Here is a 128,249-nt window from a genome sequence, read left to right on the forward strand (position 1 = left end):
GCATGCAACAGCAAGTCCCAACGCCAGTCTACGCTGTGATCAAAATTCAATATCTAACTCTATAATGTAAAAGCCTGAGGGACGACAGATATCACAGACGTCAGACAGACGTCAGAGGGACGACACAGGGACGTCCCTCCGTGTGCCCAGACCCATGCTTTTACGTTATGGAGTTCGTCCACCACGTAGCCTGCATCTACGCCATTTTGACAGTTCAATATCTAACGAAGTTATACCACCACCTCCACATTCTTTTTCAACCAAACCAAACTAATTTCATCTGGATGTTACTCAGCCCTCGCCTATGTCGTGCAGCGAAGTCTTGTTCTAACACTCCTCGTATATTTTCACAGGGTAACGACACGAAGTATAGAATGATCTCGTGTGAAGCTGAAGCGTTCAGCTCGGGTTAATCGCAACATCAAGATGATGTTGGTATCTTTTACCGAAAGGCATAAAGATTGGGACGCCCGTCTTATGGAGCTTGGCTTTGCCACTCGTACCACGGAAAATAGGTCCACAGGATTTACCACGGTTTCTGGTGATTTTTTTGCACTGAAAAAAAAAATGTGTTCGGGAAATTTCACAGTCCCTTTAACGGTCCCCTTCACAGGTCCACCGACGCTTATGACTTAAACTTTTCCTGAAAAATTAGCAAACGATATGAGCCCGATCCATCTGTAGAGCGCTTGTTCAGTGTTGGAGCTAATCTGTTGAAAAAAAATGAAAAACAAAAATGGGCAGGCTATCGAATAGTAATTTTGAAAGGTAGTTGGTCCTGCGAGCTAATGAAACTTTTTGATAATTCCATTTTAAACTTCACGCTCTTCGTATTTCTTCGATAGAGAATTCCATCTGTGACGTCAAAGCATATTGAAAGTAACGAGTTACTTTTAAGAGTATTTAATACTTTTTCTTAAATAATTTTCAAGATTAGGTATTTAGTACTCTACTCAGTTACTTTTTTTGCCCGGTACTATGTAACTTAACACGAGGAATTGCAGACTACTCTTTCCATTAACACTGTACTTTCCATTCACTCTCTGGAATTATTCCTGTCACATCTAGATGTCCATAAGATACCAGGACAAAAGCCCTCTGCTCTTCTTCGCATTCACAAGGTTTTCAACAAACGGTGGTTGCTCCTGAGCTCCATGAATTGCCGCAATTTGAGCGCAGTTCCAGTGATAATGTATACCTGATCCATTCAAATACACGGCCAAGACAAGTCAGTGAGTTACGTGTCCTACTCCCCTTTCCTAGTTCTACTGAACTCCGACAGACGGCCCAGTAAGAACCAACGAGATGCGGAACCAGCCAAAGGCGTAACTAACTGAGGGCTTTTGGTCTCCCTCAGTACATTTTGTGTTTTTGGTGAAAAGTACCCTCGAAATGGATACTGGGCGAACGGATCGAACAGAGCCGTGTGAATCCAGCTTTTATGGTGCATGTCCGGATCTTGATGGACACGGCGGGATTTCCTTGGTCCGTGTTCTAGTTGGGGTTGAAGAACTTCCGCTACGGCGTTCTGCGTAACCGTAGGCAACGTCCGAAGGCTTGAGCTGGTGTCGCGCAAATTCTCATAGAACCGCATCTTCTCCCTCTGAAACCTCGGACATCTCGTGGACGGCTGAACACGATGTGGGAGCCACTGGTTGGTAGACGCTGCCACCGGAAGTGCAGTCGGTTGACACCGACGGAACGTCGGTACCGGTCAAGCTCTGAGTAGCGACGGATGAACGTGGCGTACGGGAAGCTGAAAAGAAAGGAAATGAGGGGCTGAGTTCCAAAATGAGTCATTTTTGGCCAAAATTGAGATCGGTGGCTAAAAGGCTGGAGAGGCTCTGCTTGCGGTTCAGTACAGCGCCGCAGCATCCCAAAATGCTCTATGCACGATCGAATTTACGGCACAAAAAACACAAGATATATGGAAAGATGTGTTAATGAAGACTAAGGTCACCCAAATTTTTTTTTAGTTTTTCGGTGTACAGTGTTCTCCAACGAATAAAACGAGTTCCTGTGAAAGAACGACGACCGTAGATGACGTGCAGAGCGAGCGCGAGGGCTCTGTTCCGCACACCCTTTGAAGAAATCATTTTCCTCGCGAAAAGAGTGCATCGCAGAACGATATTACGTTGTGACGTATGCTACTCCCCTCACGTGACGAGTGACGTACAGCGGCACAGCTCAAGCGTATATAAGCAGCGCGTGAACTGCGAAGAAAAAACAAAGAAACAATGCACTGCGCCTTCACTACGTCACGAGCGCATCGTGTCTGCTGTCCGCGACTGCTTTCTCAAAGTGTTTATTTTTTTCTCTTTTTATTCTGATGACATATGATGATGACATTATGACGTATGACATTATGATGACGAGGTAGGATTTTGAGCCATGTTAAATGTCACCTCATTGCTGCTTTAAGTCATGCGTGTGCAATCGTCTTTCTTGTCCATTATCTGAAATATGACAGAGGTCGTTTTGAAAATTGTTGAAAATGAACTCTTCAAATGGGAAGTGTGGTTAAATGTAAGTTGTTGCTGTGGTAACGAACGCTCTACACTTTCAAAGGTAGTCGCCGATGTCAATGAAGCAGTTAGACGAATGCAACAGTGAAGGCTCACAACACCGAGTTCTAGACTTCAATTAAAGAATGGCACTTGAGTAAAACACACCGGCAGTGGGATTCGAAACCACGCACACAGGTTTCTGACCAGAGCGGGTCAGTTGCATCTCTTCGTCAACACACTGTGCAACGCAGAGAAAAACAGCCAGTCACCCTCAACACATCCTCTCCCACGTTCTCGCCAGCAAGTTTAGGAGCTAAGTTGCCCCATTTTGGGCACTGCCCGTTCAGATTATGTTCTAAGCTCACTATATGGTTTCTTTGAATGGTGTTCTTTCGATTGGAGCCGCCAACCAGTAAGCCGGCTTTACGTCTCGTCTTCAAGCATTCGTACTAGCGCGATAACACATTATAAAACTGAACAGCAAAAACACTACATTTTTTTACCTATGGCTTGCAAGTTCGAGCTGAAGCAAACTTGCTGTTTCTATAACAGTCTTGTTGCGCGTGCTTCACCTAACGCTCGTGTGTGTGGCGTGAAGCAGACCTGCTGTTGGAATGACAATCTTCTTGAAGCGGACTTCGCCTAAATCTTGAATGTTTCATGTGAAGTCAACTTGCCGTTTTGTGACACTCATGTAAAGCGTGCTTCCCCCAACGCTTGTAAGCGTGAGGTGAAGCCAACTTGTTGAGGGTTTGGCAATCCTGCGTTGTATGCTTCGCCTTACGCGTCTAAGTGTGAGGCTAAGCCGGCTTGTTATTGCATGACAATACTGCAAAGGCAGGTTTCCCCTAGCGCTTGCAAGTGTGAAGTGAAGCCAACTTACCGCTTCTGTAACAAACCTGTAGAATTGCTCCAACTAACACGTTTATGCTTGAGGTGAAGCAGATTTGCAGTTGGCACGTCGGTCTTGTAAAGGTCTTGCAAACTTGTGTTAAACAAAATACAGAAACAACTTGTGTTACATTAATATGACGCTTGAGAAGGATGTCGCCTGCCGCGAGTATGTCCGTGTGGGTCCATCTGTGTGAACGTTAGCGTGAGAAGCAACAATGTGGGAGACAATGTATGAATGGGTGAGTACATGTCCCTCTGTTTCCGAGTGTGGCTTGGTACATTAATGAGAGCTGCATGGTGCAAAGCGTTTCATCTCTGACCGGAAATCGGAGACTGTGGGTTCGAATCCCACTTCCAACGCCTTTTCATCAACTGCTACAACTGAAGCATGTAACGTGACGTTGTGAGACATTAAGTCTGGTGTTCCTAGTTGCGTACTGTAATGTTGTAGGCGTATAGCTTTTCTTATAATCCAGTGGTTCTCAGCCTATGTTATTCGAGGGAACTCGTGCTCGTGCCAGGACGACCTCAAGGAACCTTCTACACTGGTGTCGAAGTGGGGTGAGGCGAACCGGATATGTCGTACAGAATGCAAATGTTTGTTCTGTATAGTAAACGCCGTCGTTATGCGCTACGGTACATGTGACGCTCGTCGGCGTAAGGAACCTGTCGCGCTGCAACACAACCAGGAAGGCCACAATGAAATGTTCATCACTTACTGGTCAGCAGGCATTCCAGGCGCTTGTGGCACTTCAGCAATCTCTGGGCAAGTTTTTCGATTCTACGCCTGAGCTCGGTTGGCGCGGCGAGAGTGTAGATGACTGGATTGAGTGCACTGTTGATTGGCAGGATGAAGACGACCACCCAGGCGTAAATGTTTTCTGAAACGGTGGAAGAAGATGGCGTGATTTACTCGCCAAAATGTTGACGCTTTACCGCGCTGGTTTCGACTTCGGCTTTCGAACACAATACACGTCACTAGGTAAACTCAGCTACAACAGTACCTACCGAAAGTGTTGGAAGATAACAGTTGGCCTCGTGCTCGCGTGATGTTCATTTACTTCGCAACCGCCAAACTTTGCATAAAGACTCGTTTTCTTGTTAAGCACGCGCAATAGGTCACGGGAGCAGTTACCTTACAAGGTGGCACGTCAACTTTGTGAGCTGTAACCGTCTCTGTGAGCCAAACCACTCAGAAACCGCCATACGCGGCCAGCGACCTGGCGGGCTTCATGAATTTCGAGCAAAGGACAGAATTGCTTTGTTTTGTCGTTATCATCCAGAGAAAAGAGTCGGGAAACGCGCGAGCGACTGCGAAGCATAGTCATATAGCACATTCCTTCACCCATACTTTTCAAGGTGCAACTCACGTAAGAATTAACCGCACCGCGCGAACAAGTGAACCACGAGGATTCCAGCGCTGCGGAACGTTACGCGCTGGGTTTGAGACTAGGTTCCAGCATGCATGCAGCATCGTCGCTGGCAACCGTGAGAGCGCAGCCTAAGCATGTGGAAGCAACCGTAAGCGCCAAGTGAGGTGACCAATGCTCCGCATCGCTGACGTCGGCGTAAGCCATGCGGTCTCGCGGACCGGTTATGTTCGACAGCGGCTTTACGTCCCCAGGCTGCACTTCGATAAAAGGCTGACATGGACCTCTGAAGAAAAGTTAACAAAGCAACAGCGCGAACAAGTGACTCAGTGACACAGACAAACAGTGAATCGGATTTCAACTGGTTACTGGAAAGAGCATAAAAGAAGAAGAAAAAACATTGCATGGCAATAAAATCTTTCAGTGTTTCTGTTTGGTTCTTCTTCTGTGTCTTTTTGAGCTGTAAGCTCACAAAAAAGTTGTTGTTGTCATTGATTCATCATCATCATTCATCACATCATTCATTCATTCACCATCTCACAATAAAGTTGTTGATATTGTTCTTCCGTGTCTCGTTCGCGTTGTCTCTGTGATGATTTTATCCCACCAACTAGCCCAGCTTGCCGCATTTGCGAACAGGTGAGGAACTGTCACCGTCCTCATCATTGGCATGAAGAAGGCAGTGCACAGAAGAGCAGTCTCTGCTTGAAATATCGTCTGCTCTCGTCCCGAGTCTCTTCCGTTAACACAATATCTGCAGTTTGTCATGGAGCATGCGACAGCAGCAATGGTCTGCACCTGAACACTGGGGTGCACAGCAGGGTGCGCTGCAACTGTGTATTGACATCAGTGTGGATTCGCACCACGATGTATGTGTGTACGTGCAATAGTAGTAGAATTCTCAATGCGCTCCACTAATGACGAAATCTCGCCGTCCCACTGTTCTAGTGTGCACTTATGAAGTTTCTCTTGCCCTCATGTATCTACATGTGACCATGATTTTATGTAGTTGCTATTGAAGGAGATGTAGATGTGCAACCGAAGTACGTGTTTCATACGCACCAGAGATGGGTATTTCGGCGAGCGCCAAAATCTTGATTATGACGATGGGTATCCAGCACATGCAGTCGGTGAGAACGATGAAGAAAAATCGGAGAGCAAGCACAGCGTCTTCCTGCTTTTTCATCGTGACCGGACGGGCTCTTTGGCGGTCTTCCTTGATCACCGTGAACATTGACAGGTAAAGGCTCATGATCAGCACCATCTGAGGAATGCCAACGATGGAGAAAATTAAAACAACGATGGGGAAAATTCAAGGAACATTCATATAAGGAACGTATATAACAAGGAACATGCTATACCTTTGGAGCGTTGTTATCTGGTATGTAAGAGAGAGTTTGTGTAAAAGGGACTACCTCCGTAGGTAGTTCTCTTGCTTGATGACAATACACACATTCAATCCTATCGCGTAATATGGACAGCTCGTGCTGTTCCACCATGCTTGTTAGCCACCAGGCGCGTTAGATGTGACGTGCCAGTTACGTTCCGTGCCTCACGAGGAGGAGAGAAAGGGGAAAGCTTAAATCGAGCTTTCTTTCAAGCTTTAGTTACGAAAGGAGCGACGGATCAATGAAGTTTTTTTGCATTTCCTGTCAGGGTTTCGGCATCTTTCGTCTCTTTGAGAAATTTTCCATTTTTGTGTCTTTAAAGGGACGGTCGCGTCCGTTCTGGTCGATTTGGAAACTATTGTGTGATTTTATTCCTTCACGACCACTGACCACGGTATCGAAAATCCCATGCGAGTGAGTGGTGTAGATTGACTGCTATTCGATGGAATACATAACACGAGCAGACGCCGGATATTGAGGATATACCGGAATTCCATCTCTGCGAAAACGGGAAACCGTCACTCCCTAAGAACCAATAAGGGCGCGACCTTGCGGGGGAAAAGGGAATGCCGCGGCCGTGCCGGCGCCTCATTGAGTTAGGGGGCGTCTCGATTGCGACTTTCCTTCTCTGGAGCGCCGCGCGCTCCTCCCCTCCGCTTAGGGATGACGTAACGCCACCGGAGCTTCTGCGGCCGCGGAAGCAGCGCCGGTATATAAAATTCGTTTATTTAATGAACATCTAAGCGCTTTTCGGACGCAAAAATCGGTCTGGTAGATTGTCGGCCGATGTTGAACACATTGGTGTCGGCTCCATAGATGGGTTTCCGAATGCGACCGTTCCTTTCTAAGAATGCACAACATGCAGGGAATATAATTTAAAGACGCCTCTTTGTGCAACGTCGTCGTTGCGCCTCAACACGAGAGCTCGCTAGATGGTGCCCATAACAAGTATTTTCTAGTATTATCCAAGATTTTTATCAAACTCTCAAATTAACACACACTGACTTACTGAACCGACCTACAGCGTCATATTACAGACGTCACACCGATACGTGGCTGCTTTTCGAGTCCCAAAACGTCCACCCCCGAATTGGGGAATGAGATAGACGCGCATGCGCAAAGCAGTCGAACTTCGGCGGACTTTTTCGAATTTCCCGAAGGTAAGTTCGAATTTTGTAGCCTTCTGCGAAACGAAACCTCGACAGGTTCGTGACGTCACTAGTAAAGAGGAACGTATTCACAACAACAGCTCCGAAATCGACGAGCCAATCAAGTTATTCCTGACCGGCATCACATATCTGACTTCTCACTTCTGACATCACTTCTGACATACTAACACTCACAGAACTCACTAATAACAGGTTTCATTACGATTGCCTTACTTGACTTAACTATCTCACCTACCACGTCATGCCTTCATATCGTTTTAAGCAATATGCAGAAAATCATACAGATAATGCGGTAATTTATTTGGTTTGATCACGAAATAGTAGTACCCTGCAGGAAGCGAAAGAGTACAAAAACACGCGGCAAAAATGATGGTTGAAGAAATGCAAATAAAAGTGCCATACAATGTCATATACATTATAAAGTGAGTTTCATCCGTTCCTCTCTCTCTCTCTCTTGTAACTCAACTGCAGTAACACCCATCAAAAACAGTTCGTTAAATTCACACGTTACTAAAAATAGTAACATGATGTCGTGTCGGTAACTAAGGTACTGTACAGAGCTCCTTAGTGTGCTTTACATCGCTTTGCGGGGATGTCGCACAGGAGCTGCTCTCGACACCCAGAGATTAACCAGCTAATCTGACATCATTCCCATGACGGGCGCCGAATCTCCGCTAATCTGCGCTAGCGTCCGCGTACAGGATGCGGGCTTGGATATGATGTTTCTAGCTGTGTGCGGTATCAAGTAGTCGCGCATTCCACTTGCAGTTACTTTTGTTTGTTTGTTTTTGTTGTTTGCAAAGCGATTTTTTCGCCACCCTGCTTCAAGAAGTGCGATAATTACGTCGCAGACTACGTCGATTCTTGCATGTTGCGAACTGAGAAACATGCTATACCTAAAACATCCAAGGCTTGTACTGCCGCTCAGACTGTATCATTTTAATTTCCTTTGTATTGTACCGACCCATTTATCATCGTGTCGTCTCGATCACCCTGCGGCTAAAACATTCACAAGGAGGCTCGCAAATACTCTACTCTGCAGTTTGGTACGATGGAATGCAATTGTCTTCCTGTTGTAGTTGTTACGTTAACAAACCTGAAAATTTTTCAACGTACGTGCGAATAAATGTTTTCTCGACACTTTCTGTCCTTATGTAATACCCTTATGGAGCCCTCAAGGTAACATAATTAAAATGGAATACAATGACATGAAATGAAATGAAATAGAGACCCCGTCAAAAATAAATACAGTTAACAAAAGACAAGAAGCGATAGAGAAATGGGGGCTCTGAACTGATGCAAAATGATAAATAGTCTTCCGCTATGTAATCACACTTTACGGTTGTAAAAACGCTCTTCTACACATATCACTCATGCCATCGCCATTTCAAGTTTCCAGACACAAATTGCGCTATGGAACCCAAGTTCTCCGGTCAAGGGAGCCGCACTTGAATCTCGCAAAACCCCCGATTGAGGTCACTCTTCCGTCGAAATTAGCTTCTAAAATGCATTCATCTTTCCGGGTCATCGCTACGACGACCACGCACAGCCCACGCAGTCGAAGGGGAGGGGGGGGGGAGGCAATCGAGAGTTTCCCGACTAAATTGCCTCATATATTATTTGCGTTAGCCCAGCGCCGAAAGCTATGGGATGTCTTGCATGGTTGCCCCAAAACCTCGGCGTGTCAAGAACTATCATCGCTTATTCGTCGATGTCACGTGCCTCTCGTGCCATCCCGTTGTTTCGCGGTAGCTTGCGTGAAGCCGCCATAGGTCAACGTAATGACGGTCTAGTGCACGGCTAATTTAACAGCTCCCGTCTCGGGCCGGGTCAAAGTACGTTTTCCGCCTCGACTGTCCGAAAGAGCAGAGCAATACGTCTCCTCACGTTAAGCTAAACCAACGACCCAGGAATTCCTGTGGGTTAGAAAGCAGGTTCCTGCACGCCGGTAACGACTGCCGGTGGGGTTAGAAGAGGAAATTGGGTGTGAACGGTATTCGGATGTGTGTGTGAGAGAAAGAGCGAGTTTGTAATTAGGGTAAGGGTAAGTAAGGATAGTTAGAGACGGTCAGAGAGGTTCAGTAACCTGCATTTAGTTGCGACTGGAAGTTTCATTCCTTTTTCCAGTTTGCCCTTTGTAGAAAATTGCACGGCTTCATATTGGAGTGATGAATGAATGGCGGAGCGCAGAGAACAAGAATGCGCTAATGCACTGCACTAGGTATGCATCACAAAGAGCTACCCTGAAAGCTACACTGATCCGACCAGACAGCAGGGTCTTCGATATAGTGAAGGTGTTGGGACTTTGGACACCGAACACGAGGGATGCTGCTTTGGCGGCACTTCTGAAATTTGTTTAGAGCTGTGGGATGGATACAACCTTCTAGGATTCTCTGTGCATGATCTTGGGATAATTGTGATTATTGTAGACTTCTATTCAACGTGTGAATAGTGGACTTCTGAATAGCGTACATGTGAATAGTGGATAGTGGATAGCGAACTTGCGAGTAGAGCACCTGAGAAGCATTTTTGGGGGTGGAGTGGGGTGAGAATTAATGTTAGGAGTAACAGAACAACGTCGGGAGACGAGTTCAATTTCTCCTCTTGTTTTTCTGCAAACGAACAGACAATAAAACAAACAATAAAACGAAGAAGAACAAGACTAACAAGTTGAAGAACAAGAACAAGAAGGAGAGTGTTAAAGGGGGCATCAAACTGCAAAAAAATGTTCGGCACAGAATGAAAGACACAGGTACCTCGACATCAACACAAAACGAATGGGACTTCTGTCAGTTGCATCGACATCACTCATGCTTCTGATTGGTTCGTCAAACCATCTCCAACCATGATTGGACAAATCGTTTGAAGAGACCAATGAGAGCTGCTCAATATGTATGTAGGGATACTTGGTGCGCATTAGATACTGGCAGTCGTTAATGGGATTCGCAAGCACAGTAGACGTTCGTAAAGTACATAAAATAAATTCCGATCAGAATCGAATTAATAAACACGACCCACACACGGTTCGTTTCTATACACGACATCACGTACTACTAAACATGGGCTGTTCTCTATAGACGAGATGCAGGTGTCACGCCACGACGCCCCCTTTTTACGTCATCTCTTCATCACAGACACACAAGATTACGTTTCGCAGCATGAAGAAGCTTAGTAAAGAAATATTGCAGCAAAATACAAGCACCGGTCTATCGAAGACCAGAAACAAAAAAGAGGTCGACGTCTGATTATGGCACCGCCACAACTCACGAGGTTTAGATTACAAGACACTACAGAGAGCAAAATATTATATAGATATTCTATATTACGGAGTGTATGCAGGTCTTACGGCAAAAAAGTTGATCCCGAGGAAGACAAAAGCGGAGTACTCCCATCCCAGCATAAAAGGGTCATCGATGTGAAGCGGGAAGCAGAGCCCGTTGCTGGAATAGAATGCCCTCTCGTGCGGCCACTGTAGCACCGGAAACAATGCCAGGAGAAGACCTGCCAGCCACACCACTGCCAGACAATACCGAGCAGCTGTCACCGTCACCACGCGCACGTTCGTCTGAAAAGGAAACCAATCTAATAAAGCTATGAAGTGCTTGAGACCATGTATACAACGCATGCATGCATGCAACAAATTTGTATTTGAAAGAAACGAAGATCCTCAATGGCCTAGTTTCGTGAAACATGACAGCAGTGTGATTTCTTACACAAATATTTGTTCCCAAACAACATGCACTATTGCTGGCAGTTTGCAAAATTAGTAAAACGATCATGTTGCGTCAAAACAGAGAAACATAAAATTTTACGCAACGTTTCCGCTACAACATTTCCGTGCGCTAGTGACGCGGAAGAGTGACGTAATCTTGATTCAACCGCTGTGGTGCTACAATCTAAAAAACAAAAAAATGACGAAATTGGGGTGTAAATCATTCGCCATTTTTTTTCCACTGACCCCGAAATTTACTCCCCTAGTCACCGCAAACAACTTCGCATACATTTACTACGGAAAAAGACTAAATGTTGTGACAATACGTCTATTCCCTAAAATGACTGAAATGATTCCTTTCTTCCCTAGAGTTTAACAACGTATCGACCGTTGCAAAGAAGAAGAAAACAACATTACACACATTTGCGCGCGTTATACTTCACACTGTTCCATACTTCATACTTCCACCGTTATAATTCCCAGCTGTATACTACACAGACGTCGAGACTAATATGCAAAGCGTGACAAGTTTTTTTTTTTTTTTTAATTCACTCCGATAGATTCATAAGTTTATGTTCAAAAGAAATTATCGAGTTTCTCGTACTAATTTTGCGTCGGTTTGGGTTACATACCTCACGTATGAACCCTCATTTTATGCCCCCAGTTAAATGGTAGTAAATGTTACGGGTGCAAAGCTCCTTCTGATGCTCTCCGTCAAGCAGAATAATAATGATGATGACTCGAAGCTGAAACGTCATTTCCCGCAAAGTTTCCTACATGTCCGGCCGCGCGCTGTCTCGGACACTTCTCGCATTTGCACTGAACACTATTTAGGTATTATAAGCATTATTTTGCCATAAATGAAAGAAGCAGGAGGAAAGTCACGACGTACCTTGATACACCTGTACCTCTCTATTGTGATTAGCGAAAGGATGAGTACGGAGACTTCGCAGGAAACCATGGCCACGAGGCCGCACACAGTGCAGTGCCACGAAGACATCCATTGGTGGGCGTGCTTGTTGTACTCATCTCGAAAGGCCACGTCCAGCGAACCCACAGTCAAAAGGTACACGCCCATTAGGAAATCAGCCACTGGAATGCACACAGATTTCCGTGTTTGATCGCGCGCTTTCACCGGACGCCCCTTACACACATAGCGCCTACACGGTACTAAATTTAACACCTGAAATTTAAAAGGAACTAAATTTTCTTCGCGAAGAAAGCCCTGATAATAAAGACTCTTCTGAGAGGGTGAAAAGAAGACGAGGTTTACGCAACCCGTTTTTTCCGTGACATGATGAACTTGTCAACACGCTTGTAAATGCTACAACACGCATATACTTCTCCCGCATTAGGAGTTTCTGACTACAAAGTTCCTCAAAAAATCGTGAATGTCACGTGTCTGAAGCTGAAAATGGCCTCGTGGATGTCTACACTCTGCAGAGGCGGTCCTTGCACATTCTTACACTATCATGCATGTTTTCAGGGAGGGTATTTCACTCTTCTACATCAGAACAATTCTTTGAACAGGAATTTGGCAATGTCTTCGAAAGAACGGTAGGGTAAAGATTCTCGAACGACCGGTTACAGGACTAACCACCGTTTGGGCCCAACCGTGGAGGGGGATATCGTTACTCAAAAAAGGGAGGCAAGGTTAGTGAGACGTAGTTCGTCCGTGGCTTTATAAGGTCACCTGTGACCAAGTGACGTGGTCACGTACCACATAAAGTTACGTGACCCTGACCACAATACCCAAAAATGTTTTTTTTTTTTTTTTTAAGTTACGTCTTCGCTTTGTTTGGGTTTTCTACACCTACAGCGAGGTTCGGATGAATTCGGTTATCAATACTTACGGGGCGTTACGGGGGGTGAACATTGATATACAGTTATGCATAAGATGAGTCAGCATACATGCTATCGTTAAACTATTTTGACCGCCTATATCGTAGTGCTTGTGATAGAAGCGCTCTCGTTGATGAACAAGAAATTTGTGGAATAGACCACTACCCGGGAAACATCATCATGACGTTGGTAGACAGACTGAAACCGAAACAATTCGGAAGGGGAGGGCTGGGTTCCACGAATGGACACTCGTTCGCTGCCTCCTATTGAAAGAAAAGTAGAACCGATGGTCACGTCCCTTTCAGGGACCATCGTAATCCCCTCAAGACCGTGGCTTTCGAGCGCGACCTTGTTCGCCCCTAGCTTCGAGAGTACTTCAACTCTGCCAAATTGGTGGCGCTGTCGAACACTATGACGTCATTTGTTTACAAACAGGGAGATGACTATTGTTTCTTACTGGAGAGATTCTTGATGAACAGTGAGAGAACGCGATCTTCCTTCTTGGAAAGCACCCTCCAGGTGAGAACCACGCTGTTTCCAGCACAGGTGGTCAGGGCGACGATCCACACAGAGAGCCTCAGCACGGGCCACACCAGCAGGTGTTCCGTCGACGACAAGCCGTCCGTCTTTGGCATGCAGATTCTCACGTATGGAGCGTAACTGCAGTAGTGGAACTTCTTGAAATAGCTGCGTGTGGGAACAAAAGGGATACTTCTTCACTGACACGTGTAACTTGCGTCAACCGCCCACATTAGAAGGCAAGAGTATGCGGTAGTCTGTGTAAAAAATGAAGGGATGCGGCGAAGATGACATAAAGTGCTACTGTAACGGCGTATAGCAAGTAGAACAGAACTTAGCCTGAATGTGGAAAAAAATTATTTAGTATATCAATTTCGGCACAGAACATTTCGTCCTTCCACAAATTTTCAAAGCAACCCGCAAAACTTCTTAGTTTCGGATTCTTCAAGAGAAGCTGTCGTCATCGGAAACCCTGCTGTCTGTCTCCTAGCAACAGAGTGCGTCTCCCCCCACGTTGGAAGAGTGCTAGCAGCTGTGTTGAGGAGGCGGAAATCGACTTCTGTGGGAGCAACGTTGCCAGACGCATGGGTAGATTGGACACTCTGTGACGTCGTACTTCTTAAAGCTAGAAGTTAATTTTGTGGCGGCATTTTCGTGTCACACAGAGGAACAATATTAAGAGAGAGTACAGTATGAGACACGTAGATTGGAACGACATAATTGGCACAGGCTCAAGGTCAAATGTTGGCATATGCTGTCGCAAAGCTCAGAAACGCCGGAGGCTGATTCGTTCGCTTATAGTCTCGTTGTCCACGCGATATTTCACAGGTGATCAGCTCCATGATTGCAATGTCTGTTCTCAGAACTGCATTGCTTCGATGCTTTCAGCGAGAAATGCCCGGGAACACAGTACAGTACAGGGAAGTAGTTGTTGAGTACAGGGAACTGACCGTGATAGACAAATGAACCAGCAATGACGAACCAGCAAAGGACCATTTTCGCGTTTGCCTTGTCACTATGAAATTCCAGAATAGTGTTAACAAGCCTAAGATACCCGGATACCTCGATAGGACACATCGGATACATTATTTAATACTCGTACATTATTTACAATCGTTACTCCAGAATAATACGCGGATGGAATGTAAAGCTGCACAGAACTGATTAAGTCCCCAATATCGGAATGATGACTCAAAACTATTCGCCTGTTATAAAGTTGTCGAACACGGCCGGTAACGTCCATTGCAGTAAATGTTATACGACTTTTAGTGAAGTGCTGCGTGAGAAATACGTACATGAACTCCAGCTTGGGGAGATGCCTGAAATGACGGATGTCGATGTTTGAGATCTCCACTCCTGTCAGGTTCCTGAAATTCAAATGCATGGTGAACCAAAATATCACGATACTAAGAACGAAATCTCCCCTCAACTGCAACGCGGTACAATCGCATAACGTTTCCACGTAGCACGCGGCGCCTTCTTGCTTATCTGGTCAGCACCGGACGACATTGGCGCTTAGGATTTGGAGCAATAATGTTATTATGCGCGCCAATGTCATTCCGTTCACCGTTGTGTACAGCGCCCGTCACATTTACCCGTAACGCACGAGTGCATGACGCCAGCGTCGCGAAGCGTTGGTCGCAGTTTGATACACGGTCGCAGCGCGCATTTCGCACACATCGTGGTGAGCGTTAGGCGCGAAACAGAGACTGGCTGTATAGGTTTGATAACCGCAACAAGAGCCCAAGCATGCAGAGACAGTGTCTTGAGGCGGTGTATGCCTCAGCCCATCCCGGACGTATGTTTCTGTCTCAAACCCAAACCCTGACACTCTGCGCCGATGGCGTCAGCGTTAAGGGTTACGGCGTCTGTACAATAACTTTGCTGTAAAGCTCCCCGTATTCTTAGGTGTAAATAAAGTCTTTTTAACGCAATTCAACACAAAGTTGCCTGTCAGACAACAGGAAGCAGTCCTGTCTGTCCCTTCCGGACCCACACACCATTTTCTTTCCCGATTTGTTGCAACGAATGCTGCAGGTCATGCGACTGGTTTCTCCATGATGCTGACGCGGCAAAGAAGCGTTCCAAAGCGCGCTGCATCGGCACTGCCACGCTTGGCCGTACATTACTGTTCAACACTTATTGAAAGGCGCGTTAAGTTCAGCACCACCTGTTGATGGTAACTATACAGGCGGTGCAGCGTGAGATTTAGGTACAAAACGATACAAAAAGAAATCTGCTGGAGCTCATACCGTTCCAGTAATCATACAATGTGCTGAGGACTGCGATTACTATAATAATGGTACTGATACAGATCAAGTAGATGAAAATACTCACAATGAATACAGGTTTGGCAGATTGTGGAACAAAATCACAGGAAGTGCTTTGATGGGGTTTGAGGATATATCGCTGAAAGAACAATATCAGTGTCAATAACTAACTCCAAATGAATAAAGACACTACCAGACGTTTAAACATGTTGAAAGTGTGACAGTTTTTCGGTACCGTTATGACCACATTGAAACGCGTCCATACTCCAGAGCTCTTGGTCTATCTGACATTCTTTACCCACAATTGCTTGAAATTATGCGTACAAAATTTAATTTATCTGATTGTTTGAGTAATCATGACCGAGCGGTGTGCCTGCCAGTATGGCAGCATGTTGCTCTGGGAAAGGCGTATATACTGTCAGTCTGGGGGCGGATTTCAGATGGAAATATCCTAATATAAGCATGCACAAAATTGCTTGGGTTCTTACATCTTTTTCAAGTGTCGCAGCCCTCTGAACAGGCGAGCTCGTAGAAATGCCAAGGAATTGAAGGCTAAATTTCTGCAAAGGATAGGAAAACAGTGTTCATATGAATGTGAAAGAGTCTTAAGTTTCTCAGCCGAGGAAGAATACGGTGGAAGTAGAGAGTCCGATGCGTACCAGATCACAAACAGACAATGGCAATGCGACGCCCAAGTGCATTGTCATCATATCAGATAACTGAATACCCTGGTAGGCCACAAGGTGGTGCATTATGTTGGGAATTAATCTGGGGCCTACCAGCGTATTTAATTATTCAAAAAGTAATGTCATTAACTAGAGAGTAAGTAAGTAGAGCAAATTAAGTAAAGTAAAGCAGAGTAAGTAGAGTAAGTAAAGCAAAGCAAAGTAAAGTAAAGTAAACATTCAGACTTATTGTTCTATTTACTGAAGGCCTATTACTCAATGTCCGCATATAGCATAGTTCATATTTCTAAAACATAACAATGAAATATCGAGGAGTCAGCCAATGAAATCAACCGAAGTTTTAGAGTTTCAGCAAAAAAGGGGGGAGGGAATAGGGCCTCCCAACGCCGATGCAACGACAAAAAAATGGGGCTCCGCAAGAACGCAATGGCGCACAACTATCTAATGGTCTCTCACATTTTAATTATGCTAGAAAGAATAAGGTTTCAGATTTTGCTTCAAAGATATTCAAGGACAGATTATCTCTTACGTGTGCTCCCTTCCAAAATATATATATCTTCCGTGAAATATTTTATGACGTACAGAACACCACGTATGCAACGGGCGTGTTAAGTATCTCTCCACTGTCCCGTTAAGTGTTTTTCCACAGTCCACGGCGATGGGGACTGACCTTGAGCAACTTGTGCCCTGCTTGTCATGGTGATACATAGCCAAAAGACGCTCGTTAAGGGCGTTCCGAGAAACAGAGACGGAACCCCGATTTTAGGGACTTCAACGGACGTACCGCGGCCTGGAAAGGGGAACGCGGGCAGATGCTCTCTGGACGCCACTGATGTAGGGCTGCTCCGGGGCTTTTGGAAATAAATGTGACTGGTTGCTAGTCGTACTCTATTGTAATGCGTCGATAGTATCTACATCGGAATGGGCAACACTCACCGCCCCCGAACAAACTTAACTGGGCGACTCGAAATGTATGCAATATTGTTGCAAGCAAACAAGTATGTAGAAAGCAAACTCACATTTCTAACAGATTAGAGTTGTTCCGGAAGGCTTGTTCAGGTATATCGAACAACCTATTGTGACTTAACACCCTGTAACGGAAGATGTAAGAGTTAAAAATTCCGCTCTTCCCTTCATTACTCGATTAACTGGGCACCTGAAGAAATGTGGACTGACACATCAATGTGCAGAATAAACTTAGAAAAATTTGTTGTTTTACATTCGTTGTGCAACATTCAGTACGTGACTTCGTTTGCGACATCACTCGACTAACTGAACCGAGACTGTTCTTGCAAGTTATGTCAGATCAATTTATTTTATACTCAAGGTGTCGGAAATCAGGGGAAAAAAAAACGGCATGGCTTGAAGTGGCTCGTGTAGTGACATTTCTGACATGCTTTACCGGGGGGGGGGGGGGGGGGGAATATGTTTAATGCAAACTACGAAAAAAGGAAAGGGAAAGGTTAGCCACCGGATAAATGAGGGTTACGTCGTATTTTGTGTCGCACTGTATCGTCGACTCTGCATTCCCATTGTGCAATCAAGCTTGTGAGATCGCCCAGCTGTACTGTAAAAAACTGGCTAATTTTTGTCACTTGAAGACGAACAATGTTAAACGCTAATAGAGCGAAATACCGCGACTTCCACCCCTGCGTTATAGAGAAAAAAATTCGAATAGGTCTTTCGGCCATCTGGATCAAATCTACGTATCAAATGCATTTTCCAGTACAGTAAGAAGAAATTCCGTTGACAACCTTATTGTGAAGGGGCTCATTCTCTCATTCCCCGCATCACCTCCAGCAATGGAGTAGAAATCGCCCCCGGCGATGAAACTCCCCACCCATCACCCCGAAATAAAGTTGTTGTTGTTTCCGTTGACAAAGACGTGCCATAAATTAAATTTGTTTGTCATTTGCTGCACTTGTGGTAACCTTCATTGCGCGGTTGTGATGGCGAAGTACTTCAGCGCTGGGTAGGAGTTACCAATAACGGGTACATCTCAGCACTCGTTTAGTGCTGTGTGGCATGTACTTCAGCAGTGTTTCGACTGGCAATGCAGAGAATGGGCGGTGATGGATAAAGTAAGTGATGTCAGGAGCTACATTCCTCTTCGTCTAGCTGCTATCGTGTTTTTGAATTCGAAAACATCCCTGTCTTTCCGAAGTGTGTACCTAACCAAACCCTAAGGGTGCGCTTCATACGCGTCAAATTCCATTACAACAGCACAGCAACGTGACGTTTGGTCGGTAAGTGAGCACGGAGAGATATATTGTCTGATTGTTTCTCCTGCGTACACTGCGTCGCTGCAGGAAAAGCACGCTTCACAGGACGCTAGTTTAGTCCCACTTCACTCGTGATAAAATCACAAACAAAAGGAAAAACACTGGAGTTAGTTCTTTTTTCTTTTTGTCTGTGAATTTTCCCCCTTGTAGACCGACACCTTTGTTGTTTACTTCTTCACTCGTGATCAAGAGATGAAAACATTGAAACTACCGTGTTTATGATCGCACAAGCTCTCATGAACGGGACTGCGTTTTATCAAGTACCACATGCTTCACTCCATATCTGTAGAATGCGCAACCTACAAAGTATGGACGAAATTAAGAACGCAACGATATGCACCAGAGCAGTCGAGACAGGAACTTGCTTTCACACGCAAGCAATGTTTCCGGATTTCATCTTTCAAAGTTCTCCAAAGAGCAAAAACTAGGTGAATAATCAGTTGTCTATATTCTATTCTAATCTAATAATGTGATGCAATAATAAGCGTCACAGCAGCTCTCTGAATTTTCTTGCACGGTCCCTGATCTTAACCAAATCGGAATTTTTTTCTGCAAGACTGGACACGAGATCTCAAAGCAGAAAGCTACAACGAAAAGAAAGCTAACTAAGACGTTATCTCCGCACAAGAACGACACTTTAATTGCAGTTAATCACTAAAGTACCTTCACACTGAGCGAAATATCAACCTGTTAATCACATCAGCTAATCTGTTATATTCATCTCGTTAATAGAACGGATCAACAGTGTTCGCGATTGCAACACACTGTCCCTCGTGCATTCGGAAAAGACGTCTGTAACGCTACAAACAGAAACACTACAAGACTCAGCGCCGAATGAGAGCACTGCCCTTACAAACAATCACGGCACCGTTTTGCTCCCCGCTAAAGCTAAAGAGAGCTGGGTTAAGCAACCCCATACATAATGCACTGCGTAACCCCCGTTGACCATCACATAAATAACTTTCTCGGCACGCCTTTACTTATGAGCACACAGATTCCCTACGAAGACAATAAAGTGAAGAGCGAAAAGGCATCGAGATATGAAAAAATGCGCAGCTCTGCCCTCGCGATAACAGCGCATGTGAGGCAATGGTCGCCGAACCGTGCTTGACTGACATAGATGAATGGAAGTTCGCGAAGTGTCAACCGTATCCCGGGGCCGTAAGAGCCCGGTGCCAAATTGGCCGCCTGTCCCGGGCCTGTTGTTACACGCTTTATTGATTGTTCGTGGACGGCGTTACTGTTCATCTGGATGGCTGCCTCGAGAAGATTAGGGTGGGGGAACATTGCTGCGCGATTATTTATTGGCCTTGAGTATATGGGCTGTAATATAGGTGCTTGAGTGTTCAATTTTGGCTTTCTGTGTGAGCGCGGAAGGGGCGAAGGAACGGCGTTTCGAGGTGATGAGGCGATAAATCGCGGCTGTGCCGTGGGAGCGGGAACCAGGTGGACGTTTGTTGAACGAACATTGAGGAAAAATGAATTTTGGTAGTCGTGTTGCGTGTCAGCGCCTTATTCTTTGGATTATTTCCGGAGTTATTTATGTGGGAATGTAGAAAGATTTGAAGGCGTTCAAGTGATTCGCTCCGACGACCCTTTCTTTCGAATGGGTTCCCCGAAGCATTTCGGTGGACCCACCAGCAAGGGCATCTAGAAGAAGACGAAGGGGTAGAACCAGCCACGATTGCGCTGCGCTGCGCTAAGTCAGTGTCAGATTGTCTGCACCGATCTAACACAAGCGACGAGGGACTTGCTGAGCGACCACGCGAAGCTGAGGGTAATGCTTCATGGCGGGACGGCCTCAAATTTCTTTTGGAAGCGAAGTATGCAGACTCTGCTACATATCCGATAGGGTTCATTGAGAGTGACAAACAACAAATAATGGACCATGACTGAAGAACGATGGACGATGACTGACCGCGGTTCTCGCTCTGCCCTTATAGGGACCATCGCATCCGGAAACATGTGTATGAGACAGATACGGTAATGTTCGTCACCGCTTCTCAGTCAACTTGGCCAAGTTTCTCTTCCGAAACCAGCTTACATATTAAATAAACGAGTTTTAAAGATTCACACTCCCTCTTCAGCTAACACCATGATGACGTAAGCCAGGCACACGAACGGACTGAAACTGAAAAGACATAGGTAAATACGCCGACTTTCGCTTACCAGTGTGAGTTCTGACGTGACCATATTGCGTGGAACATGGTGTTACGCTCCTGGCTCTACGAACACGTCCGACGCTAACCAGAAACAACATTCCGCAAGCCGATCACTGAGCAGACGACGTCCCCTAGTATTCCGGCTCGCCCGTCTGCAGGTCGGTCGGCCGGTCGGTCAAGGCTACCAAGCTCCCTCCAGCTGCTCCCTGATTGGTGCTGTCCGCGCCAAAGGGCGCTCACTGATTGGCCTTGTTCGGGTGACGTTTCCAGAGTGGGAATCCCGCAATACTCTAAATATGCGTCGTCTGCTCTTTCCATGCGTTTATGTATTACATCAAACTGCACAGGAACAGGACCAACAATTCGCGTCCGATTATCGGCGTTATTATCAGTGATGAACGCGGAGTACAACGGCACTATAGTTTCGGAATCGACCGGGACGGATGCGATAGTCCCTGTAAGTCTCTAGAGTAGCTTCAAGGATCCCCCTCCTATTGCTTCAGTCACACAACTGTGTCCGTTGTACAATCTCACGGTCTAACGATGTATCGCACGAGCTCAACAACAATGTCGCCACGGCTGTCCGCTTCGTTTGAAGTTCACCCGACACACTCGGTGACTCCTTGTAGATGGTCCAGCGCACTCTTGAGTGGTGGGAACGGCATGGGGCGCTGCAGTAGCGTGTTCTTCGAGAATCAAAGAGAGGGCCACTCGAAGGCGCACTAGGCTCTAAGGATCCCCGAGGGCGGAGCAAGAATACGCGAAATGTGAGGACTCTTTAAGGCCCCTTGAAAGCACATAGGCTCTAGGGATCCCCGAGGGCGGAACAAGAAAGAATACGCACAAAGAGAGGACAATCTGAGGGCCATTTGTAGGTGCACTAGGCTCTAGGGATCCCCGAGGGCGGAACAAGAATACGCGCAAGGGAAGGACGATTTGAGGGCCCCTTGAAGACGCACTAAGCTCTAGGGATATCTGATGGCGGAGCGAGGATACGCGAAATGGGAGGACACTTTCAGGACCCCTTGGAGGCAAACTAGGCTCTAGGGATCCCCGCGGGCGGAACCAGCCTACGCGCAAAGAAAGGACAGTCTGAGTGTCCCTTGTAGGCGTACTAAGCTCTAGGGACCCCCGAAGGCGGAGCAAGAATACGCGAAAAGTGAGGACTCTTTAAGGCCCCTTGAAAGCACATAGGCTCTAGGGATCCCCGAGGGCGGAACAAGAAAGAATACGCACAAAGAGAGGACAATCTGAGGGCCATTTGTAGGTGCACTAGGCTCTAGGGATCCCCGAGGGCGGAACAAGATTACGCGCAAGGGAAGGACGATTTGAGGGCCCCTTGAAGACGCACTAAGCTCTAGGGATACCTGATGGCGGAGCGAGGATACCCGAAATGGGAGGACACTTTCAGGACCCCTTGGAGGCAAACTAGGCTCTAGGGATCCCCGCGGGCGGAACCAGCCTACGCGCAAAGAAAGGACAATCTGGGTGTCCCTTGTAGGCGTACTAAGCTCTAGGGACCCCCGAGGGCGCAGCGAAAATATACGAAAAGAAAGGACGATTTGAGGGTCCCTTGAAGGCGCACCAGGCCCTAGCAATCCCCGAGGGTGCAGCGAAAATACGTGAAAACAGAGGGCCACTTGAAGCGTGCTAGGCTCTAGGGAACCCTGATGGCCGCGCGAGAACTCAAATTCATGAAAATACACCCCCCCTTCGCCACCTCAATTTGTGTACACGGTGACGAATGTGGGAATCTTCAGCCTTCGTGCCTCTCTTCTGTTAAGAGCCAATGTTCGGAGCAATGACTGACTTTTGTTACAGCAACAGCTGTTAGTGCCTCCTTTGCCGAGATCTGGTGGCGGCCGCAGAAGGAAAAGAGAGCACAGTATTAGTGACGACGACGAGCAGGAGGACAATGTTAGCATGGCGCTTGTATTCATACTTGTATGGCGGGCTAGAAGGTTACTACTAATAATAATATTTGGGGGTTTACGTCGCGAGACAACTGAGATCTAGAAGGTTACCATAGAAGGTTACCATAGAAGGTTCTAGATTCTAAAAGGTTCTAGGCTAGAAGGTTCTAGAAGGCGCTAGAAGGCTAGAAGGTTCTAGGTTACCATAATACTTGTTTTATGTGCGCTTGTATTAGTGACGATGACAAGAAGGAGGACAATGTTAGCATGGCGCTTGAGTAAAGTAACTCCCTTTAGTGATTCTGTTTCAGGCGCCAGGGAGATCTCGGGTCCTGCTGACGCACAAGCTTTGTGGCGGGCACAAGAACGCCAACGGAAGCGCAGAGCTCGCGAAGATCCAGCTCGTCGTGCTGAGCCGAGGCCGCAAACAAGAGAGCGCGACGTCAGGATCCCAACGTGCGTTCCGCCGAAGCAGAGGCAAAACTGAATCACAGTCAAGCCAAAACCGAAGCAGCCACAAGGGCTTAACTATAGACAATACAGTGAGAACCCATTTGGGTACAACTGCTCGGTATGCGATCGCTTGTGGTTCAAGATTGACCTCAATGCGCTTGATATGCACTGCTTCGACTACAATTGAACGGCTATAATGACGGCCATATGCCGTAGGCGCTGCCACTGAAATTTGCGTTACACAACCGTAACCGTCAAGTGATTCTTTTTATAATCTTTATTCAGTGGTAATTCACGTCCTAGACCAAGTGTGCGTGTACTAACATTTAGTGACCTAGGTGCATAACACCATACCAATGTGCTCATTTTCCTTCATTTTATGGCGTCTCACATCGGTGTGTCGAGCAGTTGGTATCCCTATCCATACAACTCTCGAAAGCTAAATTGTAGGCTGGCGTAACTTTTTGCCATCAGGCAAACTGCGCAATCATCTTCCCCTGACATTCACGAACGTGTAATTTCCCGAGCAAGCCAAAAACCCTAACCGAGTGAAAACATGTTCGCTCATTACGAAGATGCCGTGCGTTTAGCACCACCTCGGCGAGGCGCACCGGGGACACATTATCGTCCCCAAGTCGGGAGCAGCTACGGAAACGACTTGGCTCAATGCATACAACTCCAGTACGGTGCAGTGTACAGCTGTTTGCTCAGTTCGCAAACAGGACAGACGAGGCAATATTGCCCAGTCGTATATTGAATGCGCTTACGGCGACTTGTATGATGTTGCATCACGGGTCGCAAGTTGTCGTCTGTGATGTCAGATCCCCATTTCTCGAAGGTGCTGTTGCTATAGGTAGCATCGCAAACACGCGTAGCTTCACAAGGGGGTAATACTTCGTGGAGTTTCAAGAAAGCACGGTCTGGGTGACTTTCACTTTCTGCCCTGTATGTCCAAACCCTAGAAAAACTTAACGTCTACCTACCAACTACTCGCTTGTATGTCGCTGGCATATTTATATTATACCTCGCGACAGTGTTGCATTGCCACTTCTAAATACCGAAATTAAGACTCCGTCAGTATTAAGAATAACGCTCAATGTTCCCAGAATGTAGCATATGGTGTGTAGGCATCCAACAGGTAATTATCTGTGAAAATGACACGGTACTGCACTAGAGCTGCACACCGTTACAAAATTGTGTGGAACGTTGCACACTCCCGCTTTACTATGGTTTATATACAGTCAGTGAGTACGCGTGGCAATCCTCTGCCGCCCAGTATGCGGACATCATCATGGGCCGCCTATCGGTTGAGGGCGATTAGCGGTACATTTATATTGGGTAGCCTCCGCATTCCCATATGGGATGAACATACAATATGGAACGGACAAGCCGAGGAGGAGGAGGGAGGAGGAGTGTCGTTGGGAGGAACCCGAGAGGTCTGCCTGCCTGATTAGGTGGCATGTTTCTCGGGAAGGGAAAGGTGGTGGAGAGGAGGAGAGGAAAGGGTGAAGTGGAAGACCGAGCGGAATCCGCTCGTGGGGAGGATAGCTGCGTCCATGGGCCGACTTCAGGGGAACTGTGCCGGCATACGCCTATTACACATCTGAGGGAAACCCAGGAAAAACCCTAGACGGCACAGCCGGCCCGCGGATTCGAACCGCGGACCTCCCAGTCTCCAAGCGCACGCGTTACCGCTGCGCCACCGGATCTGGTCGCGGACAAGCCGCGCTTCCACCAGCTCCGCATACAACCACACAAAGCTTGCATAATGCCTCCTCTCACTCCTTCACGACGCGACAAATAAAGTCGCGATGTCGTCTGCTCCTACTACTGTCGCCTCCTCGCGAGCTGCGCGTGGGCGTAAAGATGGCGGAAATTCGTAGCAGACGACACGGTTGCTCCTACTAATTGCCGAAGACGATTCCAAGCATAGGATTTCTGTGACCGTTCATGCAGCTGATCACGGCTTGTCTCCGTCTCTGCGGCTTGGACTCCATACGGTCGCCTATAGCCTGTCGCTATTGGCGGATTCTTAATGACTACGTCAGGTCGTTTACATGACCTTCCGTGCTTCCGTCCCATCAGTACCGGTCATCCTTCTTCTACATCACTTTGAAGTCCTCAACTCCCCTTTCTCCCACCTTCTTTTCCTTTTTTTTTTTTTTTTTTTTGGCTATAGTCGTGACGATGCCCACTTGAGTGCGGCCAACAACGGCAAGCTACCTCGACACCCCCCCCCCCCCCCCCCGTTTACATGACCAGCCTTTGTTTACTCCAGGTGGCGTTGCTGCCATCCGATGTGGACGATACGAGGATAGGGTGCCTGAATACTAGCTCCCTCTGGGTATAGGGTGGAGTCACCCTCTGTAGAAGCGAATGCCGCAAGGTCGCCAGGTTTACGCCCACGATTACCATGCATGAATGCTGTGTACCAATTTCACCCAATTTTTCAAATCTCCTCTGCTATGTATTTACTCAACTCCAAAATGTAGTGTGTAGCTAGGCGTATATAGCTACGCTTTTGTGAGCGCATCGCGAGCTGCGTGTGGCCGTAAAGATGGCGAAAATTCGTAGCAGACGACGCGGTTGTCCTTCTTCTTCTTCATCTAACTGGATAGGGTCTGGAGCTATGTGGTCCCCCTGGTGTATGGCGGGCGCCATACCTGGTGGGCACCTGCAGCTCCATTTCCTTTTAGCTTCAGCGTAGTGTGAAGACGTGTCTTGAACATGCGACGCTCACTCTTCACAGAGGGAGCTAGTATTCAGACACCCTATATGAGGACGATTGCAACTTGGCAGGCACATCCGTCTGGACAAGTCGCTCTGCACTTCTGCGCCAAATATTAGTTCAATTATTGGCAGCTTCCTAACAACTATCTAGATCGATTACTTCACCCAAATAAAATTTCAGTTACGAGGTGCGAGTGTTGTTCTTACACTGAAGGGTGTCGAGGCATGAAACTTTCGCGAAAGAGATTAAGGTTCGCTTCAAATTCGCTTCAAGTTTTCAAAAAAGAAAAAGAACCGTGCCGCTACGGAATGATAGGGCTTCTGCACCAGAAATTATAACACCTTCGAGAACAACTATGCATTCAAATTCCCGCAAGCAATGTATTTCTGTTTAAATCTCGCGTAATTGCATCTAAATCCCTCCAAGGGATTACCCCTAGAGCAATACCCGTGCTTTCTTCTGTTTGAATCTCGTGAACTATCGCATTTAAATCCCCCCAACGGTTGATCCAACCATTGAGATAATCGTTTTCTTCTTTTTCGCGTACATATTCAGAGGATGTCAAACGTACTCACAACACCTCGAGCTTGGGCAGGCCTTGAAACGTTTTCTCTACGATCACCTCCAGGCGGTTGTGCGTCAAGCTCCTGTAATAAAATTCGAATGTTTTAGAATTGTCTCAGTTGTTGACTCGGGAATAGAAATAGGCAAGATACGGTTAACAAGCGCTCTAGATGGCTGGGGAAAGTTGAGGAAGATGAGTACACAACCTCCTGTGTCTCACCTCAAAGAGTCAACAATACAAAGCGGTACTTTCTTAAAACGAGTAAAGAGTTTGCACACGTATAGCATTGGCTTACAGATACGTGAGAAGCTTCAGATCTGGAAACCCTCCCAAGGTACCTCGGAAGCCGTTGCTTTGAAGATTTCTGAAATGTATTTCGGTTTTCTTGTTTAATAAGACTACATAAGGGCATTATTTGGACACTATATTTTTACACCTTACAGCATATAAAAGGGGAGGTTTGTTAAATAAACAACTTATTTATTTCTCCTCTTTTTTTCTTTTTTATAATCAATCCATTAACTTTTTCTATACCGGAGGCTCAAGGAAAGGTGTAATAACAGTGTTTTAGATGCAGTACACCCTCCTGAAATTGTGTTTTTTATTGAATGTGCCCTTTTAAATTGTGTGTGTTTTTCATTATTTTTTGCAGAGTATACCATTTAGTAATATATTGTGCAACCTGCATCACAAAGGTAGTACAAGACATTTACACCAGAAAAGTGTTTTAAAATTCGTGTGCGCGGGGAAACGACATTAATTCGACGCGGAACAATAAAAATGGAGGAGGACGGGGATAAAGACTTACAGGACACGTAGATTTGGGATGTCTCGCGTGACCTCCACATCGAATTCTTCAAATCGATTATGCCTGAGGCTCCTGCAATTGAAATCTCATTATAAACTACCGGTGCCAGTACGTGTGGTACTGGACGGAGAAGGACCTGTGCAACTCTTGGACTTTTAACCGTTCATGTCTAACGAGCAGCTTTCGTTTAAAACCGCAATTGGACTCATAAGCGCGGACAACATTATTCTTAACTGTTGCTCATTATCGAAGCTTCACAAGCCATACTTACAGCCAAGTTAAGTTCGATAGTCCCAGAAAAGCCTTCGGTGGTAACTCCGTCAACATACTGTTATGTTCAATTGTCCTGTTCAGAATGATAACCTTGACATAAGGCACTGCGCGGGGCAACAGAAACGCGATTGACACCCATTGACAACTTACAACAACTCTACATTGTGTAGCCCGCGAAAAGCACCAGGCGATATTCCGGAGAGGGACCTCGTAAAATATCTGTAAAAGTGGTGAGAGTTAATAACGATAACTGAAGTGCCTCGGTAATGAAGAATGGGTGTGAGAAAATGCACTTGCAGATTTCGAAGTTTCTTGTAACCCAGAAATGCATTTTCTGGCAAAACTCCCAGCCTCGCATCCTCGAACAACCTGTGAACGGGAAGATCAATCTTGTTTCAGAAACGTACTCCTGAATGAGGAACAACATGCGACGTGTTTGAGAAAAGTGTTACATCCCAAGTTATCCCAGATAAATGTAAAAGATGGTGCTTTGCATCGATGTGAACCTCAATTGAAAGTTTCACAGCGAAGCGGGTAATAGAGGCTGAGAAAATGGGCACAGCGAATACGGAAACACATGTGGCTCTGACGTCACAAACCTCACGCCGCCAGTGGGGCAGCGCACGAGCAGTCGCGGGGAAAGTCAGGGGAAGTCAAGGAAGACCTCAGACAGCACAGCCTTTGCGCGGCTTCGACGAAACTTAGACGAAATTCGTTATCTCCAGGATATCCCAACATCCAGACTCAGACGTACATCGGATATCCAGACAGCCTTGTGTTGTTGGGTTATAGGTAAGTTAATGTGCACAAAATTCCAACAGATATGTAGACGATAAAGTAAGTCCTGGTTCATGGCTGGCAAGCACACGGACAAAGTCGGTCGTATATGTCCTATATGTCCCTGTCCCGGTCACATATGTCCCTGAGCTTGGGGGAAGGACAAAACACAAAAACGTGCTGTTCGTTTTTGTGTTTTGTCTTTTGCCCTTCCCCCAAGCTCAGTGACATGTTGCCAACGTCAGGGACAAACAGGTATCTTGTGCGTAAGACATCGTATATTGTATTGTACTATACCTACAAGCGCGTGCACGACGTTTCACCCAACATGGGATTGCATTCTATCAAACACGCCGTACGATAAAAAACACACTAATTCGCATACATTAAGGAATGTATTTTGCACATTCCCATAAAACCTTAGACTTGAGCCGAAGGCAGAATAACCTTACTCGACCTTCCGCGTTGACAATCTTATTATTTGTGTCAGGTGCAAGAAAGTACATCGATGTCGTCTTACAGGCGCGAAGCATCAGGTATGGGCGGTGGTACACTCGTCGTTTTCGCACTTTGGCAGAATACCCTCAGCCTGAAGTAAAGATCACAGTAACAGCCCTCTGGGACGTCCGTACGATCTGCAAATGGTATTGTAATAAACATATTGCTTTCAAGTAGAGAAAACACGGCATGAATTCTGCAAGCAATAATACGGTGAACAACGACGACAAGAACATATTATAGAAGTGTAACGAGCAATGTATACCCAGTCAACAGTTCCCAAAATGAGCACATGAGCACTTTTTTTTCTGTTTCTTTATCTTTCTTTTTTTACAACGTGTCTTGAAGAGACATCTTATGAATATTCGCAAGGAAGTACAAATGTTCCATTCTGCATCCGCACACACACATTCGCTGTGCATGTAAAAATGCAGTGGGCGCTTAAAGAAAATGGGCTATGTGCTTTTACGAAAACAAGACGCCACGCCTCAAAAGAAGATATGAAAATCTAATGCGCATATCGAGGAGTCCGGGCAAACAAGCAATTAACTGAAATCGATTACCACACCATCATTAGTTTATGCCACTTCCTTTTGAATTTCTCGTGGCAAGATGATTCACGCAATAAGGAATCGTGGAGGGAAGGTCCAACACACACAACCCCTTTTGTCACACTCACACGGTGTATGGGTGATAAATACGTTCCGCACGAAACCATCATTATTCATTCTTCCCGAACCATCGGGCAAATTAGAGAAAAATGAGAAAACAACACGCACTGACGGAACCACATGTGCAGAATTAGTAGCTCCGACGCCTTTCAGAGATTCGGAAAATTAATTCACTGCGCGAGCCGGTCCCTTTTAGAAAATTGCCTGGTTATTTGACGACGTTGGAGTGTCGTGGGACGTTTCTATTTCACGTGGAAGATTACTTTGTAAGCCCTCTCTCTTTCACATCACATGTTTTTCTTCTTTGGTTCTGAAGAGCCCAAATGCATAATGACAAAGAATGTCTGTGAGAACGTCGCATTCTCGCGTGCATACTCTGTCATTATGCATGATGCATCTCCAACAAAGCCCGTAAGGAAGACACGAGAGCTCCAGTTTGCACTGGCTAACAAATATAAACGTTTAAGTAATAAACAGTTGTAATGGGCCTTTTCTTTCGGGACGAAACGACCGATTCTACCGACTTGAAACTGTGAGAGCTGCGAACTGAAGTGGCTTTCAGTAATGTATTCTGCCCCGCTTTGTATATATTCGCGTTAAAGGTAACAGCCGATAGGGTCTATGTAGATACTAATGACCGCCCACGCAACCAATCCCGGTTCGTCTGTGTAGCTACGGCAGTCGAAAGCACGGTAGCGATTGCGTCGTTTAAACGATCAGGCTTTCTTTATACAGGGTGTCCCACCGAAAAAGGGCCGGGGGCTAAAGGCAAAACGGATTACTCTACACCAATGGAACCAACTGTACGTGTTTGGCAGTTGTGTGGTCTATTCAAAAATAGTTTTTTCATCGCCCCTTGTCTATTATTAACTGTAATTAATTTTCTAACTTTTTAATTATCGGTTTTAGCTGTCAGATGTCAATTAGGAAGTTGTAGTGCATTTCGAAAAAGACATAACTGCAGTGCTTCGAGGTCGCTATGGCGTGTGGTTTCGTTTTTTTCCCGGGTTTAAATGTTGGTTTAAGATGCCGGGCGGGCCGCAGGTCCCTGTCCAGAATCTGGCACCCGCGCGCGACGATTCCAGCGGCCTCCGACGTACATTGAGCTTGAGATAAGTGCTTGGAGACCATCCTTGGGCCACGTAAAACAAGAGGAAGATATTTCACCTGTTTCACGGCACACCTATCAGAGTGCACTGCAATCGCCGCGCGGTGGCGCCGAATTATGCGGAGCGCGCGACTTCTGAAACCAATTTCTAAACCCGGGAAAAAAAGGAAACCACAAGCATAGCAACCTCGAACCACTTCAGTTGCGTCTTTTTCGACATGTACTACAACTTCCTCATCTGAGAGCTAAAACCGATAATTAAAAAGTTAGAAAATTAATTACAGTTAATAATAGACAAGGGGCGACGAAAAAACTATTTTTGGATAGACCACACAACTGCCAAGCACGTACAGTTGGTCCCATTTGTGTAGAGCACTCCGTTTTTTCTTTACCCCCTGGCCCTTTTTCGGTCGCATTCGGTCGGTCATGTCACTGTCGGTCACATTCATGAAGGTATTATGCGATGGGACGAGCAAAAGAACGTGTACCAGCAAAGTGAGTAAATGGATTTTAAAAGCAAGGATATCTGAATTTGACCCACTTACTGCAGCCTCGTCGATAATACACCTCGGATTTGCTGTCGTTATGGTACACCATGCGCTCTCTCAGGGAGTCCCTGAGCACCGGAATGCCTCCGTGAGTATCCTCTGCAAAGAAAAATTGGGTTATAAAGATATGGTATTTAGATAGCAGACTTTTACAAACTATTACAGACGTGAAGATGAACTGACTTAACCAAACCTCGTCGACGCCATGTTTTTGCTACTTGCTTCTCCAAACAACAACAACAACAACAATAAATGAAGGAGAAGTGATGATGACATGGGACTTTTCCCCGTGGTAGCCACAGGACCCTACCGCACTTCACAGCGGTTAATATGAGAGGATGAATTATGATGAACGCGAAGCGACGACAGGTCGGAGTTCAGTTTAGAGCACTTCGAGGAGTCCACTGGCTTTGCATGAAAGCAAAACAGGAGCGAAGAGTCCGGCACTGATGCGCAGGAGAGCTGCATGGGCCAAGTACAACAAATACACTGATGATGATTAATGGGGAAATTCGCCACCTGAGTTGTGGCCCACTACCCCGATGCCGACGGGACTGCATGAGGTGTACGCGTAAAATGACAATGAGGTGACGATGTGGGAGAGATAGTAGTAAGGCTGCACATCTCGCAGAAAATCCAGGGAAATCTGCAGGGCGCGACGGTGCTGCAGGATATCGGTCTAGGAAAGAAAAAGAAAACGCGAGCCAACAGGTCGACGAATTTAAGTTCTCGACAAGCGTAACATATTTCATGCAGCAATGTTTATGTACTGCAATGCGTTAAACTTTGCATATCCCTAGTACAGAACGCATACACACCGAGCTCCAAGGCCTCACCAGGCACGAGCTCCGCATTTCAAAAGCAAGCTGACCAAGAAAGTGAGTTCCTCGTTGACTTTTAATGCGGTTTATGCTCTGAGAGGTTTAGCTCAGGGAGGTTTATGCGTCGAACTTTGCACATTATCACACAAGCAGTGCCTTCTCCGCGCCTTATTTGTCTCCACGTCAACAGAAAAAGGCGGAACACGAACAAAAGGAAAACGAAGCACCCCTCATGAAAGCGCTTGTATGGAGAACCCAATTGTTCTTGGCGTCTCAGATCGCTCATATATCAGGTTTCTTCCTACCGGGGTCATCCAAAAATAGCAACGCAGGATATTTCTATTTACCCGAATCTATTTACCCAGCTTTCATAAATGGAAGGTTCCAGTACCGTGTCACGATAGGGGTCACGATTCTGATAGGAGCTCCTGTAGGCATGGTTGAGGAAAAGGGAAATGGTCGCTGGACGACGCAAGAGTTCAAGTGGAAGGAAAGCTGGAAGAAAGCAGTAGAGAGGACCCCTGTAAAGCGTGCTTCACGGTACGCCTAGTTGCACTAAGTAGAAGCCATCTTTACGTACGTGTTCTATTTCTGCAATGATTTTTCTTGCAAACGATCGCACACTCGCTCACAACTTGAACAACCAGCGTTATTAACAATATTCTGCAGTATTAACAATATTCCGCACAAGTTGAAAAACCAGCGTTAACAATATTTTGTACAATTTGCAATAATCAGCATTAACGATATTCTGTACAACTTTGTATCAGTCCTACGTCGTTCATGAACGTTATCGGAACATCTTGTGTAGTGTACGGTATTCTAGTACGGTTAAAATGTGGCTGCACGTCGGGTAGTGTTTTAGTTGACAAGTTATTGCCTTAAATTTTTTAATAACTTCAACACTACCATGTACATACATTACTGGGAGCGGGAATGCAAAATTTCCCAACAGTTCTTCACATTCTTGAAGCATGCCGGAAGTTGTGCAGCAAGGAACAGGGTACCGCGTTCCGGTGGTTGCCGCGTTCCGGTGGCATTCCTCTCAATGAGGATCCAGACCGGGCAGGTTGAAACTCATGACATTTCGCTACCTCCCCCCCCCCCCATTCTCCAATGGGTACTATAGGTCCACAAAGAATATGAGAGCTCCATGACGCTCACACCTCTTGTGGCATGCTGTGGACCTGACGCTCTTATTGACTCTTGACTGCTGTTTCGTTCACTTGCTGCCGTGTTTCTGTGCTGTGCAGCGACTGTGCTGTCTGGGGGTTTTCCTGGGTTTTCCTCAGACTCTGTCAGACATATGTCGGCACAGTCCTCTTAGGAGTCGGCCCAGAACGCACATTTCACCCACAGCGTTAGTCGTGACGTTGCCCACGTCTGCGAGGTCGACAACGGGGAGCTCTTTGCCACCACTACCACTACCACCGCAGCCGCGTTTCATTGTACGCGGCAAAACTTCATCCTGTGCGTTCATTACCAGCAGGAGCACGAGACCCCGAAGAGCAACAAGCGGGAAATCGAATACCGACCATTCGCCGTATGCAAACTACTGGGGACATGGTCCACCACCAGGCTACAGCGTCTCCGCTTCTTCTGGAACTTTTCGACGACATCATCCTCTAGATCGAGCTGACTAATGTAATGTGACGATAATAATCAACTCATCGCTCCTTCGGACGGCAATGAAACCTTGAGCCCAATGGATCAAGCTAATATAAATGATACTGCTTTCGAAAAAAAAAAAGTACTTATAGCACAAGCATACTGTTGTTTTCTCGCACACATTTAATTTTCATAAACGTCGAAAGGCTATACACCTACGTATTAGGAACCAACATTTACATCTGCTCGTAATGGAATTTTACAACCGCGTCATATGAATGTGCGGAGCTGCACTGAGAGCGGAACAAGCACATACGTATATTCTTTTCTCTTGTTAGAAGAACGGCTGTCGGACGAAGAGCCTTTTTTATTACAAATTATCTAAGCAGATTTGTCCACCTCATAAAGGGTCGTTTTATTAAATTACGTTGAATGAAATCGACGGGATACTTCGCCTGTGAACAATGTACCATAAAGAAAGGAAGGTCATTACAAAAGATCGAGAAAATGCAAACGTATTTCCTCCTTCTTTCTGACACTCAAACTAACGTGTGCATAAGTTGACTTATGTATCACAACTTTGTCAGTGCATTTGCTTTCTAACTTTTTAAACAAGTTTGTTTTAGAACTTGTTTGTAACGCACGGAATCAAACTTGTGACGTGTTCCACCCTTAAAGCATACGGTGGTGGTGGTACATCACCGTACTAGTCAACCATCATCCCGAATGACATTGTTCTCCCCTGTAATTTGTGGGAAAACGGGAGACGAACGCCTTTTGGTGATACATACGCAGTTATTTTAAGTGTCACAAAAAGCCGTTCGACCAGCTCCCGCGGCAAAGTGGTTAAGATGATCGCATTCCACGCCCAGACTGGGAGGTGACATGGGTTCGAATCCTGTCACCGGCTGTGCTGCCTAAGGTTTTCCCTGGGTTTTCCGAAGACTTTCCAGACGAATGTCCGCACAGTTCCTCCTGAAGTCGACCCAGGACGCACACTACCCCCCCCCTGTCTCCCACTCCTTCCTGCTGTTCTCTCTCCATCTGTCCACGTCTCTACGCCGCTCATAGCCGCAGTTGCTTCGCGGCGCTAACCCGGAAATAAGAGGGAAAAAAAAGGCCGTACGCTTCGCGCTTTCCACAAATCAGCGATTCATGTGGTGAAGTTCTGCTTTAAGAGTGTCGGATAAATGGTACGAGAACAAAACTAACAGAGTCATGGAGATAAGACGCTGTGCGCGAAGAAATTGTGGCCTTCAGACACTACAGTGCGAAGGCGAGCAGCTCATCCTTGCCGTCGGTCACGTACAGCACCCGCAGCCGTAGGAATGTCGCCGACACAAGACAGCACAGTTCGAGATCACGCTGCGTACTGACAAAGCAAACATGTACTTAAAGCACGCCGGATCCAATGGGAACAACCCCGTATATCTCTTGCATCTTCTGTGAACCCGGTGCTAATTAACCAGTAACGACCTCGACACCAGGCTTAATAAGAAACTTTCAGAGCGCCATTGTTTCCGCAACGAACGCAATTTCGCAAACTGCGACGGCGTATAATTTACGCGGACTTTTCATCCATCTCTTCTAAACTGACGTCAAGGGTGATTACAAAAGCGCAGTTAGAGACTTTTAAGGCCTTTAACCTCCTCCCTTAGTTTAATCCTCCGCGCGGATATCGAACGACGAACTTAATCTAATTCTGTTTTTGATCGTCGATATGTGCTTGAGTAAGGATTCTTGCGGTGATCTGTCTCGTTCTTTGTTCAGCTGCCTGAATATGAAAATGGGCTGCAAAAAAAAAAATAATAATAATAAACGTCATGATGTATCGCCGAAGGCATCAAGCGTTTAGGCGTCATCTATCTCTTATTACTTTCTTCTTTTTTGGCCCGGGCTTTTCCTTCTTTTTTGTGCTTTTCTGTGCCAGTCATAGTTTTATGGTTAGGTCGGCTCGCATCATAAGCGGTAGTTTGTCATGTATGATGGCACATCGAACACGAGAAGAATGGCGTGTTAAGCCACGTAGGCGAGGTAATACGCGAGGTGAATAAGGGATTTATTCGGATTATAGTGCGTTGCGAAAGATAGAAGATTGGAGTGAAGGTTTTTTTGACATTTTCCACCATGATAAGCCTCGACAAGGTATCATTTGGGCGTTTGAGGTGGCGTGCTGTCAGTCGATTTGACAGCAGTACGGATCATCATCACACTTGCCAGTTGGAGTTGTCTATCTTGTAGTGTCCTGTTTAGAAGGAAATGCCCCCGTGTAGATCTCTCTTAAATATTCCCCTGACACCATGCCACCTTGTAGCAAAGCAAAACAAACTTGGAAAGGAAATCTGGCAAAGTGTGCCTGTGTAACCTTGAGGGTAAAATAAATAAATACGGGAATGGTCTGATTTTTTTCCTCCTTGCTTCTCCCTCTCACAATTTATGTCCCGTTTTCATGCACTCAGAACCATACTGCGAAAACTAAACTCAGTTATCATCGTCCGTTTAAAGAATATTCCACGTTTTACGTCTTATAGCGTTTCGCTGCTGTTCATCTGGACTCGTTATATTTCGTGCAAGCTTTTATGTTGCATGATAAATATTATTCGTAATTACTAAGGTCTCCATAATGCTGTTGACTGATGTTCTGATGTGTGTCGCATATAGTATACATTACTATGGTGGCGGAGAAGTGGTCGTTATTGCTGAAGTATTTGACCGTGCGTCTTGGGCTGACTACGCGGGTAACTGTGCCGACATTTCTGTTTCAGTGTATGCCGAAGTGTTTGCCGGGATTTGGCACAGATACACCCATTGGACTCAAATCGTTCGCTCATTTGCAGATACAAATGCATGCACGAATAGTGGGCTTTTGAACTCTAGATTGAAGGTAACTCCGACAAAACGGAGTAGATTGAGATCAGATGGCTTTGTTTCTTAATATTCGCGAGAGCTAGTGCAAGGAGGATAAAAATTGTGCAAGTGCATTGAGTAGATGTATCTAGAGATGCAAAGGCGCAGAGGGCAGCCACACTTGCCTGTACTGCTGCAGTGATACACCAGGAAGAGGAAGGAGAGAGTTCGCGCCGTAGCCCACTGCACAGTACGTACCGCAGGCAAACCTCTACATGCAACACGAAGCTTCCACAACGTAAACACAGGCACATCTCCTGAATCTGCATATTATCAGAGCGCAGCGTTCTGTGATAGCGCATGATTCCCAGCACTGCCACGGAAGCAGCCACGCGTCACAGCTCCCTGTGTACGTTTCGATACATTAAACAGAGCCGTGCAAAGCTTTATACCGTGAGGAACACTTCGAGAGATGCAAACTCGGGACAGTTCGCGGTTTTTTTTTCTTTTTTCTTTTTTTCATAAGCAGTTTGCGCTTTGTGCTTTGCCCCCATCTCATCATCATTTATTTATGTCTGTGTGTGTGCGCACGCTAAGAAATGCAGTCACTTTATAAAAAAATCTTCCTTCAGTTGGCGAATAAGAAATATATGTTCTCTTTACGTTGTTTCCCCGAGCCTTAGAGGTCGTGCATTCGTAAAGAAAGTTTCCGTCCTCCGAGCGTCACAGGTCGTTTGTGTTTTGACAGACAATTGTCGTGTCTGTACCGTCGTCACTTAAAATTAGGGATATCATGAAGAGAGAAGCTTGAAATAAATTCACCTGAGTGACATCTTCACTTCTCTTATCCATACAGGACGTCTTTGTTTTATCATGTACTGGATTTTTTTTATTTCAAAAAAGCCGCGATAGATGTGATGATGCGATAAAAGCATAGATGTCATTTTTGCAGCTGATAATAGTACTAATAGTAAATATAATAACTAATACTAATAACTAATAGTAAATATCTTATTAATGACCTCGAGGCAATATACAGAACTGTGCAACCCGTTTCATCGCATCCAACTACTCTCCTCATTCCAGTATTTGAGCCATTAAAAGAGCCCTGGATCTGCCTCCACTTTGTGATCGTAAAAAAGTTGCTCGTCTAGCATCTTTTGATAAAATTTAACACACAACGATCATCTTATATCCCCAGGCCAATCGCATACATATCTGCAAGACGCGATCACCCTTTAAAGGTAACACGAATTGCTGCTAAAACGGTGTCCTTCTCGAAATATTTCTTTGTACAAATTACAATCGATTGGATTTCCTTGCCTCCGTCCGTTGCAACAATAATTAACCATGAGCCATCATCACTTTTGATCAGCCGTTACACATCACTTCGCGTAGTCCCAGTACTTACTTTCGTGTCCAATTTCCCTTACACTATAGTGTGTTCACTTATCAATTTTTGGAATGTATGTACCTTCATCGTACCACTAATTATTTTAAGACTTCTGTGTCGCAATTACTTGTTTGTCTTGTTATGTATAAATTAAACATGTAATGTAATGAAATTATCTACCTCATATGTACCGCCATGTCCCTCTCCCAAACCCCCGTGTAATGCCCTTCCCCAAGGGCCCCTTGGGGTGTACTTGAAATAAATAAATAAATGCTGAAAGATGGAAGTCACTGAAAAGGCTAGCCAGCTGTAGGACTATAGCGTAGTCGTACTATATTGGCACACAATAATTAGCACCATTTACGCATGCGATGGTAATAGATGGAAATATTTCGTCGATTTCACAAATATCCGCGGCTCGCGATCTGGGATTTTTCCGTGCAAATACAGAAGGGGCAATTCGGTATCTGCAACACGCGAAACCTATAACATTATTTACTCCCTATCGTGTCACAATATGATTTAGACCGCATCTGTGTGACGCTATGTTTTTCAATATCCACCTCCATATCGCGGTCATTTGAAGGCACAACACCCCCACGCGTTAAACGGAGAATAAAGGGAAAAGATTATAATACGTAAATTTAATTTAACGACCGAAATATCTAGCATTTAACAAAAACGTTCAAACGAAAACCTTTTTCCACTTCTCCTTTTTCATTACGCGCGCGTTTTCTCATTGGAGGGGTTTCACTGCACATACTGTAAGCACATTCTCGGCACTATGCAAGTAGCGTTACTTCGTCCTCAAAAAGCCTCGTATTTTCCGCTCTTTCGAGTTTTCTGAAACGTGCACGCAATATTCCACGCGACGGTAGGGACTTCAAAATGATGCGCAACAACTGAGAGTTAATAAGAGTACAGCATACAATAAACGAGTAAACAGATTTTGTCAGTCGTCTCATCTCTTCCCCAGGATTTGAAGTACGGAAGTTCGTCACCACCAGCTCGCTCGATTCGTTTTCGTTTATGTTTGTATGTCTTTCATCTCGTGTTCCCTTTCTTTGCTTCGAAATACCAACGACGATACAATTTTCGTACATTGGACTTTGAAGGCAAGGTTGCCTCCGCAAACATAACAAGATAGCCCGTCACATCCCAACGCATGACAACAACGTTCATTTTTACTGTTGTATTCCCCCTGTGTTGACTTCGTTATCCTAAGGAATGTTCTTTGTCCCTTTACAACAAACATAGAATCTCCTCCCTCCCAAGGAATCATCCACACGGACGTGACATTTTTTGCTTGTGTCACGGACACAAAAAACGGTCACGTTCGTACGAATGAGTGTCCTTGTACACTCCGTTTCCAGTTGTATGATAGTTTCATCGAGTGTTTCTGTGTAACGAGTGCCTCCGCGTAACCGACACCACATAGACGAGAAACACATTCCTGCGAAACCGCCCTAATCATGTGTCAATCATTTCACACTGGTTACAGATCCGTTACAAATTGATAAAAGAGTATCGCTGTCGTCGTCTTGTGAGAGGCGCCGTCGGAAGGTGCGTGCAGTAAGACGGTGCACTTACGTGTAGTCTTCTCAAATGACAGAATAAACCATGCAGTTTTGTTTTATTCCGTGTTAGCGCCGCGAAGCAACTGTGGCTATGTGCGCCGTACAGATGTGGACAGATGGAGAGAGTACAGCAGGAAGGAGTGGGGGACAGGGGGGTTAGTATGCGTCCTGTGCTGGCTTCAGGGGGAACTGTGCCGACATTCGTCTTGAAAGTCTTCGGAAAACCCAGGGAAAACCTCAGACAGCACAGCCTGTTGTAGGGTTCGAAATCATCACCTCCCAGTCTTCAGTACGGCCTTGGGTACCACCAACGGGCGGGACGCCTTAACTCGCTCGGCCATGCCGCTGGTGAATAAACCAGGCGTGAAATAAACCATGCACACGTTTCTATGTGTGGTTTGACCCTGCATTTTGCCGCCCCTGCGTCATTATTCCTGACAACATATCGAATAAAAGATTCGAAGACAGTGTCACGTTTTGCCATTACGCTGCTCGGAACAGGGCAGCTCTAATTTTGCGGCTCTCCTTTGGTCCCGTCTTGCGTCCTGCATATGCTCACCTATCTTTCTCGTGGTAGCCGGGTTTCTGCTTTTCTCGGCAGTCAAAAGACTCCCTGATGCGCGCCCGTTGCCTCGCCATGCCCCTCAACTTACCTTCACCGAGCCGGCCGCTCTTCATCCCCAGCGGGCCCCACTCTGGCCAGGACGAGACAATCGAATGCTTCCTACTGCACTGCAGCCTTTACGATCGTCTTCGCCAAGCCTACATCAGTCTCTATGGGAGTCTGCTGGGAGTCCCCGTGTCCCCGTCAGCCCTCCTTTCGTCTGGAGCCTCTCATAATGCCAGTTGGAGTAATTCTGTGGCAGCGGGTCTTTCGTCTTTCCTCTCCCACTCGCGCCGCTTCTAGCTCACCCTCATCGTCATCCCCCCCCCCCTGGACCATCGTCCCTTGAGTATTATCGCGCCTACACTTAAGTAGTTCACCTTCACCATCTCATTCACCTCCACCGTCACCTTCCCAATCTATAGATTGTCCTGATCATGTCATAGTCATTGTCTAGGTTGTCAATTCTATACCACTGGTCAATCTCCCTTGTGGCTAATGGCCATTCTACATGGGCTAGAAGATGAAGCAGAAGAACAGAGCAATGGTGCAAAGCGAAAACGGTATATACTCACGGTTTTGTTCTCACTTTTTGCTCTCGTAATGCAGTGTTTCCTAAACTGTGTGTGGGGACCCCCAAGGGGGGTCGTAATAGATTCAGCGGAGAGTTCGCGAAATGAGTCGGGAACTTGAAAAACATAGGACTGCAAATGATGATCTTAGGCCATGCTCTGCACACTATTCTCCGTCACAAGAAAGCACGGGTAGCGGACCCCGAGGTCGAACAAACAACAACAACAGCAAGCACACTTTAGTGAATAGGAACAGCCATTCCTGCTTGCATGCGTCTTTTTTTCTTTTTCCTGCGCCGTTTCCTGCGCAGTTTCCGCTAGTAGTTGTCGGCCTCACAGAAGTGGGCAACGTCACGACTGACGCCCTGGGGAATGTGTGTCCTGGGCTGACTTCTAGGGGAACTGTGCCGACATATGCCTGAAAGTCGTCTGAGGAAAACCCAGGAAAAACCCCAGACGTGCTGTCTGGGGTAGCGAGCACCGGCATTCAAACTCGGGCACCACTGAGCCACGCAGCCCTCTGGCACAGCTGATGCACTGTGACTATATTAACTGACAAATTAAATTTCTGCGTGAATTTTGTGTATTACTGTTCATGTACTGAAATCGAAAATCTAAGGGGGGGTCGCGATATCTCATATTTTTTTTATCTGTGGCAGGGTAACAGAGATTGGGAAGGTGTGTCTTAATGTAAGGTGGGAAGCAAATAATCATCTAGTTGAACCGCAACGCAAGGCATTTTGAAACTAATAATGCGGACGTCATCGCAGACTCCGGCAGCTGTAGCACGTGCTGCGCGCGAGCCGTACTCTTATCCGTATCTAAGCAGTACTCGCGATCTTTTCACACCGACACCAGAAACACTCATAGCCAAGACAGCATTGCGAATCTTGTTCTCATACCACAATTCCAGCATAGACTTCCAATACATAATTTTTATGCGTTAACAATTCTAACGTAATGAGAAAGGGTGTTCAACTGAACGCATGCAAAATACATCTTGTGTAGATTGTGTGATGTGGCCTTTACAGCTCAGTGGCGTTACCGCTTGAGACAAATTGATTCTCCCACCTGCTGCCACTGTGGTGCTCTTGAGGATCTGGAGCACATTCTTCTTCATTGCCCTCACTACGAACCTTCCCGAACCACACTCTCCGAGTCTCTTCGTCAGCTGGACTCTCGCCCTCTCTCCCTACCGAAATTGCTTGGTCCCTGGCCCAATCCAGCCCAGCAACGCCCAGCGCTCAAAGCTCTTCTGACATTTCTGGACACCATCGGACTTCGATCGTTATTGTAAAGGGGCTCGTTATTTTATTCCCCCCATTCCACCAAGCACTGGGGTAGAGTATCGCCTGTTGCGATGAAACTCCCCACTCTCCAAGACCGAAAATAAAGTTGTTGTTGTTGTTGTGTAGATGAGGACTTACCGCACTTGAGCTCGTCCTCTCCACCGTCGCAGTGGATGATCCCGTCGCAGTGAAGCTCCCTGGGAAGGCAGTGACTGCTGTTCGTTCCACACGGCCAGTGCTCTGGAGGACACAAGTTGTCGGGATCCATCACAACCTCACGCGTGTCTACGACTGGAAAGAATAGAGAAAAGCAGTTAAGCATTAAGGTGGACTAGCGGGTGACGGTTCACGTTGAACAATGTAAGGTATCAGCAGGGACATCACCGTGGTTATCTTTGTCTCCGTTCTCGGTGGCTGTGCAAAAATGCACTCTGTTGCTAGTAAGCGCCTGTTCCGTGACGCGTCCTGTGTAGTGTTGCGCTTGTTCGCCAAGGAGAGCGCATATGAATGAATGAGGAACAATAGAGCACATCGGTGTCTTGAAGGGACATAAGCCTTTCGTAGCGATCGTGAGTATACTGTATACAATCTGGAGAGATAACCTCCCCGCACAACACGGTCCAACCTAACCATCATTCTCAACGATTCTGTTTATTCGATACCCTCCGCACATTGTTGACGATGACGATTTCTCTTTAAGTTATTTGTCACAGAAAGGCGTTGCTCTCCCCTCATATCAGGAGAGACAACAGTATCATTATGTGCAGTGGTTGGGCTCGAACGTGTGATGTGGTGAAGCTGTGTTTTCAGACTGTAATGCGCTAGCTTGCAACCAGAAGACACAACAACAACGAATAAGTGATAATGATGTAGTGGGACGTTAAGGCACGACACTCCTTTCACCGGCTTCATTAGAATCCTTCAACGACGTGTGATGGAGCCATTTTCTATTCAATGCGATCTCGCATACCAGATACCTTGTGCTGTATACCACAAAACATGCATTGAAGCAATCGAACAATCCCAATAAACTGGAAAGTAAGGTAAATATAATCAAATAAGTCGGCGAGGCTCAAGAGCTGCAAAAAGTGCCGAAATTCAATACCTGTCATGTCACTGAATTAGTTCCCCGGTTCAATGTAGCACTGTCAATTCATTGTTCATTGTCACTCTCATTTAGTACCCCTGCACTACACGAAGCTCGTTGTCTTTTGATAAGTACAACACTTATACGGGGCGTTTTTTTTAACATCATTTACAGGTTCTTATATACAAAAAAAAAACTATGAGAGCAGCATAGATGTAGTTTTTATAGTTGAGTTATACGGCCAGGCAGACATTTTCTCGAAGAGAGTATGTATCTACAAGATGCCTAATTACCTAAAATTAATTAACTCCGTAATTAGGGAATGTCGTGCAAAAGCAAAACAGCTGGATGGAAAATAGTCCTCATTTAAAAAACCATCGAACGCGCACGTTCGTTGAAATATCTAGCGCCGAATTCGGATATGCAAATGAGCCGAAACCGAAAACGCACCGATCGGGAGCGCAAGGAGGAGAGCGCTCAATCACGTCATAGGGCCACGTGCCTTGGAGCGATGAAGATGATTGGAGTAGGTGCTGGTCTGCTGGCCAGATGAACCGCTTTGCGAATGAGATAGGCCTCCACCGGCGAAGGTGAAAGCGCTCCGGAGACGCGCTGTTTTGGTTTCGGCTCATTTGCATATGGAAATTCTGCGATGGATTTTTCGCAGCACGCGCTCGTATCAGAATTTTTAAAAGATAGAATGGCTTTCAACGACGATTGTCTCCCACTCTGCTACCTCCCTTTGGCCCGAAATTTCCTAATCAAGGAGCTAGTTAATGAATTTTAAGTAATTAGTCATCCTGGGGTTACGTACTCACTTCCAGAGGATGCCCGCCTGGCCGTATAACTCAACTGCAAAAACGGCATATCTGCTGCGCTCGTAGCTTTTTATAGAAATTCTAGAAAGGATAAAGAAACACCCTTCATGTTAAAAAGAAAACAAACAAGAGGCAGCGACCGGCGCTGCAAAAAGAAAATCTCAAAACCACAATCATACAAATTTTGCGTCATCCCACTAATCTGTTCGTGCCAAAAAATGAAAATAAACCGACATCACGCGAGGCACCGTTGCGCGAACGAGAACAGGTTTTCCTCTTCCAAAATCCTGACGCGCATAAAGCGCACAGTGCAAACTGCGGAACAGCAAAGTTACATTATCCGGTCCACCTGTGCATATCCAGCCATAACGAGTGTGTCAACAAGTTTCCGCGACGACAGCAGGAGTACCTTTCGCGTGACACGCGACTTCCACTAGTGTTGGAATGAGTCCAATGCTCTTCTTTCGAGCAATGGCGTGCCTCTGTCTGCCGACGGAGACAACGCCCCCACCCTCCAACCTTTCAAACGAGAGCGTTCACCGTCGGCAAGAGAAAACGCACGTGCTCAAAGCGCGTTACGTCGAATGTAAGGAACGGGAGAGACGTTTCTTCCAAGACAGCTTCTTCAGCGTTGCCTTTTTGTTTTCCTCCACCATCAACACGTAGTGATTTTTGTTAATTGAAAATTCGTTGTTGCTAGGCGAGGAAAGTCCGCACCCGTCATCCTGAAATGAAGTTGTTGTTGTTTTTAGAACGTGCCCCATCTTTGGGCATTTTGCCAAACACAAAATGCGGCATCTTTATAGGGCCGTCTTCCGATCCAGTTCGGACCCTGGTACTGGTTTCAGTGCCATTGTAACTTCTTTTCTTCTTCGTCTTTCTCCAAGACTGTTACGGACGGACCTACACGGCTATCGACGTTGGAGGGGCCCATAAAGCTAACCCTTTAAAGTCTCACCGAGACACAAGTAGATGTAGAATGGTGGTAGGACTATTCTGCTCCCCTGCCTTACTGCTGACAAATACTTATTAGCAATCAGGAATATACTTATTCTACATTTTTTTACAAATATCAAGTGAATCATATCATCAATAAATCAGTACGAAATAATCCGCTAGTCTTCATCACTAAAAAGAAATAAACACAACGCGAACAATAGACATCGTCGGACAGGACCTTTTTCTTTGTTTTCGGTACGCCTTCTGCAATAACGACGAATGCGCATACCTTCGTACCTGAGCCAGGTTACGCAAATAAATGAACCGATGATGTGTGTCGAAAGGTGAGGTCGTAGCGGACAACAACAAAAAGTATTCGCGTATCGCTTCGCAGAACGGCCACCGTGCGCAGAGCAACCGGAAATAAGATCCCATCATATTTCGAATAAGGTCCTCCTTAACCCCACAGCGCCAATCGTCCTGAAGAGAGCCAGGCACGCCGAGCTGTCAGTTCCCAGTCAAATTTCTAAATATATATACGCCACCCTCACATACTGCAAGTACTGCTATGACATGAGCTGCCAGAACGCATCTCGTCGGCTGGCACTTCCAGGAAATGCGCTCCGCAGACCGCACTCTTCTGCAATGATGTCGTCTGCTGACTTAATCGGGAACTGAATCGCTACCGCCCAGCTTTGTATACTGACTCATGCGCTCTAACCACGGGCAAACCGAGTAATATGTATCATTCAGATTAGTGAATAGTAAATAGACGCGTACTGTTGTACTGATCAGTTAGGGATTATTCGCGACTGTACATCTCTGCCATTTGCATGCCAGGCGCGTTGCGTTAGGTTAGGATACGTTAGAGGAGAAGCCTACTCCCACAGGTTTGAACAAAAAGGAGTCGCTACGATAGAGCTCGCACTTTACCAATTGTGTGGATCATGTTACTCTTATGTGTCAGGTTTTTGTGAGACAGGATAGCATAAACGACTTCTGTCAAATCTTGCCTCTAAAACATTTCAAATGTCATAGGTTAATTATGAGCGACCCGTTACGTTATCAATCCCATTCGCCCTATGACTAAGGAAATACGCACTATGGAAATACTCCGGTGCCGTGTACCGCAAACATTTGTCCCAAGCTGTACGCTGCTTCGGCATTGCTGCATTGTCCGAAACGGCATGAATATGAGCCTTCCTTGATGCCGTATTGCCGTACTGCTGGAAAGCGGCACAAAAACGCAGTCGTCTTTTCTTTGCACTTATTAATTGCGACCTATTTTGGCCGTTGTAGCTTTTGAAATAAAACGAATCGCGACAGAACGGCAGCATATAGCCGGAAGCATAAGGCAAGTGTTTATTCCGTGAGGGCAACTTCAAGAATATCTGAAGAAGCCACAACACTGAAACAACGCATGCGTGAAAGTGGAACATCGCTTTCCTTCAAGATGTGCAAAGAGCCTCATTCAATTAAGTGCTGCGCGCGGTATTTCGTGCTTCTTTCCGCAAACTGCGTTTTAAAGTTCGTCTTACGAAAATTCGTTCATACGAATAGCAAATCAGAGTGAATGAATAGGAAGTTTTAGAATAGAATAAGGGACCCAAACGAAAGCGCTATAATGCATGCTGCGACCTCTTCCCGCGTACAGCTTAGGGAATAGGGTTTCATAAGGCGGAGCGGGGCGTTTGAATCTCGTTGCGGCTAACACCTGAGACCTACAAAAGGAAAATAAATTAAGAAATAAAATAAAAAATACTCGTCTTTTGTGAGCGCATGGTGTACTCTGCATGGAGTTTCTGCAGGAAACCGTTCTCATGATCCCTCACTAACGTACACACATCGACTTTTAACCGAATTCAGTACAACGGGGGCGCACTTATCAGACAAAAATAGCAGGGCGTGACCGCTGGATCTATGCCTTCGAAGTGGGCTTACGTCATCGCCATCCAATCCTCTCTGCCAACTGTGAACGACGAGGAGGACACACCCCGCCGGACCACGTGGGTGCATGGTTTCGGTTTGGACAACAACGACGTCGTATATCTGCAGTCGAAATCGCTTGAAATATGGCGAAATGCAAATTTCAGCAATGGAGGAAGAGATTATGCGACACACACAGCGTCTATGGATCGTTCAGTACGCAGCAGCTCGTAAGATGTCACCGACGAAGGTATGGTTTGACGAAGATGATGTTCAAAGAGGAAAACGTGCATAACCGGTAACTATGGTACGGTAACCATGCTGACAGTCAATTAACGGCTATATTACATTTCTCGTAGAATTCTGTGTCAACGGTTAGTTACAATCTTGTCTGCAAGTCAAATTAAAACATATTTCATGACGAAGTATGCAAACTTGTTTGAAAATTTTGCAGTTTCTTCGCAAAAGCCCGTCCGCGAATCGCCAACATGTTCTGTGCATGATGTCACGGCCAGTTCGCCTCGGAGGCGGGCCGTAGCAGCTGCCGTTCACGCCCGTGGTTAATATAGAATATCTTCGCTATTTGAACGATTTTCAACTTCATATTTCACACAGTGAATGCTTTAGTACGGGTGAACAAATTAATGATGATCGTGGGCTTGTCAGATATCCTTTCATGGTCCCTTACCTAAACCTTACTTCACTTTACGTAAACAAAAAGTCCATTCAGAGACGACACGATAACGCGGATGCGACGCAAGCCGGTTTTAGGGGCCCCTCGCTATTTTTGTGAAATAGTGCGCGCACCCAAAACTCAAAGCGCGGTTTGCGTTCCGAGCATGCACGGTGGCCGACGACGATTTCTCTTTTCCTTCTTTCTTTCTTTTCTTTTTCTCTTCGTTTTTTGAGCGAGAAGTTGACGAATGATCGAGGGTGACATTGCCCAGCAATCATAATGTTAAAAAATAAAATAATAAAGCTAAGTAGAAGCCTCACATACTTCCCTGAAGCTCTTGTAACTTCCTAAGTGCCACTGTCGTCTCTATTGAGTTCAGTATATCGCCCTTTGTCATGAAATCGTGAAATAACCGAAGAAGTAAAGAAAAACAAAAGTGCACAAGTACAGCAGCTACCGGTTCTTAAATCCGAGATTTACACTGTGAATAGCTCTTAATCGTCTGAACTCGTTCAAAACCATCGAAAAAAAAAAGAAAAAAAGAGAAGAAGAACGATTCTCATAAAGCTAACGAGGTTTACCTTCACGTGGCACTGACGAAATAAATATTCTTTGCTCGTCAGTTCCCTTTGGCTATATCTGTGAAAGAAACACTATTTCCTCTGACAGTACGCACTACGGCAAACACACACATACAAATGCGGGTATCAAACTCAAATAGAGGGTCTGGGATTGTAACTTCTGACAGGAGCGATAAACATACTCCAGATTTATGCGTCTTTATCTTCTCTTCGTTGGTCTGTACTTTTGCTAATTCTGGTTTCCGCAGAGGGAAGCCCAACTGTAGCCTTCTTTCTTTCCTTTTTTTATGTGCACAAGTACTGTTCTCACGTTGTCTCTCTCTCTCTCTCTCTCTCTTTTCTGTCAGTAACGGGTTAACGTCCATGAAGTTTCCTTCCCACTACACAGACGCATATATTTTTACTCCGACAGTCGTCGGAAGTCTATAACTGCACCCTCCCTTCCATGGCAGAAAGAGAGAGAGAGAGCGGTGTTTCCAGGCTCCGGAAACCAGGCTCCAATGCCGATGTATCATTCAGAGAATGTTCCACTGTGCCCTTCCAAGAGCATTCCCTAGTAGATTTTCGCGTAACAAGTCTCAGGAAACGAAGAAGATAGTTAACAAGAAGCGATGGTGGAGAATTATTTTCCCCGACTCCAATGGATGTGTTACGGCGGCCAGTGCATTGCTCTTCCTTTTTCGGCAAGAGCAAGAAATGAAGAAGATAAATGTGTGAATGACAAAATGGCGTTGTAATCGTTTCCTTATTCTTTTCTATTTTTGCTCGGCCCTTTCTTTGGCTCTTTTTCTCCCTTCTCTTATTTGCGGGTTATTAATGAGACCGGCGTGACATGAAGTTGCCATTGCTGAGTCATGGATTCTCTTCTGCTTTACTTATTGGGGAACGATGCCTAAAGAAAGATAAATAGCCGGCTGGATTATTAATTCAGGACGACATGTTGGTATATGTCTTCCGTGTATTGAAATGCGGAATGGTCAGCCTTAACGTGACTCGGGGAGTTTTCCTCTTATTTCGTGCTTGCTGGTTGGACGGCATTTGCAAGTGACAGGCCCAGCGGAAAAGGTGGTGCATCGTGCATAACGAATCCCAAATCCCGACACGGCGAGATGCAAAGTTCGTCTTATCTTAAGTCATTTCGTTGTAGGTTTTAGCAATTCAATTTTAATTCAATTTCATTATATATCCTTCCGGTTGGAAGAGGCTGTAGGAAAACGCCGAGAAGGCTTGACAAAGGCTATATATAATCTACAATAAATGTCTAGAATAGAGTAACTGAGCTTTCTTTTCGGTTATTAATAAAGGGTCTGGTACAATTCTAACGTACTGATTATGAACTTATGCAGACATGTATATTAACGACTGTTTACCACAATTCTTCAGCACAAACGTACACAGTACTGCTCAGTTCCAAATGGTTAACTACATGCTGGAGTTTCTAGATAACACAGTTTCGAAACAGTCGTTGTTATTATTGCGAGTGTTTACTGAGTACGTTAATGTTAATTTGTAATTATAGAGCTTCGATATAGGAATAACTTGTTGCGTCACACCGCATTGTTGGTTGTGTCACTTGGCGAAGTACTTTTTGAGCTATGCCTGCTAAAAACCTCAGTCACGAAACCTGAAAGCCCGGATAACTTGTTTCACAGGTGCACTTTCGCGATTTTCATCATATAGAGTAAAAATTGACTCAGTGTACACCTGTACAGCTTGTGCCCACTCCCGTTGTGTATTTCTATCCCTGCCGCTTAACCTGCAAGCTTCAAGCGCTACGGTGTGATTGGCTTCATTTGAGCAGACTACTAGAGTACTATCTCTGTATTTTCTTTATCACCACTTGCTTGCTATTAAACGTAACATAATGTCATAGTTTTCTGGGGGGCTTGCATGGTTATAATTTAATTACAAAGGTGCATGATTATAGCTCTGTGTCTCTCCGCCTTCGACTGCTAAAACCAGAGCTGTTTAAAAGTTACTAAAAAATACGGAACACAGAAGAGAAAGCATATCTAACACTTAGTAATTATAGTTTAGTAATTACTAAAGAAGTTACCCACTAATTGACTGATCTTAAGGTAATTAATTACTGTATCTTAAGTACAATTAATAATTTCACAACTATTTCACAACTCCAACTAAAAATGCATGAATACTTGCTATTCGATAATTTGAGTCCTATTCGAGACTTTCGCGGACTCCCAACGAGTTTTCTTTCGTATTAAACGGACTCAGTATGCCTTCTTCCACCCGCTAAGCTCCTACAACATGGTAATGTTAAGCTCTAATAAGAAATACATAGGCGAGGACTTATAGTTTTACTTGCACCGCATAAGAACGAAACACACCACAACATACTGCCTCACCAGCGAGTACACATCAGAGAGAGCATTGACTCCAGTCAACTGTTGACACCACTCGTTCTTTATTCAACCAACCAAACTTGTTCTATAGAAGCAAATTCTACAACCATACGTCGACGCATGTATCCTTCGCTTTGGGAAAATATGAATCTCATTTAGACACCCATTTTTCATCGCGCGCGTTTTTGCAGATCTGTCCCACGAGAGGGCGAATCATAAAAAGGGCCATCAAGCAGAACGACTTTCTTCTTAAAAAAGAGAAAAGGATAGGAAGAAAGTAAAAGAAAGGGGAAACATCCTACCGTTAGACTCGCTTAAGCCTTTTATGACTCTCACTTTCTCTTTTTTTTTGTCTTTTTTGCGTGTACGCGTTACTTTGTTTTGTTGACATTTGTTGTGGAGAACCGTCTGGTTAAAGGAAAGTTTCCGTCATGTTTTTAGTCTGGCACATACTTCCTCGTTGTGCCCTGTCACGTGCTGAGATAGGAAATATGGGGTGTGTATCGAAATGTCAAGGCTTTTGTGTCGTTTAATATAGTTTTCAGGGCAAGCGGCTGTTGAAATGTTTGCGCTTTTCTAACTGTGGGTGTAAACCCACATTAGAAAAATACACATAGTATATGCAGGGGCGATGATGACGTGAGAAAACTAGAGGGATACTAAAGTCAAAAAGTGATAATTAAAAAATAAATAAAGCAAAGTCAGTAACTCGCTGGAAGGAGATTGTTGACACTCAACACTTGATACCACAAGGATAAGATAAGAAGAACGTTGTCAACGTCTCCGGCGTTGCCGGCTCCGTCTCAATGTGCCATATACCGGCCGTCTCATCTTTAAACTTGGGAAGGTTACCTCACCGAATTGTTCTTAGTGCGGGGTATTGGAGGACACAGGACGTGTCATCGAGGCCTGCCCTCGATACAGCGTGCCTCGACGGTCTCTTGCGGCGGCACTAGCCCGCCTCGAAAATCGCCCTTTCTCTGTTGGGAAGGTTCTCGGCTGTTGGCCTGCCCATCACCAGGTGACGGCATTGAGCGCTCCTGTCGTCTTCGTTACCGCTTCGAACCTGCTTGATACTCTGTGATAACTTCTGTGGCATTATGTTCGCGCGATCTCTGACATTATGAACCAGTGAGTGTTTCTCGGTGCCTAACGTCCCCCCCTTTTCCTTGCCCCCTTTTTCCTTTATGCTTTCTTCTGCTTGACCCACTCTACCTCTTTCCTGTTTGTGTGTTTGTTTGTTTTTCTCTTTTTTCTGGCTCTAGTGTTCCACCCACAAACGCGTTTTAGAGTGTCCAGTCCTGACTGGGTCGGGACTAACATCTCCATATTTTTCTTTCATTTCCAATTCCAATTCCAACGTTGTCAACGCACAGTCCAATTGCAAATTCGCGTGATTACTCCTGTAGTACTCGTGTCCTAGAGCTGTATTTTCTAGGCAACGTTTCTCAGGATCCTGAAAACGGTAAATACGAGGGGTGTTCAAGTCAAACCGGGACTTTTCATTTTTCGCAAAAGTAAAATGAACTTACAGACGAGAAATTAGTTTTATTTTTCAATGTAATCTCCAGCTGCACTAATGCACTTGTCCCAGCGTTTCACGAGGGCTTGGATGCCAGCAGCGTAGAAATCCTTACCGACGCGTAGCAGCCATGATCAGACCGCATTCTTGACCTCGTCGTCGCAGCTGAAGTGGCGGCCCCCAAGGAACGCCTTCAGTGGCCCGAAGAGATGGCAATCGCTGGGGGCGAGGTCTGGACTGTAAGGGGGATGTGGCAGCAACTCCCAGCCAAGTTCCTGTAAGGTGCGTGTCGTGAGATGCGCGGTATGCGGGCGTGCATTGTTCTGTAGGAGAAGGACTCCTTTGGTGATGAGGCCCGGCTTTCCGAAACTGGAGGTGTTCATGAATGATAGTGTTCAACGTTCCCGCAGAAAGGTACGTCTTTCGAGCCAGTTCGAGACATGTTATCCGTCGGTCCTTGAGGATCAGGCGCTCCACAAGTTGGATGTTCTCAGGAACACTGACACTGGGCTCTGAGCCGCCCCGGCCGGGATCGTCCTGCACTGATGTACGGCCGTCTCGGAACCGTTTGCACCACTCAAACGCTTTGCTGCGGCTAAGTGTATCGTGGCCATATTGAGCCTGAAGTTTTCTGTGAACTTCAGATGACTTTACACCTTCATTCACGAGAAACTTCATGACAATTCGCTGTTCGATGTGCGCGCTCTCCTCGTTGTCGGCCATCTTGTCTAGCACGTGTCTTCTGTTTTGCACAAACTCACAAACTTTGGACCTATACGTGGTGAACGCGGAGGCCTGTCGCGTGTGAAAATGACGAAAAGAAGTAGCTGGAGCCATTTGTACACTCAGGAGACAGAAAGTCCCGGTTTGGCTTGAACGCCCTTTGTACATTAGATATATAAGAGAAAAATATGAAGACGTTAGATCTCACACGGTCGACTGGCTACCCTAATTCACCCGTCCTGTAGTAAAACAAATAGGAACAGCAAACACCAAAAGGCTCTGTACACAGAGACACATTGTGATGCGTTGTGTGGTTCAGATTTGGCTCCCATGTCTGTCTTTACATTGTTTCTTTCTTGTAGTGTCTCTTATTCCTGATTCCTGTGTCTGCGTTATAGTTTTGCTTTTCTAAACCAGATAAACACTTTATTGACACTTGGAGTGATCGTACGTTATTTTGTAATATAGAGTACGAAGAAAAATATTAACCACAATAGAACATACAGTACGTAAAGTGTGGGAAAGCAGGCAGGTGCCCACGTGAGCTAAACGGGTGTCATTGTTATCTCCTTTTAACCAACTAACAAGATGAGCTTAACACATTACGATCACAGTCGACGTCCAGAACTGCACTTGCCAATTCGTTTAAGAAAATGTGAGAGAGAAACGGGTTGCTAATACAAATAACAACAACAGCAGACAAATTAATGATAATGAATGGGGAAATTCGCCACATAAGGTGCGGCCCACTACCCCAAGGCACAATGGGCAGGATGAGATGTGTCGTGATGATGAGGTGATGAACGATGCTAAATAGGAGTCGATATATAGTCAGTGGAGTCAGTGAGACATCATCATCACGGTAGGGAAAACCACAGCACACTAAAACACACACACAGCCACATCATAGGGTAGAGAGGAAACCAGTGTCCCGGGGGAAGACCTCTGACCCCACATAGCCTTACTCTTAACTACCGCAGGACTACGCACTAACGAACCATTTAGTAAGGAATAGCAAGCCGTCCTTTCTAGCTGACCTTTCCTGTGAAACTAAATAGATGGTGTCTAGATGCACTACCATAACCATTAATCCCGTATTGCCACACTGAGATTGGTAACAGAATGAGTCATAACCCGAATTTTGTCCCCAATCTCAGAGTACCAGCAATGGAACATCGAAACCACCAGCTCCACCGCTTCTTCGCCGTTTGAATCACTAATAACTCTTGGGGCTAAATGAACGACTATTAGACATTTGGGGACTAATGACAATTTGCAGTTCTTGTGAGTAAGTGTTAGTGGGCTAAAATACGGTGCAGAGGACAAGAAGATCCGATTACTCCCCAATTCTCTCTCTCTCTCTCTCTCTCTTCTTTTTTTTTTTTTTTCAGAGTGTACCATCAGGTTACCCCTTACATTACAGCATGATGCGTTCCGACTAGTGTGTCTCGTTCCCGATCATGAAGAGAAACAGCTTACGAACGTAAGAACATAAACCTATACCCCTGTCACAGGGACTAATTTAGTGTCACACTGTCACTTTCAACGAGTGACTCTTGCACTTAGTGTCATTCGTGTGCTGTCACGCGGCATCTTTTAGTGGTACTTGGCAGAAGGTACACTAACAATTTGGTGAGTTCCCCAAACTCGCTTCACTTCACTTCGGCGGACCGAGTGCGTGGCCTCAACAGCAGGCTTTGTGATGCAGGTAAGAATATTGAAGGAAAGCAAAAGGCCCTGGCAAACACAATATTTTTAAACCAGTATTTTCAACAGCGTGCTTATTTGGTTTAAGTACAGTGTAACATTGCGCCGAAAGAACATGTAATTGCTGTCATTAACAGCCTGTGAAAACTTGGGGGGGAAACACATATGGGGTACATGATTTTGGATCTGCTTCTTTCTCGTCCTGACTTGTGGCGGCTCGTTAGCCACACATTTTAGACCAGTTTGTTTAATGTTGGAAGAATATTTCTCAGAAGAGTTCTCATCAATCGTCATTGCCATCATATAGTTTGTGACACTTACTTAAACCGTGTAGCGAGCATGTAGTGAAAGCGACATTCGCTTGGGAGGAATGCACTTCACGAAAATGACACTAGATTAGTCCCTGTGACGTGGGTATAAGGCTCGCACAAGAAGAACGAAGAGAATGAAAGTGCACAGGCATACTGGTTCTGGGGTGTGGGGGGAGTATGTTTAATAGAATGAAAAGAATGAAATACGGAAATGTCAGCCAGGTTAATGCCGGCTTAGTAAGAAAGAAACTCAAAATAAACAAAAAGAAAAAGGAAGAAAATGAAAAAGTAAGGAAAAAAACAAAGAAAAACAGTTAGTGCAGCACAGTCACGACACAACTGGTTGTGGGCCGCTGCCGTAACGCATTGGTTAAACCTTAAACGACCCTATGTGACGTAATTAATGTCGATAAAAATGTCAACAATTATAAATTGAAATTTGCATTGCGTACGCTAAAGAGTACACCTCTCTCATTACCCTCACACTCCGTTTTTTCTCCCTTTCGATTCGTCTTCTTACGCGTGCAACCTGTACGCGACATGGAATGGAAAATACAAGGAACCCTTGCCTTGTATATGGAAGGCAAAATGTTACTGCTCGTATACTCCAGAAAGCTGTTTGGAAGGCAAGTTTACTATACGTGTATCCCGATCCGACACTTTAGGTTCAATACCGGGAATGAACCAAGCCTTGAAAGATGGCTCGGTTGGGGTTTACGGCTCTGCGTGCGTTTATGTGCGTTTGTCGTTGCTGAGTCACAATGGTCAGACGTCTGCGTACGAATGTTATGGGAGGTTCGCTAGTGGCTCGATTGGATTGGGACGCGTTCGGGACAGTCGAAGTGATGACATATACTCTAGAACAATTTTTTTCTTTTCTTTTTCTTTTTTTATGGGAGGTACAGACGTGTACTTTATCGTTATTAATACAGGAGGAAGTCAGTTTGCGGACTCCGTGGCTGCATATTAGGGAAGAGGCAATGGAAGAGTCCCTGTTAGCAGCGTGGTAATTTCCGTTGACGTAAGAGCTGAATTCATTTCAGGAACAAGTGTAATTTGATTACCATGATTGGGGTGTTTCATCGTCACATGCGACACTCTTCCCCATCGCTCGCGGTAATTTCATTTAATTTGTATCATTTAGGCCGGTGCATAGTTGTAATAGGTGGAGTGTGGAAAAATAGGTGCCAGAGCTGCTTCACTATGGCGCTACGCCCTCTATATTTGACTCTAACAGCGGCATACTATTAGGAAAAACAAAATGGGCAAAACAGACTTGCAACAGCTGGTACGCAGTGAGATCTCTTCACGACGGGTCTTGTTTCACTCATATGCGATACACAATCAATGCTACCAGGAGTCACAATAAGGTGTTACAATAAGATTCTTTGGAGGCGCCGAAAATGTTTCTACGTGATGCACGTGTCTACGGAACACATCGTTATGCTCTGCACAAGATATGCATCCCAAAGAGCAACATTGAAGTCTGCTCTAGCCCGCTTGGACAATAGAATCTTCGATATGGTCAAGGTGCTGGGTGTATGGGAACCCAAGAAGAGAGACGTGGCGTTATCAGCGCTTGGCAACTTCACAGTGAGCAGTGATATGGAATCTGTATTTTAGTTCCGCATTCTAGGCATGTGTCGTTGAGTTCCCCGTTCATGTTAGTTTCTTGCAATTCAGTTCAATTCTAGGGGATGTAGCTACGCATGCGCACGTACAGTTCGGTGACTGGGAGGGGTGATGTCTTTCTATTTTTTGCCTTTTTATCTTTTCATTTTTCTTCCCCTTTCATTCATTTCATTTCCTTTGTGGGAGTAGCAGAATTCGTCATGTGACGAATTCAATATCTTCCGTTTTTTTCTATAATCAACCTCAAACTCGTGTCTACGTGATATACTAAGAAAGCTGTTTCCTGTACCCGCTATTCTGTACGTTACGAACCACATTACCACAGCTCGTACTACAGGAGCGCATTAGTCATAGATCTGTGTGCCCGGTGGATTGCCCGACGTTTTTTGTGTAGAGTACACATTGAAAGTGAAAAGGTTACCTGTTCTGCGCAATGACTTATACGAAGGAAAATATCATCAATGTGTAATTTGGAATACGAAAACGACTTATGTGCCTATAATGCCCCCCCCCCCCCCCACACACACACACAAAAAAAAAAACAATAACTTATTTTCAAACGACTGGTGGGCAAAATGAATCCACAGACCAGACCACTGCGTCTTCCGTCATGATTGCAGTCGTCTCGCGACCTAAAGCCCCGAATTATTATTTTCAAACGAGAGGGCCTGATATGAGGAAACAGTTCCAGCTACAATACGCTGAAAGAATTGCTAAGAAGCGAGCAAGCGAGCTGGTGATAAAATACATGAGTGACACCTCGGACCAGGGAGGAAACGGACAGACGGACACGCACGCACGCACACGTACAGTCTCAACTCTGTCTGTGTCTGTCCGTCTCTCTCTCTCTCTTTCTGTATGAGTCTGTCTGTCTGTCTGTGTTTTTCATTCCGTGTTAGCTCCGCAAAGCAACTGTGGCTCTGGTTGTCTGTCTGTGTGTGCATGTGTGTATGTATGTGCGCGCGTGCGTGTGTTGTTCACTGTGGTGCTTTTACTGTCATACAATACCCTCTTGTCCTTTGTTCTTCAACAGCGTCTTCCGAGGACACTTTGCTTTCATTTCCCTCACGAACCCCTTCCCCACGAACCGAACCCTTCTGAACAAACCACTTCTACCAAACCTAAATAACCTCGCGACCGCGTCCAATACGAGCCGTTCGATTCTCTCCAAACATCCATCTTCCCTCGTCCACCCCAAAGACCATTATCAGCCTTATTGGGGCCGCGACCGCTGCTTGTACGCCGGGAAAGACGGCATTCTCCTCGCGGGACGCCTCTCACACGAGGCCGAGTGGCACCCTGCGGCGTCTTAGCTCGCAGCAAAAACACAACGGGAGGTTTCGACCCCGCGGTCAGTCCAATGACCACCCGTCTCTCCCGTCCCAGACCCTCTCTCCCGTTACAGCTTCTATTCTGTAAACATAATTTCGTCCGTGCTGTTACGCCTTTGTTTCGAAACCCCAGTGTCGCCGAAAGTGTCGAGAGATTCGTGTGTGCTTGATGAGACTCTACAAAGTGCGAATGGAAAGTCAGCCCCCGGAGGGAAGAGGGGAAAATGGGAAGCGAAGAAGACGGTCTTGAGAAAACGTCTCTAATGGCGTGGTGATCGCTTAACGTTGCGAGAAGGAAGATGAGAATATCAGAGCGTTTCGAGGAACAGTTTAAAAGGATGGCAGTCGGTTGTGTCTCTGGGTTTCCCTCGAGGTTCACAATGAAAACCCAAGGGGGCACTGCCTTAGCCGATCGCCTTTCTTCAAATTCACTCATGCATGGTTTGAGCGAGTACAGGCTTACGCCTACCTTAGGTTAACGCTCATCATGACAGTCGTAAGCAGCTGATGATGTAATGACATACGATAACAGGAACAAACGTGGACATGGTACAGTCAGTGAGACCGATATTGTAGCTCGGGCTGGGAAGTGGCGAAAAAAAAAACTATTTAGTGTTTTGAGACTGATAAGATATAGTCTTCCAGGCAGCAGCTCACCCGTACACAGGGGGTGGGGCGTGACAGCAGCGTATAAATAGGCAAGAAGCCCCCATGTTTTGGCAGAGTGCTTGTCGCTCGACGCTTTGTTCAAAGGTGAATGAATCCTGTTTGATGTTTGATCGATTTGGTCTGTGTGTTGCTTGTTCCTCGGCGCGCGACACGGACGGTCTGACGTCCCGGGCTGTGGGAACCTAGGTTTCAACAACTGGCGCCCAACGTGGGGCACGAACCCAGGACCCCGAGATTAAGAGTCTCGTGCTCTACCAACTGAGTTAGCCGAACTTCACAGAACCACACATCACCGGGGCTTCCTCCAGGAGACCCGTACCGAGGCGACCCGTGCCAAAAACGACGTAAACGCTGCCCTCGTCACGCTAAGACGGCTCAGACCCGAACTATTGGTCGACCCAGGACATCCTCAGGGACCGCCTTCTGCCTCGGGTATCCCTATACACCACCGGCCCGGGACGATGCCATCATCGATGCCCCGGATGACGTAACGGTCCTGTTGAGGGGGGAGGGGGAGATGTAGAACTGATAAGGTAGTCCTCTAGACGGCAGCTTACCCGTAGACAGTTTATAAAAAAGCCCTTTAGTTGACATCACTGACGTTGTCAAACTGGTAGAGAGCGTGAAACTGAGAACATGTGTTATTTTTTTTTATTATCGTCGTTTTTGATAGAGAGCCTTGTGTTATGTTAATCTCCTAACCTTTGGCATAATTAATCTAGTCCAAATTACTTCAGTAGTCCTTCGTCGATTTCTGTAAATTAGTGAAGTTCCGGGAACCGTAGCTAAGTCCAACCCGGTTTTAAAAAGGTGGCGACAAGTCGTTAGACCCAGCCGGGGAACCCAGCCGGTTCACATCGTTCCCTATTCACAAGTTTCGGCTACTACGTTAAACCTACCTACCTTTGTTAACAAAAAATAAAATAAAATACTGGTTGGATTCGTAATTTTTCTGCTTCCCAATGTCAGTCTCATCTCATCTAACACCCTTCCCCTGCTACAGGTTAAGTGCAGGGAAATGTATCTTTCAGAAAAAGTAAGTTAAAAGTGTATCTTTCAGGTTTGCGCCTGGAAAACCGCAAACATGTTGCTGAACCGCGAACTGTTAACGGTGTTTGCTTGGATGGAGTTCCGATACCCGTGAGGGCTATCATCGACTCAAATGGCTTTTGCTTTTTGCTTGCCGGGAGACATGCCGGGCAGCGAGGAAGTTGATGGAGGGTCCTCGAGCAAAAAGACGCAGCAGCAAAGGCCGATTTCTTGCGAACGTACACAAATAAATATGAGGAACAAGAGAGTTATCTGTCCCTCCATGTGAATGGATCTTACGCTAGTTGGTCATCATCTTCCTGACCTGTCATAGAGCATCATTTTCGCACGTGAATGAATCACCCGTATGACTCGCGAGCGTAAACGGCGCAGCGCCACCACTTGTGTAACAGAAGAAATGTTTTTTTTTTTAATTTCATGTTAGCGCCGCGAAGCAACTGTGGCGAAATGTGCAGCGACTTCCGCAGTGCTCTTTCTCTCATTACGTGTTATCATCACCGTGAAGCACCTGCGCAAAATGAATTCATGAACTATGAATTGACTTCACTTAGCTCCTTCTTACTACACGAAAGGAGATCTCGCACTGCGCACTGACACAGAAAGAATCACGAAGCGAAACGCATAGAAGTCAAAATTGAATAAGTCCCGGGAACTTAAACGCGCCCAACAGGAAACGATCTGAAAGAAATTAATCAAGCTCACGTCATACTCTGGCATCGCGGCGGTCACTTGAATAACCGAAACTAGTGGGGCTCCTCCAGAACGCATCCACTTCCCTTTCTTCTTGTTGTTGTCTCCAAACTGTTTCCGCCAATTCATTCTTCATTGTGCCGCAATTCAAATTGGAGCAGAAGTCGTCAGAGCTCATGAAAGGCGCCTCGCGAATGGGAAGGAATGACCCCTGCCACGCGGAATATAAATCTTGGAGTGCCCGAGTTCCGAAGGCAGGCGCCATTGTTCGACTTTAATGCATTCATGAGGCGAAGAGAGAGAGAGAGAGAGAGAAAAAAAAGAAAGACTGATAAAGAAATAAAATCATACAGCATAATTCATGATTCAACGAGAAGCACGCCATTCGTGGGGGGAAAAAAAGAGCAAAAACTCTCCATTGGTTTCGTGAAATGTCGGCACAGTTCCTTGTGAAGTCGACCCAGGACGCACGATCACCCCTACGATAGTCGTGACGTTGCCCACCTGAGCGTGCCCGACTGCGGCAAGCAGTTTTATCACCACCACCACTTCCCCCTATGATTTAAGGGTGCAATCACAACGCAATTTTCACAACGGTTAATTCCTTGTGGGACTAAACGCTAAATGAAAGTTACGGATTTGGGAATTCATTTCACACTTTGTCCTCACAGTCCTACGTACAGCTCCCGTCAGCCTTAAAAATAACACTGGAAAACGCTGTTTCCGAGCGCGATAACAGCCACCCTGGGGGCACTGGGGGAATGTGAAGTGAACAAAATCCTTGCGTTAAACTAACACAATAAGTTTGTTCAATTAAGATTTCCTCATATCCCCAAGGGTTGCTGTAATCGCGCTCGGGGACGACACCATATTTTTTGCCTGTGTTAGTATTAAGGTTGACGTGAGCTGTACATAATCTACATGCATGAACGAAAATACTTTGACCTTGAATTGAAGCCGTGATCTGTTCAGAAATATAAAATTTTGGGACAAGCATGGGGCACGATTTGTCAAGAAAGAACCGCTAACTATTTCTGACTGTGTAGTCAGAAAATTGCTTAATTACTTGTACATAGCCTCGTTTATCAAATTATTCCCACAGAACACATATTTACGTAGATTGTTGGATTCAGGCGACAACTTCGCGAAGTTCAAGCACAATGTACATATATAATTGGGTGTTTACGTCGCGAGACAACTGAGATCATGAGCGACGACAATGTACAGAGCCAGGAACTGGCAGGAGGCTCAAAATTGAAAGTAATTGCAATACAAGAGACTGAATCCCAAATTTACTCGTTTTTGTCTCGGTGTGTATACTTGATGGCGTCCCTCTTACTGCCCCTTGCTAATTATAATACAGAGACTGACCCAAACTTAAAACCGTAACCTACCCACAAATTAAATCTAACGCTAAAAGAAACTTGATGTTCCATCCTGCAAAACGTTACGTGACAAACTTCGAAAATTGCCATTTTGACGAAATGAATGACATTCACGACAAACTTGAGTGTACTTCGCACTCTGCCTTCATAACCTTAGAACAGACTACCTTCATCCGGAAACTTTTTCCGGTAAAAAGAAAGTGAGAGAGGGGCACAAAAAGCCTCTAGAACCACATAAAGTAATTACTGTTCCGATCGCACTCATCGAACACTGCCATTCAAGTCAGGAGCAAAGATGCCCCCCCCCCCCCCCCCCTCAAAAGCGGCGTCTAAAGTGGAACGCTCCTCATGCGACTCCTCTTCGTAAAAAGCATCATCGAGGCTACATTTTGCGTGAAGCGCACGTAATGATTCCGGGAAAGATTATTATTCCTGCTTTATCGAATATAGCTACTAAAAATACGACGAAAAATAAAATTTAGACTTTAAGTGCACATAACCATTACGTTATACTTTTACAAAACAACGAAAAACTTTCGTCGGCGCTCAGCGTCTTTGCAGACCCACCAGACATCCAAGAAAAATAAATGGCTGACTGGACAAATATATATATACCCGCCGTCAAGGGTAGAGAAATAAACGGGAGCATATTTTCGAAAGCTTCGGTTCATTTTTCACGAAAGCAGGTGAAAATAAAAGGAAGCAGCCACGCAGTAAGCTCGAGGTCCGTGTAAAGGACAGCTGGAAGTGCTTTTGTGTGATACTAGGAAGGAACTTATTTGCGCTCCGGGTGATGTCGTTATGAGCGTCATGTTTCTCTCGGGGACGACGAAATAGGCCGGTTCTTTGTCTAATGACCTGCCAAGAACTTGAGGAAAATATTTTGGCTGCGTATTAATTTCTTCAATACGTTTTGGCGTGTAATTGGGTATGTTTGTAAATAAACATTCGTTTTTATTCCGCAGACTCAACTGGAAGGTAAACTAAAGTTGTTTGCAAAACATTTCATCTGAAGGTTTTTTTTCTTTTTTTATGCAATACACTACCCAGAAATGGTGTTTTCTGTATATAATTTACATTGAAAGGTGCTTGTTCTAGAATACACCCTTTAGAATGTCTATTATGTACAACTTACACCGCAAATGTGTGTGTGATAGGACAAGACCCCCCTTTTACATCCGAAAGATGTAAAAATACTGTATGTTCATGTCATGAGTTGAGTATCAAGAGACAGTGCCGGTACGTGGGCCAGCGGCATCGATACGTGCATCAAGGCGGCAAAGAACGTGCCGAACGTGCATAGATCTTCGCGAAGATATTCTGGAACAGATGTTAGGGACCTTGGACCGGGCAGGCTGCTACCACCGGACATCTTTTATGTCACACCTTTTGACCGCCTTCATTCAATCGTCTCTGCAATGTCCGGATCCCACTTCATTATCACCTGGGTTCATCTCCATGGAATACGTTCCACCAGTCACTGGTACTAAACCGTTTTATGATTGTTTCTGTGTGGCACGTTCCAAATCGTGTCACGCTAGTACTTCGCCCCAACCTTCAGGGCTGGTTCTTCCACACACACTACTCCAACTACTACTGCTACTCCTCAGTACTCAACTACTACTAATAGAAAAACAACTACTACATACTACTGACACAGCTAACACTACTACTCAACTATTCAAAATCACCGTACGGAAATTCCGCGTTGGAACGTGTGTTACTTTACCGCCATCCTTATAAGACATACTATTGATTCCGCATACCCAGTGCCAGAAAAAGCTCATGACTTCCCCTTTTACTGCCGGTGAACATCGCCCCACACATTTCTTTATTAATTCTTGCTTCTGAGAACATTGGAATTTGGGGGCGCAATTTTTGAAAATATTCTTCACGCCCTCGGTAGACTTATATTGATGTTCAAGCGAAACCTCATGGTACTGCATCCCGTAAGTAATATCTAAAAGGAACGTTCATCTATGATGTAAAAGTCGCAAACTTTTTCATGCTAACCACCAAACGGCTCATCCTGCACTACAAAACTGAATAGTTTCCCTGGTATACAACGTCCCACGTGACAAACAACATTGCAAACTTAGCGAAATGAAGGACATTGACCTTTCGGACGCTAGGAGAATGCTTCACTTCTTGCAGCAAAAGCAAAACGAGAGATTTTGAAACACTTTAAAATTAACGAAAAATGAAATCTGGTACGCTCGCGGGAATGGTAATACATCATTGCGAGGATAGAGCATGAATCGCGAGGAGATGTCCCGATGTCCGCTCCGAAGCTTCCGGTCTTCGACAAGTTTTCTTCTTTCTTCAGTGTTTTTATTTATTGTTACTTTATTGTTTTTCTTTTACCCTCTACGTTCCTTCAGTTCTTCACAGTTTTGTGAAGCAAAGGGTGTTGATCCTTGACAGCTGATAATCAATCAGTGCGTGACTGCACAAACGGGAGGTGTATTTTTGCGACATAGGAATGCAAACAAAGAGAGCGCACAGACAATATACACGAAAAAGCTCAATTAAAAACGATGGTAAAATGCTTGTTGCGAAAACATTTGAATGTCGTTCAGTCTCAGTAAGGTAATCAAGATGTACACTAGCAGCAGTGCGGCAGAAAAAGGGGCCACAATTACTACAACGCATTTCTAGCCGTAGTCGCGTTTGGTATCAATCAGCCTATTAGTCATGCAAAATTTGTACGTGGAATACCAGAATGTGTGGGGAAGCAAATTCAATTTATTTTCAGCCCATTTTTCTTTCTTTTTTGCGAAGAGGACGATAACCGAGACTAGGAAGAAACACACGCGCACGCACACACAATTTCTGAAAACATTATTTTTTCTTAAAATCAAATCAAGTCTGGAGTGAATCGCCTGCAAGAGAAAGCAAAGAAAAAAATTGTGGACTGTTGACGGCGGAGAGGTCCCCCAGGGTGGTTTTTGGGTGGTACAATTTACTTTGATGACTTTTAATGTAAATAAATGAATCATTTTATTTTACTAGGTAATTCACTGACTCATTAGTTAAGTAAGAAATTAACTAATAGTTACAATGAGGTGTATTACATTAATTTAACCCTGCACCAAGCCGCCCGTACAGCAAAACATAAATCATCGGAAAGGACTAAATTATACGTAAAAAAATATGTTTTCTATTGTTTATTTGCCAGACATGTGTGCTTGTAGTGAACGTCCTATACTGAACTGTCCACTGCACATGTATCCAAACAATAACAGTGACTTTTCCCTAATAAAAAATGATCCCAGTGCCGACTCGTCTTTTTACGCACTCCGTCCAAGAGGATGTAAAAAAAGGGAACACTCATTTCGTATCAATTGACGCCACACGGGTTCGTGGTGCGAAAAGGAGATAAGAGCCATTTCTTCAGCACAAAGTTGATAGTGATGAAACCCGACATAAAAAGGAGCTATCCCTTCGAGTGTAAATATAATGATGTTTTGGTGTACAGAGGGCCAAGGGGGCGGGATGTGTTAGTGGAACGTCAGATGAGATGCATTGATGCTTTAGTGCGACACCTCGTTTGCGACGTCATTACGTAGAGTGTTTGTGTAACGGGCAATTTATCGTACTTTGTAGGAACCTAGAACATATTTCATGCGTGCCTCTCACGTCGCATCATAAGGTTTTACTTTTTCTCGTCGAAGTGGGGGCATAGTAGCGGCTGTGAGGCGATCTGCCTGTCGGCACTTTATAAGGTACTCCAGCCTGCGAAGGAATGCAGCAACAGCCAAAACGCATACAGCAACAAAAGGACAGCACGAAGTGTGGTTTGGTGAGAGGACAGAGTGTGCGGAACAATTTTCGTATCATTGTCAGGGTCGATCACGCCGGTGCCGTCAACTCAGTCAACTCCAGAGAAGTTCAGGAGAGTTCCACACTTCTGGACTTCTCCGCGCCACAGTTTCAGGGGTGCGCAACGTGGAAAAAACTGGTGAAGCCTCCAATGGGATATAAAACAAGTAGTGTAACGTCAACTCGGGTTTATTGTGTAAAAGCGACTTGAGAACTCTGTGCTGAAATGATCTGGAATGCCCTACCCTGTTTCCTTCGCACCTTTTCTTCCTCTCCATCTACTTCCTCTTCTTCCACTCGCTGACTTATCCAAGTCGTTCACTACAAGTAGTATTATCGAGGCCGTACGAGAAGTAGGATATTATCCGCCAATCACTTGCAAATAGAGTTTACCTTCTGCGGATATAAACATGCGGGGCAGAGCTCGACTACAAGGAAAGGGGAAGACTATAGTTCATAAAACTGCGTTGCTACTGCATGAACCCTACACATAGAATTGACACGTCATCCGACCTCGTTGTCCAACGTAGAATTTTCACACTGAACTGTAAGCACTCTCATCTTGGTCTACTTATACAGATGTAAACGGACAAGTAAATATTGCCGGCACCTAAGCACTGGCGCTAATATAAATTAAATAATGTCACCGGATGGCAATAGCCGCGACGTCAAACTTGTATTACCGAATATTTCGCGATCACGGATATCGATACCAACAGTATTCGTCGTTGTGGCCCGATTTTTCTGACTGAGATATCACATCACGGTGCTATCAAATGGTGTGGTGGCCATCAAATCACGGCGTTGTAGAAAACCATCACGTCTCCTTGAAAAAGGAGACGAAGCTGCAAAACCTCAGACAAGTACACACGTCCAGATGCAAGGTCCGACAGATCAATGCCCCTACATTTTTAAAATGAGACTCCCTGCAAAGAACACAACCATATCTATCAACGAAGTCGCGAGCAGCAACAGAGAGAGGTATTTCTTCAGGAACTATGCATAACATGAGCGCAGTGTGATCATCTCGGGTTTTCAACAGTTACCCAACGCTGAACTTTTTTACTTTTCCACTTTTTTTTTCGGTTGCATGCAGTGGACGCCCTCTCCGACGAAGGCACGCGCTTGCCCTGCCTTGCGCAGTCTGCTTTAATTCAAATTATCCACGATGGAAATTGTATAAGAGGTGCCGACGCCTCTGACTTCCTCCCTAAACACAGCCATGCAAATTCTATTCATGCTAAGAAACACAAGGCGACCTCATCGCGTATATATGTGCTGGAAATGAAATTTGTTTCTGCATAGGCGCCTTCTCATCACCCAATAAGGTTATCTATGTTTGTTTCGGCTTGTTCTCGACGTAGCCTCATCATTCTTGAATGAGGAGAAACCCAACGTAAAACAAGAAAAGAAGAGAGCGAGGAAAGAAGTCTTTTGGCGTCGTCGATTTTTTCTTTTCTTTTCCTCGAAGTTGGGCCTGTCAAAGATGGACGCTGTATTGAGCATAAATTAGCACTTTATCATCACACCCCTACTTGTGCGGTATATGTAGTGGTTGTTGAATCTTAAGGAGCTGCGTTCCTTGTATGGTTATCGGTGCTAGAATAGGCGCTATATCGTCGAAGTGTCGGCCACAGCAGTCGAAGTTTGGCCTGTGCTAGTTCTGGTTCTCGAAGAATGTTATACGGAAGTTATAACAAATGTTGATATGCCGAAAAAGCGAAATATCAATCTAACCTGTTTGTGCTTTTGTGTCTCAGCATTTTTCTTTACTTTTTAATGCTCAAGATGCACTTCTACGACACAAACGAAGATTTAGGATGCTAGTATATGCCCATTACCAAATATATACGTTGTACTGTTTGCACGCCCGTTAATATTAATGGTTTGCTACTTTATCGAGGACGAGTTAGAAGTAGTAATGCGCAATTTTATTAAACATGACGGCGATGATAATCATTACGATGATGGTGGTGGTGGTGGTGGTGGTAGTGAAATAAAAAAGCGCGCTAAAAATCTTTACTGTGGTTCCACGCTTTACTACCATTTACATGAACTCAGAAGAGGTCAAATTTCGTTATTCTCCGATTCCGTTGCACCCGAAATTGGCTGCATCTTCACTATAGATACGATGATTTTTCCTACGGGAAATCCTCCGCTACCAGTGCTGGAGATTTATTTAAAAAGGGAGAATGTAAGAGAAAGCAGTCTTGGTGGACTTTTTCTGTTTCTTTGAACCCATCATGTCGAGGTGCAGTGCTCATCAAACGAAAATGAATCTAACCATCTGCACGGCAATTCATGGGTTCACATCGCTAGCTTTGCAAAAACAAACAGCAACATCTGGATAATGACGATAAGCCTCATGACTCATGAACAGCCTGTGACATCGTCACGTTGTTGTACTCACTTTTCTTCCTCTCTTTTTTTTTTAAACACAGCAAGCCGGCTCTCTGCCTGGCTAACCTTTCCTTTCTCTCCTTTCTCTTTTTAATAAACATATCCCACATACCCCATAAGGGAAATGTAGGACACATGCGCAGCATAGCTGACAGTTATGAAGCCAGCCACCACCGCACAGACAAAGTGTCTGGTGAGCCAGAAGGTCACGACGGCCCTGACAAGAACAGGTGGTTATCAGATTGTGCACAGTTCCGACATCCGGGCATCAATTCACAAACCATACGAAAAAACATCTCGGTCATTTAGCGTAACAGCTTCATTCACTCGCACCAGACAGTCCTGCATTCGTTTCACACAGCGAGGTCATGTAATCACCCTAACGTAGCAGAACCAACGCTTGTGCTGATGTATTACTCCGACATGTCACGTCCCCGTATAACAATATATAGAACACCACGCACCATGACAGCGTGGGTGTGTTTTCATTTAGCGCGAACACACCGTCGCATCTCTGATAGGGCCACGTAAAAACGGGTCCAATCGACCGTGTTGCCACGTGGTGCTTTTCTCAATGAAGGCCGGTATCTGTTATGATAGTCGTGTATACTACACGTGTATCCGTTCGAACGTTGAATGCAGGTATCGGTAACAAACGCGTGGTAGGTCACGATAGCCAATGATGCGGCAAATATTATTGTCCTCCGCGTGGTTTGAACCAGTTCGGTCTGGTTGAGGAGCGGAATGAATGTAATTGAATTGAACCGAGACAGGCTATGTTCAGCTGAGCGTTACGGAGAAAAGGTTGCAGTGAGAGGGATTTTGGTTCAGTCGCGGCAATGTGGGAACCCTGACGGGTTTTCTCTCTCTCTCTCTCTTCTTTTTGCTTCATTCGCTCATGGCAAGGATACTTCGAGAGAGGTGTACCATTTTTATGTTGATAAAACGTGGTTGGTACTACGTTGATTGTACCCATCGCGGCCAAGTAGACAGAAATGGAAGAGGCTCGAGAAAAGTCCACGTACACCAAGCTGTCTCAGTAATTTGCTATCTCTGGTACACATATCAAGCAAGAACTTTTAGTTCGTGTCTCATTGTCATGCATATAGTTGTTGTTGTAGTTCGTGTGTCTTGTCTGTATCGAAGGACTCCCACGCGTTCCACAAACACGATAGTTTTTCGGACGCTGTTCCGAAAAATCTCAGCAGGTGTCAAATCGGGAAGGTGTAGTTTCACGAGACTAACGCATGTAGAAGACAGAGGGTAGAACTCTGCACTACAAGCGAGTTGTTTAACTAAAAATTCATTATGCGAAGCCTCTGGTGCCCACACACTTGGCATTATGTTGCAATAACAGCGTACAACAATTATGTAGTGCCGTTGCCGATGCAGTATCATCTCTTCTAGGATATTTTGTGTCCCACGTTCGATCTGCTATTGCACAGCAAAAGAAGAAATCGTGAATCGCTGTTTTGTAGTATTATATATTGCGGAAACATTTGCAGGTTCGTAAGAACGCTGGGGGATATCACAAAAATGCGACTGTACAGCATGCTCCTCTTGTATACATCGCCTATTTCACCACCAAGACATGAACGCCGACCTCTGTTTGTTCATCTGTTTGAATGTGGCACCGGAACTCGCTCTTTTTCCATCCACTGCTGTTTTCGAGATATATCAAAACGGAGATCAGCCTCTCTCCGTAGGTTAGGACGCACGATCTCTACGAGTTCCTAACAAACACGGTCTCTGACGTTCTCCAGAGCAGAATATTCCTGGCGTTGTATCACTTGCTGCTGTCAGTTCAAACAACCGCCCGTCAAGTGCGCTGTCGGCAACTTGTGCTCGTCGCTGACAAGAACGGCAGCGTTCGGAGACCACCCAACTGTCACGTTCCTTCAGATCGCCCGTCCATCACGCCACCCATTTAGCATGTTTAACTCGTCCAACTGGCAGTCTGGATCGTGTCTTGCCTAATATTTCATACAGAATGGTTCTGTCGTGTTATCGTATCAGTCCTATCGAGGAACATGTATTCAGAAGCAAAAAATCTTTATCGATGATGCAGTAGGGCAATATATTTTTACGGAACAAAAAACAACCAACAAATATTTTTATAGATGATTGCGCGTATCCTCGAGGTTCATGTAAAATGAGCAGGCTTGGGATTAAATTAATAGTGCCGCGTGCGAGCAAAGAGGACCGACCGCATTAAAAGTCGTTATCCGCACTTAGTGTCTTATCTTTTCCAGATATGGTTTCCGTAATCCGCTTTGGCTTCGCCGGTTTTGGCTAACCAAACGTTCCGTCCATGAAGTAAAAAAAACATATAATGACGTGCTGGGCCACCTGGACGAAAACCGCGGTACTCCTTTTCTTTTATTTTATTTTTATTTGTGGGGCTCAGGATATTCCTTGCCGAATGAATGCCGTATGAATGATGTCGTAATGAATTCCTTTTGCCGTCACGCTTACATTACATATGTTTTATGTAAAGTTATTGTCTAAATTACACATAAACTCTGCAGGTCACTCAGTCGCTAATGAATGTGTAAGTGTTACCACGGTTTCACACTAGATTGCCTCCCGTTTGTATGACCCCGTCTGGCTTAATTGTTGCATAATATACCACCTTCATGTTACACTCTTACGGGCCCCATCTCATCGTCATCATTTATTGCTGTTGTTGTTGTTGTCTTACGGTCCATTCGAGACATTCTGACCAATATATAAATATCTACCATTTCGGTCACGCTATGAGAAAGGAACACAACGACCGCGAAATTGAGCTCCACTCGTGCGCAACGTCAACATCGTGGTTTTACACGACGAGATTGACATTAAAAGCGTTCACCGCGCAACACTTTATGTTCACAAACTTTACAGCCTGTTTATTCCGAGATACTGAGCATTGTTTTCCGTAATTCGTCTCAGTCACTACTTCACAGGGTCAACGAACCCTCAAAACCAACCACACACAAGGCGTCTTGGAGGATCAAATCTTAAGCACCCGAGTTCGATGTTCAAGCACGAACGGTCAATAGCTCTGGAGGCATCGCGCTTCCCAAAGAACAATAAACGCGCTTTCACGTATAGGCCGTCGGGCAAAGGGTTAAAAAAGTGTATATCAGCCTCAGTGGACACTATGTGTTATCGACCATAAGGATAAAATAAGGATAAAAAGGACGGAGGCCCAATCGTGGTTCTACTATATCAGGGAAGTGCCCGCTTTAGCACGTTTAGCGTGTCCGCTGTCGGGTCAACGTTGTTCCAGATGGAATTCTGCGAAAGAATAATGACGTGGAAGGTTTTCGTGACAGTGTTTTTAAACGGCTTTCAACGTTATTGGCCGTTTTGGTTATACAGTTCAATATTTCCCTATATTTATATAGGGAAATTTATGGGGAAATATTTATATATATATATATATATATTCCCTATAATATTGCCTATTTACAGTCACCTTCGGCGGTCTATGATGTAGAGCTGCCATCAATGCCTTTTTAATGAGCGGAAGTTATTTATAGTGTAGACTTTCTGGAATTTAAAACTACGGTCAATCGTATTCTTTTTCTACCTTGTCGGTTCTAGATGAGTGTAACCATATTCCTTTTTTCTTTTTTCCTTTATTCTTGGAACACAGACAAAAAAGTTTCTCCTCATTTGCAAGATCGAAAGCTCCCGAAACTCTGTAGAACTTTTAAAGAGGACTAGGAGAATCGTGAAGGATTATGCAGTTTAATTGACGGAGGTTTCCTCCTGCTTTAGTAACAAAGTTCGCGCGGCAAGTCTAATTTGGCAGCGGCAAAATAAAGATGCAAAATAGTAATTGCACACGGCCATGCTATCGAGCGCTTTATCTTGATGTTAGGAAGAGAGTGATTTGTAGATTGAACGTCGTGAAATCAGGGTGCAATATGCAAGAAGTCATTGCGCAACTTTCGTCTTTTTCGGTCTCTTCTTTGTTCTTTACATATTTCTTGTTCACGTCCTTAAGCAAACTTAATTTACGCAGACAGTAGAAGAATAGACGCTAGCGTGAAATCTTTACTATCATTAGGTAACTATTCATGGATACCTTTTCCATGTCCAATACTATAACCTGCTCTGTAAAGCAGACCCGCCTCCGTTATCTCTCAATGTTCTTTGTACAGAACTAATCCATAACGCCACTCCCTCCTACTGTTAATGTCTTTCCTTTTTTTCTTTTTTTTTTTCTTGTCAGGGAGCAATGGCGCAACCACATCCCCCCGACTGAGACAATTTTCTTCTCGCATTCACCAGAGTGCCAGAGAAGAAGTTCCAGTCAATTCAACATTCAGGGAGCAACCTCTATGTGCGTGCCTTATTATTTTTTGAGTAATCATCGATTGCAAATACTATCAACCGATCTTTGACTCGTCATTTGTTTCCTTAGTTGCTTCCTTTAATACTAGAGCTCCCACACAAAAGGAAAGGGAAGGAAAGAGAAATCTGCGCGCTGACAAGTCGTTTCGTCCAGCTGTTTAATTGGTCAGCTGTCTTCCGCCGGCTGATGCAAATTCTTTTCTGGTCCCCAATCAGTGCCGAGGACGTTGCACCCTCTCTCTCTCAAAAAGAAAAAGAGAAGTAGAAGAAGAAGACTAAGCACCACAGTACAAGAAAAAAAGCAGAGACCTCCTCTTTATGTTTAAAGCCGTCAGCTGTCGCAAAGTGTTAACTTTCTGCGCGTCATGCCAGCGAGGTGGAAAAATTTTGCGTATCTTTAGAAAGCGTCACCATTTTGGAAGCAGTGCGGCGACAGGAAATTGCGGTATGAATTATTGATAACGTACCGATCTTGTGCAAAGGTGACGCTGGCGTGGGCAGTGCGATGTCAGACGTAACGAACTAAAACGTGGAGTAGTTTAAAGGTGAGACAGAGGATATCTGACATAACGAAGTGGACGTCACTCCCCCTTAAAGGCAAAAAAGAAGACTGCTACGTCAGTAAACGTGGCACAAAAATGATGTTACATGCGTTAATTTAGTCAGCTGATTTGACAATTGTGATGCTGGAGATGAAGTTGCTGACGGCAATGAACATGACGATGATAATAATGATGATGCGATGAAAATGATGGTAGTGATAAGAATTTTCCTCCCATACTTTGTTATAATATTGTACGATATGTTGGTGCCGAGATTGCCACTTCTATTGAAAAAGCGGTACAAATTGCCGCAGGGACTGCCACACTGGCACAACCTCACGGTCCCTGATTGATTGATTTGACTGATTGATTGATGATGATAATTATGTAGAGGAGATAGAGATGACGATGATGATGAAGGCGGCAAAAAGAAGATTACGTGCCAACAACAATATCAATGACCAATACCAAGAAACGACACCCATAAGAGTGACAAATGACAATCGTAAAAATAAGCTGGAAATTAATACTCGTACCTCCACAACAATGCCGCGCACGGGTGACCGCGGCGGTATGCCATCTCACCAGAATCACGTGAGACGCGAGCGACGCGCATTGACCCGTTCAAGGAAAATGTCACTCTCGAAGGCATGATTTCATAAGAACCATCTCAGGAAGTCGTGTGTGGTCATACTCGACATTTCCGACAAAGATATCCAATACGCCACGTCAATACATGTTCCGGATCACAATGCTCCGTTCTCCGCGCGCACGTCTAATACCGGGAAGCGTTCTTCAGCGTGGTATGCAGCCGCTACAGATGAGAGGGTCTGAATTCCTTCTTTGTCACAGGCATAGCATATCACTCAACCGATGGGGCCTGCGTTCTCTCTATGAAATACAACTTTCATCTTAGAAGATCGCCTGTACACGTATCCTCGAATTTCTGAAAAGACTGAAGGATATCCCCATTTGAAATATTACGCGATATTTGGCAAATACATTCCTATTCTGCGGTACGTGTACGAAAGTTCCTTTCTTTCACGAGAGATGTTTCCTTTTACGTACTTCGTCCCAATATGTTTCGGCAGAAGAGACGCCGAAAAATTTATGGCCGATCTTTAAAGGGCGACAGTCTGGGACTGTACCGGACAAGAGAAACTGCTGTTGCATGATTGTTTGTGGCGTTTAAAATCACCGCGCATCATACTTCAATAAGATTCCGAATAATTCACCATTACTCTTCTTCTTTTTAAGTGTTGAGAGAAGTCAGCCGATATTTTGCTTGCTACTCTTTAAAAAACTTCGCCCGGACCAAGAATAATTCATACACACACACACACACACACACCAAAAAAAAAAAAAAAAAGGAAGAAAGAAACTGAGATTACGCTCCCGTGACATCATTTGCAGCAGCGTCCGGACATTTTGCTCTCTGAAGCATCCAAGCCGTGGAGGTCGAGACGAAAGTGTTCAGCTACGTTTGAAGAAGTCTTCCATGGCTGTAACTTCAGTTGCCGTACCAAGGGGCATCGAAAAGAGCGCCCACTAGCGGACACACCACTCAAAATATTGCCGTCTATACGTAAATAAGCACACGCTACACCAGCACTGGGGCGTTTTCTAAGCGAACGTTCAAGTTTCGAAATTTGCAAATAAATAATCCTGATAGAGCCTGCCACCTCGCAAAACATTGCTCGGCTATTTCGTTTCTAAATTAACGCATGAAAGAGAGAAATATAAAGTGAGAGATAAATGTTGCATTAGGCACGCGGAGACCTGTTAATCACCCTCAAAATTTGAACATCTTTGTCCCAATTCTTCATATTTCGATTCTGGGTATACGTGTGCACTCACCGTGTTGTACTACGTGCTGTACTACACCGTGCTGTACCGCGTGCTGTACCGCGTGCTGTACCGTGCTGCACTACGTGTTACTCACCACCGGCAACTTGACACCGCCTATTTTTCTAATAATAATTGGGTGTTTACGTCGCGAGACAACTGAGCCTATTTTTCTGCCTTCGTATCTTCTTATACGTGTGTAGGCAAAAAAAAGAAAAAGATGAAACAATCTTGCATTATGCAAAAGAAAGTGGTGTTTTGCAAACTAAAATCGTTACTCCACGTAAACAGCCGGTGCGAGGGTAGGCATTTTGATGGGCAAATGGGTTGTGGCGAACTCATTAAGCAGAAAATGGCATCAGGTCAGATTCCATTACGATTCGTGTGTGGCAGCACACGAATGGCATTAACTTACCGAATGACGCGCTTAATGTCACGTGTGTCCCTGTGACACGAGAATTACATGTATTATCGTGGGTCATTTTGCCCACAGCCAGCGTCCGTGATTGCCCACTATTGAAGCGTATATTTAGCCGTGTTCAAAACGAGTTCTCCGAAACTCAGCTCTTGCCGCGATACGAAACGTCATCGAGAAAATTGACGCAGGCAGACCTCATATTCGCACGCCTCGTGCAAACCAAAATAAAACGAGAGCATCAAAACAGCAACCTTTATTGAGCAAATACACGAAGGTGAACACTCCGAAAGTGGCCTCGTGTTTGTGTATGTATACGTGCATGCATGGCACACACGTATATTGGAGATCAATGAAAAGAAGCCAGTGGCAATATTGAAAGGAAACTGCGAATGAAAACAAGAAGGCCCTGACAACTTGACCTGGCCGCGTGGAAGACCCCTAAGCCTTGTAAAGGAAGAGGGAGCACTCATCTATCATTCTGTTAGGTCACTGTCTGCTCCTGTCGCATAGTCGGGATACGGTGCTGTATACTGCACTGGCAAAGCACATGTTCTTTCAACGGGAGATTAATGATTAAGGTTGCGAATATGGGGGTGTCACAAAAGCTACGACATACATTGCAAGAACACCGTCCGGTGAAATCGGAGGTCCGCGAGAACTAAAATGACATAGTTTGCGGAAGAGACATTCGAAAGTATTCCCATTCCCAACGGTTCGCATGTCAAGCTATAGGGTTACTGATGGTTCGTTGACAGCAGCGTAGCCTTTCCCTTTTTCATTTCTTTTCTTTCCTGGGAATAGCAAGCCGCTGTAGCGGTGGCTAACCTTTCCCTCCTATTTTTTTATATAATAAACATATCCCTCTCCCCTCCCCCCCCCCCCCCGTAGCCGGAGAAATATTGCGGGAGGGGTTCTATGGGGACTTTCCATGGGGGAGGAGGATTTCCCCTCGTTTCCCTCTCCCAAATGCACTATTAAAGGTACGAGTTCGGGGGTTTGAACCCCCCCCCCCCCTGGCTACGCCACTGTTTCTTGATAGCTTGTGTGTGTAGCGCGTTGATTGCACAACTGAATGACATGAAGGAACAAGACAAAAGGTTGAAGAAAATAATATGGGATGCAATAGACCTCTACCCGAGAAACGTCATCATGAGGTTGGTAGACAGACTGAAACCGAAACAAACCGGAAGGGGAGGGCTCGGTTCCACGAATGAGCACTCGTTCGCTGCCTCCTATTGAAAGAAAAGTAGGACTGAAGGTCGCGTCCCTTTCACGGACCACCGTAATCCCCTCAGGACCGTGGCTCTCGTTTGCGACCTTGTTCGCCCCTAGCATCAAGCGTAGTTCAACTCTACCAAATTGGTGGCGCTGTCGAACACTATGACGTCATTTGTTTACAAACAGGGAGAGGTCTATACAAAAGGGGGCTGTCCAGAGACCGTAGATGCAGTTCGTGTTACGACTAGAGAACAGGGACACACAACATCAAACGCATACACAGACGAAGCTCAAGTAGCACTGCGTCTTCCTGTGCCGTCTGCTTTCTCTTTATGAGTCCTGTTTGTATTTCTTGAAGTGTTAATGTACAAGAACAAAGCAAAAATTGTTTTCGAGGGCTTTGAAGATAGAATGTTCAAAACAAAGCTAAAGGCCTGGTTTCCCAACTTAAACCAGAACATTCACAAGCCATGTACACAACTATTCGGCTGGCGTCATTGCTATAGGAGGCTGTTAAGCTTCGACGCGTAGCTAAAATTAGGAACAACGGAATCGTAAACCGTTCTGGTAATGCCCTTGTTGAAATCGTAAAGGCCGGTTTACCGCTGTCGCATCTGGGATCTGGACGCGAATTGTATCTAACCAATACTGGTTAGGAGACGCTTTTATATGGGGTGACTACCCGAGATGGGTCAGAGAGGTGACGTTGTTATAGACACGAGTACGGGCCGAGGTCTCAAAATTGCTTCCGAATAAAAGCATGTTGGCGCCACGCACAGTGGTATTGGTCTGGGGTTAATGGCCCCGTCAATGATCCCTCGCTATAATGACGGCTTACAGTGTCCCTGTCAACGTTTTTTAGCGAGTGCTTTTGTCCTTCCTCTAAAACACGCTACGGTTAAATTCTTGGGATTTGAGGGTGTTGCCTTTGCAGTATTTTAGTTGAAATTCGGAAGATTACGTTCTATTAGAGGCTAGTGTTAAAGTCAGGCTAGGACGATGACGACGATGACAACGATTATCACGACGACAATGATGACGAAGACAACGATGATGACGACGTTAATGATGACGACAACAATGATGACGAAGACAACGATGATGACGACAACAATTACGACGACGACGGTGACGAGGATGGTGATGATAAGCAAGAGGGGAGGATGAGGATGTAACTCTGTAAGTCGTGATAGGGTCGGGCTGGGTAGTCCTACTAGCTCGCGTGGCTCAGTGGTTAGCGTGCTGGTCATGTCACGTCGAGACTGAGAGGTACCCGGGTTCGAGTCTCGGTGCCGGCTGTGCTGCCTGGGGTTTTTCCTGGGTTTTCCTTAGACGTTTTCAGACATATGTCGGCGTAGTTCCTTTAGAGGTCGGCCCAGGACACACAATCCCCCATGCCGTCGGTCGTGACGTTGCGCACATCTGTAAGGCCGACCAGCACCACCACCACCTGGGTAGCCCTGACCTCCGACTCCTGCCGTTCAGGAGTCAAAATTCCTACTGTGCAATCACGGTGGAAATGCGCAGCGCCGATGGCAGGCCATGGGGGTGGGATTCACCTTGCATTTCATGGCACGGTCTCTATAATCTAGTAGGTAGTACAGTGCGCACTTGTACAGCGCTAGTGTATATGCACGAACCTCACAGTTGGTTTTGTCACAGATGCAATTGTACAAACATATACGTGACCTCTTTCGAACGTAACTGCGTGTGTCACGGGAGGTGCGGTTTCAGAAAATGGAGAACCCATAAAAACCTCAACTAGGTTAACATTGTCTACATAGTGCAGTCCCTCGTGCTGAGCCTATTTATTTTCCAGTTCCTCCCTTCCCGTAAACTGTCATTAGTCACGACATTTCGTATTCGGCGTGGAAACCCCTTCTTTCTTCATCCGGGTCATGCGTTGCTGTTGAAAGCCCACATGCTCGTGTTGTACGTCTGCTATAGAAAAGAGATGTCAGGGTGACAAACGACCCCTTCCCGAAGTGAAGCCATGCGTTCAAGTGTCTCAATGCAAATTTTTTTACACGATTCACTTTCATAGGGGTGTATTAACAAAGAGAGGTTCTGGAACTAGGGCTCGTCCCTTGAAATGCGGTGACAAGGTTTGTCATATGCAGCAACGCCGATACCGAGTTTCGTTACAGAGTCCTCGAGTTCCTCGCGTTCCTTGTGGCTTGGTGTCTATCCGTTTTGGAATAATACAGCGGAGGCAAAATATCGCTTAATTGTTACTGGTTTTGCACAGTTTTCTCTTGTTGCGTCAGAAATCTCATAAGCATTGTCGACAGCAATGAATTAAACGCTTTGAGTGATCATTTCGTATTTCGTTTCGTATTTTAGTAATATTAAATCTACTTCAACGGAAACATGTCTCTAAACCCGAAAAGCAGGTATATAGAGGTAATGTCAGTACTTCCATAAGCGAAAAACTATCGCCTCACTGCTGTTGCCTCTACAATTTTCGCAGTGCAGAAGTCACTATCTCATTTTTCTAGATTTCCTTTTCTTTTTTTGTTGTTTTGTTTTACTTTTGTGCTTCGTTTGAATAAGGGTGGGCGGGGGTCAAGTCCGAGATGAAGTGTATAACACACACAAAAAAAAAAGAAGAAGAAGAAAGAAACAACAACAACAACAACAACAATACTGAAGCCTGGTTATTGTCGTTTTCACTTTTCCAACCTTCTTGTCTCCGTCTTCACGACATTTAGATTAAGTCTTCGGAAATAGTAGAACACTCATAAAACAACACTGAAGCTTTCTAAGTTTAATATATATTAAACTTACAAATGCTTCAGTGCTGTTTGGGAAAGAAAAAAAAAAGAAGAGAAAACGACAATAAAAACTCTATATCTCGAAGCTATATCACTTGCGCTACTGCAATCGTTGCTTTTTATCCTGCAAACGCGCGACAGTAAGAGAGTAACACTTGAAATTTCCATATAAAACCTATTATAAAGGCGCTTACTCCACTCTTTTATAAGCCACTACACCGCACCACGAGGCTACACATTGAACTCCAACGAAGAATGTCGGGAATATTTCACTTAGAAGCCCGAAGCCACTTACATCGACATTGAACCATAGAGCCGAGAATGCCGTCCAAGACCATTCAATTCCGTGCACGACTAGCCCTCCACTCTATCCCACGGTGATACATCTTCCGTCCTCCTCGACTGCTGCTTGAAGCCTGCGTTCCGAATTTTTGGTGCGGGCGAAAGTTGCGAAGAATTTCAGGCAGTACACGTTGAGCGTACAGTCTTAGAAGTCTCCTTACAAGTCGATAGTTCGCTGCGCACTTCGAGGTCAAAGACACCGATAGAATGTTCATCTCTGCTGCCAAATGTGTTACTAACGCTCTATTTTTTAGTTTTTGTTTTCGTCCGAAACTCCTCGAGTGGAGTCGCACTATGGAAAATAACCCGACCCTGTCCCCAGAAGTTTCCCGAAAAGACGGGACACGGCTGTCACGCTAGGTGACTTCTCCTTTCGCTCTGTGTTGCGCTCGCGTCGTTATTGGTTACTGCGTCTTTTCTTCGGGCTGCGAGCGTGGGATTTGCATAGAATGCGTCGTCTGCGTTGCGTATTACTTCACTTAGTAGCTAAGCGTGTCTTTGAGGGAGCTTTAGCGAAGCGCGATATAATTTTTGAATATATTTGTATTGCGCGTGCGTACTCGTTTGCGATGCTCAGAAGCTCGCAAGATGTCGTGACTTCGCGTATAGGAGTGTGAGTTGCGAATCCTCGGTGCGGCAGTACACGAATGCTCACCATCGGTTCTTCTTTCGTTTTTTTACCCTTCACCTTGCTTTTGTTCGGCGCAGCACAGTCAGCATAGGACAGCTCAATTGTTTCTATCATCACTTGCACATAGCTAATATAACTTCATTCTCATATCTCACATCTAATGTTTCGCGTGTAACGGGGTACTGTACTGCTCTCCAGCGGTGAATCATCCCATGTCATAGTCATGGTCTACCTGTTGTTGTTGTTGTTTCCCTCACCTCGTTTTCATCATCACATGCATAACTGAGTTCGCATGACTGCAACTGGCCATAATTATCAGTTTTTCGCTTAATTATTCGGGAGGGTTCGCGGAGTACTACTGTAAAATATTTTAAAATATTTTTAGTATTTAACTTTCGAAAGCCCCTAATTTTCACAAATTTCGCAGATGGGAAAATTCACGACATTTACGAGCACGCAAAAGTTTCGAGCTAGAATTCACGCTTCGGAAACGATTCTGCAATTGCAAACTTTTAATTTTACTTCACAGTTGGATGTACAGGGTAGTAATAAGCATTAGAACTATACTTCGCAACACAAGCATGCGCGGTGCTGCATTTATCAAGAGCGTGCGATCTAGGACTCACAACGGACTCTGCCGGTTAACAACGGCAACAACAGATAAATGACCAGTCGATGACTATATGACGTGGGGGGTTTCACCGCTGGGGAGCAGTGCCCTACTCCATTACATGTGAGACTGTGCCGGTTATGATACTAATTTTAGCATCCAGAATTCGCAGAATTTAGTGGCTATCAATACGTGCCCCGTGCCCCTATTCAAGCAAAAGTGTGGGGTGAATCTTATGGGCTCCACAACAATTCTTTTACACATCACTAAGAGTTTACCTGTACCAGGTCGAAAGTTTTAAAAAGGCGGTTGGGGGCTGTGATTGCACAACACTGCATTGATTGCATTGTGATTGCAAAGAGCTGGGTCCTTGTGACATTTATTCAGAGACGTGCAATGGAGTCAGTCTATTTGGACCATGTAATTCATTGTGCGCTACGTTAACGGGTGATTTGGGGGGGGGGGGGGTCTCTTTCTATTTTTTTCACCTTTGGGGGGGGGGTTGTTTTTGGGAGTAGCCGAATTTGTCGTGTGACCAATTCAACCTCCCCCTAGTATTTTTTCTTCATCAACATCAACATTGCATTGAGGCACGCAATGCTGCAACAAGAACAAAAATGCTACTGCCCAGGGCAGAAGTGCAGTAACCTCTGGTAATCTCCAACACAATACAGCTTACTAATGGGGACGCAAAATATTTGCTTCTTTTTCGTATATTTTGCCATTCTACCTCGCCCACGTGAACTATATTAACCGTTTCATTGATCTCGAGGTCCCCCATAGCCTGTTCAATGAAGGGATTAATCAGTGAAGTGGGCCATAGTAAGCACAAGTGGTCGATCTCGCATCGAATGCGCTTCCAATGTGGACCGCATTATCTTTTTTCTGTTTATATAGCTGTGCAACCAAAGCTCGGCTCGTTGACCCGAGTATGTCATTCAGCACAGCTTCCTCTCACTACGGATAGGTTACAGCTGTTGGAACGCGCAGCTTTTCACGTGCCACGTTGCCATGGTTACGGGGTTCGTAACAGGTGCCGGGATATGCAGAGAACAAACCATAGCGCCCTATTCCCAAACTAAACAAACGAAGAAAGTCTGGTACGAAGACGACATTCGCCATTTGGTTCCATGCGTTCCAAACTTATGCTTTTAGGTGAACTGGCTCACAATTAGCACTCGTGCAGCACAAAAAGAGCACACACACGCCGATACATGCACAGAAGGATGATGTTTTTCAAAGCGGGTCTTTCAAAGCAGTACACTCCCCATTGCTTTTGTGGAAGGTGTGAGAGAGGGATGACTGTGAAAAAGTGCCCGGTTACAATGAGAAAAAAAGAAAAGAATGAACTGGGAAGTAATTGCAGTTTGTAGACTGCAATTACTCCCAATTTTTTTACCCCGAAAGTCACTCCCCAGCACTTAAAAAGCAAAAAGAAAAGTGTCTACGCTTTGCATGAACTCCCGGGAATTAATTCACGGGAGGGACTAAGGGCTTTGGCAATGCATGTGGTCCCCAAAGCGACTAGAAATACACCTTTTGTTCTTTTTATTGTTTTTGTAGAGTGTACAGATAGTCTTTAGTAAACCGGTATGGGACAGGAGCCCCGCACTACAGGAGGGCGGACGGGGTTTGTTTAATAGAGAGAAAAGAAACGAGGAAAGGTCAGCCACGCTGATGTCAGCTTTCTATTCCAAAAAACAACAAAGACACGCAAAACAAACAGTTAAAAAAAAAGGAAAACGTCAGAGCAGCACGGGCACGACATAGCACGAGAAAGCCCAGTTAGAGAGTGGGCACTAGGCTCTGCATATGTTGTAATGTAACACACGGCATAAACGTACCCGGGTTCGAATTCCGGTGCGTGCCGGCTGTGCTGTCTAGGGTTTTTCGTGGGTTTCCCTCGGACGCTATCAGACATATGTTGGCACAGTTCCCTTAGAAGTCGGCCCAGGACGCACATTCCCCCAGAGCGTTAGTCGTGACGTTGCACACCTCTGTGAGGCCGACAACGACGAGCTCTCTCATTAGCACCACCGCACCACGCAACAGAAGCGCATTTAACAAAAGGCGACGTTTCTGAATTCCACCACACCGACTTTGCTGGATTGCTTCTTGAGGATTGTCTCCGGTACTGCCCACTACGAGGCGCTACGAACCATGTACTACATCGAACGAATACCCGGACGAAGCCCGCACACATCGTACGAACGATATTAATGAACGTCCGTTTGTCGTCTCATTCGCAAGATTACGCACATTTTTCTCTCAAAGTTTTCTTAACTTCCATGTCCCTTTCCTCTGTTAATTTCGCTGGAGCGCGCGCGTGTGATCTCGTTCTGCAGAGCCACCGATTCCCCATCGTTTTTCAACTGTCTTCATGCTGACACAATCATAAATAATACTAGGATTCAAGAAAATAATGTGTCATTAATAAATTAAGCATACGACCCGAATTAAGCGTCCGACGTTGAGTCGTAGTTCAAAGCAGAAGTTACTTTCTATATGAAAACCCACGCGATGCGCTCGGCTTGACGTAAGGCTCTGTGACTTTAAATCGGTCGCAGTTTCTCAGCTGTCAGTATTCGCTCCAAATTCGAGGAGGAGAGGAAAAAAAATGGCATCTTGCAGTTTTCCATTAGTGAAAGATCGTTGGTAGAATGATAAATGGATGTCGTGCAGTTCGTTTCGGAACGGCAATCATTTCAAACGGAGAATGTGAGGAAAAAAATGTGGAACATGAAGAACCATTAGGTCGCTAGCTGCAGAATGAGCTGGCTGTATGGACATGGGTCATGCTCATTCAGAAATGCCAGACACTAACAAGAACAATAACAACAATTTATTTTCGTGCCCATTTATTTTAAGAGGGCGTGTTATGAACTTTAGTTTACCTTACGAAACTTATATATTACACATAACGCCTTTGACCGCGTACCACTCTCGCCCCCTTTCAATTTTTACAAGCGTGTCAATGACAACTTGGAAACAGCTGTTTGCAATATTTCATTCTGACAAGGTCCCTCCTGAGGGTAAAGCCACATTTGGCACTGTACAGTGCGTTTCACGCCATTTTATCAGCCTATCACGCCCATTCATTACATATCGGCTGCTTCCCTCGATTATTTTTCCCCGAATATAGATTGGACAGAAATACTTCTGGCCGGCGTCTGATCTGAATCAACGCCAACCGCACCCTTTGAAATTCATTTTACAATTTCACACATCTTAAACTGCTCGCACCCTTTGCTACTTCCGTGTCCAGTTGGAGATTTTTGTTTCTCTATCTCGCCACCGCACCTCCGAGTAAAAAAAAAAAGATCGTGCACGATTCCCATATTAATCAACGCAGCAATTAACGGTTTAGCACCGCCAGAATCGCATTCCATTCAGGTCATCGTTCCCATTAGTCTCAGAAGACCGACAGTGGCGCTCCCTCAGTTCAACTGTAATTATTCGAACCTGTTCCCCCAGTCCTACCAAATAAACGTTACCATTTGTGACAAACCGCTTTGCAACGTCCATCTATCTGACCTCCGAATCTTCCAGTGCGGACCACCAATAGTAAAAACTGCTGAACCGCGCGAATCGTACATCCCCAAACTACTATAAACGGCGTAACCCGGCATTATCGCAATTACCTTAACGAGGAGCACGACCGTTGGAAGACAGGTATAATGTTACAAGAAAAATAGCTTCATTGACCGTATTACTAGGAACTTCCTATCGTTAGGCACAGCGTAGCCGAAAAGTTTTCGGTTTCTCTGGTACACATAAATGAAAAAGAAAAAAAAGAAAAATTTGGGGTACGAGCGATCTAATGTCATGCAGAAACACTAAGACGCTTTGTATCCGATTATAAGATTAACATATTTTAAGGTGAACACGTGTAAAAGCTTTAAGCGCTAAAAGTTAGTTGAAGCTTTGATGGATTCAGAGGTTTAAAATAACGTTAGCTGATCGATAGGCTCGTCTAGCCGTCTTCAGTAGTTTCTGCCTGTTGCGCAAACTGACCCTGAAAGCAGACTTGTACGTATCTCGAGTACCATACTCGAAATACTGTATTCTAAATACTTTTGCTATTATTATAGCATCTTACATCTCATGCAGTCCCGCCGGTCGGCAACCTGACCCTCAACTCAACTCAACCGAACTCGACCGAACTCAAATACTGTAAGTATTTACTTTATTTAATTTATATTTATACTTATATTATTGTATTGTATTATACTTATATTGTATTTATATTTATACTCAACAGCTGTAGGACTCGAACCTACATCTTCTGTATTGCCGGTTCAGTGCTCTACCAACTGAACAAGAACAACAACAACAACAGCAACAACAACAATAGACGATGACGATGATGACTGCGGCTAAGTGGTCTGCGGTAGCCAGTCTGACTTTGTCGCGACTTAAATATCCTTTTTTTTTTCTTTTTCTATCACATCACATCACATCTCATCACATCACGGGTGTGTCACAGCAATGGTGTGTTGCCCTACCCCATTGCACGTGGAACATTATAAGATGATGAAGGAAGGTTAAAAATACGAGGAAGAATTAAAGCATCGGAGCAATCCAGTGGACGACAGGAAGTCCATGAACAAGTGAAGAACCCGACGACCCAACTGAGCTGAACTGGTACCGTATTCAAATACTGTATTTTAAATACTATTGTTCACATTTTAGTATTTCAAATCTCATGCAGTCCCGTCTGTATTGGGGTTGTGGGCCATAACCAAGGTGGCGAATTTCCCCATTCATTCATCAGTGTATTTGTTGTTGTTAGTATCTTGTGCAGCATTTTTTTCGAAAGGTATTGGTACTCTATTTCAATGACTTAGCGCGAGGTGGCTAAACGGGACGAGACAAGACACACCGAGGTCGCATTTTCAACCCTTTTAACCAAACTGATTCTAGGACTACAAAACACGACGCAATGAAAACGAAACCTTAGCTGGCGCTCCCCCTACATACCATTCAGTATTAGATTGAGTTTGATTAAAAGGGTTGAAAGTGCGACGTCGGTGTGTCTTGTCTCGTCCCGTTTAGTCGTCTCGCTCCAAGTCATGTCACCAGCCGGCCCCATATATATTCTGGGTCTATTTCAATATTTCGTTAACGATTTTCTACTCAATACTTTAATTACGTTTCGTTGGTCTGTTTGCCTTCATACGACCTTCAGTTTCACAACAAGGTATTCTTGCTTCCGTGATGTGATGTGATGTGATGTGAATAAAGAAAAAAATGGGGATGTTAGTTTCGATGAAGTCAAACTGGCTACCCCAGTACACTTAATACAGAAAGTTCAAACCGATGATGAGATGATGAAAACACAAAGGGATGATGTCCAGAGACGAACAGAGATGATAATTGAGTTCAACATGTAGGTCAAAAGTTCAAGAGCTGCGCCCAAGTGAGAGTAAAGTGGCGGAGTCGCCGGGGGCACACAGGACACATCACACATTCACCGTGTCATATAGGATGTCCATAAGCCCGGTTGCATGCAAAAAGTCTTGCTTTCGTGGTCTTTGTCTCTCTCTCTCTCTTTTTACTGTATTGTGGAACTGAGGACAATAGCTTATTGACAAACTAGATTATTTTACAAAGAAAGAGAAGAAGGGTGACTGAAGATCATTGTGAAATGCAACTCCTACAACGAGCCTATAATGTGCATGATCAAATTAAAAAAAAACGGTAATCAGTTTCGTGAACCATACTTTAGGTACCTTACATGTAATAGATTGAGACATTACTCTGAGCCTGAGATATAGACTCTGAGCCTGGGATATAGACTAACGGATGACGACCTGTTACAGTGTCCTGTTGTTCCGTCACCCGATCATCTATACCGCAGACTCAGGGTATATAATGCCTCAAAAAGCTTCGATGATTCACCATTTTGTTGTTGCCTTTGCCAAGTGGATCTTGACTCATCTCTCCACGCTCTTGGTCAATTAGCTTGTGATGTGATGTGATGTGATGTGATAAAGAAAAAAAACTGGGATGTGAGTTTCACCAATCAGCTTACACCAGCTCGTTTGCTTTTTGTCACTTTGTTCTACATGTTAAACGTATCTTAAGCGCTTTATTAGAAGCGTTCGATACTCTATACTCTAATCACTTTCATTTCCAATATAAGTATCTGGCATCTGAAGCACACACACATTCATTGGATGATAATGAGGTGGGCGCTTCAGCTCCGCTGTGGCGGTACACTGCCCTATTGCACGTTGGCAACGGATGAGAGGATGATGATGTGGGAAACACTTTCAGAGATCCGACGCCAGACCGGTGGAGCGCAAGAACTCCGCAAGAAGAGGAAGGCTTCGCATCTGGTGGGCAGCGTTCGACCACGAGAACTTTCTCGCTTTAGTACTTGGTATCGTATTTTAAATACATTTTATATAGTATATTGTGTATGTCTGTCTGAGAGTCGAAATTATTGTGTTTTCAGCGCTACCGTGTTCTGTAGCGCAAAGTTACGGTAGCGCATATGCCAAAATATTCGGCTTCTTCATAGGAAGACTTTTAGAACTGACGCGCTTCTCGGGTGGGTCTCTGCCGGTGTCGCATGAGGTGTGCGGAGTCTGCAAACGATATCAAGGTGTTTGGAAGGCAAACAAATAAACGGATCCATAGGTGCAAACGAAACCAAAGTTGCTGAAAAATAGAAAACGGATAGAAACCATGCACGCCGGTAATGCCGTATTGGGGACTCCGAATTAAGAGCTTTTTTATTCACGAGATAAGGAAATAAACAGATCCAAATAAATTATTTCGCAAAATTGGAATCATAACCTTGACCTTGAATCATAATTGACCAGCGAGCGGAGAAGATGCGTTAACCTGATCGGCCATACCGCTGGTGGCTACTTAGTGGTGTGTGGTCAGCGTGTCGCAAAAGTAGGAACTCTAGCGGAACAATGAGCGAAAGACGGACGAAGAACTACTCATTTCCAAGTCGATACACAAAAGTCATGGTCCTGAAATGCGTAGTTACCCCATATCGACATCGATCTACATTTTAAAGCTTTGTCCACGAAATAATAGGACATCGTTACACTTAACATGGTCTTATCTTCGCGCTCATGCTTACGATTGTAAATAAAATACGACGCAAGCCTCTTGAAAAGAAACAAACAAATGGCCTATCTGATAAGATGGAACATTCGGAGCATTTGGACTTCCAATTTGTGACGTCGCCGCTACCCCAACAGATGTTAACGTGTAAAAGATTCTATTTCGTCCATTCAAAACGTACAAGAAAAGGAATATTTTAACTGCTGCCGTTCTTCTGCTATGTCCTTTTCTCTCTTTGTTTCAGTCGCTTATTTGACAGATGCGTAAGCAGCGAAGTATCCCCATCCAATAGAGAGGTATCAGACAAGACGGATAGGGTAGGAAACTATGAACGACGACAGGCTCCTGTTGAAAACAATACAGGGAAAGTCGGGAAGATTGATCTACACTAAACGAGCCTCGTAATCGTATTACATACATTCGAGGGCAGAGCTCCATGAACAAAAAAGCGGCAGACTTTTGATCGAGTGCACCAGGAAAAAAAAAGGCAACAATGAACGCTTTTTATCCGTTCTTTTACCCTTTATTTCTTGCAGACGCGATGAAAGCAGACGTATGCAGCTGATACGATCACGTGGTTTCCTATCTCTGCATGTCGGGAAAAAGAGGATATCGAAAGGCAAGCAAGACATTGGTCTACAGTGTTCGCCTCTGGTGATATCAACTGCATCCTAGTGTTACAAGTGCACTGGAGCAGCCGGTTTTAGTTGTGGAGCCACAATCTCAACATTATTTGTCTTTCAAATCCAATCCAATCCAATCCAATCCGTTCGGGAAGCAAATAACGTCGTGTTAAGCTACAGTCCTGGAAGGAATTCATACGTGAGCATGCATGAGAGATATTTTCGTGAGCACGAAACAGTTAATGGCGCGTCACCCAGGATTCCGCTTGTGCGATCATCACGACGGTAAACGTTGACCGCACGAAGCGCGGTACCAATACGATACGGGTCTCATAATGCTCATTTTTGCATCATACCGCACGCCTACCGTAAATGCCTTAAAAATCACACTTCACAATTAGCGTATCGTCTTTTCTCGCACAATTCCACGTACAACACAAGAAAACCTCACAAGCCTTAGCACACCCATGAACAAAGAAATGATGAACCTAGTATACAGTATATGTTCGAATGCCGCCCAAGACAAAACACTAACACTGGCTCCGTTAGAGCCAACGAACTTGTAAACACTTGCCCCGTCTCTCAATGTGCAAGGCGCGTGCGCTCTCTCTCTTTCTGGAAATTGCAGCTATCTTTTGTGAAATAGCACCACGGCGTTTTCTAATACCACCGACAGCATCGGAGACTTCCGGTTTTACATCTGCATAATGATTGGCTCGTAAAAAGACTTTACGCTCTTCTTTATATCTAAATGAGAGAAGAGGGCGAGGGAGCTTGCGTCGCTTCACTGCGCGGTATTAAAACACAGGGCATCAAATCGTAAACTCGAAAAATTTACGATGTCTTTGTGCGGTGTCATTCCAGTCTTCGTAAGGCCAGTCTTGATCGGGGCAGCAAATTCTTTTAAAATATTCACTGCTGTTTAAGTGAGGTTCGGTGATGGCTCGCATAGGTTTAGAAAGGACATAAAACGGGATGGTATGTTAGTGCGTGATTTATGCCAGTCATTGTGTTTATCAGATTCAGCCGTTGACGTTTAATGGCCCCCCTATTGTGCGCCGACTTTGTTACAAGGCAGAAGTTGATTTTGGGAAGAAGTTGAATTAGTGGCGGGCTACGCCCATAAGATGGTTCGAATATGGTTCGAATAAGAATTTTACATAGTGCGAAAAGAATTTTCTGCTAATAGTATAGTGAAGCATTAATTTAAATCCTTTATTTTACAAAAATACTTTTTGTCTGAAACTTAGTTTACATTAAAGACATCAAAATAAATTACACGAATGTCTCTCCACCCACGACCTACCATTAAAAGAATATATATACGTATTTTTTTCAGACTTAACGTGAACAGAGCAGATAGCGCATACACAGAGTGAGGTAGGTAGAGAAGAAAAGAGTGAAGTAAACAGAAGCCACACGAAACCATATGTTTTTTTTTCTCTCTTTCACACATGAAATGCGCACTCCCCCCCCCCCCCAAAAAAAAAAAAAGAATTGTTGGCCTCACTAAAAAACAGAGGTTCTAAAAGATATCCATCGATGTGTGTAGTTCTACAGGTGGTTAACGAGAAAAAAAAATAAAACGGGTGTGAATGTGAATTCTTGGTTGATACCAAACACTTCAAAGCAGCAAGCCAGTGCTTCACGGGTCTGAAATTGTGAAATCGCTCTCTGTTCGTCGCACCATTTCGTGGGAACTCCAACGGCTGGTTACAAAAAGCAAGAAAAAAAAGGCTGAGAGACAGAAATCGGACATGAAACGGGATTAAGAGGAGGCTGGTTAATATGAAGATTGTGTCAGCACCTATGACCGTCTGTAATCGCAATGGTGCGCAGCATGTCACCGGACACAAATATGAAAGGAGAAGGAAGAGAAATATGTCCATTGATCACGTGTATTAACAAAAACGTGCATTTACATAAAATAAATATATCTTCATAATTTGCTTCCCAACCTAACAAGTGCCCAAACAGAAAGAAAAAATATTTGTTTTTGTCTTCTGTGTGTCTGTACGAGCTTCCATTGTCGCTGACTGTACGAATCTTGCAGTATTTGGCGTGCAGAAATGCGAAGGCACGGAGTTCGGATCGCGTGACCCCCATGCAGTGAACAAGTGGGGCTGGTCTCCTTTAGATCAGTAAATCCTCTTAAGACGGGAGTGGGCGGCATAAAAGAGCCATAAATAAGGGGAAATTCTGCGGGATTGGGATTAAGAAAGAGAAATGGCCGGGCAATCCATGAAAACCACGATGCGGAATGAACGCCATTTGCTGTGAGAGAAATTCCAGAAAATACTCCGAAGTTATTTATATCAATTTGCATCGCTGATTCTATGAGATGAGCCCCAGACGTTATTATATATCAATTTCATAAACGGAGAATACCAACTCCAGAGGCTGATATCACTGACGGTTCCTCACGCACTCGGTTCTGATATTTGCGTACTTGCTCAAAGAAACCACCTTTTGTGAACAAAGGTTATGCAGGAGAGGTTTGTCACAACAGGCTATATTAGAAATATTTAGTAACGGAACAATTCAGTTAATCGATGTACTGACGTGTTGGTCTGATTTTGTTATAAATACGCCGATTGTTGTAAAACGGTACAAGTTTTTCTTTTGCAGTGTAGCATATACCTGTGTTATTGAAAAATTTAACCATTTTTCGGAACACCCTTCTATGTGACTAAAAACGCTGTACAGTCTCTCTGATTCTCTGTGCTTCGGCTATGAGATGCGTAGCATTAAGAAATAGTGCAAGCAGTAACAGCCATTAAAGACAACAACAGCCTTCACTCTTCGAGGTTCAGCTGGTGCCTGGAACGCGCCCAGAGAGCATCATGTTTTAGCTGTGCATGCGAAAGAGAAAGAACAGTTTACCTCTTCCCACTATCAGTTTTTCCTTCTCTCTCTCTTCTCATATGGAGTTCCCGCTAACCCGCAAACGGAGTCGTATTTGGTAACTTTTAAAACCTCGCTGGGCTGAAAAAGCAACATTAACGAAGAAGAAATCATGCCTACATAGGCCATGAGACCATAGGTGCCTAGGGTGCATTTTCGCGCCAATGAGTAATGAATTCCATGTGACGGGGGAATATGTTTATTTCACGCTTATTTCTTTGAACCAGTTCCATCAATATCTTAAATTGAAGGGCCAATCTCTATCACGGGATTATTTCTCACTAACCTTGGATGTTGAAATATGTTCACTATATTTCACTCACTGCTATCTTAATAGCGAACAAGTCTGTGCATCAGGTTTCCTATCCTTCCTTCCAACAATCAAATCTCGTATATTCTTTACTAGCCTCTCCGCGCTCGGCGTAAGAGTTCTCCCTCGTAGTTTTCTCTCTTCCTCTCCCGTCTTTCTTGTCTGGTTTCACAAGATTTTCCGCAACCCTTCAACACGTTCTTCTGATGTTGTTCCGGCCACACACATTTCTGCTCGACTAGATCACCCAAAGAGAGCAAAACGATATTTCTCTCGTACTAAATACTTTTCCGGAACTTTTTTTGCGTGTGTGTGTGTATGTGAATAAGTGTGTGCGAACTGTAGAGTATCGCCCCAGGCGATGAAACTCCCCACACATCATCATTCAAATAAAGGTGTTGTCGTCTGCGAACAACATGTTATAGGAATAACCTTCATCACTCGCACTCATCATGTTCTCAGCAGTTTCGCAATTGCTTGCTTGCTTGCTTTCTTGCCTTTCCCCAAATGCATAATACTTTCCGTATCATCATTGTATGTACCATATTCGAAGCTATGCCGAGACGTAACTGCCGTTTCGCATATCCTTGTGTCCTCATAGAGCCCGCTTCACACGGGCCTCCTGTGAGCCTAGTTTCTTTTCATGTTTTTTTCCTTGTTTTTATTTATTTATTTGTCTTTTCGTTATTTCTTTTTTCTTTCTTATTTATGTTCTTCTCCTTTTTTGTTTAGGGAATAGCAAGCCGGCGTGCTGCATATCTGACCTTTCTCCTTTCTTCTCTTCTTTTTCTTTTTTTCTGTCAATAAATCCCCCCCCCCCGCCTCACACAACAACAACTACATGAATGACGACGGGATGAGGTGATTCACCGCAATAATTGCGGTACCATACCTTCACACGATCCGTAAAGTATGGTAACGCAATAAACATGAAATGAATAAACCTTGAGCGCATGCGCCGGAGCTACAGATACGTAGGACACATTCGCCACTCTTTCCGAGCGAATTAGGCTACACCGTCCTAGATATCTCGCGCACCAACATCACAGACGGCTGCCATGTTCACTGTAGTAGGAGTATATGGTCAGCCCATATCGATGCACCGTGTCAAGCAGCCAGTGACGGACGCATCGAAGTCCTCGTGGGAACGCAATTACCCACAAAGTGAGTGCCGCTGTACGACATCGCATTTGTCGTATCTCTGTGGCTCCCAGACCTATAGCGGACGGAGAGCATCTCCTTTTACCGCCTGTGTCTAAGGGACTGTCGTTTAGTCGTTGGCGCCGTGCATGCAAGCGACGACAGCTTGTTTCCATCAACGAATGCTTTCTGCTTGTGTTACTTGGAAAAGATCGGTGACGTAAATCAAGTCGAGCACACGGGAGGTGTGATTTCCTTGTATGGGATGCCTCGAGAGGGTTCGTTGTCGCCAAGATGCTGATGGGCGGCGCGGTGTGGAATTGGCACGTTGCAATTTTGTTTTTGCAGCGATATCACGAACAAATAAAATACAGTGTGATTTTTTGGGTATGCCCCCGATGTTAAGGAAAGATATTAAAAATTCGCGAAAAGGTAAGGTCCTGCAACGAAAATTTTGTAAATTTCAAATTCAGAATTCAACTTTTTTATCTGTCGTTTTAAGGAACAAATGATAATTTACCGACTTGCGGAAACACGGGCGAGAGACGGCGTGTTTCACGATGCGCAACAGCTTTTTGCTCCGTGACTTCCAAAAAGGAAAATGAAGACAGACACCCAAATTACGAAGAACCGTTATTCTGGAGAATAATAATAACAAAAAATGCCAATTTAATCGAAATTGTAAATTAGAACAACCAGCTTGCAAATACTTAATTTATTGCGACATTGTCACGCATTCTTCATTTTACAGTTTCCAGTAATGTATGAACTTTTAACGATGTATTTAAAATGTGTTAACGATTGACTGAAACGTCAATTGTAGTATGGTTACCGGTTGTCCGTGTAACACAAATGCTCGCCTTGCTTGAACCCTTTGTAGATGTCGGAATGGTAGGACTGTCAGAAACCATTCTCTACAAGACAGTACATACGGGACAGGACTATTAGGGTTGATCTACACCGTTAGATTGACAATACCTGCCGACTCCCAAGGTGGAAAAGTCAACATTCGCCAGACGTGGCTAGACATTGCCAACAAAAGCCAGACATTGCATGACACAAAAGGAAACCCTAACGACGACTAAGGGTTCATAGAAGGGTATGTCTCATTCGCAACTAAGTCAACCCCGTTGAATGCATGAACACTGATCCTACGTGTATGGTTGTCTGCACCGTTGCCTTCTAATGGGATCGCGATGAGCAGAAGACTATATACTAGAGATGGGACGAATCCAGGATTTTCCTAATCCGAATCCGAATCCGAATCCACAGAAGGTTCTGCGAATCCAAGAATCTTACGAATCTCGAATCTTTCGAATCCTTTCTTAAGAAAGAGTTTAAAAAGCCAGAACAAAAAAACTTCTACTGAAAAGTGCTTTGAAGCAGAATATGATATATTTGTTTAATAAAAAACAAATTAAATAATAGTTCACTTTCCGGAGAAAACATACCCATATACTTAAATGCAATTTATGCAATAAATAAATAAATGCAATTTATCACTTCTTAAATGCAATTTATTTAACATGTTGTTCAGCGACGACAGGAAACACATAAATTCTCGGGTCTGAATTGTTTATATAAAACTAAGAAACAATCAAAAGCAAAACTATATGGTACTTTTAAACTTGTAACGTAAGAGTCCCTCCGTGAACTCTTTCAGTCCAAAGCAATAAACAGAATACCAAAGCAATGTAAACAAACAAGAAAAACCCGCCAGCCAATCAGGCTTTCGGCGAAGTCCGGAGGCGCCAATAAAATTAAAATGAAAAGAAGCAAACAAACGTGGTTGGTGGATTCGAACGATTCGATTCGCCGTTTTGGGCACTGGGATTTGAATTCTCGAATCCCTGCCTAGGATTCGAGGATTCGCGGATTCGGTTGGCACATCCCTGCTATATACATTCCAGGAATAAACTCGGAAGTAATTACAGCATCTAGATTCCAATTATTCCCCGTCTAGTCCAGTGAGCATGAAATTTGCTCCCAAATACTCCCTGAACATCGCATAAACTTCCGCGTATTTCGACTAGTAACGGACTAGTAGTTGTGGCAACTCATGTCCCCCCGAAAGGACTTAAAGGGTTTTGTCAGTCTAATGTGAATCTCACTGCTTTCGTTCTTTTTCAACGCTGCACAGTACAGTGTATTTACTCTGTTCAGCGTGTAAAAGAGACTTTTTTTTTTTTTTTTCAAATGAAAATTGTTTCTGTTTCGTAGACTCAACTCATAGGTGTAACAACAGCGTTGGAAATGGTATCATGAAAAAATTGGTAAACATCCATCCGAAACAAACGGAAAAGCTTCAGGACGAGAGCCACCGACATTTCCAACGGAAACTGTTCTTCTGTGCAACACCAGAAACAGTGTTTTCAGAAACAGTGTCTTAAACAGGATAAAGCGCCTGAAACTGTTTCGTGTGGAGTGCGCCGTTTGCGATGGTTTCGACAGCGTTTCAGAAACTATGCTCTACTCTAACTACGCTCTAATCTCTACGCTAAACTCTACGCTCTAAGTTCCTATGAGCCCTTGCGTGCCAAAGCTGGCGCTCTATTTTTGAAGCCTGATGTGGGAAAGTTTACGCTTGCCCCGTCCTACAGTTGGCAATACAGGAACAACGTTCTCTACTGTGTGAAACTCGGAGAAAAGGATCCGAGGCGTTGGTGGTAGCCAAAGTCGTGTGCTGAAGACGGGTTCGAGTAGGACATCACCCGGTGCGTCCATCTCACCACCAACACATGCGCTCAGACACCCCCAGACCTTTGGATCACGTGACACTGTCGCGTCACTGCCACAGAAATCGCGAGGAGATTTCTATGGTAACTGTAGTCTTTCCACTTAGCGCCCGTCTTTCTTTCCCATCGTCCATTGGATCCCCGTATCTCCATTTACGGGGACAGTGGTGGTAACGGGCCATGCTAGGCAATTACGTCAGCGTCATTAGGTGCGCGTGCTGTTCAGAACAGCAGGGTGTAGTACGTGCTAAAGTATCGGAGTGCAGAGATGCAAATCAAGCGCGACATACTGCTGCAAGTGAGCCCTTGCAATGGCCGACGTGATCGCAATGAAAATAGAAAATGCAAGTAGCAGCTCGGGCAACAGGAGCGTTTCTTTTTTTTTCTTCTGGTTTTCTTCTTCTTCTTGTTTTTCCTCAGTAGCTTCGGTGGTACTTAGGGTGACATTCGCAGGAGACTGGTCGAGCTACTCATGAAGGCAGTTCCATCAACGTCCGTGCGAGTGGGCCCCAGCTTTTGAACAAAGATCGTACACCTTAACTCATCGCTAACGCAGTGCCACGGAGAATAATAATAAAGGTTGGCACAACGTGTACGCGAAAGTACTTTTCGTCTGCTGTCACCCTCGATCCATCGTATGTTTTCTTTTTCCCATTCTGTGCCAGTATAACTTTCTTTCATATGGACCGCTTTGTCGTGATATCGCACCCGTAAGACATAGCGGAAAGGTAAAGAAGAGGAGGAAAATGGAAACGTCAGCAGCGCCGATGGAGCCAGCTGCTCCAGAACACTCAGTCGTGAGGATACATTGTCCACTTTAACACATTACAGGCAGCACTGTAAACTGTGACTACGAGATTCTGACTATGGACTGCATTCATGTTAACGGAAAGTATACTTTTTTTTTTCATAAGCTTTAATAAACTATACTTTTTATAAGTTTTTGTTTTTTCTTCATTTCCATCACATTTCTTATTTTCACGTTTTCCGAAGCAGACATACGCCGTATTGACAGGAAGCACCGTAATCATACGTTTTCTCTGTGAATGGTTTTAGATCTTTGGCATCTACGTACAAAGACAGGAAGGAAAAAAGGGTCTTATGTGGACAAGCTGGGACACAGCTAGTAAACCGGCAGTCTACGTACAAGAATCCAGCTATGATATAGTTACGCAGGCGCTAACAAAAACAGTGCAGTTCCGCGGGCTCCGACTTTTATAGGCAATCTTGCCGTTGCCAAATGTTCGCTCGTAAATCCTCGTTTGGCGTTTACAACCTGGTTTTCACGACGTTTTGAAGTCCATTCCGGCAACCTCTGTTGCACAGGAGGCAGACGCAACTCAGACTTTGCTGGGAACCGTGGAACTTTAAAAAGTGCAAGAAATGATGCAAGAATTTTGGATGGTGCTTTTGCCGGAAATTTGATCGGTCGACCAGGGACAGTTTAAATGCAGCTTTACGCAGATGCCCACTTGTGTGTGGCCACCAACAGCGTGCCGATTAAGACATTGCACCCCCCCCCCTCCCCCTCAAAATTTAGTGCCTATTGTAATGGGAAGCGAAACTTACGTCAAGCGACAACCTATAGAAACAATAAACGGGTCCATCTCCTTTGACACCCGTTTCTTGATAAAACGGCGACGAAGCAGGTAGAGCTGGTATAGCTACGGTAATCCCTTACTAGAAATCTCAGGTTAGAGATAAACATCTTGTTGTGTCGTGTTTGCATTGCTCTCCAACCTCGAGGTCCTAGTAATGGATACACGTCTTTAATCATGATTCACATGCAGATCGTTACCAAGATGATGGCAGCTATTGATTCTACACACCATATCTATGTACATATATGTTTACACATCTAATTTCTATTACACTGCAGAACGTTAATTGCACAGCAGTAGTAAGTGCATATTCATTAACAGCACAATTAGCGCAACTATACCTCAACTAGGTCCAGTTGATGTTTTGTAGTGTTAAATATTTTTTTCTATAAGTAAGAAGCTATAATACATACTGTTCGAAACGTGCTACTTCACATGTCCACTTCTACAGATACTATGAATTTGTTTCAAAAGCATATCAGTGCCATACGTGCGAGCTTCCTATTCCGATTGGTTCCCGTAAGCACGATACCTCTCCCGCGGCCCCTCATTGGCGGAGCTGCTTGCCGTACGTAATGCCACCGTCGGATGAGTTACCAGCTCCCGTGGCTCAGTGGTTAGCGTGCTGGCCATGTCACGTCGAGACTGGGAGGTACCCGGGTTCGAATCCCGGTGCCGGCTGTGCTGTCTGGGGTTTTCCTGGGTTTTCCTCAGACGCTTTCAGACATATGTCGGCACAGTTCCCTTAGAAGTCGGCCCAGGACGCACATTCCCCCAGGGCGACAGTCGTGACGTTGCCCACATACGTGAGGCCGATAACGGCAAGCCCTATCACCACCCACCACCACGTCGGATGAGTTTCGGTATTCACGGTGCCATCTATTATCCCCTCTGCTGTAAAACTTTCAATGGAGGCTCACATCGGTGAAAATAACCACCTTTCACATTTTTTCCGGCGGCGAAGTAAACCAAACCCGCAAACCCTTTTAATTGCAAACCATTATCCTCATCTTTCAACCCGCAAACACTTTGTCGGAGGACAAGTATTCACCGCGGGACAATATAGCGCATACATGTTCCACAACTCATACCGATGACAATACAACACGAACAAACGACTTCGCTCTCGCCATTCTGACCGACCACTTTCTTTATCTTCATCCGGAGCGTCTTTGTTGATACCCCGGCAATGTGCCAGAAGGTAATGCGCCCATTCGTCTTCGACGCTTCTGAGAGACAAGAGGAGAAAATACATTAATATCGTTCACGATAAATAACTTAAAGCGTGTAGGGGGGCGAGGCATATGCATCTCGGTTGCCCATCAAAGAGAGATCTAATGCGCCATTAGTGATACCTCACTATATGATCTCTGCTGTCGTTGCGGCAGCAGTCATCAAATAATGAGTAATAATAAGGCACGCAAATGAGGAGCGCTTTGTCGATCCGACCCCCCGATATTCATGTAATCGTTCGAATTGTGTTTTCAAACTGATTTAGCATTGACATTGCTAATGATGTTGGTAATTAAAGCCCGTTAGGGGTTTCCTGTCGTTCGAAGTGGCGAGATGAAAATGCGGAGTCGATTTCCGAGTTTGTAAATAAGCTTCGAGCGTCGTATTGATTGAAAGAAGGAAAGGGTGATGGGGCAAATTGAAAGTTGTCAGTTGGGTTACCAGGAACGCGATGGCGGTATCACGCTCTGCGGTGGCGTGACGTTTGCGTTACTCTAACGTGTGACGCTACAAAATGCCTCGGAAGCATGAGCTGTTCTATAACATACCAAAATGAATAAAATCTGTTTTAGATTGTGAGTTACTAGCTAACAAATGCGAGAGTCTGCACTTTTTTATAGGATGCTGCCGAAGTTACGTGCTGGATATTAGCAATTGTCAATTGTTCTTGCGTGCATTGAGAGCGTATTTTATATGATACGCATATTTATTTCATGTGTGTGCGTATGTGCGTGCGTGTGCGTGGTGCGTGTGCGTGGTTCGTGTGCGTGGTGCGAGCGCGCGCTTTGATTGTTTTGTTCTGCCCTTAGTAACGGGCGTGTGTACAGTGCTGGACAAAGGCTTACGGAACACGCGCCGGCGCATTTCTTCCTCAGAGTTCCAGCCAAGCAGCTATAATGGGACCGTACGGGCTTACAGACATATGCCTAGCTATGCCTAGCTTCTGAGCTAATTGCGTCATCAGGGATTAGTTACTTTATGTTGAACCTACATTTCATGCTCTCACTACACGCAACATCGTCTCTACAAGAATGGTTGTTCGTCCATCGCGGTACAGAATGAAAGAGGGGACGATAAGTGTTGTATAGTTATGTTCGTATGCCGCATTCTCGCTAATGCGAAGCATCTCCCCAAAGCTATACGCAATAGTATGCACCGCGCGCACGTAAGCCAAACAAAGCTCCGAGCATCACGACGCTTTTTCCGGGGCTCTAATTGCTGAGTTTGCGGAAGCCGATTCATTCCATTCAAAGTCCAAACTGTTTCATCTGTATCTTTCCCGTCTAAGGCAAAGTCCTCTTTCCGGACAGTAGAACCGTTCAGAATTCGTCTGTCTGTATGGGCTCTCTTTCCGGCCAGCTGTAGATACACTGATAGCCTGGTATACAGGTTTTGGTGCAGCAGATGTTTTCGAGAGAGCCGCGCACAGAAAGTGTGGCCTGTGGACTGAGGCGGTTACCACAGTGAAATGTGAACGGTGGAACGTCCATTTGTCGTCCTATGCCGCTACCTTATTCAAAGGGGCAAAATTTCTCCTCGTGGAATGAAAGATGCCGTTACTTTGAGAGAAATATAAAAGAAACGGCGACAGTGCTCGCGGCGCCGAGGTTCCGTCCCGTGTTATGTTGAGCATTCACATGTACGGTGTGAAATATCCGGAGTGGCGTACTGCCGTATTGCACACTTAGCAGACGACACATAGCAGACGACACCATCAGCGTCTTTTCCTGTCGTCTGCCACGGGATATCTTGTGGCTGTGCCGCAGGATATTCCGCAGGGTTAGCAGTGTACATGAAGATACGACGTAGAACGCTCGTGCTGACGTCACAGCAGAAAGCTATGAAGTTTTTCGCACCTTCCGCTGTATAGCATTCTGGGAAAGTCGCTGGTGCGAATGCATGGTTACGCTTTTCTGTTCTCTCTTCAAGAAGAGCGGCACGGTGGTGAGAATGTATATCCAATCACAGCAGCAAATCGTTTGAGGAGACCAATAGGAGGCCTCCCTGCATTGTCGCGCCACTAGAGAACGAGAGAAGCGGGAACGCGTGAAGCAGCGATTTCTTTAGTGTTTAAACCACGAACGGCGCGACAGATTACTCTCGTTCCTTTTCCGTTGCTGTGAAGGTAACGGCAAATTTCGTTGCGCGACGAGCAATTTTGGCACTTTAGTGTCCTTTTAGGTGTGCAAGGAATCGGTCTTAAACGCCCTCGTGGACTTTAATGGTTCCGTCTGCTGGCTGTTAAAACAACGGATAACACACGGACGAGAGATACGTTCTTGTCAGTCAGGCCCTATATACCGTTGCTCCGAATTTTTCGGACTACCTTCAGAACGCAACAAAGGGGCTCACCGAACATGCTTCGTCTAAATGTGCCCTACAGAGGACGATTATTACATAGATTTAGGAAGGTAGAATCCCCTAACTGCCGCATGTGTGCGTCTGTAGAGGACACTGCGCATATGATAGGGTCTTTTCCACGATACCAGCAGCAACGGCAGGGAACCTTAGCTCGACTAGACAGCCGGACTTTTGATGCAACGGAGGTCCTGTGTCCACTCCCTTCACGTGCGCCACGTTCTCCATAATACTTTTCCTTACAGCAAACCAGTTCACTGCACACATCGGCGTTATCAAGCTTCACAAACGTCTTTAAAGCTAACGAAACACACATCTGACGTCTGCATATTTTTCGAAAATCATCATCGGCCGTTCAACGTAAAAATTACGACACAGCGTTATTACTGCTCCAAGCGCATGCCAGATAATCCGAGCGAAGTGTTTCAGGCGTGACCTGCTACGCTTACTCAGCGTTGACTGGGAATTCAGTGAAATGGTAAGTTGATAAAGAAATGAAGAAAACGAAGTTCCGTCGCGAGATGCAGCGAAAAAGTCTGGCAGGTTGTTTGATAAAACCGCCTGCATAAAAATATCGCGGGCGGGTCATGGGGGTGGGAAGCATATGCTTAAAACGTTTTCCACTGAATTCGTTTGGGCGCCGGCGCGGAAACCGTCCGAAGCTCAACGAGCCGGCTCCTCGGCTTCGAGAAAAGTGTAACCTTTAAGGATGTTCACGAAATTAAGCTGGGTTGGCTCCTTGCGCTCAGGTTAGGTTGGAGTGGCTGCGAGTTAAGCCAAAACCGTCAGAGGTCATCGACGTCAGAGCACTCAACACCCAATAGGCTTGGGCACAGTCATGCAGACCAGCGCTGTGCCCTTCGATCACGTATGACTTTTCGGACAGCCACATATGTCTACTGGACGTACTCTAGGCCTTTGCCCTACAATATTCGCGTGAGTGTCAGACTAACTCTTTCTCATTCTTGCGTCATTCTCATGCTTCCAAGAATAATAGCGGACCCCTGATGGGGCCGGGTCACCTATAGCTCCAACGTTTGTAAACAAATATATGTTTCCTCCTCCTCCTCATACAAATTCATCACATCACATCATCCGCATGCACTGGGGTAGGGTTCCCAACAGTCTTGAGTTGGGGTAGACGGTACGTATCCCAGTTGGCAGTTCGTCCCGTCTGTTCTCTGTGTGGCTTTGTCTGGTGTCCCTGTGGCTGCGAGTTTTCTATACGGTCCCGCAATCTAAGAGGGGCCGTACCCCATAACAACATTAATCATAATCTAATTGTTGTTGTTAGGTAAAAACGGGAAGAAATGGATTCGTAAATCATACCCATGTCTTCTCTCTCCCCCTCTCTTTCTCTCTGTATCACGGCACGACTCGTCAATTTGCGTTCAACCGGCATCGACACGGCTTGTGAATGTGGACACCCGTGCAGTATGAATTGAAGCTGAGGATTCAGGTCGGGATATGCCTATATTTCGAACACAGTCTGTTCTTGTATTCGTTAGCCGAACACTGTGGTGTGGCTCATGATCATACTCACGAATCATCAATTCATATCCTTTTTTTTTTTTACAATAGCGGCATCTTATAATTTATAAGCTACTGGAATCATCTACTTACTGCTCTAACATTCCCTTATTACTCTTCGTCATCTTTCCTTATCTCGTGTCGTTCCTTCTTTTCTCCCTCTTGACTACTAACGGCACCTAACGTTACAAGCAAAGTGGACTATACACGCATCCAAACAATTTACACCGATATCGAGCGGTTTAAGTGCGTCCTTTAACCGTGCCTCGGGACAGCAAACTTCTGGCTTCTAGGCAATTTCTGGTAATCATTATAGTGTTTTATCGCTTTAAATCTCAAAACTTTCTCAAATCTTTCTCAAAACTTAACCAAACTTTCAACCAGTTCGGATTCTCCAGGGAGGGAGCTTGTGATTGCACAACGTAAGAACAAAGAGCCACCGTGTTAAAAGTGGCTTCCCCGGTGTAATTAACTGAGCGATCCGTCACCATCAGGAAGCAACAGCCGACAAAGCCCCTCTGCCACGCCTACGGACATAGATACACAGTGGAAAAAAACCCTTACGTTGTGCCGACATGTATCATACTTAAAGAGCTAAAGAGGGGTAGCTATGGTAGCGTCAGATGGGGAGACAGATAAGAACAGGTGACACCACCTGTTTGTGGACACATCATTACCGTGATAAAAAAGAAAAAGAAAGCAGGAAGAAGGGGTGTGGAAGGAGATTACGTAATGAAGTTGAAACTGGAAAACCAACTGAAACCAAACTCCTTTTTCGGATTGATACAGGACAGTCACCTGACAATGTCGTTGTCGGTGTGTGTCTGGTATACGGAGCACGCCCATCGAAAGCGTCGTGTCCCCAGATGATGCACGATCCACGGCGTGGATCAACAGTATTACACATGAATAAAGAAATAAAATCAATAAAGTAGCCAGATCTGAGTGTCAACATAAATTCAGTGGACGTAGAATGTGGCGGAAATGCGGCGTGTGCTCACGTCTTGCTCTTGCGTTAGTTAAATATTGAGCCTCGGTCGGAAATAAGTAACTAGAGGCTGTGTACCGAAAGGAGCCTAAGCATGGACAAACAAGTGACATCATATAGACCACACAGGCGACTTCGTGTTTAGGATTCTGCCACACTCGAGTCTTTCGCTATAAAGTTTATTTAGTATAGCTTGCTTACAGCAGTTCTCAACGCAGTCTAAGTAATTGTTCCGCGTTGAAAGCAGCTTCCTGTGTTAACATTAACATTTTTAAAATTAACATTTAACAAATATATCGCAAAAGTTGATATCAAAGTCGTTATCTTTGTTCGCACGCCCAACGCGGCATCAAGGATTCGTCGGATGATTTTTTGTACCTTTTCCTTCCATCTGCCCTCGTCCAACTCGCAAGGTGCGTGACTCATCTACTCAGTTAATAATACAAGGCGTGTGTTCGAACTTCGAAAGACAGTTTACGAAATGTTTGAATTCATTTTTAACTCTTTGCTAGCGCCGCGAAGCAACTGTGACTATGAGCGGCGTACAGACGTGAACAGATGGAGAGAGGACAGCAGGAAGGAGTGGAAGACAGGAGGGGGTTAGTATGCGTCCTGGGCCGACTTCAGGAGGAACTGTGTTGACATTAGTCTGGAAAGTCTGCAGGAAAGACCAGGGAAAACCTCACACAGTATGGCCGGTGCAGAGATTCGAACCCGCATCACCTACCTGTCTCGGCGTAGGAGGCGATCATCCTAACCACTACGCCACCACGCGAGCTGGTGGATTCATTCAAAGTAACACAGCTCCAAGTGTTATGTAAACATAGCTGCGACGTAAGCGTCACAGTGGTGGGTGCTCGGCTACCCTTGAAACTATTCGCGTGTTCCCGCGTATATGACCATGAGTGTTTGTACCGCCCACCCGAGTGCAGATCACGTGACAATGACGTAGTTCTCGGGAACCTCTATCGACGCTGCTCTTCACCCTTCTAAAGGGTCATACACACTCCCAGTGGGTGTTTCATGATTGTTTTTTTTTGTTTTTTTCTCGCGCTCACACAATCAATTTTGTGCGATTATCCCTAACAAAACATCGCCTCCCCAATCTCGATATATTTACCCACATCTCGCTCGCATTAATTACATTCATTCTCACTTCCTGATTGTGTTAATTCGCATCGGAGCAACGAGGACATTAGACCATAAAATAATATCCTGTTATTACTCGCGAGAGGCCCTTGCGAATTTGACGGAAGTGACTAGTACCCTCGAGTGTTTACGCAGGCACATCGCGAATAATCCATTTAGAGGAAAGCCACTCTTCTGGGCTTCCGTGACCCGAAATCAGACGGATAACTCTCACGCAACGTGAATTATTTGCGGAATAGATGTGCACGATGGTGGCGGGTGGGCCTTTCCCTTGTGCCGTATTGGTATTTTGCGTAAATGAAATTCCCTCATGTCTATCTGACTTAAACAGGTTGGGACACCTAACTAGATGTGGTTATTACATCATAGACGCATTGTACTGCACGCCAGAATACTGAGGGAAAAAAAGTATTCTTCTAGACGTCGTACTTAGCGATATACGAGCCCCCGAACTGAATCCCGAGCAATGCACAGACGTCACAGAGTTCAGAGTTGCGTCCATTCCCTTTGGCTGCCGTAAGCACGTGACTCCTCGTGAACTGGCAGTGGCATGCGCTGTGATGTCAGAGCTGCATCAGTTTCGGTATTCACTGTGCCCATTTTCTCCCCATCTATTACACTCTTCGACATGAAACTTTCAAGTTCACATGCATGCAAGGAAAAGTCTTTTACGTTTATCTGGATGACCAGTCGCAACCCCTTTAAGCGCTTTACTTAGAAGATCACAGCGAGAAATTGGTTCTGCTAACGAGGTAACATTCGTGGCATACTGGGGCTAGATTTTGAACTTTTCGCTATCCCGTAACGCTTGCTAAACGCTCGTGCTCCCCGGTTTACGGCCAATGCGCGTGACGGAATGAGCGCGCAAATTTTGAAAAATAGCTATAACGATCGCTATGTGCACATCAAGATTGAGCCCCAGCGTCCTTGAGTCTTAAAAGGCAGCGGGAGAGTAAAGTCATCAGTTCATCATCATCGACAGCTATAGTAGCGACGACGCCTACAGCTGCGAGGCCAACAACGGCAACCTATGCCTTCACCAGCATCACCATATCCAGAGAGAGGTCGACTGGGTATGTGCTATACACATCTATAAGTTTGCTCTCATCAATTAGTGTTGCGTTGCGTCCTTTAGGTCTAGCAACGAAGTGCTAGAAGTAGTACAGGACTTCTTTTCCAACGTTTTAAGTGATTTAACGGTAATAGTTGGCCATCTTTCCTAACGTGCATCTCGACTTTTCTCTGCTTCTTTTGACGTGCGCCGGAAATTCATGAACACCAGGTGGTCGAAATTATTCGCAGTCCTACAGTGCGGCACGTGCAACATGTCGCCGCAGAAACAGACTGACACACCTTATAATGTAAATCTACTCTATAATTACCTATTTTCTTTCCTCTCTCGTCTTCGTTTTTTCACAGGCGGTGTCTTTAGATCGTCCTTCAACCTGCATTGTGCCCTTTGGCCCCCTCGTTTTCGTTCTATTGCACTACTTCGCTTCTTCTCTTATTCCTTGTTTTCCTTTAATTTCGTCTGTTTTTTGTTTTGTTTTTATGATAACATATTGCTCATTGGTGCGGCTACCTCAAAAGCAAGTTCTTCGAAGGAGATATCCTTATCATTCCGGTCGACTTGCCTGTACGGATTTCATCCGCAATCCTTGCGTACCCTTGGACTGTACGACATCCATTATCACACTAGAGAAGAACAAGACATGTGCTACACAGACGGAAGTGGTTTAGTGGTTAACGGCACAAGGGCAGCTAGAAGCACTGAGGGTTGACATTACGGAGTAATTTCCCACTACCATAAGATCATTAGCGGGCGAAAAGGAATAGAAAGCCCAAAAATTTCCCGGGCGTGGTTTTATGACCACTTTACCAACCTTTCCCCCAGCCTCGAGCCTATACTCGAGCTGCGGTGCACAGACTTTTCTTTGACCACTTTACTCGGCCCGGTACGATATCCGGCACACCGGTCAGTGACAAAAGCAGTTCCGACGTTCCTCAGCGGCACAGGTCTCATGCATGGCTTTGTGAACTCTCGGCTTGTGAAGTCTCATTCGTCAGTGTCCCACCCTCAACTCGCCCTCCATGCCTCTCACCTCATGCACATTCCTGTCGTCTTTTTTTTTTCTCATCTTAGTTTTCCTTTTAATTTCCGTTCCTTTTTTTTTCTTTGATCTCCCTCTCATCCCTCTCTCGCCTTTGGTTAGTTTATGAGTTTCCTTATAGTTTATTTTATCTAGTTAGTTTCGGTTACTTTATTTTCTACTTATATTCTTGCGGAATAGCAAGTCGACAAAATGTTTGGCTGACCTTTCCACTTTTTTCCCTTTCTTTTTCTCTTCTAATAAATATATCCCCTCTTCCCAACCTCATTTCCCATTGTTTGAATCTGAGTACTTTCCTGCCACTATGTTCCTGTTTTCAGTAATATGTCTGTCGATAATAACAACAACAACAACAATAAATGAAGTGATAAGTATCATTACCAGCACTATACTCCTAGTCAACTTAGTTAGATGAGTGGCAATAAGATGCTGGAAGTAACCAGGCTTGTCAGAAAATGACTACGAAAACAGAATAAACCGCAGATGCATGTAATAAATGTTTCCCCTTAAAAAAAAGCAAATACTTTTTTGGCGAATGGCTCTTAGTGTCCCCGTGGGACACATTAATCCTAACTGCGAAATATGTGAAACCACATCATATATTTTCGTATGGTCGTGGTTACGATGTTATACTCACTTTAATGTTTCTCCGTGACGGCGATACCCATCGTGAAAATATTTTATACTCGCTCCTCCATAAAGCCAGAGTTCTTATACATACGCGGGGCTGCGCTTACGCTTCTAGATTTCATCTTAGGCTTCGAGGTATGTTCTGATCGACGCAGAAAACAAGCAAACCATTATACTAAATTCAAGTTCATGTTCATGAGCTTTGAACATGAAGCATTGAGCATGAGCATGAACATGAAGCATTGAAGTGCATGTTCAATGAAGTTCATCTCTCTCTATCTCGTTTTCTGTTTTTGCATATCAATCTGCACAATATCAATTTTTTTGTTTTGGTGGTCACGGTTTTGTTGCAATTACATTGCCGTTATTTCAAAACATATTTCAAATTACTTCCAAGCTTACCACGCTCTTATGTCCAACACACTCAAGCAATTTGTTTTATCTGTAACTTCAGTTCATCATGTAACGAATTCCAGTTCTCCTGTTTTCTTACAATCAATCAAATCAAATAAAACCTGCAACTAAATTAACGTATTAGTATATCTTAACTAATATTCCCAGCCTTGCACGACTACTTCCGCATCGTTGTAGTAATAATAATATTGATGTTCGCACAGCATAACGAACAAGATTATTTTTACAATTTTCGGTACATAACAAACAGCAGTTTGTATGCTTTCATAAAGGTAGCGCACGTCGCTTGCAATCATATCATTTGTGGTCATTTTTATTTACTATTTATATAATTTTCAGTGTTTCCAGCACGCTACTGTATTTCAGGCGCTTTATGTGTGACAAAATATCTTCTAGCTTTAGTACTAAAGGGACATATTAATCATTTTGAACAAAGTTAAAAATTTGGCGGTTTGGGAGCCCCGGTACAGGTCACACAGAAAAGACAAACCACAACAACGTGTTGTGCGCAATATGCAGCAAATATTTTCTGCAGTCCGGATAAGTCAAAATCAGGGGACCAGTTCGATGAAATTCTGCAGACCAAATGCTGACAACATTGGTGGCAAACATCTGAAAGGAGGCACCAACTATAATCAGCCCTAATTGCATCGTCTAATTATTTTTTTCCGACGCTCAAGCTTTCTACTACTACCAGCTACTACAACTACCAGCTTTCCAAAGCTTTGTAATAAGAAAGATAAGTATATCAGTTTCATTACGAACACAAGAACTGATCGATTATTCCTTTCTATTCGAGATCTTATCTTGATCATCGAAAGTGCGTGTGAGACGTGTTAATACCAATCGCCTTGCAGTTCGTAGCTTTCCCTTTCTCTTTGGCGTATCTAAAGCTAAAGCGATCGATTAAAAATGAAGATACAAGTTGCGTGTTTCATCTGAGTCTGCAGTCCTATTATCAGGTTATCCTACGGCGCTTCTGCTTTATCCGGTGCCTTCCACGCGTGAGACAACCGTGAGGCTGCACGCGCGAGACGCGCGCCGGAAACATAATTCGGTTTTGAAAGACACGCGGAAGTTCGACGCGTGTTCGGATTGAAACAAAACGACAAATTACTGTTCCCTTGAGTTTTATCGCTGACTACGAGACATTTTCCGGTGTTCAAAGTGAGTTCGGTTCACCGCTACAGTCCTGTACAACGAGATATCACTTCTACAGACAAGGACTGAATGACAGATGTGGTTTATTTTTACGGCTCTGTAACACTAATAAAACTTTATCGGTCGTCGTGAAGCGCTGGCAAAGTTAACATCGTTTGCTTGTCCGTAAACACAGCTTGCAGTGTGCGTAGAATTTATGTCGTCTCCAATACGTTGTCCCTCGACAAAAGGGATAGCATAATACCGTGACATCTGTTCCCTTTAACTCACGTCAACACGCACTTCAACAGATCCCCCAACGAAGACACAACAAGCACAGACTCACCTCCGTCGGCCAAGCACCTCCAACCACCTATCAACACCACCAGAAGCCACAAGAAACCGCAACGCATGCTTGAACACCACCTTCAAGTCGAACGTTGCAGCGGAGATGCCACCTTTTTTCCCAAGCTTCACCGGGTCTGCCCGGTGTCAGCGTAGTCGACCAACATCCCGCACTGCCGCAAGTTCACGACTGCCCGAACGGAAACTTGGGAAAAGTTCTCGGCAGCAAGCGAAAAGCACGCGCGTGCTCTGAGCGCTCGAGAGGTCCGCCCCAGAATGAGCTAGCACGCGAAGAGCGCACCGCTACAAAAAGTGTGTGTGTGTTGACGCGCGCGCGGTTGACGTAACGTAGAGGAGGAGCGGATGCGCGCACCCGAACGAGCGTCGCGCGGAAAATGGGGAGTGTGCGGGAAGTTTGTGGTGAAAGGGTCTTGGGAAATGCCAGAGGGAAGGTGCCCTCGCTTTCTGTCCTGCCTGCTCTTTCATTTGTTTCTTTTGTGCGAGTGCGGAGGACATAGGCGAGAATACTTCGTCAGGGACTACTCTTTCTTATTCTTCTTTTTTTAACTGATGAACTTTGATGACGTATGAATTTTACTTTGAAATATTACCACTGCACGACGGACAATGACGTGAAGTTGACGAGTGTAGGTTACTGGTTTACGTTGAGGAGACGCAGGGTCTTAGGACTCGGGAAATAGCCGTCCAGCTCACTGAGAAAGCTGTTCGAAAATTGATCGGTGTCGCCATTAGCGTTAAGTTACCGTGCCTACCGGACTCAATGACAGAGAGCGTGACTCAGAATCTTATTTGCTGATAGGGTGCGGTAGACGCGGTAGCCTACTGGGCTACCGGTAGCGATCTACTAGCACTCGCTATTGACCCACAGGCTGATTTTAAAAACATCTGTCCCGACGGACTGTGCGATACATATTAGAAGTTGGAGTAATAAGAGTATGTGGGTTAAGGCACCTTAGTCAATACCGTCACCATATTTTCTTTTGCTTTTCTCTTTTTTCTAGGAAGGCTTCGATGATTTCAAATGAACACGTGAAAATCATGCGGTTTGTACTGTTATAACTCTTACGCTAGTGACTTGAAATGTAACTATAGTGCTATGACATCACCATTCATAATTTAATTTAATTGTTGTTGTATGTATGCTTCAACTCGTTCCGCGTATTTTAACCTTGCATATCCCCCCCCCCCCCCCAATTCGTTCCGCAAACGTTGGTATTGCTGGTGAAAGGCAACTGTAGACAGGTACTGTAGAATGTGCATGCATCTGTGACTACTTGTGATAAATCGTGAGATAACTTTGTATGGTTAACAGGTCACGGGATTCTTTGTCGTTTCCAAACATCCCGAAAGCAAGAGCTCCTAAACGAATAGCAGCCTCTGCTGTTTTGCCAATGTGTATTTCGGCACCCATATCCATTGCATGAAAAAGTCTTACATGCAAATAAAAATGCATAATTTCCATTAACGAACTGTTCCTTTAAATTTGGATTTGTACACCGTTTTTTTTTTTTTTTTCATTCAGTACGTTTAGGTTCAGTACGTTCTTTCATTCAGTAGTTCTTTCATTTAGTACGTCAGTACGTGCAGGACACTATATCTGTGACAATAACATTTCCTTCGGTGTGCGGTATTTTTACCTTTTCATCTCTTCAGTTTTCTTTTTCCTTTATTCATTTCATTTCCTTTGTGGGAGTAGCAGAATTCGTCAGGTGACGAATTGGATATCTTCCGTTTTTTTTTTCTATAATCAAACTCAAACTCACTCCTTGAGGAGTGAGTTTGTCACTCCTTGAGGAGTGTGAGGAGACACGACACGAAGATTTAACAACAACAACAACAGCAATGAATAGTAATAAATGTTCGCACAATATCTCTCGAACATAACGTTACATCCGAGCAAATCGAATAAGCTTCGCTGAGAGAAAAAGGTCTAAGAACACTCCGTGAAATTGTGATATGAAGTTATCCAATGAGACACATTGTGTACTTCCTAAGGAAGCCCAGCGCGCACTGATTTTACAACACATTTGAAACGGTGCAGCCAGATCCTAACCAACCAATTCAACCAATTGTCGTGCATCGTTGTTTGTTCATTGTTCACTAGCTTGCAAAAAGACCATCGTTGTTTATCGAGACGGATATTGCGGACGACACTGAAAGACATCCCTAGTAGCTGTATAGGAATGAATGCATGCTTCTTCATGTACACAGCAATGCACAGCCGTGTTCGTTTTGCTTAGTAGGGCAGTATGTGACAGAAATGGAATGTATCAAGTCCGTCAGTTTCACGTCCATTTTAGGATACCTACTTCGGAAAGCGAAGTTCCGTGAATTACCTAGTTGCTTTCAAGTACCGTGCTGTTCCAGTGAAACACATTTGTTCTATCTGCTCTTCACGATTCGTGAACTCGGAATATTCACGCACAGTTTCCTACAAAAGAGGTTCCAGTAAGAGTTATGGAAGGAGAAATGGTTTTCGGTGCCCGAATGACTGCACGCAAAGCACCAAACGCTCGCGGCAAGACAAGGCTTGATTACTTATCAGCTCCGTCTGGCGCTCTTTATCTCTTTCGCTGCCATCGGACTAGATGATTCGACTTTACCGGTAGGAAGCTGATAGAGTTCAGGGTTTGTGCAGCGCTGAAGATCGCACTTAGTGAGATGCCACGGGCGCTTCTAGTTTTCTTTTTTGTTTTTTCATTGCTGCTTTCTACCAATATTTTAACACTGGCAATTACGTGTTCCATTCTACCGGCTGGTAAATGCAGGCAATAGGTAATTTTAGTATATCGTACGCTATCGCCTTTGCGTACGTAAGGGATAGCGTTGGTGGTTCTGCACACGCCCACAACAGAAAGAGAGCTTCACGCAGTGCGAAGAACCACCAATGCTATCCCTTACGTACGCAAAGGCGATACCGTACGATATACTAAAATTATCTATTCCTTCGGGAGAGTTTAATCAAACCCTCGCCAGGATGGCCATCTTTAGGCTGCGTACAATTGAGCCTTGCCCTTCCCTTCTTGGCAGATGAGGACTCTTCAGCAGCTCCACGTATTCCGCAGAATGTCACGGATGATCCTCCTTAATTCATATATCTAGGATGGCGTCTGCTAGCGCATTGCTCTGCTAGGCGTGGGGACCAGCGCAGATCTTACACTGTTGAAGGCCCTGTCATTGTGTGGCACCAGAGGGTAATTAAGACACAGTTCAATCCCAGCTGGGAAATTTCGCCCTAAGTCGAGTGAGTTCATTTCACGGACATCACTTGCGCTTCGTTGACCAGACGCACCAAGTTTGAGCGCTTAGTACAACACATTTGTTAGTAGCAAAGCACAATGTTTAGCGATCCAAGTTCCACCTTAAAGGGGTACTACACCGCAAAACTTTATCCTCGCGAAGCGTAAGATGTCGTTAACTTGACAGCAGTGTACAAGAAAGGGGATTGACGGAGAGCCTACCGTTGGTCTCATCGAAGCCCTCAAATATCCCCACCCCGCTGCGGGAAACTCACCTTTCCCACTCCAGGCCTGGCATACTGACTGACGTCCTCTTCCCCGAAGGTTCTTGTGCAGGACGACTTACAAAAACTCGCAACCCCGTGCGCTTTCTTCAAGAAAAGGGGCCTCGCGGAAAGACCACTCTAGTGCACCTCTCATCTAAAGTGCACCTCCGTCCCATCAGTATCGTTCAGCCTGCCTATGCCTCACTTTGGAATCGTGAACTCTCTTCTTCCTCTTTTTTCTTTTTCTTTTTTTTTTTTTTTTATAGTCGTTACGACGCCCACTTGAGTGCGGCCAATAACGGCAAGCTACATCGACCCCCCCCCCATCCCGCATCCCCCTCCTTTTCTATTGCTATCAATGTAACGGCATCGTTTCTTCTGCGAAGAGAATTGACACACACTGACACGGTCTCGTGAAAACCAGTGTGGAATAAAGTGGCCGCAGCTAGGAGAGGGGAAAGTTGCCCATTCCAAGTAAAAAATAAGAATTGTCATGCTCTGGGCGATAGTTTCGTGGCGTGGTGGTTAGTAGCAGTTTTGAAGTTCCTCAGCGACGCAGGTCTCATGAACAGTCTGTGAACTCAAGTCCTCATTCTTCAGTGTCCCAACCTCACCTCTTACCCTCATACGCATTGCCCAATTTTTTTTTAAAGTCATTTTTGTCTTTAATCTGTCACATCTTGCTTACACCTTTCTGTTAGTTTATCCTTTATTTCCCTATTCTTTTCTTTTCTTCTTATTTTCAATTTTCTTTTGTTCCTTTCTTTCTTTCTTTTTGCTTAATAGCAAGGCGACATGCCGTTTGGCTGACCTTTCCTCCTTTTTTCCCCTTTATTCTAATAAATATATCCCCTCCTACCTTACCACGGTATCCGCACAAGCGACTTCATCCGGGGCAAGATGTCGACGGAGACGCGAGAGCGAAACGGTTAATATAGGCCCTTTAATGTCGTCTAAGTTTCACTTAATTTTCACGTGTTGAATAAATTTTCCTCAGACTTTAATAGGCTAGTAGAACAATTAACTTCAGGGATAATAGATTGTCTGCGGCCATCTCAGCCCTATATCACACCTTCTCAAGTAGTCCTTGCGCCTCGGCATGATTATTTCTGCTTGCCACCAGAATATTCCCTATTCCCCCGCTTGTCTCATGTCCCAGCAGCATCACTTTGACGCCCCTCCCGTCGCGGTCTCCAACAAATCTTCGGTCGTTTCTTTCAGCGTCGTTCGGATGCTCTTAGCACTATCTTCTGCGATATCTTCTTGGCGCGTGTGTTCCTCCACGCTCTACCCCGACAAGTTGCTAGTCCGGACACCCAGTATTGAAAATGGAACATCTGTCACGTGACCCTGGTGACGATCTCCGTCAAACTATAGATTCAACGATCCAGTAAGGACAGGACATCCACTGGTGTGCTATGTCTTTTCTCTGGTATTTTCTTACCCAGCTGTCACAATGATCATTGAAACTAATGGGCATTAAACATGCGCGTAGCGTCACCTAGCGTGTGACGTGCCAACCTGTCAGGGAGGATTGGATCCAATGCTCTTTGAGAAGTTGGCATGATGCGCGCTTTGTGCCGCTACACGCACGTTCAATGCAGAGCTCTGGTTCAATGGCCATTGGTGTCGATCATCATTGAACACTGCCCGTGTGATAGGGGCATAATACGCAAAGTTGAACTCTGCGCATTCGTAACACAAGGAAATTTCAACATTCAGCTCCGCAACAAATTCATTTCAGCAATGGTTCCTGATGTGCAAATCAAAGATGCAGGAATGACACACGGAAACAAAGCAAGCAACTTCCATGTTGCATCGAAAGCAGATAATGCCTGCATGTATGAAGCTCGACGAAAGAGTCAACTAACTCTGACTCAACAAAGAGCATGCTTACGTTATTGTGTTCCTTCCCTATGTTTGGTACGTTAATTTTACGCTGCCTGCTGTGTAAGATCTGTAGATCGTCATGTTTGTACATACTTGCACATTTCTTCCGCCATGCTTCGACACAGCATCAAAAGGATGCTGTGAGCGGCCGCGCATAAAAACAACAACACAATTAATGACACAAATGAAACAGATATGGGGATCTTCCAAAATTGACCCTCTCATAGGTTCGGTCCCTTCTCCCGCGCCGACAACCTCGCTACCAAACAAACAATATAACAAGTTCGCTAGCTCATTGTATGTCTCGTAATAAATTATCCTGACAACAAATAATAATGTTGTATAGTGTCCGACCCCTTATATTGATTGTTCGTCGTCGCTCAGCTCCACTACCTGCCGTTGACGTTCACCTGAAAACATTCCGCCTGACAAGGAATCTTTGACAAATTATTCTGTGCACGTTGTTCCTTACTTCTGGATGGCGAGAAGATGAACGACCCTTTTCGTACATACCATACGCTGCATAAAACACTGGAGGCTCAAAAGCTAGTAAGAGGAGAACGCAAAGGTATTGCTGTGAACGCTGTGCTACGTTGCTCAAAAGCAGACGTTAGAAACGTTTGGCAAATCGAAAGATATTCGTAAGCATTAATTGATTTTTGGTAACCTTTTGGTGAGCTATATTAACCTGGGTTTCGATGCAGCATATCTAACGCACCCAAACAACGAATAAGGTGCTGGGGCATACGCTATGTAATTGGGTCCGGTAGGTACGATAACGGCAGAGTGCGGACCACTACCAGCGATCTTCTAAAACTGTGGGGCTGGGGTGGGATGGTGTCGGGGGAAGGTGCGGTGGGCCTGCTCGGGGGTGGCGGCTCGGTGCACCCCGGGAAGAGAGGGAGAAGGGTAGAAAGAGGGAGGAAGAGATGAGGGTGGCACAGGAGGGGGAGGGGAGTGTAGTCCCTCTTGCTCTGGGAGCTGGGTAGTCCAAGAGCGCTCTTGGGCTACCCACAGGTGCACTACGACACGCACTACCCCGGCGGGTAGTGCGCACTACAAACCAGCATGCAACCATCAACAACATGCAACCATCCCTCAGTAGCCTTCGTTGCGATGCTCCCTGTAACCGCCAAGATGATTGGCGTACCAGGCGAAATACTAAGCGTGCTGCCGCTAACAGGGCGTCACAGTCTCCATAAGTAATAAACGTGGCTAAGAGGGCAGGACCTCTTGGGGATCCTGCCAGGACCAGCCACCTTTTTGTCATGTCATTGATCTCATGTTTGGCGAGAGAAACATGAACGACACGTCGACTTGGATAGTGAGAGTTTCAGAATCATAATGCAAAATGATATACGTAAAGCGCGCCACTTGTCATCTCTTTTGCACTTCGTATATTACGTATCATGTGGCTGGTTCGTACGTGATTTAAAGCAGCTCTGAAGCGCAGCTACCTGATGCTTCAGCTAGAGACGTAATCGCTGCGAAATTATTATAGAAAGTAAACATGAGCCTTCAGCACGCAGCGCGCTTTCCTTTTCCCATTGCCGTATTGCCCTTATTATGCAACGGCAGCAGAAAATAACGATCGCCACAAAATAGCCCACAAAAGAATTCCGAAAGAAAAAGCGATCACGTGTGAGTTGTTATTCCACTCAGTGTTACGACAAACTATCACTGTTTCATGCATCAGCTTGAGATCCCATTTTGAGCGTGTCTGGCTGAACTATTCTTGGAAGGATGAAGAGTATCGGGTGGTTACCGAGACGTCATCAATCTAGCTGTCAAGGAAAGGATCGATTCTCTGGCCCGTGGCCGAGGCCTCGACGTGTTATTATCCATTGGTGTGCATGCATAAGTGGCAATAATTTCACGCTACGCATGTAACCAACACTGGCTTCTCTTCGACATCTCGTCGTGTTAAGAACTAAAGCAATGGAGAAAAGAATCACACACACGCACAGGGGATAAATGAACATTCAACGGATGACAACTTCCACATTTGTGAAGAGTGATGGTCATGTCGACGGGGCAGGAATAGGGAAGGAAATATGTGTAAAGAACACGTTATGGTTGTGAGGATCACTTCAACGAGCTCCGGTTATGTTATGTTCTTAGTGATGAGGAATGTGCGTAAACGTGTTGTACAGTGCACCGACTAATGCGCTCATGCATGTGCACCTCCCGTCCCTACTAAAGTCCGCTGTTTATCTTTGATATACCGGCCTCGGTGGCTCAGTCGGTAGCGTGTTCGCCTTCTGATCCCGAGATCGCGGGTTCGAACCCGGCCGAGGACGCCAGCAACTTGGTGGCAGGGTACAAGTTGCTTAGACACGCCGTCTTCCGCGAGGGACGTTAAATACGGGGTGCCGTGTGATGAGCTTTCATCGCACGTTAAAGAACCCTCAGGTGGGCAAAAGCAATCCACAGACCGACCGCTGTGGCGTCGCTCATGATCTCAGTTGTCTCGCGACGTAAACACCCAATTATTATTATTATCTTTGATATTCTGTAACGCCAACAAGAAGTAGGCAATGAAAGTGTCAACATGTACTACAGAAGAGGAAGGCTCACAAGGCATAGAACAATACAGAAGAAAGTGGAAAGGCTTGAGGAACACCGGGGGACACGGTGCACCTAACGGTGTACTGTAAATGCTGGTAAATGCTTCACGTCTAGCAGTCAGTCTCTGCAGAGTACCCTGGATAGGCTGGACCGTCGACCACTCAACGTGGAGAAGGTGCTGAGGGGTGACCATATCAGCAACACTTTGCGCCCTAGTGCGCTTTCTGAAAGACGTAGGTGCTGGGGCCATCTTTCCAGACTCAACTAACACAATATCTCAGGAGCATTATTAGCGTACCGATTAAGCATCTACAAAGGTTTCTGGAGCAGCTGGTAGCGACGGAACGGTCAACGTCTCCATTCGTTTCTTCTCTCTCCCTCTCCCTCTCTCTCTCTCTCTCTCTCAGCAAATGAAAAACCTCAGATTACAGCCTATACAGGCGATACAGGGACAAGGCTGATAGGCTCCACTTGACGTCTCGAGACTTCAAACGGAGCCTATCAGTCAATCAGCAAGATTCCCGTAACGTACAGATACGCGGGAACCAGAGAGTGGAGGTAGAAAATGAAGCAGACTAGAGCCACAACTTGTGTACGGACGTGGGGCTATGGACGAGAACGGAGATTATATTCCTGCACGCTATTATAATATGTTTGGTTTCATGAGAAGTTGCCTATTTCTCTGTTCAGAATATATTTAATAGAGCGTTGGTCGCTACAACACAATTGTCTATTCTATTTACCTATGAAGCAGCGCGTCTGTCCAGCCTGTGCTCTTCAACAGGTACCTGGTCCTGGAGTTTCAATGGGGTTGAGAAACCATATGCAATGCACTAAATGTATGGCTCCGTTTCATACGTTGTATAGTCCATAGGTCCGGCACGCAAAGTCCCGCATTCCTCATTTGAACGGTTTTTCAAGTGTTGGGTTTCTAAAACTGCAATTTTTTCAAGCCACCGCAGACGCTGGCCCAGAGACATCGGCAGACAAACAGGGAGCGACGTTTCATCTGTGTATGCTTGCCCGAAGTACCAGAAGGTCACCATGCCGAAGGCGGCTCTCCGGTAGCCGGCTCCCTCTCTACAGTCGCCTATATGTCGTCATACTAACGGAAATGTATGCACTTCATTTCTCCACGGTAAAACGTCACTCCGAGAACAGTGGAGACAAGTGAAGAGTTTAGAGCGACGGAGGGGAGAGGAGAGCGGAGCGCCGGAGCTACGGACGCGGGACCTTCGGAGTGCAATACCCTCATAGCGCGGGATCGCAGAAACATAATGTGTTGATGTGCATGTCTAGTACACATAAATCAATATCTACATCGTTATCTATTCAAAAGTTCGGAGAGAGAGAGAGAGAAATACATGATGACGATGATATGGGGATGACTTCCGCTCATTGAGCGGAATGCTACCCCATTGCTTTTGGGGGAAAATGAGAGGATGGTGATGAGGATGATGCTGACGACGCTGACAGGTTTTAGAGAGAGTCGATCAGGCCGGTAGTTTGCAGGAATTTGATGAAGGGTCGTAAGACGGACACCTACTTTCGTGTGTCCCATGGTCCCAAAATGAGTCTGAGGTCAAGGGGTCGGCTGTCAATCCGCGCAAGGTCGTTTGCCAACAAGTGACGCTCCCTCCTATAAGTGGCACATGCGATGATCACATGGTCCGCGGTCGCTGGCACACCACACTCCGGGCACAAGGGACTACTGGCACACCCTATCTGGTAACAGTAGTACGGCGAAAAGGCAACATTCAGCCGTAAGCGATGTAGGAGGGACTTAATGACGCGCGGTAGAGATGTCGGTAAGGGACACGAGAATGTTGGGTCTACAATTCCCAGTATGGTACTGGCCGGGACATCCCGACGCCATTGTTCGATGGATGAGGAGGCAGCCCAGTCACGAAGAAGGGACCGTCTGTCCCCCCTTGGAAGAACAATCGGGACACACTTGCCCTGGTGGTGAGCGGCCGCTGCGGCAGCGTCGGCAACGTGATTGCCAGAGATTCCGCAATGACCCGGAATCCATTGAAAAGCGATGGTGTGGCCGTGGGCAGTTATGGACTTCAGTAGGCGTAGAATGTTTATCACAAGTGTAGCCAGTGAGCCGCGGAGACCTGAGGTTTTCAGACATCGAAGAGCTGACTTGGAGTCCGTACAGACTACCCATCGCCGTGGATCGCAGGTGGCCGCATATTGTAAGAACAGCAGGATTCCGTACAGCTCGGCTGAGGTCGAAGAGGTGCGATGGGACAACCGGCAACCCCGGGTGAGCGGTATCGAGGGTACCACAAAAGATGAGGATGACGAAGTTTTCGTTGAGGAGCCATCCGTGAAGACCGTGCAGAACCCATCATATGCGGTGCCGATGAAATCCATAGTCAGTTGATGTAGTACGAGGTCGGGGTAGCTCCTTTTGTTGTCCGTGATCCCTGGGACAGAGGCGGTGACGCTTGGCGACGGAAGTGTCCACGGGGCCGTGCTTTCAAAAGTTCGGAAATTGTTTCACAACCCCTTTAAAATGTACATGTTAGAAGAAGTGACTAGAAGAAGAGAGTGAAGCTCTTCCGCACCGTGTAATATGTTCACGACGAGAATATAGCGAAGAACGAACGAAACTGGGGTCCGGTTTCACGTTTACGTTTGGACTGTCACAAAACATTGTGAGCAAGAAAAGTGCGGGCTCTCTTCTTTATTTTGTTTATGTATTTTTTTCTCGTAAGGCTGTTCGCAAGTTTGGAACAAGCAGAACAAGGAGTGTTGTCCCCGTGTAATCATATAGGTCAAGGTCCCTCTTTTTGAATCACGTCGTCTTTCCCTTAAACTCGGTGGCTCAATAAATTATGCACGAAGCTGCGTGCACCTACAGGTTTATGCAAAATATGTAAAGCGGTATGTCAAACGAAGCCTGGATGTGGCATTCAGAGAACTGAACGAAAGTCACGAATAAAAAGTTCCGCTTTGCCGTTACCCGCCTCATGCAACGCAGAAAACGTACCAACAAAGAATACACCTCCTGCTAGAAAAAAAGAGACCAACCAGACGAGAAGCATCTGATCAAGCTCCAAATTCAAAGCAATTCTTCCTATTTTTTTTTTCTGAGGTTTCACAGTTTCCTTTTTTTTTATTTATTTGTGGTGTACTTGAATGCCCAGCGCATGTTTCGTTGAGGCATCTTCATTGCCAACCAGATGTTGAAAGGAAGTTGCCAGCGCAGGCGTTTTTGAACATGCTAAAACTGCTCAATCATAATCAAGGTGCAATTTTGTCTGACAGGAACTACGCTCCCGTCTAGACGTGCTGGATAATGTTGTCAACCTTCAGAGCTGATCCTCCAGCAAGATTGCAAACGAAAACAGAGGCATGTAACGCCGGAGAGTCGCAAGAAAATGAAGTATTAAGTAACTCTTTGGGTTTGCACAATGACATGGGAATACCTGTTGTGCTATAGACGACCTGCTCTCCTACGTCATTGATTACGTAACGCCGCCGCGCAAAGCATGCTGGTGGGCACTATCAGTTTTATCGGCGTATCAGCCGACGCGTTTTTTCCGCTTCTTGCCCACCACAGCAAAATATAACCTCGAATCCGTCTTCTCGTGACGTCACACGTTTCTAGACAGAGGATCGTATATATGTCCGCGACGATGACGAGGTTCGACAATAAGAATTTATTTCGCGCACGATAAAAGTTACATATCAGGTTTAAAGGATGGCCTGCGGAACTGCATACTGATTTTGAGATAAGACATAAGTTATGCCAGTAAAACGTATGGATCGATGTGAACCTCATTGCAAGCTTTACAGTAAAGGGAGTAATACACGCGCAGAAAATCGCCGCTGCGGACACCAAAACGCGTTTTGCTTTGGCATCTCAGAAGGCATCTTCTTCAGGGACGCGATCCCCATGGGATCGCGTTTAGAGTCTTTTGACGTCTAGAGCACGATGCAGAAGTTAATTCGAGACGTTGTACCTTGTCAGCTGCGACACGTAGAAAAATAACCTTTTTCTTATTGAGCGTGTGGCGTATTGTGGCGTATCGTATTGTACTGTATTGTATTGTGGCGTATTGTATTGTATTGTATTGTGGCGTATTGTATTGTGAACGTATTGTGGCGTGTAGTACAATGCGTGCAGTATGTAAATTAATATGGTCATGTTGAGTTGTCAATATGAACTGAGTTGAGTTGAGAAGTCATGTCAGGCTCAAAGGCACGGGGATGAACCAGAAGAACTTGTGCCACGAGCGACGGGTCCCATGAGCGAGGGCGGGGCGGTGATGATGTCTCTTCTTCCTCACACTAAGAACGGCACGTCTAAGCCCGCCCTACACTTCCTGCTCCTCTGTTGCCGAGCGATCTGCCTGCCGGTGTGACGACATGCTACTCGGGAGGAAGCATTCGCCCAGGGCCGACACATGGTTCGACGCATAGGGAATGCTCCGCCCTACAAATGTTCCTCGCTCGCACGCTACCCTAGGTCGCGAAAAGTAATGCGCCGAGACCGAAACTACTGAAACTATAGGCGGCACCTGGCGGAGCTGCAGTATAACTTCTCCGGTGAAGTAAAGCCCGACCCGCATGGAGCGATTTTGCTCGCGATTCGCGCGCGTCGGCGTCGGCGCGACGAAGTTCTGACGCGCGCGCGCAGATTTTCGCCGTAATCCGCTATCAAGGAGAGCTAGAAAAAACGCTCGGCGTCGCGACGCTGCACGAATTTGGGAGGGTGTTTCGCCAATGAGAGCTGGCGGAGCAATCACGTGATTGCAAGAGCTTCCGTCTTGTCAGGTAGGTGGCCCTACGTGCACGCCGGCGATTGCTGATGGATAGATTGTTGAAGAGAAACATGCCGGTTATCGGCCGTCGATTGCGTTCCCTATTCTTCTGCGTTTCTGCTTTATTCTCGTCGTAACAAAACGAAGGGTCGTTCGTTCCGACGAGCACAAAAATGCTACCCGAAGACTTCATGTGGCTTAGTTCAGTACAGTTCAGTTCGCCGTTTCGTACTCAATAATATTAGTGCAGCTTATCCAAACCGTAATAGTCAGCCTAAAATAAGTGACACGTTCAGTATGAACTATACAACTGAAAAAGTGACGATGGAGAAACAACGAGGACAGACACTGTGAACGTCGTACTTTCAGCGTTTATCAACAGGAAATGGCAAAGGGAAGGAAGACCACGCAAGATCACAGCGCCCTCGAGCAAACCTCAGATAACACAACACCAGTTCAGTTATATACCAACCGGCCCCTTTTGTAGCTTATGACTATGAACTACAAGTTCACTTTAAATATGTATTTATTACTTTAGCTATCACCTCGTTGTATTTTCAGATATAACATCGGTGCACACCCACATCGTCCCTGTATTTGTGCAACAGTGGAAGCACGCCGCACACGACATTTTTCTCTCTACTGAGTGAAACCCTCGAGACACGGGAACGAAAAAAGGGACGACACAATACAGACTCGGACATAGCACGTTTATTTTTTCGTTCCCGTGTCCCGGGGGTTATCACTAAGTAGAATATTTCCTCAGCTAGCCTGCGCCCTCACCCTTATTCAGGTTTTTCTCTCGCTGTATGTGGCTCTCTCGTTGCATGTCGTCGCGCTCCCGTCGGCGACGGAATTCATCGCGCGTCGCGTTTTCGCGTGCAAAAATCACCCCATGCGGGTCAGCCTTAAATCCGTTGAGGCGGGCCACATTTTTCACCGTTCTTATTTCGAATACGGGGTGCACGGGTGCGGGTACCGGTGCAGTACCATTGCACCTGCTTCCTTTTCCACGCAAAGCGTAAACGTAGTCCTTAATCTCACACCGTTAAGACTCAGATACGTAGGAGACGCGCGAACAACCTCAGTCTCTGTTTTGTTAAATTTTGTTTCGTTTCGTTTTTGCTGCGTTGTTTCCGTCTCGTTTTGTTATATTAATCTCGAAGGGGTACCGCGTACTCAAAGAAATGTTTCGCTTTTTCCAAAGGTGTCCCCAGACGGCTCTAAAGCATTCACTTTCTTTTCACTTACATTTTCTTTTTTTAGTTTTCTTCCATCTTTCCGTTTCGCTTGTGCCACCTTCCACATGTAGATGGAGCAAAGCCTGTAGAAGACACCGTTATACCTGTCTCACACGGGAAATTGAATGTCATTTAAAATCGCGAGCGAACATACAGGCAAGAGGGAACGACGAACAACGTAGTGAAAAAGCGTGGGCACGATTTCGTTCGTGTTGCGTAAAGCTACAGAGCAAAAAAAAAAAAAATAGAAACGTCATTCACACATGATAGCAATGTCGATCCGTAAGCAATTAAGATTGCACTATACTACACTGTTTATATATTTAAAAAAGATGGGAAAACCAAAGTGGATGCAAAGTTTTCAAAACTGCTCGCGATGATATGCAGGTTCAAGGCATGCTCAACATGGCCTGAAACTGGGGTGCCGAAGTTAACTGGGAACGACGGCTGTCCCTTATAAATTGCGTGGAATCGTCCGTTTTAATATAAAAAATAAACAAACTCGGAAAACACATACCGGTCGATAGCTTTTGATTTGCGTTTTCTCATTGATATTTCAACGTTGCAGTTTTCTAATTGCACCACTGCGTCAAAAGCGAATGAGTTCGTCGAACTCATTTCGTAAGCGAATGTGACTTTTGTGTAACGTCTTTATATGTTCTCGTGCGACAACGAACAGGTTCCGTGTGAATTGCGTTCACATAAGCATCGCAGCAAAGAGACAAAATGATTCCATTGCAGACGACGTTGAGTCAAATCCTTAAAATACTAAGACCGCAGGGGTTTGCAGAGAAAGGCAACTCACTAGGAGTTCTGAAAAAAAACCGTTTACGTTGCCCGCGCCTCTCGCGCTTTTATGAGAACTATAGTACGCAGTTCTACTGATATAAATGTTGGCAACACATTCTGCTGATTAACCAGTGTAAACTCACAAATGAACTGGAGGTTGTGTTCAATACAGGTTCAGTACGACGACTTGCAACACCGAATCTATACTCCCTATTTGTTCCACTCCACAGGTTAACTCTGTTCGAAACATGGGTCTCAAGTACCTGATGTTCTTACCGTTATCTATACTGTTCTTATATACGCTTGACCAGCCTCGGTGGACCAGCTTGGTTGAATGTCGGTGTATACTGATCCCGAGATCGCGGGTTCGATCCCGGCCGAGGACGCTAGAAACTTGTCTGCGTGGTACAAGTTGCTCAGACTCGCCGTCTTCCGTGAGGGACGTCAAATACGATGTGCCGTCTGTTGAGACCTCAGAGCACGTCAAAGAACCCCCAGGTGGGAAAAATTAATCAATTGACCAACCACTGTGGCGTCGCACATGATTATAGTTATCTCGTGACGTAAAGTGACGAATTATCATTCTTTACGCTTGCTGATAGTCTGATAGTGATTTCTGAGTGAGAGAGAGAGAAAGAGAGAGAGATACATTGTGACGATGATATGAGTATAGTGGGGATGATTTCTGAGGACCTCATTGTCTTCCTTGTTTCCAATTCACAACGTCTGTACAAGTCCTTGGAGAAGGCGTTACTATATTGTACCTACAATATGCATAATTCATACAATACCTATATTATAAACAGAGAAAACAATTTTGACCATAACATGCCTCCCTGAAGTGGCCTAAAAGATACATAGCCCTGCATTCGTTCGCCTCAAACCCACTCTTGCGGAACAGAAACGAGCCTGAGTATAAGGCCAATGTGCTTCTCCGAATCCTAACCATCACGCAACCACAACTTCCTGGACAATAGGGATGAGGGACGGATATTACGAGCCATTCCTGGTTTGTGCGATTTCCTCCTAGACTTTCCGTTGCCAGAGCAACAGTGGCGGTTATAAATGAGAACGTGAAGAAGGCGATCTTCCGCTAACAGAGAGTGTGGTTTAATGCCTAACAGGACTAAAGCGACCTTCTACTACTTTCATGACCGTTCTGTAAATCTCTGTTTCCGGGTGTCGTCAAGTCCCTGCCCTATATAGCATTTCCGGTTTGCAGTAACAACAAGCGATAGCTGATATTGTTTGTTCGAAAGGGTCTGGTCGGTAATATGGTTGTTCTATATATGGTGTGATGACAGAGTGGTCAGTGCTTGGTCTTTAACTTGTTCTCTTCTACGGATACCGCCACTTTAGCCACGGGCTCGCTAATGGAGAGCTGCAGCGTTGTCGGTATCAACAGGAATCCTGGAACACACTTCTATCAGAGAAATCTTGCGCAACTCAGAAATGTGTCAGGTGCAAGTAATGACATAATCCTTCTGATAGCGAATTCCGCTTGTCGTTTTCGTGCATCGTAGTTTAATGTGCCAGCGTGACTTCTATGTAATGATTCGCGCCTTTTGAAAATCCTGTCTTCAGTTTCGCCTACAAGTCAGTATTTCCTTAGGCCTCCCTTAAAGGTTCCTCTATTTTGGTCGGTTGAGTAGATACTGCTGCATATCCTATGCCCACAAAGCATCCTTCATGTGTGCAATTTCCGTTCCGGCGTTATTTGGTTCATTCAAAAGTTTCTTAAATGGATTTCAAGCTTGTGGTATTCCCACAACCATTTACAAGAACAGAACAGAGTTGTGAAATATCTCAGTTTTAAAATGAAGGGGGAATCATAAATCATAAATGAAATTTGAAAAAGGCTGGCTTCGACCAGGGAGCGTCGTGGAGGTGCTTTTTATTTCTTTCTCTTGTCGGCCAACGACACCGTGTATTAGTCATACCATTCCTGCGCCGTTTCCTGTCTCGTGGAAGCCGTCTAAACGCTGTTTCTGTCCATCCGTGTCTGAGCATTCTGATCTCAAATCTCCGTCCATTGTGTTGTTTCGGGAATGTCACAGCGGCTGCGACCGGCGTTGTATACTAATTGTCCGCTCCATGCAGAGTGACGTCAACGCGGTGGCCTTGGGAGAGAGAAATATCTGCGACCTCCTCTCCGCGTTCCTGTTTCGGTTTGATTCCTTTCTAATTTGAGGCATAATTCGTCACATGAGGAAGAAACAAAGTTTATGGCACTTATACATACGTATACTTGATGTTAGGCACCAACTACAATGTACAACAATGTTTTCTCCGATCGTTCCGAAGTCTGATGTTGATTATTCGTGATTCATTACTCTTTCTTTTTATTCCGTGAGATGATGACGATAGACCGCTGTTTTGCGCCACTATGCGTTTAAAATGCAATTGTCAAAAATAAACTTATTTAACATCAATTTGTTCAGGGAGTGCCGCAATGCAGGCTATTCTGCGACAACGCCTGCAGTTTGTACAGTGCTGGACAAAAGTTTACAGAACACGCTCGGGCGCATTCGTTCGTAAGAGTGACACACTAGCAGCGAATGGTACCGTACGAACTTACAAACAGGTGACTGGGTTGCCTAAGCACATGTCTGTAAGTCCGTACGGTCCCATTCGCTGCTAGTGTGTCACTCTGAGGATGGAATGCGATGGAGCGTGTTCCGTAAACTGTTGTCCAGCACTATACATTCTTACGTTATAGTTCACCTCTCGCTCTTGTTCTATATGTCGCCGCATTCGCCAAGTTACTTCGTGTTTCACCAAACACTCGCGTCCTGTTGTTTCTGATGTATCATCGTATTTTGAGTTGCTTATCTATTGACGCGTGCATGGGCGACTGGTATCGGGTTAAAGATAACAGGCGAGTGCAGCGCCACAGGTTGTATTGAAGGACTGACACTGAACAAACGGTTCTTCTTGTTGACCTGAAACCTCGTCTAGTCTGACTAGAAACAACAGTTTCTGCGGAACATCAACAGATACATGTCATTGCACAAAAATTAGCAAAAAATAAGAATGGAGCTTATCCCGGGACGGCAAGGGATGCCAATTCGGTGTGAAAATTACCCGATGGAACCGAAAACTTCGGATTGAGAAGGGAGTGGACAACGAGAACGTGTCCCCACAGTGTGTTACGCAAGGCCGCATACATATTTGCAGTCACGTATTCCCTTGCCCTTTCTGCTATGCCTCGTCTCTTCTGCAGTCAGTCAATGAACCTCGTTGCGTACTACGCATTTCCATGGTGTAAAGTATTAAACAAATAACTATTGTATACATGAAGCGTTAGTTTTGATTAAACAAATCGAAGACAATTTCATCAGACATTTTTAATCAATTGATCAATCAAAGACAATCACATTTCGTCTTTCTTGCAGGAGACATGACCACTGCGTGCCAGGTGTCAGGTGCCAGTGCTGTGTCGTTCAAGGGTGACCGCGTACATTTCGCTATCCTTCTCTCTCCCTCCCTTCTTACTAATTTCTTTATCTCTACGTTTCTAATTTCTCATTTCTTTTAATTTCTGGCTCTCTATCATTTCTCTTTTAATCCCCCTTCTCCCCTTCCCCCTTCACAAAGGAGTGAAACTTGCCGCCTTGTCTGAGCAGGCAGACCTCACTCCTCTTCACCACCACAACACCACCACCATAACACCACCACAACCACCACCACCACATTTCGAGAAGGGGATCATGGTCACATTGCTGCCGATCCTTCGAGGGTCCCAGGGTCTTCCTGGGTCAGGGTAACTGCGTTCCCAAATCGTTGTGTCCGGTAGTCGAACAATGATCAACCTGTTCAGTCTTTGACCTTATATCTCCTGTATTAGCCTAGACTGGGAGGTGATCCAGGGCAGAATCCTGCCACCGGTTGTGCCGTCTTGTTGTCTTCCTTGGGTTTTCCTGCGAATGTGTAAAGGACAGTTCCCCATGAAGTCGGTACAGGAGAGGGTGCATGACGCCCTCTCCCTGCACCGCAGCATGCCGCCGTTACAGCAGGCAAATAAGTATGTAAATAGCGACACCACCACCGCCAATGACGTAATGGGCGAGTGCAAGGCAAGCCGGGGAGGACCCATAGAGGGAGCTTTGACGTCAATGGCTTCAGCATGGTTTGTACGAGAATACCACAACCGGTATACATAGGCGGTGAACACCATGATTGTCATCCATTCGCCAGGGAAGAAGATCGTGCAACAGAAGGGTTCCTGAGGGTAGGTCCAGTAGAAGGGTCCTGTGGTCCCCGTATGCGTCGCCGGCAGAACAGTGGTTCCAGTGCTTCTAGGTGTGTTCCACAGGGTAGTTGGCGACAGAATTTTTCCGCCGAAAGAGGAAGACCGGGGGCGATGACCAGGTGAAAAACTAGCGCGAATTGGGTTCCAGGGCCGCTGCCGTAGGAGAAGCAGGACGTGTTGAACAGCAAACAGCGCCGTACTGCAAGCGGTACTGATCGTTGTGAAGCTTCAGACGATGCGTACAGCAACACCCGGCGATCCCTCAGTTGGACGGGTCACCATAACTTGAAGGAAGTCTTCTACTGTGTTCAGTCCTCAAGTAGTGTTAAAATTTTCAGGTAAAGGGTACAAATGTGTACAAGAATATTTAGATGAGTCTTACTGGGTGAGGAGAGAGCTGGGTGAAAGTTGCTGGGTGGCGCCGTGCGGGAGGCTTTCTCAACGCGTACGCTCAGTCTAAAACGATGCTGAGAGAACCACGACCTACCACTACACATAGTAGTAAGTCTATACTAATAGGTCGTGGATAGAACTAATAGGTCGGGGTTCGTGGCGAGCCTGGGATCAGTGGGAGGCGTTCTCATCGTCATTTACTGGCCGCCACAGTAAACCTGATCATATTGGCTAACAGCATGCTTTTCGTTGTGATATCCTTACATTGGTAGCTGTCTTTCTTCTACTACCCTGCTCAC

General features: G+C 45.3%; 1 protein-coding gene across 2 annotated transcripts; it reads right to left on the minus strand.

Annotated features, from left to right (window-relative positions):
* Window positions 1-1,422: 1,422 nt before the first annotated feature.
* On the minus strand, window positions 1,423-108,829 carry LOC135394652 (relaxin receptor 2-like). 2 transcript variants are annotated; one of them, XM_064625498.1, is made up of 19 exons: window positions 108,515-108,829; window positions 41,996-42,148; window positions 31,144-31,245; window positions 28,842-28,956; window positions 27,695-27,913; window positions 27,543-27,617; window positions 27,272-27,343; window positions 26,759-26,827; window positions 26,474-26,545; window positions 17,377-17,448; window positions 16,160-16,231; window positions 15,739-15,810; window positions 14,697-14,768; window positions 13,340-13,569; window positions 11,933-12,132; window positions 10,675-10,893; window positions 5,834-6,035; window positions 4,121-4,282; window positions 1,423-1,756 (listed from the first exon to the last, which is right to left on the minus strand). In XM_064625498.1, the coding sequence occupies exons 1-19, from the start codon at window positions 108,579-108,581 to the stop codon at window positions 1,581-1,583; spliced, it is 2,421 nt and encodes an 806-aa protein (XP_064481568.1). In that variant the 5' UTR covers window positions 108,582-108,829; the 3' UTR covers window positions 1,423-1,580. The 2 variants fall into 2 exon arrangements, with proteins under 2 accessions (XP_064481568.1, XP_064481569.1); XM_064625499.1 differs by lacking the exons at window positions 41,996-42,148; window positions 108,515-108,829 and adding an exon at window positions 32,359-32,434.
* Window positions 108,830-128,249: the final 19,420 nt, after the last annotated feature.

This window comes from Ornithodoros turicata, chromosome 5 (assembly GCF_037126465.1).
Source record: "Ornithodoros turicata isolate Travis chromosome 5, ASM3712646v1, whole genome shotgun sequence".
NCBI lineage: Eukaryota > Metazoa > Arthropoda > Arachnida > Ixodida > Argasidae > Ornithodoros > Ornithodoros turicata.

Excerpts from the sequence above, each read along its gene's own strand:
- LOC135394652 (XM_064625498.1), bottom strand. The coding sequence starts at position 108,581 with ATGCGTTGCGGTTTCTTGTGGCTTCTGGTGGTGTTGATAGGTGGTTGG. Across the intron at positions 16,232-17,376 it reads AACTCTAATCTGTTAGAAAT|AAATTTAGCCTTCAATTCCT; the intron begins GTGAGTTTGCTT and ends TATCCTTTGCAG. Across the intron at positions 6,036-10,674 it reads TCGGGATCAACTTTTTTGCC|ATGGTGCTGATCATGAGCCT; the intron begins GTAAGACCTGCA and ends GGCATTCCTCAG.